Raw genomic sequence first — 144,179 nt, forward strand, 5'->3', positions numbered from 1 at the left:
GTTTTGCTTGGCTGGGTCACCTCTGTTTATTGTTCAATGCCATGCTTGCCTCCGCTCCCGAGCGGCTGGAGAGGGGCTAAGGCAGCAAGGAGGTGTGAGATGGGGGAGAAGGGTCTGGACATGCAGGATGCAGCACTCCTTTCTCAAAGCTCTGCTTGTGACCCAAAAGAAGGGGAAAAAATTCAGCCCAAACTGTGTTTTGACTGAGGACTTGATTTGTTGTGCAGCCTCAGCAACTGTTGCTGCATCATCATCATCATCACTATTATTATTATTATTATTATTATTATTATTATTATTATTATTATTATTATTATTATTATTATTTTCTACTGGAATACCAAGCCACAAACATGTTTGGATTTTTGCTTTCGCCTCACCTTCTTTTCCCAAGAGAAAAATGTGTATTTATTTCTGAGGGAAACTTCTGAACTAAACAAGCACTGGGGCAAAAACCACCTAAAACTTTGGAGGGGGGGACAAGTGAGCTGGATAAGAAGGAGCCTGGAAAGGGGCAGGAAGCAGGGGGGTGTCAAAGTGTTTAGGCTGGAGGCTTTGAACCCAAGCGAGAGGCATTAGGGGAGAAATACGAATATAGAGGGGCAAAAACTGAATGAGAAGCATCTTTCCTGCGCCCCCGCTCATCCTTAGTGCTGGAGGAGCAAAGCAACTTATGCCATGGGTGCCAAGGGCAGGGGAGGAGAGGAAAACTGATGGCATCACCAGCTTGTTGAGGTCTTCAAGAACAAAACAAATGACCTTTTGTGCTGTCTGGGGGGAGACTCTTCCATCATCTTTATGGATTTCCACCTTCAGCAACAGCTAAATAGCCTGACATATCTACCATCAAGACACTAAGAGCCGTGCCATAAATCTTAACCCTAAACTATCATTATTCACCTGAGAAAATGAATGGCTTGCTCTGCACATGAAAGAGCACAGCTTCTGAGCGAGGAGAGCCCTCTTGGGCTGGACGTCTTCCTCGGCTGCATTGCAGGCTCATTCCTACTTGTCAGTGGGATGAGAACTTCTCATGGATTTGGTTTTTAGAAACATCCATGAAAACGTGCTATTTTCTATTTTTTGAACTCGATATTATCTTGATATTATCTCCTGCTTGCAAGAGTGACTCAGGTTGGGAAACAGTGCTAGGCAGCCAGGTCTCAGTTGCTCATCTTCAACGTGGACTCCAATCAACTCACTTGGAATAAACATTGAAGAATATTGTGGTCCCGGAAATGATAATAATTGGGGTTAAAGCTCAGAAGAAGTGCCCAGAGCACACAATCCCACACAAAGGACACACATCCCAGGTACAGGCTGGAGCCAGCCCCTCTGGGGCAGCTGCAAAAGGGTTTAATTGCTTTCTTCTCATTACCGCTTCCCTAGCCAGGGTGCCTGCAAGCCCTAAGGGAGAGCAGGGGATGAGGGGAAACATGCGTTTCTTAACAAATTCTTGTGTCATTTTCTTGACAGCACCTTTAAGCACCGAATGACACCCAGGAATGGAGTGGCTTAACCTCACTGAGTTCAAGCAAGGGAGCATTTCCCCTTGCCAACAAGCAGCAGTAATTGCTGGAGAAGAAATCCACTCCAGCCCTCCCTGCCAGCAGCCACCGGTCCCTTTTTAGCCCACGCGGAACGGACATGGAGCCCTCCAGGCTGTCCCACTCTGAGTGGTATGACTGCATTTTGGAAGAGCATTAGGATGTTTGTGAATAACAGGGATATAACATATCACGCAGAGTGACCACCTTTCAGCGGAGATGGCACGACTGACCTTATACATGCTTTTCATCTCCTGCAAATGGAAAATAAAATGGGTTAATGACCAGGGAGGGGGTTGAGTCACCTTCCCTGGAGGGGTTTAAGGGACGGGTGGACAAGGTGCTGAGGGGCATGGTTTAGTGTTTGATAGGAATGGTTGGACTCGATGATCCAGTGGGTCTCTTCCAACCTGGTGATTCTATGACTCTATGAATGCAGAGCACAGGGAAGGTGAGTGCAAGCAGGGTGGATTTCAGCAGCATCTGCATTCCTGCAGGATGCAGGCTGTGTATGAAGGGTGCCAGCTCTCTGCACCAGCCCAGCGGGAGAGGAGCTGGATGAGAAGGCTTTCCAGCAGCACTCCTTTCCACATTTATTATCTGGATAAAAAGCCATGGTCTTAATCCCCATGATTAAAGGTTTAACATGACCAAAAAGAAGAAGCCTGGAGAGTATTAATTAATGTTTATATGTGGTTTCTACCTTCTCTTCCCTTTTTCTTCACCCTTTGTCTACCTCAAAAGATAATATGTGGGAACAGCTTTTTCTGCCAATGTCAGGCTTCATTGGCTGAGACTCTCCAAAACACAGGTAACAATTTAATGCACGGCCTCATGATTCATGTGGCTTTCCCAGTGTTTATGTGCAATTAAGGCTCCCATTGTTCCCTGGCATTGGCTTTTTCATGTAGGTTACACTCTCCATGCCATGATCCTCTCCCAGTCCTGCAACCTTGGCCTGGGAAACACTTGGCATTGCTGCTTCCATTGCCAGAGCACACGCTTCTCCTCCCTCCTCTCCAAAATAGAGAATTAAATAACTTCCCACCAGTGGGACAAGTTCCCACCCTTGCTGACTTCTCAGTAGCTGCTGCTGGTGTGCGTAACCCTGGCCTTTCTTATAAACGTCTTTGGGTTAAGCTATTCCTTGTTCACAGGATGAGCCTCTGGCAGGGAGGACAGAAGATGAAATACCTAATCCCCAGCCAGATATTCAGAGGGTATAAATGGCTCCCTGCTGATTTATGTCAGCTGAAAATATGACTCGGCTATGCCTCTAGGTTTCTATATAGCATTGTGCTATGTTGCATTTGAACCCAGTAAATTTAGCTAAGCAAAAATTTCAAGCTACTGCAGCAGCTGAAAAGAATGAAGGGCTGATCTCTTCTCCTGCCGCAATAGAATGCTCGATGATCTTCTTTAATACAAAACCGGAAAACAACAACAACAAAACAAAATAAAACAAAAACCAGCATGAAATCCCCCATCAGGTCTTTATCTAAAGTTCCTGAAGTTTTTTATACTGCAGTATGCTTTCATTTTTCATGCTGAGGCAGCAGGGAGGACTCATTGTACAAACAGTGCTGCATGCAGAGGAGAGCAGGGTGGCAGTGGCTGGGACGCAACATCCCTGCAATTTGTCACACTGAGATCTCTTTGCGTTGGAAGGAAGGGGCTTGCGCTGGGCTCTAACATCCATGTTTGCATGAAGAAACCACAAAACCCTCCTCGTTATCTCAGCTGCAAATTCCAGGCCTTGGGAGCTGGGAATGCAATTAACCTCTGTTTTTCAGGACTTTAAAAAGTCCCCTGCCATGGATGGGGACACCTTCTGCTGGATCAGGGGCTCCAAGCCCCATCCAACCTGGCCTTGAACCCCTCCAGGGATGGGGCAGTCACAGATTCCATGGACAACCTGTTCCAGGGCCTCACCACACTACTAGTGAAGAAATTCCTCCTTCTGTCTAGTCTAAATCTGCCCCTCTCCAGTTTATACCCATTGCCCCTCATCCTATAGTAGTAGACTGGGTGAGGTGCAAAAACCTTCACAAGAACAGACGCCCTGTTTGCCACGTTTTCCACCAACACAGACCATCCTACCCAGAGATGTCTGTCCCTCCTCTCTTTTCCTCCTGTCACTCATCTGCTGACCAGTGCAGGAGGCTAAAGCTCAGAGGAGAAAGCCGGGTGCTGGGCTTCTGGCAAGGCAGAGCCTGCGGCTCCATGTCATCCACTCCTCACCCACTGTAGATTCATGTCTGATGACACCATGTCATGGGCCCTAAATGCTCCTCGCTTGTCATTTTTGCATTCTGCCCCCTCTATTTATAAAGTAGGGTTGCCGGGTAAACGATGCACGATGCCAAGGCAGGATTAAGCCTAACTGCATTGCAGCGATTCCAGGCACTGCCAAGCGAGCCCTTCTGCATGTAAAAGCAATCGCAGCGCTCCCCGCCGCGTGCAGCCAGAGGCTTGGTACTGACCCACAGACATGGTACATCCATCAACTCCTGGGGTTCTATTCAGTCCTAAAGAGTCTCTGTGATCCCAACAGTGCCAAGCTGGGAGGTAATGTAACATGGTGAGGGTGGACTAGGGTGATTCCCCCTTTTCATAGAATCATAGAATCTCCAGGTTGGAAGAGACCCACTGGATCATCGAGTCAAACCATTCCTATCAAACACTAAACCATGTCCCTCAGCACCTCATCCACCCGTCCCTTAAACCCCTCCAGGGAAGGTGACTCAACCCCCTCCCTGGGCAGCCTCTGCCAGTGCCCAATGACCCTTTCTGGGAAAATGTTTTTCCTAATGTTCAGCCTGAACCTCCCCTGGCAGAGCTTGAGGCCATTCCCTCTTATCCTGTCCCCTGCCACTTGGGAGAAGAGGCCAGCTCCCTCCTCTCCACAACCTCCTTCCAGGTAGTTGGAGAGAGCAATGAGGTCTCCCCTCAGCCTCCTCTTCTCCAGGCTGAACACCCCCAGCTCTCTCAGCCGTTCCTCATAAGGCCTGTTCTCCAGCCCCCTCACCAGCTTCGTTGCTCTTCTCTGGACTCGCTCTAGAGCCTCAACATCCTTCTTGTGGTGAGGGGCCCAGAACTGAACCCAGGATTCAAGGAGTGGTCTCACCAGTGCCAAGTCCAGAGGGAGAAGAACCTCCCTGGCCCTGCTGGCCAGGCCGTGTCTGATCCAAGCCAAGATGCCACTGGTCTTCTTGGCCACCTGGGCCACTGCTGGCTCATGTTCAGTCGCTGTCAACCAACACCCCCAGGTCCTTCTCCTCCAGGCAGTTTCCAGCCAGACTTCTCCTAGTCTGTAGCTGCACAGGGTTGTTGTGCCCCAAGTGTCTCACTTATAACACCAGTGCAGAATCAAATTTAAGTAGAGGAAGTTTTTTAGGAAGGGAAATTTACTCTGGGTATCAGTATTTCCAGCAACGGAAAATCCTCCATAACCTAGGCACACTGCTCCGTGGTCAATCAGCCTCACTGCCAAAACATCTCTCTTGCTGGTCCCACCATCCATTCTGGCCATTAGGGAAAATCCAGTAGATTGAAAAAGGAGATTCATGTCATTTCGACCTCTCTGTCTTTTTTAATGCAAAAAAAAAAAAAAAAGCATAATTCATTTTAATAAAAACCTTCCCCCAAAGATATTATTTTCCAGAAGCTGCAATTACAGCTCTTTAGCTTCTGACTCTCGACCAAGAACTAATGAACTCATTGACAATATAACTAGCATGCAAAGAAAGGGACTTGGCACAGCAAGAAGCCGAGCTCTATGAATAGAAGGTTTCGTACAGCCTCAGCCTCGTTAATGCTGTCTCCATTCAGAAACATTGAGCATGGGGGAATATTTCCACGTTTGCCAAATGGAATAACTGTAACAGCAAGTTATTATTACTCCATTAAGCAACCGCAGATATTTCTCTCCTCTTTCCTCAAGATAAAAAGCAAAGACTGAACAGAACATAACTCTTTGCAGCCCGTTTAGCAAGATCACCTATTTTTAATGTGACATCTGTTATAACACCAAAGTACCCATAGTTCCTGGAAAAAAAAAAAAGCTCGATAAAGATAGAACTTTATTAATTAGAATCATGGAATGGTTTTGGTTGGAAAAGAGCTTTAATAACATCAACTCTAACCACTGATCCAGCTCTGCTAAGTCAGCGACTAGACCGTGTCTCCAAGTATGACATCTGCTCATCTTTTTAACACCTCCAGGGGTAGTGAATCAACCACCTCCCTGGGCAGTCTATTCCAATGCTTGACAGCCCTTTCAGTTAAGAATTTTCTCCTAATATCTGATGTAAATCTCTCCTGGCACATCTTGAGGCCATCATCATGAATTGCAGTGACAATAAGACCGATACTGCTCACACCTATAGCCACCACGAGGGCACAACGCCAGGTACGGGAGGGACGGTAGGTCCATGAACCTAAAGGAACATGGGGTTGTGCAGGCCATGTCCACACACCCATCTTTGACAAGGAAGAAGCAGATCAACACAGAAACAAGAAAGGAAGGATGTACTTGACAGCTTAATGAGGCTGCACGACTCCCTTCCCTAATGCTTCTGAAACCCAAGAGCCAAAGTGTAATTTATGGGGATAATGGTACCTAGGGTCAGTATTGGCATTTGGAAGGCACATGTAATGTCATGTACCGGGGTTAAGCCGGCTGTTAGAGGTTAGGAATAGAGCTATTGCGGAAGAAAGATTGCTCTGCATCTGCTTGGTACCCTTCCTTGTGTTTCCCCCGGAGCCCTTGGTGCCCAGTGCTAACACAGGCTGCACATATTTGAGTCTACCATTTGGACATCTCTTTTCTTAAACTACTCCCAGTCTGTGCTGTGGGTAGCATTCAGCTGAGTAGAATGAAGTAATCAAGCTTTAAGATACCTGCTTTTGCTAAAGGTACCAGGGGATCATTAATTTCCATGCAAACCAGGGCCTGGTGGCTTCAGATTCTATCTACAGTCAGCAATCTAAAATAAAGAAACCAACTTAACCTTTATCTACCGTCAAAGGTGTCTCCAGAGAGCAATTCACCTCTGTAGGAGACAGCATAAATTGCTTGTTTCTCTGCACTGGCCATTGATTGAAAGAAGATGGTCAGCTCAAACTAAACAGCAAACTCTTAGATGGTCAAAGTCAGGTGAGATGAAGCCCACACAGACAGAGATGTGTTTCAGGCTGCTGTTACATAGCATTGCCAAAATGAGAACACAGATTTCCACCTTAATTTAAACAAGTAAAAGGTAGTGTAGAGTTTATTTTCTCACCTCATAATTGTCAGTCCTGAAAGGGCTCATTTTTTGCATACCATAAAAGCAACAAAAATTTGATAAAGTGAGGGAACGACCAACTGAACCTGGAGGAGAACGTTGGAGAAGGAGCCAGCAAGAGAGTGTAAATCACATCAACTTCCACGAGGAAATTATGGCAGCATTTCTATTAAGTCCAAGTGAATTTCACTGGTATTAGTTCATTCGCCTTAAGAACAGGAATGAGTACAACAATCTGAGAGTGGAAGTTGCATTACAGGAAAACAGCAATGGGATCTGAGGTACCTGAAGTGGCTCGGACCCCAAACCAGGTAGTAAAGCTGACTGTGGCTTCACTGGAGATCATACAATGGTTTGGGTAGGAAAGGACCTTAAAGCCCATCCAGTACCTTCCCCCGTGCCATGGGCAGGGACACCTTCCACTGAATCAGGTTTCTCAAAGCCTCATCCAACCTGTCCTTGAACATCTCCAAGGATCAGTGGGAAGATTGCACCTCAGCCATTAGGGGCTGGTGGCTTCAACTGGAACCTCTCTAAACCTGATGAACAACCCCACAGGAGCATGGATGTGATCTGCAGGCTGAGTTTATTGACTGACTGCTTTGGATGCCTTCACAAATCACTCCAAACACCTCCACTATGCCTGTGGGGTTTCATAATCTTAGTCCAGACCTGAATGCTACCCCTTGCTCCCATCCCTGCCTCTCATCCTTCTGCACCTGCTGACTTAGACTAGAGTTGCAGGTGATAAAACACTACCAGAAAGTCTGTTCTGATATTTCACCATGCACCAAAAGCACAGGAATTTGGGAGAATTTACAAGAAACTGGCAAGATTTACACTCCAACTCACAAGCCAAAGCCTTTCAAAGAAATTAGAATACATTTCTTATGAACTGCACTCATGTCCACACTCGATGCTATCAAACCACATCTCTGGGGTTTGCACTCTTGCCAGCTCTTCCAGTGTCTGCCTGTGGTTTTTGAAAACTGTCTTTCACCTTTTCATGCCTTTAGTTTCCACATCCATAAAATGGGTTCTTCATCTATCTTAGCTCTGTATCAACTACTGTTGCTAAAGCATTTCAAATCATGGCCATGGTGTTCTTGTTTTCTTGATTTCACCCTGTAAGGAGAGTAAAATTAAAGCTGATTGCTACAGAAAGGAAGCCTTTGCATCTCATCTTCCTCCATCAGATTAAGTTTCTAAGGTACGTTAAGAAATGAGACCCCATAGGATTTACTAGTGTCCATTTAAATCTCTCAAATACCTACACATGAATACACCGAGTGCACGAGGATTAACTCTAAATCTGAGTGGATTAGTCTAGAAGCCTTGCCCAGCAAGGTGGATTTGCTGGAGAAAAATATATAAAACTGTAATTTTTGTCAACTTTACAATACAACTTGATCTCCCATGTATAATGAGTTGTAAGCCTGGCAATATCCCAGGATCAAGTGAAAGAGAAAACTTTCACTTGGGAAAGAAACAGTGGAATTCCCAGGGTCAGAGCATCAGAGACATTAGAGACAGGAAACCTGAGGCACCTAGATCCTTCACTCAACACCCGGCTGTCCCCACTGGCTGCTCTCCTGGAGCCTGTCCAATGCTTCTTCTAATTGATAGTCACACACAGGTATATTAAAATATATATTTGCACAATTGCAAGTCATTAAAGACAACTATGAAAGATTAGGAAACAAGGGATGTGATAAAACATAGAAAATAACACAAGTAAACACAAAACCTTGATTCGTCTTTTGAAGGCTATAATGCTAAAAAAAGAGAGACAATTCCCTTTCAGGGAGAACATTTAAAATCAAGGAAGCATAGTTTCCTGCAGGACTTAGAATCATAGAATGACCTGAGTTGGAAGGGACCCACAAGGATCATGGACTCCAACTCCTGTCCCTGCAGAGGACAACCCCAACACCCACACCATGTGTCTGAGGGCATTGGCCAAAGGCTTCTGGAATATTGTCAGGGCTTGGTGCTGTGACTGCTTCCCCGGGAGCTCTTCCAGGGCTCCACCACCCTCTGGGGGAAGAACCTTCTCCTAATGTCCAACCTAAACCCCCCTGGCATCTTCCTGCCATTCCCTTGGGTCCCTCTCTTATGAGATGTTTCAGATGAAGGCAAGCAGAGATAACCACTTGCGATAACCTTACTGTTTTATGCGCTGAGCCATGGAAGTTGCCACCATGCTACATGGGTGGAAGGGGCAACCAAGGGAAAAATCCAGCTCTGACATCTGGCCAGAAAAACTTGTAACTCTAACTTTGTTGGTAGAAGGAAGGACACACCACTCTACCCTTCTGCCAGGTGTGGAGCACAATTACAGGCTAGGTGGAGAGTGGATTGAGAGCAACCCTGAGGAGAAGGACTTGGTGTGCTGGGGGAGAAGGAAAATCAATATAAGCTGGCAACGAGCGCTCACAGCCCAGAAAGCCAAACCGTGTCCTGGGCTGCATCCAGAGCAGCGGGACCAGCAGGGTAAGGGAGGGGATTCTGCCCCTCTGCTCTGCTCTGATGAGACCCCTACCTGAAGCTCTGTGTTCAGTTCTGGACTCCTCAGCATAGGAAGGACACGGAGCTGTTGGAGTGAGTCCAGAGGAGGCCACGAAGGAGATACGAATGGAGCACCTGCTGTATGAGGACAGGCTGAAAGGGTTTGGGTGGTTCAGTCTGGAGAAGAGAAGGCTCTGGAGAGACCTTAGAGCAGCTTCCAGTGCTGAAAGGGGCTCCAGGAAAGCTGGGGAGGGGCACTTGATCAGGGAGAGCAGGGATAGGAGGAAGGGGAACTGTTTTCAGCTGAAAGAGGGGAGATTGAGATGAGATCCTAGGAAGAAACATTTTGCTATGAGGGTGGGGAGGCCCTGGCCCAGGTTGCCCAGGGAAGCTGTGGCTGCCCCATCCCTGGAGGGGTTCAAGGCCAGGTTGGATGGGGCTTGGAGCCCCTGATCCAGTGGGAGGTGTCTCTGCCCGTGGCAGGGGTGGAACTGGATGGGCTTTGAGATCCCTTCCAACCCAAACCATTCCAAGACTCTATGATTAAGAGACAGGAAGAGCTTTTTCAAGGTTATCAAAGAAGAAAAGTCAGAACGGCTCCGAGGCTCCCGTAACCAGGACTGCATTTGACCTACAAAACTCCCTTAGCTTTTTTCCTAGAAATTTCCCTGCCTGGAACTGGTTCTCAGAGGCTGCATGACTGGTCACAGCTTATTCATAGCCTTAATTAGCAGGTGTGTGACTGCCTGTTTAGCCACATTTTTAGATCTCTGTGCTTTTGCAAGCTGTCAGAAAGAAAGGCATTATTTTAGGTAAAATACCACCACAAACCAGAGTGACATTCAGTTTGACATATGAGGATAAAATAAGGATGAGGGTGCGTTAAAGAATACTTGGAGCGCCTTCATCACATTCCTTTATTCAAGGAGAAATGCAGCTGAGTTTCAGTTGATCTTGGCTTCTTCACTGACCTGTAGCAGTAAATTTTCCCCCCTTTTAGCATTTAAATAGTTTGTCAGTGAATGCTCCCATTCATAAAGTGCTGGTGATGACAGTTCTGCAGAGCTAAATGGCACTTAACTGTGCACCTAATAAATCTGCAACAAAAATAAACAGAGGGGATGAGGGAGAAAAAGATTAACAATGCCGAAGAGCTGAAAAAAAAATATATCATTGGCAGGTATGAAAGGATATTGTCATTAAAACTGTTTGAGATAGTATTGTGCAGGATTGCTCCCATTTCCTGCCCCTGTTTGGCTGACCTTTAAGTTCTCAGAAGCAAACAGGCTTGGCAGGTGGCTGGGAACTCTGCATTCAGTCTTGTAAATCTGCTGTGGACAGTGCTGATCCATCTCTCTGTGTCCCCGTGCAGGTATTTGCTCCCACTGGGACCTCGTGGTTTAGCGAGAGGGCTCCTGCACTCTGGTGGAAAGTAAAATTTGCATTTATGAAACTGTCACTCTCATTCCATGCAGGAAAAATGAATGCAAACACTCGAAGCGAAGGAAGTCTGTGTGAGATCTGAAGGGAAATAAAAGCAGAAAATCTGGATAACAATCCAGTAAGAAACAAATCTCAGAGAGTTTAGAGTTCTTGTGTTGCTTATTACAGAACCACAAACTCCAAGAGCAAACATCTTAGTAGAACAGTCTAGGCAGAGGTGGCACTGGAGGAGTGTCATGGAATCACGGAACGGTTTGGGTTGGATGGGAACTCAAAGCCCATCTAGTCCCATCCCTGCCATGGGCAGGGACACCTCCCACTGGATCAGGGGCTCCAAGCCCCATCCCACCTGGCCTTGAACCCCTCCAGGGCTGGGGCAGCCACGATTTATCTGGTTAGCCTGTTCCAGGGCCTCCCCACCCTCATGGCAAAACATTTCTTCCTAAGATCTCATCTCAATCTCCCTTCTTTCAGCTGAAAATTGTTCCCCCTCATCCTATCCCTGCACACCCCGCAGATCCATATCTTATAGAAGTGAGAACTGAAGCAAACAGCCTGACCCCTGACTTCAAGAGCTTTGGGAATAGAGCAGTGTAAATGTAAAGGAGACAGAGGGAAATCAGGCAGCGTGGACAGAAGTTTGTTGTACCTAGTCTCTCTCTTCAACAGACAGTGGATTTTCCAGGCAATGCAGCACAGCAGTGATTTGTGTGGAGTGCATAATTCTGTACAGAGTCATAAATTCACTGACAAAAGTTTTGTATGAGAGGGTACAGAGGCAGCTGGGGATCAAAGGGAAATGTGTTCAGCAGGAGACAAGTAGGCTCAAGGAAGTTCATTAACAATGTTGTTCGTGATTCGAACTGAGATTAATTTTACATAAATCCTTAATTAAAGCCCTGGCCAGAAAAAGCAGAGTTGAGCCATCAAAGTTTGCTGATGACAAAAAGCTAAGAGAGCTGTTACCCAAAAAGGTTGTAGAACCTGCAGGAAAAGCAGGAGATGGAGGACTGGAATAGAAGAACAGGATAAGCAAGGAGCTAATCATGGTGTGGTAATCAGTGAATGGTTAAATGAGGTTTCTGGCTACCAAAATCAGGTGTCCCATATTAACAATAATGCAATTGTAACTGCAAAATGAGTCAGATAAGGTATTTGGGCTGGAGACAGCACTGCGGTGAGACCTTCTCTGTAGCAATGTGTATAGATCTCATCACCTGTGTTCAAGAACGATAAATTCAACCTGGAACAGTTGCAGCAAAAGGACACCAGAGTGGTCAGGGGGAAAGAGTTTATCTCATGAATAAGCCTCTAAGAGCCTAGCAGGATGAAGGCTGCATGGAGATATGATCCCCAGCTATAAATATCCAGGGGAGAAGCAGCAGAGGGGAAGAACTGTGTGTGCTAGAAGGTAACCCTAGTAAAAAAGAGACAGTGGTACAGGACATAGATTTACTGAAGCACTGCCACAGGAGTTCATTTCTGGAACAGCTTTCCAAGAGGAGCAGGAATATATGGAATTTCATGGAATTTCGTGGAAAGGGTGATTGGGCACTGGAACAGGCTGCCCAGGGAGGGGGTTGAGTCACCTTCCCTGGAGGGGTTTAAGGGACGGGTGGACGAGGTGCTGAGGGACATGGGTTAGTGTTTGATAGGAATGGTTGGACTCGATGATCCGATGGGTCTTTTCCAACCTGGTGATTCTATGATTCTATACAAACCACCTCAACTCTTAAATGGAGGTATGAAAGGGAAAGTATGAAAAAACACATGCTATTGCACCAACTTGGTCTTTGAAACCCAAACAGATTCTGCTTATCCCAACTTTTATCTCCTGGCATCATATAGGATCCCATCTTGCGAAAGCACGGGGAAAAGAGGGATATTTGCATGACATTTCACAAGTATCCCTTTCCCGGTCTGTTGTTATTGTATCTATGTCAGGTTTCATCAAACTAAGTTGTTGGGAAAAAGCAGCAGGAAATGAACCTGGTAAACCCAGGATCCTCTGAAGAGGACAGCACAGCTTCAAAAGGCACTTGAGGAACATCATTGGCACAACTGCCCTGGTTACCTGCTCCAGATTTGTTATCTAAAACCATTGGTTCTTTACTGACAGCAGATCTTTAAAAAGAGCTATTAGAGAAGAGCAAAAATGTAGGAAGCTTTCCTTTTCCGAAAAAAACCCAAAACCAAAACCCCAACCAAAACCAGCCTCCTGCCTTCACAACTGAGTTGCTGGATTTGCAGTAACTCAGCCCTGACTTAGGGGAACCACCGCTGCAGGAGACCATGCATGTCACCTCTAGAGCAGCTGTGTCCTCAGAGCCAGGATTATCTGCTGCTTGGAAATCAGGATCCATCTTGGGTGGCTCAAATTTAGACTCTGAAGACTCAACTTGGCCCTCATTCCCAGGCCCACGTTCCACAAAAACCGCACACAATGCTGAGTAAATCAGACTAAAATCCCACTCTGTGCAATCTCGGGCTCTCCACAAATTCCTGCTCGAACAGACGGGCTCCGTAGCACGTCCAAAAGTTCAACACGTTTGGCCTGATCCAGACCAGGGCTGGGAGCCAGGGAGCAGAGAACTCCTCAGGAATGGGTTCACAGAGGCTGCTCCACAGCTTGCAAACAGCTTTTACGAACGGGAGGATCAAGTTCATGGGCTTTTGCTTATCCCTGGATGGCAACACGACACCAGGAGAGAGCCAGGTCCTCAAGAAAGGGAATAAAGAACCTCGGCTTTAGCAGGGAAATGTCTGGCTGATGCTTCCCACATGAGTTATCCATCTCTCCTGGCAAGAGCATAGAGCAAACATCAAGCCATCCTCTGCTCTTTGACATCTTCGTCTTACTGCTTATGATGGGTGACTTTTCACTGCACAAACGGATGTAATTATAACCTCAGGGGTAAATATTCGCTCAGGCACACAGAGAATAAGGCAGATAACTCCCAGTCTGGGCTTCTAATCCCATTATCAGACACCTCCTCTGTGTCATTATCCTAAATAACACAAAATGAAACACAGGGGAAAGAATACCATTGTATTTCCAGTAATGAGAAGCATGGATATGAGAGGAAATAATTTCTCTGAGTCATCTTCCCCACCCAAATAATAGAAGTATCTCCATGTGGAGAAGAAGATGACGTTATGGATTAGCTGAACTTAATTTTCATCACGAAAAAGTTCCTATGTGCAAATCCCAGGACAGAAAGCTGGTTTTCCCTACTTAGGTGGCCTGGACTCCAGCTATTTGCTGTCTTTGAGGTCTGCAGGGAGCTGATGCTGTACATCCCTCATTTGCAAGGGATCAGTGATTACAGACAGAAGCCGTGCTCCTCCAATCATCCCACATGAATCCAGGGATGGGCACAGCCACAGAATAAAGGCAGCAATTGTTCTGGATGCGGAAGGCAGCTCTGATGTGGCAGTTTGTGGTTTGGGAGCAGACTTGGGTGTCTGCTGCTCGAGAGCTGGCAGCACGGGTGGATCACAACTCCTAGCTGTGACAATCCCAGAAGGTGCAATCCCTCACCTGCTGAAACCTCAGTAACCTCCAGCAGGAGCAAAGCTGCCTGGGAAGGGGCAGATCTGGGAAGGTTTGGAAGAGAAGTCAGAATCATGGTTAATCCAGGTTTCCAGGAAGAAGAGGGAAATTCTCATCTCTCCTAGCAGGACCTTGGATGCCCAGCACACCAAGGTGAACGTGCACTATGTGCTAAGGACAAGGGTGAATACTGAAGGAACAGTTTCTCTCTTCTCACTAAGTTGGTGCCATCACCTCCCAGAGAATGACTGTGAGCAAGGAACCCCCAGCCTCGGAACTGTTGGTCTATTCATCACTTTTAATCCACCACTTACAGATTATTTGTGTCTCATTTAGCTACTGGGAGAGTCTGTATTCTCTAGAGGCACCAAGAAAGCGCCACAGAGAGCAGATGGGTGATCTGGCTTTAGAAATAATCTTTGCCCCTGAATGTTAGCTTGCTAAAAAGTACTTGAGAGCCACAAAAATATGCAAAGAAGCAGCTCTGCTGTTTTCATGTCAGTTCACACCTCTTTTCTTCCCCACTACTTTTGCAAACAGTACCACTATAAAACCATCATTACGAGGTGATACGGGAACAGCAACCCAAGCCACTCAGCTGTTACAGGACAGGATACTGTTAAAGATTTTCTCCCAGTGGTTTGCTGCTTGCATAAACACTAGGACCTGATTGATGTAACACAGCTCTCCACCCTGCTTTATCTTCCTTCACTTGCTAGGACAACCTCTCCCACCTTGCTGGGCTGCAGGGTCTCTTGTACATAGCCCTACCCTAGTCAAACCCAGCCCAGCTCATTGGAGGGCTGTAAGAACCCACACAGCATCAAAATTGGGTATCACCACTCTGATGTAACTAAGAAAGGTGTTGTTTTATTTTAAATAAGAGCTGGGCTTTGGGTCTGGTGAGAACGGTGAGTCTTAAACGTCCAGGAACTCATCACATCCACCACCTGACAGCGATGCTGGCTGCTCTTCTGGAATTAATGGCCCTCGTATGGGAAGTGTAAAAGGACTAAAATATTCTACTATAGTTGTATCTACAAGGATTTAGTTGCTCGTTTTTATGCAAATATTAGAAGCATTTGCCCAGGGGGTAACCATTGCTTCCTCTGCTTTTGTTAGTGCTCTGGCACGCTCAGCCGCTGCCTTCTCCAGGAAATTTTGTCTTATGGAATTTCTGTTTCATAAACTTGTTTCTCACTAAATTCTGGAGGGAAAAAGCCTCCTCCCAGCTGCATGCTGGAAGGTACAAGGATGACTGTCCAGGACCAGGATGACTTCAGGAACCTCTCTTAGTGAGTAACTCTATTACTCTCAATTGACAAAACGAGAGCTTTGGTGTTTCCAGCAGTTAATGGACATGCCAGAACAGCCCAGAGGGGTTAACTCTCTCCATTGACAATGCCTGGCAGTACACCTAACCATTTTGGCACCTACGGATCCTCACAGTGATAAAAAGCTTCCTTCCTAGCTGTTACTGCCATTCTAAAGCATGATTGTTCCACTGCATCAGGACAGTATCATCAAGGAGATTCATAATATGGGCAGGTATTAGAATTGGGGGGAAAGCCTAGAACTCACAGGATAGCTGGTTATGAGGAAAAAAACCACATAATTTCTGCTAGGGAAAAATATATTTAGATTATAGGGTCCAAATCCCTGCACTGAAAATTGCCCTCATGGACTTCAACTCCAGGAGATCAAGGTCTATAAGCAAGACTCTAGAGCACTAGTGCTTCTAGAGCACGAGGCAAGCAACAAGCTATTTGGGGGGTGTTTCTGGTTGTTGTTTTAACCAAACATCATTAATTTAAGAGATATGAATTGTGCCTACCATGTGTGCAATCTGCCACTCTTGTAAAAGAAATGAAAGCTACTGTACTCCAAAGATTTATGCCCCCAAACCACCTACTCTTCAGCTTACAGTAAAACCTGGTGAATCCTACCTGGCAGTACTGGACCTTGGGAAGAAAGAGGAATGAGTTTCTTGCAGGATGCTCGTGCCCAACATCCCGTGGAAGGGATCCAGGCTTCACCGAACCTGTGACTTTGCCAAGACCCAAATTTGGGTCCAAATCCTGTTTTGCAGCTTAAGTCTAATCCAACTCTACTTTACTCAGCTACGTTTTAACTTATATACCACAAGAGAAAAGCTATGAAAAACCTGTCCTTCACCATCCTTGTTTGCGCAGTTAAACTCAGGGAAAATCTGTTTTTACAGAACCAGAGCTTTGTCTGTCAAAATTTACCAAAAAGAAGTTGACTTTTCAACCTGATTATTTTCCTCCTCAGTTTTTATTTTTCATGTAGGTTGATACAGTTCAGCTTTTCACCTTTGCTTTTTCTTTCATCTTCTCCTTCTCCCTTCATTCCTTTCTTATTGTCCATTATAGGTGGTGGAGAGAAGGGGGAACTGAAAACTCACCCAAGCACCAAATTTCTTTGAATTGGCCTGAAGTTAAACAAATACATACTCTTTTTTTTTTTCTTGCAAAACAGGATGAAAGCCCATTCATCCTTCCTGGGACCTGGGGGATCTTTCCATCTTGCTGGATGAGCTCAGTGCTTTGCAAAATTATCTAAACAGTGGGTACAATAAAAGGTGGGTCCCAGCCAGAACTCCGGATATGAGCACTTTCCATCCCTGTAGGGGAGTTGGGATTTCAACATCAGGGCTTGTTCCTTGCTGTTAGCACTCAAAGCCCAACACCCCTGAACATTAGCAAGGTTCAACCCCAAGGGCACATGTCTGCGATCAGGCTCCTCCAATAAGCGACAACGAGTCTGAGTCTGAGAAGATCTTGCTGTCTGGGAGACAGAACAATCAATGGTCTCTTAAATAAAAAAACTATCTTTAGGAGTAGTGTAAAGACGTTTGGAAAGCCCTTCACCATCACTCTGTTGATAAAGCCCTTTTGTGCAGACTGTCTCATTATTTGGTGATTGATAGGAATGGTTGGACTTGATGATCCGGTGGGTCTTTTCCATCCTGGTGATTCTATGATTCTATGATTACTGACTGCAGACAGCAGTCATGTTGGCAACACCTCTGACCCAGGGTGCCTCAAGTCAGTGTAATGTTCTTTCTGGGTCTCAGGAGCATGAAGCAAATCCAACTCACCCACAAGAGCTGGTTGTCACTGCAGAACACACCACAGCCCCCCTCAAAGGGTAAACTCAAAGAACCAGGCTTTCTCCAGCCCAGCCTGGAAGCCTCTCTCAGCTCAGCCCAAAGCCAAGGGGAAGAGTTGCTCAATTCTCTGCATTTCAATGACACAAACAAAAATAAGCCCACTGAAGGAAAACCATATACCAAGAGGGAAAGGATGACTTGCCTACCAGCAATGGCTGGGATCGGGATGTTCAATTTTACTCGAATTTGTCGATGTTTCTCTCCAGCTGCAGATGTAACACAGAACAGACAACAAGTATGGAGAGATTCAGCCGAGAACCAATTTAATGGTTTCACCATTTCTCCCCCTCACCCCCATTTTCTTTCTATCTGAACACTCGTTCGGAATGAGCTTTCCATGGATGTTCAAGGTATCATCAGGAAAGTCGGTGGAAGTAATTCAGTGCAAGCGAGTATCAGACAGCGTTTCAAGAGCTAATTTTACACTTAAGTAATCATGTTGAAAAATGAGATGCTGAAGTTCCTACTAATCTAAAAGAGGAACAAAAACATCTTTGGTGTCTTATGGACTCATTAGAAACTAGCCCAGACAATGAGAGTATTGCGTCTTTACCCAGATTGACTCACAAGTGATTAGAATGGGATTAACTAAAAAATCAAATTAAAAAAAACTCACTGGAACTGCTCCCACTGTGCAGTGGGGTTGAGTCAGAAACAATTATTTTCATCTGGGAAGAGGGAAATTTCACTTTTTAAAACTTACTTTATTCTTTGCTGGAAAATGACCAACTTTGCCTGCTTGAGACATAGAATTGAACCTTGAAAAGTTTGTGAAATGTTCTATTTCCATATTTACCCAATCCATCGGAGAGCACAGAAACCCCACCCAGCACTGCCTACTTCAGGGTGAGAAAGTAATTTCTTTTCTTTCTCTGTTCCTATTTTTCTTTCCCTCCTGCCATGTAAATCTAACAAAATCCCTCAAATTATACAAATCCCTCTGGTACCAAAAGCAAAAAAAAAACCATCCACATGTATTATCATCTAGTTCCAACCCCACTGCCCTGGGCAGGGACACCTCCCACTGGATCAGGCTGCCAAAGCCCCATCCAACCTGGCCTTGAACACCTCCAGGGATGGGGCAGCCACAGCTTCCCTGGGAAACCTGTTCCAGGGCCTCCCCACTCTCATCGTGAAGAAATTCCTCCCTATGTCCACTCTAAATCTGCCCCTCTCCACTTTATACAATTGTCCCTCGTTCTATCACTACAAACCTCTGTGAACAGCCCGTCCCCAGCTTTCTTGTAGCCCCTTCAGGTACTGGAAGGTCACTATAAGGTCTCCTCAGAGCCTTCTCTTCTCCTGAACAACCCCAGCTCTCTCAGCCTGGCATCATACTGGAGGTGCTCTAGCCCTCTGATATTTCTCTTTGAACTCAGAGATGTTAAAATCTTTGATGCCTTCCATGACGGTCAATTTTTTATGTTTCTGGAACGATCCACACACAAAATTTGATCTAGTGAACCAGTCAGGCTTCCAAGTAAACCTCCTAGAGGCTCTGGCAGACTTTTTTGCAATCTAATGGTGAAACTAATTAGCCAAATTATTTCCAGCGAAGCGCCCTCTTCACCCTCTCCTAGTACCACAGCATTTAAGATTCGTAGAAACATTTTATTTTGAGATAACAGTGCTGATGCTGCTATCCAAGAACAACAGAGGGCGATTATAGATTTCATAGACCATCTTGTCTAATTCCTGAATAAACAGGCCTTTTTTAAATTAAAGGCCGTTTCAAGTCCAATAGATACGGTTGAACTAAAGCACAGATCTGGAAAGAAAGGGGAAATAAAAGACATCTACAGATAAGGAATGTGCAACAACACACTGTATCCCAACTCCAGACAAAAGCCAAACCCCTGCCCCACCACCCTTCTTACTGTGCCTGTCCCGAGTTTGTCAGGACTCTGGGGAAGGAACAATGGTTCAAAGACAACTTTGGATGCATTTTAATGGCAGAGGAAGGACTTCATAGCTCGCAGCCTGCATTTTCAAGACAACAGACAAGAGGGAAATCTTTCATCCCATTTCCACCTCACTGTGCCATAAAAAAACCTTCATGCCACCAACGGCTAGGATTTCCAAATTTTTTTGCAAACAAGCATTGTCCAACTCTGGTGCATTTTTTTTTTTCTCGATTTAGAGGCAAAACTGCAGCTGCATTTCAAAGCTGATTTCTGTGTATTAATTACTCGGAACAGACAGAGCGTGGAGCAATGTCCCACCTGGCTCTGCTGAAGCCAGCAGGACTTTCACCTGATATAGATGCATGTGTCATGGCAGAGCTAACGTGGAGGGTAATTAAAGTCTTCCAAACACCACTGAGCAAGAAACTGGGAGAAAAAAAGAAATCCTTTCTCCCTAGTCAACACCCCCTGGAGAAGCCACTTGAGATCTACGTGTGACCTATGTGTGAGTCATTACCACCACCCCAACAATATTCCACTTAAGGGATATTAAGGCATCATCTTCACAGGGTCACAAAGACCCATTCATTGCCATCCAGACAGAACTGTGGGCAGGGAGGGGACAGAAAATAGCTGGAATACCAGTGCTCCCATTCATAGTACGTCCTGAGTTGGAAGAACCATCGAGTCCTCTGCACCCAGTGACAAGGTGGCACTAACACCACCCCTCACCTACCTTAGCAAGGTGCTCCAGGGAGTCCGCACAGCACTCTCTGCAGAGCTGGGTTACAGAAAGTCTGATGAATCCTGCTTTCTCTGCGTTTTGTTAGAACAGAAAAACCTAGCCCCCTCAAAAAGCCTCTGTCTAGCATTCTGAAGAAGAAACAACAACTTTTTTTATTTATATATTTAATTTTTAATTAAAAAATAAAGGTTATCTTAATACATCTCTTGCAGCCTTTGGGCAAAATGCACCCTTAACAAGACTTTATGAAACACGGTGCATATCTATTCTTGGCACACATCTTAAACAAACGCAAACGTTCTGCAGCAACTTCTTAAATCCACCGTTCTCCCAAAGCCCTGAAAACATTTAAATGTTCTTTAAAAAACCCTACAAAAATTAGAAGTGGGCCCAAAGCAAAAATCCCAGATCCAAGCATCCCAAAGCTTTTGGAGCAGACTCAAATCCAAATCCTCATCTCATCCAAAGTTTTATCCTGGATCACTGCAAATTCACAGACACGGCACCCAAACAACCGAGAGGGATGGAATCTGGATGCTGACCCGGGTATGAATCTTGCTGCGGAAGCTTTGATCTCTACGCTGTGCTAAAGCAAACCCACGGGTCTGAACTCAAACTGTTTAAGTTGGGACCATCCCTAACAGAAATAAGTGCTGGTTACAGGATGAAATGGTACTCTCAGAGCTCCCCATTTCTTCAGCTGTCCCTGATCCAAGACCAGACCAAGTTCTCTGTCCATTTGCACTACTCAAAAAGGCAAGAATAAAGTTAAGCGAACACACTGAACCATCCGACACAGTCACATCAGCACACATTTGCTTCCCGCGGCGTGAAAGGAGCCCTCGACTTCTCCTCTACTTGCCAGGAGCTGTCTGGGGTGCACAGACATGGTTTTCTCTGGAAACGTCCAGTCGCTCTCAGTGGGAAGGTGTCCACACGCTGCTGGAGGGACAGGCTGTCGCCACTCATGCAGGACGTCTTTGTTCCACCATGGCCCGTGATGGCTGATTCCCAAAGGCACAACGTGACCAATCTCTGGACTTATACACAAGGCCTACATATATATATATATATTTATATATATATGTACACGCACACAATTACATACATATTTAAATATATATATACACATATATATATTTGGGTTTGGTTTTTATCTTTTTTTGCTTTCCTTTCACCCCCTTTCTTTCCCTTTTAACTTAATTGCGTAGTCTCCTCTGAGGAGGGCTCTGGTATATGTTCTGGAGACTTGTCTGTCTCCAAAGAGACTTTTGGCTTCTCCTCTGTCACTTTAGGCTCCTCGGGGGCTTGAGATCCCTCCAGCTCCTGACTCTGAGCCTGGCTGTTCATTTTCTCTTCTGCTTCGATTTCCTCTGAGGTGGGAATAGAGTTCTTCTTTGGACGGCCTTTGGGCTTTGTTGGAGCTTCCTGTCCACCTTTCAGTACCTGGAGAAAAGAGATGAAGTGTCAGGATCAATCTGAACCCTGCTGCTGTGCGACATCCATTAGAGAAGGATGAAACTTGCCTTCGACCTCAAAACTAATCCACGATTTGGTCACAATTTTGGCCTCACAGAAATGTCCTGAATTCACGGTGTTCACCCATCACCTCATATAAATAAGACACAATGCAAAGGTCATCAGCAAGGAAACCCAGAACTCTGGAGATCTCCAGAGATCCTCCTACGGGAGGCCCAAAATCAGCCTAGGCACAGTCCTCAGCACTACAGACAGAAGATTTTATGCAGAATTCAGTTCTGTTCTTGAGTGTTTGCTTTATTCAAAGCCCAGGCGAGAACCATCATAAACCTGAGCTAGGGTTTCCTCCAGCTGTCTTTCCTCCAACCTATTTGGCTTCTGAAATTATTATTACTATTACTATCACTATCACTATCTTGTAACACCTGCATTACAATACATGAGGCCCCTCTCCTCTGTGTAAACAGTGGAAGTCAACAAAACAGGACTGTTCCTATGTTTAATTCCCTCTCCCTTCACGTCATCACTGCTACAAGACATTTCCAACCCAAGATGTGCACCCAAGCCATTCCCTAGTTTGTTTTAAGTGGCAGTAACTTCTGTGGCTGCCACAGACACTCAAAAGTGCAGCCTAGAACTGCATCTCAGCTCCAGAACACATAAACATCTCCACTGAGGAATGACACAGCATCATAGTTCCCACCAGGATTTATTGGACAGTTGTCCTTTCGAAAAGCATTTTAACTGGAAAAGGGCCATGAAGCTAAGAATAAGTGAAAGCAGTGAAAGAAAAATATGAAAAGCAAGAATTAATATTAGCTCTCAAAACTACGTTGGTTTCCATGGAGCAATAGAATCTTTTTTGTCTATGCACGTAACCAATTCAACAAGCATTAAGATCACACAAATGCCAAAAACGCAGAGGGAGATATTTTGGGTCTTCCCTCTGTTCTGTTCTAATTTCATTTTCCCCTTTGCTTTATATTCTCCCTACTGCCTGTGGTCCCTCGAGCCCACTACATATGCTGCAGCATGAACACTTTAAAAAAAAAAGTGTTTCTAAGGAAAGTGATCAGGAATAAAAGATTTTTGGTATAAATAGACACAGGTCACTGACATGATGCTCAGCTTCCAAATCTGCTCTTTTTAAATCCGTTTTTAAGGATCATGGAGAAAGGGCAACAAACCACTTACCATTTTCTTCCACTTCATCCTACGATTCTGGTACCACGTCTTCACCTGGAGCTGTGTCAGCCCCAACGACTGGGCTAAGTCGAGCCTGGGAGAGAAGACACACGCTGAAAGGAGTTTACAGAGGACAAGAAGAGTTCAGATGCCAGGTGCAGCCAATCCAACACTGCAAGAGCATATAACACTGTGACCACCAGAAAAGAAGACTATGCATCTCTCTAATCTCTTGTTGCAGCTTTCCAGTACTTAAAGGGGGTCTTACAGGACAGCTGGGGAGGGGCCCTTGATCAGGGAGTGCAGGGATAGGGCGAGGGGGAATGGTTTTCAGCTGAGAGAGGGGAGATTGAGATGAGATCTTAGGGAGAAATGTTTTCCTGTGAGGGTGGGGAGGCCCTGGCCCAGGTTGCCCAGAGCAGGGGTGGCTGCCCCATCCCTGGAGGGGTTCAAGGCCAGGTTGGATGGGGCTTGGAGCCCCTGATCCAGTGGGAGGTGTCCCTGCCCATGGCAGGGGTGGAACTGGATGGGCTTTAAGGTCCCTTCCAGCCCAAAACATTCCATGCTCGTATGAAAAGTGGGAAGCCACTGTGACTTTAGGATGTAGAGAGGGATGCTTTTACGGAAGAAGCAAGAATATTTATGTGTCTGCAGGCTCTCTCTTTTCTTCTCTGTGACCACTGGAGAAATGAGCAAGCCTAGAAGTTTCAGAAGTTTGCCTGAAACACAAGAAGTTTGCTTTGAAACACAAGCCTGCTGAACTCCAGCTCCTGGCAGTCCACATTTGTACATGAAGCAGGGAGCTACTGGTACAGCACATAACAGAAAAACAGGTCCATGGTGTCTGGAGCAAACATGTAAGAGCAAAGACACCAGACATCAGTCTGCCTTTGAAAATGCTGCTCTTTGGATCATATTTCTTCTTCACTACCTTCATAATAGGGATAATAATACTTTCCCCTTTCTCATGGAGTAGTAGTAGCACATCTAAATCTATTCATTTCTTATGCATTCTGCTATTATAGGCAATTTAGGCTTATAAATTAATTTATTCTTTGCGTGTTTAGCTTAAGGGTATATGTGGCAGATAGCCCGTAATCCTGATTCATCCTCCACAAATCTCCAACCTGTGCAAGTTCATCTGAAACCATTCATTATTTCTATATTAAAAACCAGGGTACGAATCAAATGCAGCTCAGAGTAACTCTTTATCCTTCCCCATAGGTGACAGCACCAAGCATCTAGCAGTGTCGTAATAGAATTGCCCAACAGACTGAGCTGGAAATCCTCAGCAACGCTGGGCAAGTGCCCGACAGTCATGCAAGTCCTGCAGGTGGGACAGCTCAAACTTAGAGGCACATTCCAATGTGTTCTGGATTGTGTGAGCTTTCAGGAAAACGTGTCATGCCTTTGGATGGGGAAACACGTTTGTCAAGGCCAAGTTTTTCATAATAAACCTTCTGTTTCAGCTGGGCTTTGAGGGCAGTCAAACTCACTCTTACATTTACAAACACCTACATACCCCACACCAGCTCTCTGCACTCAGATGCACACTCAAGGATTCACGGCTTCCTCCCACTTTGGATTCACCCTAGAGCTGCAGGCGTGGTTTGCCTTCTGCCCACACCACTACAGAAGGTTTGTGAGGGATTCCATTGATTAGAAATGCAATTACTGTTATTTGAAAAGCAGAATCTAGCAGAAGCATCATCCTGCTGCCCTGCACTCCCTTACTGCTAATACACCAGGTGCTTCAGTTGGTGCAACCTTGCGTCCACACCAAGAGCTGCAGGAGCGAATGCAGAGCACAATCCACTACTTTGCTGTCATGTTTCCAGCCACGAGTTGACAGAGAAACACTGCTTGGCTAACTTTTCTTGCCTTATTTCACACCTTATCTTAACTTTGGTTACCTGCAACCAGTTAACTTCTCTTGCCACACACATTAGTGTAACCAGTATTGCCTAGAAACCCAAGGAAACAAACAGGGGAAGTGGTACATGGACAGGGATTGCTCATCAGCATTAAACATGTACAAAGCCAAGGAACAGTCATACCATAAAATTAAACAGCCCTGAGAGCTTCATCAACGGTGTCAACCATGGTTTAGTGTTTGATAGGAATGGTTGGACTCAATGATCCAGTGGGTCTCTTCAAACCTGGTGATTCTATGATTCTATGATCTGGTTAAGTGAAGCTGTGAGGAGTGCAGGAGCACTTTGAAACTGTGAGACAGCCTGGCTGTGCCCATGAAACTTCGTCTAGCTGCCATCCTTGGCTTTGGTGACAGGCAGTATGAGCAGAGAACTCCAGTCTTCAAAACCAGTTTAAATACTGGGACACTGCCATCTGTGGAGTTCATGGTCTGCTGTACCTTTCAAACTCTCGCTAGGTTTACAAACCTCACAGGACCCGGACATGTCTTTTTCCTGTAATTTAAATTTGCAGAGTAGGATTCCAAACTTTTGAAAAAGATAAAATCTCACTTAGTTTACTCAGGTAACAAGTAGTCCCCAAGAACTTGCCTGTTCCTTCACAAAGACAAGGCACCTGTGCAACCCTCTGTTGTCCAGCTGATGGACAGGCCACCATCTCACTAAACTGCTCCCTGAATTTTGTCGGTGAAAGCTGTTTCAGCAGCCAGCTGAAGCTACAGCCAACCTCCCAGCTGCCGTGAAGACATAGATATCCACCACCAGATCCCAGGAGGGGACAGGGTCTACCTTTTCTCAAGGGTGCAGCAGGAATGGGGAAGACAGAGAGCCTTCTGCGGTGTACTTTGCCTGTCTCTGAGCCTGGATGCCTGCTAGAAAGCACTTATATCACCATATAGCATTTCTATTGATATAATCTATTTGTGTCACCTTTGGTCCCAGGAAAAGATAGCCTTGAAATTGAGTCTGGTCACCTGCCCCTGCCCTTGGCATCTCTGTGGAGGCAGAAGGCAGCACACTACAGCCACGGAGCACTCTGCAAAGCATCATAGAATCACTGGGTTGGAAAAGACCCACCGGATCACTGAGTCCAACCCTTCCTATAGGAATAGGAAAAACCATTCCTAGAGGCATAGGAACAACTGAGAGGGGCTAGAGCAGCAATTTTGCTTGTTCCTTTCCAGATGCGAAAGACCAACTTACCTGTCAGGGGTAGAGAGATACTTCTGCTTCTGGAATTTCTTCTCCAAGCCCATCAGCTGGAGCTCCGTGAAGATGGTCCTGCTCCGGCGCGGCTTTTTTAACCGAGGTGTGGGCTGCTCTGCCTCCGACTCGCTGCTGGCATGGGTCTCACTGGCAGGCGCCTCGGAGCTCGCAGTCCCTGAGGACGGCTGGGCTGGCAGCACGCGGGAGCTGGTGGCAGCTGGGATGAGGTGAGGGACCACGGAGGGCTGCCTGGTGATGACGGAGATGAGAGGGTATGCCCTCAGAGGAGGGGAGCCTGTCAGGGGAGGAAGCAGAGGTGGATAAAGGCCACTTCAGTGGTAATATGGTTAAGTAATGGGAGCACTGGAGAGAGGAGGGAGAGAAGAATACCCTTCCTGGCTCTGCCATTCACTTGTTAGATGACCACAAGCAAGTAAATTCCTTTCTCCCATATTCCATGTGTTTAGCTTTCCTTGGGCTGGGAATTTTGATGTGCATTTCCCTAGCACAGGGAAAGGAGGCTCTGCCTTTCCAATGCCTTTTTTTTTTTTTAAGGTTCTATTATAACAGACACCATTGAAGTCATTTGTCTAATTACCACAAGAGATTAAACTCAGCAACTGATGAAATCTAGCCCCATTCACGCAACTCTGCTTCTCCACAGACACTAGGACAGGGTTCACTTGGGACAGTTCCCTAACCTCCTTTTACTGGTGACAGACAATGGAGCTCAAGTCGCAATCCAGCTCATCCTCTAGTAGGTAACTGGAAAAGTCAGGTGAACCACACTTCCACCCTCCGCCCTCTGTACTGACCCCATCAACCCCATCAGATGGGGATGAATAGATCAGAAGCAGAGTTCTTCACCCACTCCTAACTCCACATCTTATACTAATCAGTTCAGACCAGCCCTAAGAACCAACCAGCGGTTCTGTTCCAGTCCTTTCAGTCTGGGATGACAAATCTAAACTTTTCCAAACACTAGAGGAAGTTCTGATTCACATCAGACCTTCAGAATTTACAGCTATAGACAGATTTCCACTCAGCCTTGGTCCCCTGAAATCAAATGTTCCTTTAAAAATCAATCAGGGAACCAGGGCCACGTATGGGAAATCTAAACTCATCGCAAGATTTCCCTCTTTATCACTTTACAGCCAACCTACATGGTCTTGGGCAAGTCATGTTCTTGCTCTGTACTTGCAAAATGGAAAGGATCCTCCTTACCTACTTCACCGGTGGTAAAACATGGATTAGAGTTTAATGTACATAAAGTATCCTGAGATCTCGAGATAAATGGTACTGTGGAAAGGAACATATTACACCAATAGGCTCAATTGTGAAACTCTTAAAATGAATCACCACTAATGAAAATAATGATCTATAGGCCTCAATGAGTCTATTTCAGTGAGTAATTCATCCCAGTGGAAGAAAGGAGTTGCCAGGCTGGCCTGCTGATGACCTGTATTCCTTCTCCTCCTCTCCTGAGCAAAGGGTTGCGATCACATAAATAAGGTCCCAGGTAAGCTGCAGTGCACAGGGTACATCAAAGAATTGTGCACCTTGTTGGCTGTCATTTCTCTCTACAACCACTACAAGTTGTGCAAAATCCAGCCACTTAGAAAGTAAGCTTGGAAAACTATTGCCATAACTCTGTAAATCCCAGCAGAGTGGAATTTAAGCAAGACTGGCATATAGGCAGACTAGAACTTAAGCCTTGCTTTCTTCTCCACATCTCTACAGCACTAGAAATGTAGATGTTTCCATTAAATTTAAATTATTCCACTTAAACCACCAAGGAAGCACTTGAGAGATGAGATCAGAATTGCCAAGCCAACATTTAGCTTGCGTAAAGCTTTATCTACCTTTCCTTCCTGTGGATTCCTTTCAGCTGAAGATCTACACCATCACCAAGTAACCTGGCAGAAATTCCACTCTGCTTTACAACCTCAGTTGTAATTTCAAAGATTCAAAGATCATGAAGTAGGACAGAGCACACTGTCTTTCCTTTACACTACTAATTCTGCCCTCACTGGTATTTATGCATCTACTGATATCAGCCAACTACACAGAAAGTAAAACAGATCCTGCTTCCATAGTCTACATCTCCTCGCCAGTACCCTCTGTTATCGCAGAGCAGCAAAAGCAATGCTGAACCACCAAGGGAACTGATGATTTCCTCTGTTTCAGCCAAATTTACTGCAAAGAATCTTCCTGCATTGAAGGACAGACCCACTGCAAGAGCCCTATGCAGGAACCCCGAAGCTACCTCCACCATAAGAGGTGTTACTGGGTGAGTGATGAGGTATGTTGATGGTCTTCATCAGGCAGCAGTTCTGGGACTTCGCCCTTCTGCATTACTGCTCTCGTTCACAGAGGCTCTAGGAGAAGAGACTTCATGGATCTCTGCTCCAACCCATTCTGAATAAGGAGACTGAAAACCAATGCCTTAGCTTATACACCATCAAGGAGTTGATCCGGTCTTATTACGTACCCCGACCCTGCCGTCAGGGGGTCCAGGTTCAAACCTTCCCATCACAGAGCTCCTGCTCCCCTGCAGGTTTGGTCTCTGAACCTTATCTCATAGCCTGAAACCCCATTCCTGCCCTTGCACACGGGTGGCTTTTGGCCCCATATCATCCAGATAATGGATACGTTTACCCTCGTACCCCTATATATTCCCAGCAAGGCTCTCCATAACCACAAGATCACTAAGGAGTAATAAATCACCAGAGCTCAGAAACCCCTGCAAGGCTCCAAGTGACTGAAACCCCTGGACAAAAGCATTTTTACAAGGATCTCTCTTCAAGGGAGGTCAGCAAAGAGTGTTTGATATGCGAGCAATCAGGGATATTCGCTTTCCCATGTGGCATGGTAGCAGCACACGAGACTGCTTGGAGTGGAGGGAGAGCATCTACAAAGGTCCCAGAGCTTAAGATCTGCCTTTATCAAACAGAGAAAAGTCTCCAGAATATGTTTCTAATTATCAGGTAGGATTAGGAATAAAAGAACTGCAAGATCAGCAGTGAGAAACTGGCTGATTTGCAGGATAAAACATTAGTTGGTCATCGGAGGACATGACAGTGGAGTTGCTCAGGTCCGTGTTTTGAAGTCCTGAGCACCTGAATGAGGGGATACATTTTCCAAAACGTTCAGCAGCCAGCAGCTGTGACCTGGCCAAACGCTCAGAAAAGCTCAGCACATGCTTATTTTTGGTGCCCACGTCAGGACACTTATTTACTTACAGCACTTTTGAAACCGCTCTTCTGCTTCATGCAAGTAGCGGTTTACAACTGCCGAGTTACTCCGAGCTCCAGGTGGTGAACAGATTTGTAAGGCTGTTGACACCAAGTGCCTTATATTTGTTTATCATTTGTGCTCGTAAGAGAAGCCTTTGCTTATGGTTTGACACCAACAGTTGCAACGGTGCTTTTAGAAACCATCGTAAATAATGAAAGCATCTGCTGATATTCAGCCCAGCCGTATACGAGACTTCTCAGCTTTCTGCCCTCATCCTGAAGAGAACATAGGATGGTTAAGATATAAAGTAAGGACCAGCATTTAGAGAAAGACGTGGGGTTCAAGGCTGCAGATATTTTTGGGGTGGGGAAGTTGCAATGCTGTAGCTGCCAACTCTTTCTGCCTTCTTTGCACTAGCGAGCTTCTAGAACACAAAGGAAAGAGCCCAGGTTCGGTGTCCTGGTCTGGATCTAGTTATCCCAAAGTTCAAAGGTAGCTGAAGCTGAGCCAGTTCATTGTCTCTAAGTACACTATCAACACGACTCCCCTTAAACCATCCGTACAATTCTTACCATGATAAAAGTCTTGGCTTCCAACCACTGTGAAATCTGAGGCTATATCTAAATTTCACATCCCCCCGAGTTCAAAGGTATTTCTAGACTGACACGATATTGTAAGAATGGAATAATTTCTTAATCTTCAACAAATTAAATGCTGGCAAGCAGCTCTTGTCTGCTCAGCACTGTTGTGACATGCTCTGTCTCCCCAAATGGGAAGGAATGGAAATGAAGTGCTCTTCGTTTCCGCAGCTGTCTTTTAAAACAGTTTCAGCTGAATGCATTCTTCCCTGCACTGCTGTCTGAGCACCTTTCCCAGTCTTGATCCACTGGTCTTTTGCAGTTCAAAACCAAAAAGCAGCCCACGTAAGCCAGCAAGCGAGGATGTGGTTTGCTGTCCTAGCAACACATCTCAAGGGTGTTTCTATCTAAAGCAATTCAGAGGCAGCACAGCCCAATGCTGAAGACACCAGTGGTTTAGGACCAGGAGGTCTCAACGCTCCTCAACAGGCACAGCCGTCTCTTACTATGTGGTCTTCATAGGCTCATGGAATGGTTTGGATTGGAAGGGACCTTAAAGCCTATCCAGTTCCACCCCTGCCATGGGCAGGGACACCTCCCACTGGATCAGGTTGCTCAGAGCCTCACCAAAATTCTCAATTTTATCTACTAAAATAGTCACTCCAAAGTCTAGGATAGTCTTGGGTTCATTTTGCTGCTGAATACTTGTCGAATACTTGGGAAGCATTACTATAACCCATACTTCGTATCATGCTCAACGGAGGGAGGGGTGCTTAAGCGACAGGAGTATTCCTGGAGTTATTTTTTAAGCATTTGAATAGTCGCATTTTCAAGCAGCCAGAAAGCTTTTATTTCTGTCCATCCCCATAAAGCTAACATCTGGCCACTTGGTTGCTAAAACTAACCGAGAGCTAAAAATAAAAAGAACATTGGATCAGCAGAGCGTTTTCGAAGGATCTGAAAACATTTTGCTTTGCTATTTAAATCGGGCCGTGCTGGCAGCCGCTGTACAATGAAAAATCGTCCTGCCCCTTGCACAATGCACACCCTACATCACCTCAAAATAAATTGGCTCTCTTAAGTCACTCAGGTCTACAAGAACCATGAACTTCTCCTACTTAAATGTAAAATATCTGTCCTAGAAATGTATCATGATCTAACATGTCCATATTTTTTCTCCCTTGTGTTGCTTTTCAGCACTAACAGCAAGAAGGAAGACAGAAGATTCATCCCATTTTCTCATGAAAGTTCCTGTCAGGAATGGCAATTTTTACTAGCCAAAATAAGCAAATATCCCAGGCATAAACCTGCAGCATGCCAGCCTTCTACTCCCTTTTACCTGAGGTGTGAACACAAGGGATAAATCAGTGAAGACTCAGTCCTCCTCACCAAACTGGCTTCAGCTACATAAACAGGAGTCACAGAATCACAGAATGGAATCATGGAGTGGTTTGGCTTGGAAGGGACCTCAAAGCCCACCCAGTTCCACCTCCTGCCATGGGCAGGGACACCTCCCACTGGATCAGGGGCTCCAAGCCCCATCCAACCTGGCCTTGAACCCCTCCAGGGATGGGGCAGCCACCCCTGCTCCGGGCAACCTGGGCCAGGGCCTCCCCACCCTCACGGTAAAGTATTTCTTCCTAAGATCTCATCTTGATCTCTTCGCTTTCAGCTGAAAACCATTCCCCCTTGTCCTCTCCCTGCCCTTCCTGATCCAGAGCCCCTCCCCAGCTTTCCTGGAGCCCCTTTCAGTACTGGAAGTTGCTCTAAGGTCTCTCCAGAGCCTTCTCTTCTCCAGGCTGAACAACCCCAACTCTCTCAGACTGTTCTCGTACAGGATCTGCTCCAGACCTCGGATCATCTCCTTGGCCTCCTCTGCACTCACTCCAACAGCTCCAAGTCCTCCCTGTGCTGAGGGCTCCGGAATTGAACCAGGTTGACTTGCTTTCCAACAGACCAATGGAAAGTCAAATCTATTTATCTGCTGGGACATCTCTATTAAACTTCTTATGACCACTAGATGCGATGCTGTAGGTACACCACCACTACACCAGATCACCTCGCTAAAGTTTTAATTAAAAATAAATACTTCAAACATTTTTCCCCCTCTTTTCCCCCCTCTCTCCTCCCTGGCTTCCTTTCAACCCCAGCAGACACAGACTAGAGGGAAGAGAAAAGGGAAAGCACTAATTAATTGCACTGTTTGACTGCCGGCAATGGCAGAACAGTTTTCCTCCCAGGCAAACTCAGCTAATTCTGTTTTGGAAAGAAAGAAAAAGGAAGGAAAGATTTATGGATCAGCTCCTCTTGGCAGGTCAGCCCTGCTCGGAGGCAGAATGAAATCTCACTGAGAATGGGCTGCCGTGAAAGGTAAATAATAAAAGAAAATGAACTTGTGACTCAGGAAGGTCTATAAATCTGCTGTCTCTTGAGTGTCAAAACAAAAGGGAACCAAGGAGGAGTTGAGTTCATTTAGGAAAGAGCTTCATTTTGCTGAAGGAACAGGCAGCCGACCAAGAGGAAGAAGCTCGCTGTGAGTAAAGCAGAGGAGGCAAATGAAGCAAGGAAACATTGAGAATAAGCTGAGCCATACGCTGTTTAATGGGAAAGGTGTTACATCTGCTTTTTCCACCACAGATCCCCAAAAGCTGAGATGCCAACCACGCCATTCCCATGGATTTTGGCTGGGCTGTACCACCAGTCTCGGCAGGAGTGGAGATGAGCCACAGCTGAGCATAGACCTGATACAATCCAGAAAGTCAACATGGCCAAGAGCCAACTGGTTAAACACAACAGCCAAAAAGCCAGAGTACCCCAGGACACAGGATGTCTTCTCAGGTCAGCATGGGCTCCTTTGCCAGGTCTGGGGACCTCGCATGGCTTTTACACAGCTTCCTCAGCCAGCACACACCGTGTGGACCTGCAGCATCTCTCTTGCCCATCAGAAAGTCTGCTGAGGGCAGCAAAGCAACTCTTACTTTCAGGCTGCTGACACTGGACATGGGGGCCACCTCCTGCATGCCCCTGCCTCCCTGTTGCTGCCCCCCAGCACCCTGACAAGTGTGGGATCAGCATCTCCCTGGGCGCTGCTGCTTGTTTTTCCTGGAAAGGTGACTTTCCTTCACGTGGCAGGGCCTGTCTGAGCCTACATCCAGCACTGTGCCACTGCAGAGCCATGCTGTCAGCTCTCCGGTTGAGCGTGCCTGTCGTGGAAACAATCCCGTAGTCAGACAAGGCAAGGCAGTAGGCAAGAGGCGGTGGGACAAGGAGCATGCCCTTGCCAGGAGAACCTAACCCAAGAGCTGCCAAGTCTACCACCAACTAAGCACCATCCTAGTGAGATTCCTTCTTGTCTCTTCCTTGTCCGTACATTGTGTTTTTACAGGCAATGTCATACCAAGATACCTCATTTATTTACAATTGTATTCTATTATCCAATAACACATAAAACCCATAAGTAAAAACATTGCACTCACCTACTCTTAGGGTTTTCCTTAAGCTCTGCTTTATGATTATTAACCATTAGAATCATAGAATCACCGGATGGAAAAGACCCATTGGATCATCGAGTCCAACCATTCCCATCAATCACTAAACAATGTCCCTCAGCACCTTGTCCACCCGTCCCTTAAACCCCTCCTGGGAAGGTGACTCAACCACACAGCTCACATCAGGTTCTGCCCAAGATGAATGCTGTGCTACACCTGACAAGGACACAGAGGCAAAAGGAAAGAGAAGAACAGCAACGTGCTGTGCATTCACAGGCCAAATTAGTTTCCCCTTAGGAACAAGTGCCTAGGAAAGGGTTGAAGGGAAATAATCAGGTCGCCCAGCCTCCTTGCAAACAAGCTAAGATCCAGTCCTTCCCTAGACACCCTGCCTACTGGAGCTCCGTCATCAAGAAACGCTGAACCCCAGGTCATTAAAAGGGGCTGGGTGATGTTTACGGACGGTGCTGCACACAGATCCCACAGCCTTGTCCAGAATGGGAAGCAGCACAGTCATGCCAGGGTACGGTTGCACCTGAGCTAATTATGGCCTGAAGAAAGGTGGGCTAATTAGGCTATAAACACTGTGCTGACAGCTTGGCAGTTTCCAAGACCCAAGTTGGTGCGCTTGCACGGTGCAGCCCTTGCAACACGTTGACACAGATGGTCCTTCAGAGCTAGCTACTGCTATCACATCCCCTCCTAATGGGCTGGAAGCCCAGACACAGCCACAAAACCTTCCTGAAGCTGTCCCCTGCACAAGGCAAGTAAGCCTCAAGCCCAGGGGTGGGACATAAATACAGATTTAAATGTTTTTAGCATCCCTGTCAAGCAAAGCTTGGCCAGAGAGGTGCTGACAGATAATCTGTCAGGAATCCTTTGCATCAATCAGTTTAGACATCGATTCTCTTCTTATTATTTCCAGCCTTATTGTAAGACAACCCTACAGAGCCTGCCCTCCTTTGAATATTGAAATAGCTGGAAAACCTGCAGGAAGTCCTTAGACCCTTCAGAAGTGCTGTAATCAGATTTTCCTGTGGCTATTGCATATTAAAGAGGAATTATCAAACTGGGAATTCTTGAGTGTGCTCTTTATGGCCATTCCTCTTCTCCAGCGTATCCACACCTAAGAGCTCAGCCACTCAACTGAGAGTTAGCACTGTTTTTAGAGAGGAGACTCTTCTTTATTTTTTGGGTTTTTTTTTTCTACTGGCTCTCCTTTCCTTTGGTTCCAAGTGGAAACCAGTCGTGGCTAAACAACAGCCAAAGTCTCAAGTCATGAATAGAGGTGAAGGACACTTCTGGGACATTTTGAAGGCTTCCAAGACTCAGCCCAAATGCACAGAGGCAAAATTCCCATGGGAATCATGAGTGTCACAGAGGCTACAGGAAAGCAAAGCAGTCAACCCTGAAAATCAGCCTTGAAATATAAGTGCAGAGCTGGAGCGTGAAGAGATGCTGGTGGTGCTCCAAAATAGCATCCAGCGAGGTTCCCTGAAGTAAAGTTTAACTGCTCCTCAATCAAAGGCTGCAGGTATAGGTCACACCATATTCTATTTCCATCTCAGTTCAACAAACCTATTAGCTGGATGAAGACCACAAGCCTTGCAAAAATGAAATGCAACTCAGCTGCACAGCAACCAGTCTGCTTGGTAGCAAATGGCTTCTCTCCTTTGTGGAGGAACTCAAACCCAACTGATATCCATGGCAAATGGCCATCAGCTTCAGTGGAGCCAGGATTTCACCTACATGTGTCCACAAGTGGAAAACAGAAAAGAATTGAAAATTAGTGCAGCTAATTTCAGTGCAGCTGAGATGAACCTTCTTTGAGCACTGTGATTGAAGGGCAGCTCTTCAGCACTCTGTACCTCCTGGGATGAGTCAAGTGTAAGGGGGCAAAAAGTGGCACCTTATCACGTGGTAATTTTTGACAACAGCTTCTTGGGTGTGGGAAGATTAGGGATCATTCAGGAGTGCTATTTTTCCTTCCCCATGCATGTAAGAGAACAGGCACTTTTATGTTCAGTCACTTCTTTTGAGGGAGTCGGGTTTCAGCGAAGTCTGTAAACATTAACTTTTATAATAACAAATATAAGATATTGCAGCTAAAAGCTCTTTCTCAGAGCATCTCTCACCATGCAACTACCTGCTCAGCTTCCCAGAGGAGAGTGGAGCTAGGCACAAACTTCCACTGCTGTTCCCCCAGGTGTGGAGCACTCAGATCTGTGGTTAAGTTTCATCTCGTTTCATAATCACAAGTGAAATTTCCTCAGTGCTTGGAGCTGCGAGATCCAGGTTTTCAGTTTCAAGCCTGTCTCCATTAGCAATTTATCAACATAATGCTTCAGTATAACTTCTACATAATAACAGTAATTAATAAGTTTGAATGCATCCGAGGCACGCATGCCGGAGGCCTTCACAAAAACTAACCAGAAGATAATTAATCCTTACTTAATAATGACATTTGATATTTATATTGTGCTTTTTGACATGTTTAAGGCACTCTACACACAGTAAGTAATTGGCCTTGAACAAATGATGAGCCTGAGAGCCTCCCTGAAGGAGAACTTGCCTCACTCCCTGCTGCCCCAGGCAGACGTATAATACTCTGCTCTAGACAGGGCTGGATGTGGGGTGATTATCTGCCTTATAAACACAATCAAAAAATTCACCTACAGCATCCACGTCTCCTGGGATGCCAGATCCCTGAAGGATGGCAGCAGGGTTCTTCTGGCAGGGCTGGCGACACCCATTCTAACAAGCCGGCTTTGTTCAAGGTCCATACTGGTGGGGGAGGAGATCGGAATGCAGGTTGAACCTGGATTGGAAAGACCTGGTTGCGTTGCTGACCTGGGGCAAGTTACTGCACCGAGGTTTCCTGTTATCACAGGGTAGCAATGTCTCACTGCTGGGTTTCTTCTCAATTGCTGGAAAGACACTGCAAGCACCACCTGGGTGCTATAGATCCTGCTCCTTGCACACAACAAGCTTTCTTCCTGGCTGGCTGGTAAACACAGGAGTGTGCCAGCTCTGTCAGATCCTCGGTAAAGAAGAAAATTTATATATAGAAGAAGATTATTCTTTTTCTAAGAAGCATTTAAAGACTCTATTTGGCTGGCACTCAAGAAATCCTTTGTAGCAAATGTAATAGCACTCTGGCTTAATCAGGGGAGAATGAATCAGGACACGCACCACTTCTCTATTTTGAATTATTCTGCTTCACGTATTCAAACAGCAACCTGCCTCCTGAACGGGAGCTGCCCTTGACTCAAATCCACACTCTTCAGGCAAACTGAGCATGGCTCAGAGAGGACCTGCTCTTTGTCTGAGGCTACAGACAAGCGAGTCTGTCTGGGATTCCTCGTCTTTAGCAGACAATCCCTTTAAATCCTGCTCAGTGGAGGTGTTCAGAACACAAGCAGATCTGTCCCAATATCTCCTGTTAGGACATATGGGCCCAAGGCCATTATGACTGGAAATAGCTCCAAGTGGAGGGTGGGTTTGGAAAGGAATCTCCAATCCAGGCCCGTAGCGTTTGGGCTCCATGGGAGTTTTAAGACCAGGCCACATAAGTCCCAAAGAAATAAGCACAAGCATGCTCTCCATGAACAACGGTGCTCCAACAGTGCAGGGAAGTTACTGGGATCCAAGCCACCAGCTCATTTACCATATTGGTATCAAGGGATACTTCAGCTCCATTAAGCCAACTTCAATTTGAAGCTCGTTCTTTTGAACTAAGTCATCTTAAATATTTCAGTCAAGTGTTTTCTCCATTGCCAAGGACAAGACTCAACTCTAGAGCTCATCACTCATTAGACCGAGATCCAGCAAGCGAAGTAGCCAAAAGCTTACAGAATCAAACAGCTGGACAGAATGCGTTTTCATGCAGACTCTGATCTTGTCTCTTGGGGATGGAGGAGAAACGCTGCACCAAGATGACAGAACTCTCAGGGTGTCTAAGCATAAGCTGCAACAAGTTTGTCTTTACTGATGACAGATGACTATGCAGCTTGGGACACTGGGGAGGAACGCAAGAGGCCAAATCCAATCCTCTGTCCAGATGGTGTCACCGGTCAGAGAGCACGATTTGGACTTACTTAGATGTGGAAACAGATCATCAGAGCTGAGCGGGTACAGTTTAATGGAAGGGTAAGTCACATTCTGTTCTTTATACTGCTCCCTAAGTATCTCTAACTGGCCACCATCCAAGCTACGAGTCTATACGGACATTGGACTGACACGTTATGACCATTCTTATATCCTTACACATGTGATAAATAAATCTGCCTCCACTCAGGATTTCAGTTTCTGTCCGAGTTCAAATGTGTTTTGCCACCCATGCATAAATCAATCAATCCTTTGCTTCCTGTTCTGTTAATTATTATCACAACAGCCATAAGCAAACACTACGCCAGGACAGCTGACTGGCTGTGCACACAAAAGGACTCTTCAGGTTTCTCAAGCCCACCCTTGTGAGAGCTCCAGCAAAAAGCTTGCCATAAATATCACCACCTCTTCCTGCTCCGAGCCTCTCAAACACTCTGCTGAGTGACACATGGGAAGAGAGAGAGTTCAATTGTATCTAAACACCAGACTGTGTACATTTTGCCTGATGGATCTTTTAGAAAATGCTCTTTTTCTCCTTGGGAGAATAGTAGATCAGTGTTTAAAACACACAGACACCCCCATCCTTTCCTCCACTCCGAAAAGAAAGAGGGATTTCAGCAGGCACCAGGGTTAACCTGAAAGAGACCTGTCACATCTTGACAAAGTCTCTGCCTCTTATAATCGTGCCTTATTATCTCAAAGATTGTGTTATTAATAATCTTGCCCCCATCAGGACACGTTGAGCAGAGAGGTTGGTCTCTCTGAGCTGCATGTATGATTCTTTGATCTTGCATCTGCCCTAACAGAGAGAAAACTCATCTCTGTTTCCTCTATGGACAGAAATAAACACTGAAGACGATTTGGCTGAACAGCTGCACAAACGATGCAATTTAGAAGGATGCAAATGATACATGAGCAGGTTTTGTTCACAGCCTGTCTACCCTTTGTGTTTGCTAATTAAATCTGCAATCTTAACCCAGCTTCTGTGGCTGGGGTAGGGAAGAGAGACATACAGAGGAGATAAAGCTAAGCATAATGCACACCTCAGTGTTATTCCAGGAAGCTGAAACCTTATTGTCAGAGTCTAGAGCACCCTGGAATAAGGATTTCCTATGAACCTCATATTTTCAGTTGAATAAGATGACAAAGACTATGTCATAGCTTCCACCAGCACAGGGCATGGCTATTTTTATTCCCTCCACATCAAACAACAGCACGCTCCTGTCCCCCCATGGATTGAATCCTAACCCAAACAGAATGAGTCAAGGACAGCTAAGCTTCCACTCTTCGGATGGGAAAAAAATATAGCCAAATTTCCAGTTTATAGAAACCTTGAATTGCAAACCATTCTGCGGCACTGCTAAAAATCAGCGCTGGCTGCTTCCTTCCCAGGGCAGCTCCCTTGACTTCAGCAGGACTGTCTATGTCATGTGAAGTTAGTCATGAGCCGGAGATGTTGCAAGAATCCTCAGTCACACAGCTTCATCCCTGCCGCTACCTGTGACTATCCAGTATGGACATGAGGAAGTGGGATGCTCCCATCGGTTAAACCCCCAGGCTCCAGGCAAGCTGATATTCCACTCATTTCAACATCTGCACTTAATTAGCCTGCCCTGTGGCCCAGGAGTGAGCGAGGACAAGGAAAGCTGCATTGGCTACTGCAGACATCATGGAAAGAGCCCATCAGCCTGCAGCATTACACACGTATTTTCACTGCGGAGTCCAGCCGGGGTGTGTGGAAACACAAAGCAGCTACGGGGCAGGTCTGCAGCAGGGGAACAAGGGTAAGCAACAACCACAACAGCAAATTGCTCGGTGGAGAAGGACCTAGAAGACTCCAAACAACTTCCCATCCCACCCTAGACTAGGGTGCAGCATCTGCACCAGATCTTCAGCCTGTACAAACCTGCAGAGCCCCCCAACACCCAAACCAGTCTGGTTTACAGTAGCTCCAGCCCATCCCATTCATTTCAGGGTGGGGGGTGTTGCATTTTTTTTTTCAGCTGAAGCGCAAAACAAGTTTCGCTCTCATCGAAACTCCCCAAATCTCAATCTAATCTCCAAAAGGAGGCTGAAAAATGTCTCAAGGGTGGGCAGTCCCCGAACAGACCCACCCAGAAAAAGCAGCTCCATGAGAAAAATGTCAGCCTCGTAGCTGCAAAGCCCTTTGGAGGCATGAAACCATTGACACACTAGAAAACCAATGACAAGGTTTCCTCAGCTACCAGGCTACCTATACCACAGCAGTACTAGAAGGATAAGCCAGAAATTCCAGTTGGTGAGCTCTAGCTGTCCCAGACTCATAAGAACACAAGCCCAATCCCATGTCAGACATCGGCATGGCTGGGTTTTTTCTGTTCTGATAGGAAGTCAGCCAAGGAGACACTGTTTTTATATCTCCAGATAAATATAGATTAGACTTAGGGTGGAGACAGGTCTTTATTATTCACCAAGGTTTGAATTGGGTTTCTACAGTGCTCAAATTCTGCTAGCTTTAATCATGAATTAGTGCCATTATGGACATAAATGTTAGAAGGACATCAGTTACTGATAGTTCCAATGTAGAACTACAAACATGCCGCTAGAAACGCTCTGATTTAGGGATCCTAATGGGAGACCCTCCCTTACCCTAAGGTCTGGGGGCCTTTGAGTTAAAGGTTTGGTTATCAGCCATCTCTGGTTTCCATCAGCACATCTATTCACCTCCAGTTCTCCTCTGGCACCTGTCACTGAGGAATGCAGCATCATCATGTTCTGCAGGTACATCTGTGACTCCATAATCTCATTTAAATACCAATCATAAAAGTCAATCCACAAAAAACAATGCAGCCCTTTCTTCCCTCCACACGTGCGTGGGTGTACAGCTCCCGCTAGCATCAGAAACAACTCCAGGCTGGTGGGAATATTGCCTCATTCCCACCGACTTTGTTTACTCTCACCTGCCCCATAAAGGACCAAAAGAACAAAGTTCTGTTCGCTGAGGTGAAGATTTTGGGGAAAGAGGACATCAGGCATAGTGTTTCCAACCCTGCTGCTGCCTTAGAACCCAAACGTCGCTGGAATTCTGGTTCCCCACAGGCAAAATGAGGATCATAGAATCATGGAATGGTTTGGGTTGGAAGGGATCTCAAAGCCCATCCAGTTCCACCCCTGCCATGGGCAGGGACACCTCCCACTGGGTCAGGGGCTCCAAGCCTCGTCCAACCTGGCCTTGAACCCCTCCAGGGACGGGGCAGCCACAGCTTCCCTTGGTAACCTGTGCCAGTGCCTCCCCACTCTCATAGTGAAGAAATTCCTCTTTATGCCTAGTCTAAATCTGCCCCTCCCCAGTTTATACGCTCACATCTACCACATAAGGTTTTCGTATGGTCTGCAAAGTACCTAAGTGGAAGCCTAAGGGGAGGCAGAGGTGTTACTGTTCCACTGTTCCACAGCTTGCCGAAGATGTTCCGCATTGATGGATTGCATGAACAGGGATTGAGAACTCTCTTTTGTGTCATATGATTATGAAATTCCTTAATGTGCCATTAATATATATGTTAATATTGAAGCAATGCATGTATCCTGTTATTGTGTAACCCACATTTCCACATGAGCTCCTCCAATAACAGGCACGTACACAGGTTTTTCAAAGTAAAGCAACTTTTTTCAGCTTTTTTTTTTTAAGTTCTTCTAAACCACAAAGAAATTCTTTCATAGATCAACTATACCTGCCAATTTTTAAGTGATGGTGATGTAAAGAAATAAGTCTGCAGGGAATAATTTCAATATTTCCCAAATACCAGCACTGGCAGAGGCTGCACAGGGCAGTGATGGAGTCGTTGTCCCTGGAGTTGTTAAAAAACTTGTAGATGTGGCACTTCAGGACATGGTTTAGCAGGCACGACGGGGTTGGTTCTGAGAGCTAAATGAGCCTGTAATTTATGTTTGGTGAACCACACAGGAAAGAGTACCTAAAATCTAACATAAAAAAATCCTACTCATCTTTTCCTGTTGAAGTATCAATGCCACGCCTACAGCTGTCTCTATTTCCACACTAGAGAATCTGCTGGGACACCAGATCCAAGGTCTTTCAGCTCACGTAGAGCTTTAGATAGACTTGCTTGGACACTGTAAACAGTTTCACTGTCCTGAAATAGATTTTCTGATTAATTCAAGAGTGCTTTTTTCAGATCTTTTTTCCTCCTTGCTTTATTAAATCATCCTAAAGAAATAAAAATCTTGAAGTTAGGTGTATGCAGTGTTGAATGCATACAAATATAGAGATAGAGCTGACTTCTGTGTCAAGCCTGTCTACTCAGACCACAAACACTCCTCCTCCAGCACATCACGACTTTCGTCGGGGGAAGAAGTGCAACTGAAACTAAAGCAAAATCAGAAACTCATAACCTGATAAAAGAATTGGCTCAAAATAAATAGAGAGTCCAAATTATTCTAGTCCTTTATTAAAAATATATCCATAAAACAAAGGCAGGCTGAGTTTAAGGCATTTGAATAGCCTGTTCCTTCCAAATTTATAAAGTTTCAGACTGACAACATATTCCTACTCCTTCCCAACTTGGAGGGAATAAAATAAGCATCTCTAAAGAAAAAGAAAAATCCCACATTAAACCAAAGATCCACGTGAGTTGCCTTTGCCCACATTAGGAAGAGGCCAAAAAAGGGCATCGTTTTAATTATTTTCTCCTCTTTGTGGGTCACCTTTCATTAAATTGTTGAAAATAAAACATACTCCCAGCAAGATGTTAACATCTCACTTCCAGTGCTGCTTGGGAGAGGGGACCAAATAAAAATAAATGGCTTCTACAATAAGACACATCATTCATCGTCAGCATGTAAAACGCAGTCATTAATCACAGGAGCAACCTACTTATTATGAGTAGTCAAGCACTGGCAATACAAATGGTTATAAAACAGGGGCTCCTTTCATAATTCCCTGCCCTTGTCTCTCAATAGTTTAGAGGATTAACCCTTTTACAACGAGGGATGGGCAAACTGGTTTTGCCTAATTCCAAACCAACCTGACATCACGGGTTCGAAAGTTCGACTTGAACTCAAACGTTATCGGCTGCAGTTTGTGCGCAGGGGAGACAGCGAGAAAGAGCTCCGGGAGAAAGAAAGGCAGGCTGTGAAAGAGCAAAGTGAAAAGCCCAGCAGGGCACGGACAGAATGAAAAGAGTCTATTAAAGTGTCCAAAGATGGATAAAAATTGCTAATGAACGAGCTGAAACACCTACAAAGTAATAAATGCAGCTCTGTCTAACACCTATGTTAACGTGATTTGTAGAGAAGTCTCTGGTGGGGAAAAAATACAGATTTTAGTTGCAGTTAATTAATCCTTATGACAAGCACAGTTAAGCACAGGCAATCCCCACTGACCATATTACTTTGGGCTCCTCTTGCATTCCTTAGCAAAGGATTTTACAATACTTCACACGAGTCTCCACTGCAGAGCTCTCAGCTATTCCACAGGCTCCACAAAATCACAAACTCCACTCGGGGGCCTCAACAACAGCGTGTCCCAAGCTGCCAGCTACGCGGGTGCTCAACAGAACACAGTCTTATATTTGTGGTCTGATGCAATTCCTTTGCTTTTTCTACCCACCCAAATCTATTGACTTCTTCAATTAGAAGTGAGGACGGGGGAAATCAAGAGGTACTGGGGAAAGGAATATTTGGACACAACCTGCAGCACGCAAAGGGTTAAATTAGAGTTTAAAACACATAAGGCTCACTGTTTACTGACTGCTGTGAGGCATCTGAATGAAGAAAATTCTTGTGGAGAGAAACTAGATGAGGTATGTATTTGATTTTTCTCGCAACGTGCAAACTGGCCCCAGTTTAACCAGAGGCAATTCCTTTCCAAACACTTAAATTAACGTTGCTATCGACCGGACAAATATTTCCAGTGTCGGTAGCAATTACTGGAGGCAAATGACCCAAAATTGGCTTTGGGGAAAACAAACATTTTGAGAAGACAAATTAGAAGAGTTCCTCACATTTGAAGCCACGTGCCAGGCAGTGGCAATGAACATTTAAGTTTTAATTAATTAACAAAGCAGCAATAGGGAATAGCAGCTCTTCCACCACAACTGTTCTCAGATGCAAGAAACACGCACTGAACACATCACAGGCATGACTGGTTTCAGGAGAAGTGAGCTACGTCCTGGTAAACCATCAGCAAGAAGTTAACATCACTGCAGAGGTATTCAGGAACTCAGCACCAACTCTGCTTCCTAAGAAATATTAGGATTTTTCCCGAGATATTTCCACTAAGGGGAATGTTTTTCTGCACTTGAAGCTGCCATCAAGGCACCATGATAAATGAAAGTGTTTTCGGTATCTTTCACTGTCCAAAATGGTTTTCTATCTCATTATTTGCTACAGGGAAGCACCATTCTTATTTTGCGGGTATATGCTCCGAGAAATACAATTAGCAGGTAAAAATATCACCTCTGCGTTTGTGTTTTGAAAGGTAATGCCAAAGTTAGGATCACCAAGTTAATACAAGTGAAAGAAATCGCATCTCAGCTGCACTAAATATCAGTATTGGTGATCAGGTAACAGCAACACTCGGCTTCTAAACATCTTCTAGTTGTGAACTGACTTTAATGCATTTTCACAAGTTCTAATATGACTAATCAGGCAATGGTTGGACTCGATGATCCAGTGGGTCTTTTCCAACCTAGTGATTCTGTGGGGAAAAAAAGGCATGGATCACACAAATCAGTTTTTCAAACCTAGTAAAGCCACAGATGATCAATTAGAGCTATCAAGTTGTCCTCATTGCTTTCACAGTAGCTTCTTTGTTTACTGGTGGGGAGGAAAACGGATACTATTTTTTCCTGAGCTGAGAATCTGCCATAAAAATCGTATAGCAATGGTTAGCAAAGGTTTATCCCTTTTTCCAGATTAATAGTTTCACCCTTCTCTGAAGGACAGAAATTTCATAGAATCATAGAATAACCAGGTTGGAAGAGACCCACCGGATCATCGAGCCCAACCGTTCCCATCAAACACTAAACCATGTCCCTCAGCACCTCGTCCACCTGTGCCTTAAACACCTCCAGGGAAGGGGACTCAAACCCCTCCCTGGGCAGCCTGTTTCAGCGCCCAATGACCCTTTCTGTGAAGAATTTCTCACTCATGTCCAGCCTAAATCTCCCCTGGCGGAGCTGCAAGCCCTTTAAAAAGAGTTGGTGGAAGTTTTTAATTGATCGTGCTATGAATAGAAATACACGGGAAACAGAAAAGGATATAAAAATGGTGAAACAACCACGAAAACCATGAAAGCACGAAAGGAAGTAGTTTGCCAGACTAAAAACCAAGTCCGTTTAGCCAGAGAAATGGCTCTGAAGACACTTCTGTGCTCCTGTGCTAGCGATGCAGGCGGTGAAATCAACCTTCTTCATCCCCACCCGTATCCCGTTTTCTGTCCTTCCGCTGCTCTGCAAACGTCCAGCACCTCCACGCAGCACGAACACCTCTCGCTGAGCTAGAGCGATGTCCTGAGTTAAAACATGGATCAGGACTACCTTTTGTTTTAAACATAGCTGCTTACAAAGGCAGAAACCAAACCAACTTCCAATCCTGCAGGGCCCTCTCAGTGCTTGGCATCCACTGGGAGGTCGCCTGTCTGTGGGGACAAATTCAGTGCCCTCGGAGGGACTGGAATGACTCCAGTTAACAACTATTTGCTACTGGAAGACCCTGAGGGACAATACTTGGGATACGGTGAGAGACCCTACGCCGCTGGACAAATACAAGCCAGGAAACCCTACACCTGCCAGCTCTGAGCTGCTCCGAACAGCGAGAGATGCCTCTGCCCTGCTGGAAAAGGGAGAGTGAAGGGAAATTCTGAGGGCAGAACAAAAAGGATCAATCCTCAATCTACAAAAGCTATTCCAATTGTCTTGCAGCAGGCCTGAGTTGCAATTTAAAAGTTATTTTGAAGACACCACCATAGGTTGTTAAACGTAAGCGTGTTTATAAATCCAACTTTTATCACGTAGGTTATTTCTTTTTAAATAATATTTGGGATGCTGTATTTGTCCAGCTGAGGCAAGGATGGACATCCAGCACCTCTGCAGTTCTGGGATTGGTGCACGCAGAGTTTCAGTGGTTTGTGAGCTGATACTCACACAAATAAGCTCTCTACATCCTGACAATTAGATGAAACAACACTGCGATTTCAACAATCTCTTTCCAGTCATCTTTGCTGCCTCTCCTCATGCACTCACAAGGCAGCTACTCTCTGATGGACAGAAATACATGCACACACATCCTCACCGCAGACGGGTGCTGCAGGGGTCTCCATCACTCAGCCACTACAAAAAGTTAACAAATAAAATACCATCAGACAGGGATTTTAAAAATGCTTTTGTTTTAATGTAATTGAAGCGCTAAACCACCTTATAATAATGTGCTTTTAAATGTTTACATTTAAGGCATAATTGAATTTGACTCATTTTGGCCCTGACCCAACTATGATTTAATTGACTTCAGTGGGAGTTGGATTGGGCTCTAAGTAATTTTAACTAAAATAATCCATCAATTGCTCCTCACCCACTTCATCAGACTCCTTCCCATCACTTACGATTGCCCTGTAATTTAATGCAACAAAGTGAAACCAACCCTTCTAACTTCTGGCACGGGTTCCCATCCCTCAGCAGAGAATCTCATCACCATCCAGCCACCTGGATCAAATCTGGTCAAGGAAAGCAACGAGCAGAAGGAGAAGCAGACAGCAGAGATCCGAGCTGCCTGGCACGTCCTCTGTTGTTACAGAAACCTTCAAATATCAGCTCCTCCGCTCCTTAGTCACCAGAGGAACAAAATGAATGTTAGCAAAGCCGTCAAGAGGAGGTTCTGAACAAAACAGACAGAAGGGTGAAGTGGATTCACAAACGCACGCAATCGTTTCATGGCCAAAAAAATCCCCATTTGCTTCAGACTTTTCACCATGATGTTGAATCAATTAGTACATCACTCGTTACTATTTCAGGGGGTTGATTCATATTTTTCCTCTTTGAGCCACAGGAATAAATGCAAGCCAGAGTGACAGGCTTTCCTGAAGACATCTAGTGTTATGGAATTACACCTACTGCGTGCAAGTAGATACTTTCCATAAGAAAGTACCACCACTAATTTTGCTTCAAAGATGACAGGTTAATCTGTCATAAGAACCCCTATTTAAATCACCACAAACATCTCGCACGTGTCTCCCTGTCCTGTAAAAGAAAAGGAGATGCTGAGCCGGCAAAGATTGCCCACAGCCCAGAAGCCAACCGTGTCCTGGGCTGCATCAGAAAAAGCTTGGCCAGCAGGTCAAGGGAAGGGATTCCGCCCCTCTGTTCCTCTCTTGTGAGACCTCATCTGGAGTGTTGTGTCCAGTTCCAGAAACTTCAAGATAAGAAGGAGATGGAGCTGTTGGAACGGGTCCACAGGAGGCTACAGAAATGATCACAGGGCTGAAGCACCTTCCATACGAGGACACGCTGAGAGAGTTGGGGTTGTTCAGCCTGGAGAACAGAAGGCTCCAAGGAGACCTTTGAGTGACCTTCCAGTACCAGGAGGGGCTACAAGAAAGCTGGGGAGGAACTGTTTACAAAGGCTTGGAGTGATAGGACAAGGGGGAATGGGGATAAACTGGAGAGGGATGGATTTAGACTGGACATAAGGAGGAATTTCTTCACCATGAGTGGGGAGGCACTGGTCCAGGTTGCCCAGGGAAGCTGTGGCTGCCCCATCCCTGGAGGTGTCCAAGACCAGGTTGGATGAGGCTTGGGCAGCCTGATCCAGTGGGAGGTGTCCCTGCCCATGGAGGATTTTTAAGGTTCCTTCCAACCCAAACTGTTCTATGATTCTCTGATTCAGCCTTCAACCCCTCTGTGCTTACACAACAGTGCCTTGTTTTTAACGTACAAACGTAGGCAGCTGCACACTATATGTGGCAATAGGTACTTGTACAGTTGAAGCTACAGGGACCTGTTCTTGCTTCAACACAGGTTCTGAAGATGGCTATTAAAATTTAATTTACATGAAATCCAACCCCTGCAAGATGAAATGCCAGTAAAAAAAATTTTATTTGCATCATCAGGAAGCCCAGCCATTAACTACCCTGTAGCTTGCAAGGTCATCATTAGCAGAAATCCAAAGCCAAATGTTTAAAGACAACAAGAGGACTACATTGAAAACTCTCTTATTTTGAGGAAAATCCACCAAATAGTAGCGCAATTATCTGAGTTACAGGGCAAATACAAAAGCTTCCAATTCAAATCTTCCTTTGCATGAGTCGTCCTGTTGAAGCCAGCCAACTGACTACATGAATGAAAACCACTGGTATGTTAAAGAATTTACAAGATAAGACCTGAACGCGCACATCCAAACACATTTTAAGGTCACTGTCAGGTTGTTGCTACAAATCTCACAGGAAAAAAAGAGCATTTGAATCTGCAAATTTTCTTTCATCACATCACAGGGAATTTTATTTTTTCATATGGGAAATTCTGAAAAAGTGTTTTTTCTCCCTCCTTCAAGAAAAAAGCAAATGTGATATTTTAGACAACAATGAAAAAAAATCAGAGATTTTGTCTGGGAGTTGTTAATTAAGGGTGGCCTTCTTTAAGGCTTTGTGCTTGAGAGAGCACTCAAATAATCTGGAAATAAACACTGCCAAACCATAGATTTATAGAAAACTTGTACAGGGAAGACTGTCCTTTCCCACTCATATCAGTTAGGATATTCTCCTAGAAAACGTCTTGTTGTCTTTCTGAAAGAAATTTCTTCTTACTGAACAATATTTATGCTCTACAAAAGTGCCAACTCTGACTGCACAGAGCAGTCAAAACCAAGGGAATTCATTAGGGTTGGGGTTTTTAAATGAAGAGATGCTGGACTGCCTTTCTATGGGGCACCCTTCAGAGAGAGAGATTTCCACAGACAACTACCTGATGTTGACCCCAAGAACACTGCCACCCTCATGAATTCTCACTAAGTCACTAAGAGCAGAATCAAACCTTTAGCATCCTCATGGAGCATGTTCTACCAGCATCACCCAGAGCCCACTGGACTTGTCCCCTCTGAGGTCTGGACACGTTCAGAGGACACGTGAGAAGCAGCAAGGATAGAACCACATTTGCAGCACTGGGAAGCGCTAATTGCAGTCGGAAGAGACTTGAATACTGGCGCACATCTGGGAGCACAGAGGATTATTTTGGGAAAGGCTGTTTTTCACCCTTCCCTTTCATTACTTAAGTGGGTGCTGAGTATCCAAACACCTGTCCAAAATATCTGGAACTTGTTGTTGCTCTGAGCTTTGTTGTGGCCAACAGCAATAGGGGAAAAGATGCCAAGAATCAGTCAAAATGAAAAGTTACACGAGAGGAAGATGGAAAATATTAAGTATTTACTGTGTTAGTCAGGTCCTAACACCAACTCTCTATACACTTTTAAGACATCATTAAAATGTAGCTTTGGGAATTTCACATCACTCATTTAGGGCTCTCAGTGAGATTCTCCTAGAGTGCTGGGAACAAAAGAATTCATAGATAACTGAGGGGGGTGAGGGGAGAAATGCATCTCCAATATTTCTCCGGATGGTCATATTAATACAGCCTCATAATTTATTGCTACTAAGCCTAATCCGTGCCCATCAGCAGGAGGCAGAACCCGGTCTGTCTCATACGAGCGATGCCGTGCTGAGCTCTGCTCCCCATTGAGTGACAGGGCACATCGGACATCTGTGTCCAGCTCCCGTGAGCTCTTTCTTGTGATCCTACTCTGTTAGGGACTTACACAAACACAGCTGAGATCACCAACCAGGTCCTCAACTTTCCAGGGAACTATTACTTCCCAGCAAATGAAGCTGATTTTTGGCATGTTCTGGCTTCTGTTGTCCAGCTGGAGAATTCTGAAATCAAACCGACTGAAAATGTTTGGCGGTAACTTCCTTTCATCAGAATTAGGGAAAAAAAAAAGACAGACAGTTTTGCAATACAGAAAGTAACTTTATCACTTTTCAAGTGCCTCATAGGAAAAAAAGAAAGTATTATAAAGCTTTGCTTCAGCTTTTAGAAGATAGGTTTTCAGTATTTATCCCAACTCAAGCATTTTGTCTGATCCGATTTCCACACCCACCTCCCCTGCTTTTTCAACTTTTAACTTGCCAAAATAAATCCAAACCATTTTGCTTCGCTCTGAACTCGAAAGGACAATTGATCATTATTTCTTTGACCTACCAGCAAACCAAAACAATCCATTTTCTCAATGTTCATGTTGTTTTCGCTTTGTGCCGGGGGCACAGAAACGACTTAAAGTCAGAAAAGCAGAGACTTCTTTCCATTATCTGAACCTGCTTTCAAAACTCCTGTCAATGTCAAATCCTTTCTGAAGATGTGCTCTGATCAACACATCGCCAAGACTATGATACAGTGACCTGACCTTCACCGTCCTCTTAGCTGGGAGATAAATGTAAGGCTCCATACAAGACAAGAACAAGCGCAGAATCTCCTTAGCTACTGCTCTGCCTTGTTCCCCGTAGCCAGCGAGCTGACTGGGAACTTCATAGAATCATCAAGTTGGAAGAGACCCATCGGATCATAGAGTCCAACCATTCCCATCAGTCACTAAACCATGCCCCTCAGCACCTCGTCCACCCGTGCCTTATACACCTCCAGGGAAGGTGACTCAACCCCCTCCCTGGGCTTCATACAAGCCACTGGCTCCAAACAGGCTCCCTTCTTTCTCTCCAGCTTCCCCAGTGAATATTCACACCCTTGCTCATTCCCTGCTGGGACTGGAGGCAGCAATGCTGGGGGGAGGGATTTATTCCACCAGATAAATCTGTGTTTTCTTGCATTTTACAGCAGCAAGATTAATAAAAGTCATTAAAACAGCCATCTCAACAACTTGAGCTCCGTGGCTCTCTGTATTGCACGGTCCATCTCCATGAGCAAGTTAGCAGGCTCCTCGCAAACCTAGAGCATCTCAGCCTAAACCAGGGTGCAGATAGACTTAAACTGCAAGTGACGAGGCTTTAGAAAATAAGGTGTAGGTGTCAATTCACCCAATGGAATCCCACATTCATCAATACCTCCTGTTACAGCATTCCTCCGCAATGCTTATTCACGCTTAACCACAACCACAATGCTGATTCCTTTCCACAGTCGGTTTTATTGCAATCGCCGGGATGTGATTTTCTGTTTTGTTCCATGGAGTTTGTCCCTTGGTTAATTTATTTCACTCGCTTTTAACTGTTCTGAGATACAGACAGCAAAATCCAGTCTCGATTCCAAATTTTTAGTACTTAGCATTGGAAATTCTTCAGAGCCAGATCTCCTTGCCCAGTCTCAGCGAGACTCATTTTCACATCCTGATTCCGATCTGACTTTCCTTATGAAGTTCTGCCTTTAATATTGAATCTAATCTGATAGAGAAAATGGACAGATTCTTCTCTGAGTATATAGTTGTTATTAACCAAGCCCATTATTATCCCTCATATGCCACTATTTGGCATTTCTCAACTATGTTTTACACTAAAGACATAAAAACATGTACAAAGCAACTAGACACCTCGAAAAATATAGAGCTCTTTAGATTTTAATTTTGTGCCCACTCTTCAGCAGTTACAGCTGAATCCTCTGTCAAAGACTGCAGCATTTATTCAATTTGCCTCAGCTGATAGGCTTCTCTCCAGCATGATTGCTATAGAAAGGCTTTTTCTTGCAGGGCTAATGTGGACATAGAGCTATTTGGCTGAGAGTTTTGAGAAAACTCAGGCTCTCTTGAGGCTGCAGCTGAATAAATCACGGTACGGGAGCAGGGGGGCTGTCCCAACAGCACCTTCTGACTTCTCCAGGTTTCCAGAGGAGCGCTGCAAGAGATCAGCACAAACACGACAGCATCATATAGAATCATAGAATCACCAGGTTGGAAAAGACCCACCAGATCATCGAGTCCAACCATTCCTATCAAACACTATCAAGTTTTGTGGGATCTGTGTGCAGGAATGGCATCATTGATTTATATACATTTAATAAGAATAACCAGTAGCACCCTAATACTGGATCAGGGACACTACAGAAGCAACACTTTCTATTTTTCAGGATAAATATATTTACATTGCTATTTTGTCTTTTCTTTTTGCTTTTAAACCATAGAATTACACTGATCTTTGTAAACTAGACCAAATGAACATAAGGAGTTTATAAAGGATCTTTTTTTTTTTTTCATCCCATGCTTGTAGAGATAATCAGAAACCATCTCAAACAGTATTGCAGCAATGGAGATTTCCACACAGAGACACTGAGAGCTCTGCAATTTAGGCTGGCACCTATCACTCTGCTGCTGTATAAACAAGTGTATTCACTTTGGCCTGATTCCCTCAACATTTGGGGACACAGGTCTCGAATGGACCTCATGAGTCATTCAGTCCCAGCTCCTACCACCACCAGCACATGTTTAAGACACTCTGGTCCCCTAAGCACCCACTTTACACACCACAGAAGGGAGATTGAGATGAGATCTTAGGAAGAAACGTTTTGCTGTGAGGGTGGGGAGGCCCTGGCCCAGGTTGCCCAGAGCAGGGGTGGCTGCCCCATCCCTGGAGGGGTTCAGGGCCAGGTTGGATGGGGCTTGGAGCCCCTGATGCAGTGGGAGGTGTCCCTGCCCATGGCAGGGGTGGGATGGGGTAGTCTTTAAGGTCCCTTCACACTCAAACAATTCAATGATTCTATGAAGGCCAAAACTCTGTCCAACACCCTATGACAGCAGCGAGGATGCCACAGCAACCCCTCACCTGCAGGGTCCTGGGGGACGGCAATTCCACCCCAGCTGACGAGAAGCTGGACACACCAAGCTAGCCTGGTAGAAGGAATACCCACAACTTCATATTTGCTTTATTTCATCAGATTAATCCAGCTGTTATGTTTCAGATAACACGCTTTGTATGGAGGGCATCTCATTTTTCCCTGCTTTGGGGCATACGCTACACGGATTCCCTTTTCCTTTCCCACAGCGCCCTGCTTTCCCCCAGGAACGCCGTAACAGTATCCGTTCAATTTAAAGGTAAAAGGTTCAGCAAGTATTTGAGCCAAAGGAATGGCATCCACCCCAGAGCAAATCCAAACCTTGCCCACAGCGAGGCCTTTTCAAACAGAATCAGAAGGAATCTTGTTGTAAGGTCACACATAAAAACTGAGCTGTTTTAAGATGCAATAAATCTCCTTTCTCACCATGGCTCCCTAAAAAGACTGACAAGACGGACCGAGGACTGGGACTATCAAAGCCCACTCTTCATCGCACAAGCAGTGATTCCCCTCCAGCCCCAGTGGCTACAGTTATTACTGAGCTTAATCCAGAAAATATCAAATATACCAGGAAAATGACAGCTCGAAAAAAAATATTTGGGATAAGGAGATGCCAATTTCACCGTAAAATAAAACAACAGAATACAGACAAAAGAAGTGGAAAAGAATTATTCCAGTTTCGAACAATTCCACACTAGATACCCGCCGACATTAAAATCTCAACTGCATAAATACTGAACAACTTCTCAGTCGCAACCTCCCCCCCATCCAAAATAATAATTTCAAAGAAGTATCTCATAATAGTTCTTTAATTGTCCCTAATGTTCTTTAAAAGCAACTTGTTCCACAGCCCAGCAAGCAGAGCAGTGAACTTTCAAAAAGACATAAACAAGCTGAGAAAATTGAGGTTAAGTCCACTTGCAGAAGCCGTGCCGCTTTCAAACCTACGCAGAGCGATACAATTCCCCTTAATGCAACTCCCCTTATACACGCGTAAGTATTCGATATCAAAGCAACTAATTCTCTCAGAAGACAAGTAGATCCCCACCAACTGAAGGATCTTTGTGCCTGTAAAACTACGTTCATGCAAGATGTTGGGTTTGTATCGCGGACCAAAGAGCAAGCGGCGCAGTCCAACCCGAGATAGGTACCACGAAATACCTTGGTGTAGAATGGAAATAAATTACAGCGATGCTTATTGGGATTTAAATTATAAATCACCAAGATAACTTCAAATTTGAGGTATTCTGATGAGCTCCAGAACAGAAAAATGAATACACAGCATAGATAAGTAATTTGCCTACGAACTTGGCTAAAATAAACTGAAAACTCTTAAAAAGTTCTCTCTTGAAGGAGACAACGTGATTCTTTTTCATTCAGCCATCTTAATTTAATTGGGATAGAAATAAACTGGACATACAAGACCAATATTGCCCATTTTCAGCACACGATGCCGTGAATTCCACTATCACCACGGAAAACACAGCTCCCCCCCACACCCCAGTTGTGACCACCCTAGGGTTTATTTTCCAAGTTATTTTAGTTACTTCAATAACTATAAAACATTTCCAGTTTGGCCTCGTAACGTCATACACTGACAATGTCCTCAGGTTCTTTATCACGCCCAGAACTACAAATAAGTAATTTGGATTTTGAATGTATTTCTTTAAACCTAGGAAACAAACCCGAATCGGTATAGATGGCTACAAATATTTTTAAATGTAAAATTGAAAAATAATATAAAGATAATTTGAAAAGGACTCTGAGGAAATCAGCTGTCAGAAATCACTAGAGCGAACCACATTAACACTAATTATTACTTATACAAATTAATTAGCTATGACATAATATGAAAAGCCAATAAAAATATAAATGTCAAGAAGCAAAATAATGTTTTCACTAAGTCATCACAATCCCAAAAGTCATAAATCAAAGGGATATTAACCACCAGCTGAAAGTATTTCAGTTTAAATATCATTTTTTAATCACAACGGCCCCAAACTCGAGCTAGCTTTTGGTTACAGACTCAGTAATGAGCGCAGCCTTGTTTATTTGGCTCAATAAACGCCACAATACATGGTCATGCACCAAATTTAAGGTAGTGATGGATCCTTTTCACAAGGAATTGCATTTTCTCCCCAAAGGAAAATGCTAGCTGGGGCTCATTCCGGGCTTTTCGCAACGGGAGCCTCCCCAGTGGGATCGGCGAGCTCCCAAATGCTCCTTACAAATCCCGAACGCTCCCTCCACCCCCAAACCCCTCTACTTAGCAATTTTTTTTCATCCCACTTCAGCGGCACAGGTTTAAATACTCAGTGTTTAATCATAGGCTAAAGGAAAAACTATTTCCCTTTCAGTTACCAACACTTTTTTCTCCTCACTTAACACAGGATGTTGTTAAATACGCGCACAACTGCAACGTCTTATATCTTTCAGCTCCAAATAAATCATAAAGGCGTATCAAGCTTCTCTGCCTTCACCCGAGATGAAAGCACTATTAACCCTTTCGCCCAGGAAAACACCTACAAAACGGGACTCCTGACCTGAGATAAAGCCGTACTGCCGCGGAGAAGTTCAGCTGGAGCAAATCATCACCCATTGCGGTTCCCAAACTCAGGGTCCCAGCCACGACCATACTGGCAGGGGACGTTTCTTTGATTTAGGCGAAGATTCAGTTCATTTAGACTACAAAGAAACTAAGCGCTTGCTCCCTTCCCGATTAACTCAAGAAACAAAGGGAACTCGGGCAGCAAGTTCAATGCCACAGTGCTGTATTTCCATAGTCCTTGTTCCACAAGTGGTTTGGGTGTAATTTGGTTTGGGTTTTGTTTTTTTTTTGGCTGCGTTTTTTTATTTTTAAAAAAATCAGATTTGCATTGGATATTTCTCAAATTCTTTCCTATTTCATTCTCTTTTGTGGTATTTTCTATTTCTTAGATAATAATAGAACTTCCTCTTTCACAACAAACAAAAAAAAATCCCATTACCTAATACATCTAGGACTTCAATTGTAGCTATAAACCTTAGCAGGCTTACGATTTGGAAGCGTGGACTCTTGTAGCAGCTTCTTTTATGTTTTTAATCCCGCAAGCAAATCTCTCTGTATTTCCCTTCTCAAGCACTGCAACTCCACACAGCTTGTTCCATCACAAGCAGGTGCTCACAATCCACCCTGACACACGGACAGGCCAGAGCTTGGGCTAGAAACACAATCTTGAGGGCAAATTCATTAAAGAGCCCGTGCACAAAGAGAAATAAGGCTTTAATTGAACAGAAACCGCAAGAGTCATGCTAGCATCACTCGGAATCCACTGCTGAATCACGAGAGGATTATTAATGGTTATTTAATGAATATATATTCGTCTTGCAAAGACAAGTTTTGCTGCACTTGACACAAATACTTATTAAAAAAAGTCTTTTCTCCCCCAAAAGGGTGAGGAGAGTCAAAGAACCACTGGGAATCGCCCCATCTAGCAAAAACGCTGAGGATCCCTTAGCCTGAACGTGACATTCGGGTCGTGCGGTTCGATGCCGTCCATGCTTCTGGAGCTTGGTCAATATTCGAGTTAATTTTTTTTAAAATTTATTTATTTTTTTAACTCTAACACTTCTTCTTTCTGTACAGGAGACAACAGACATCTCTCTCCTCTCCCTGGTCGATGGAAGCCAGGCCACCGATCCCGGTGCGAGCCCAATCCAGCCCTTGCTGCATAACCGCGCTGCCACACTCTGAAGCCACTTGGGACTTTCATGCCTATTTTGGCCAAGCACAGAATTTCGCCGTCTACGCAGCAGCGAGGGATCAGCTCAGAGAAATTCCCCTTATCAGCATTATCTTGATTAACAACCAGATCTCCTGGTATAAAAATATGCCAGCGATTCATTAAAGAAACATAGAATATTTTGGGTTGGAAGGGACCTTAAAGATCATCTAGTTCCAACCCCCAAAGAAGGCAAGCAACACCATGCACAAATCTATCGGAGGAAATAAATGTTGAATAAAGATCACACCATTGACAGAACTTCTTCCTAAAAGCTGGTCATAGTTGTGATTGGCCACCTAGTCACTTCTGGATCTTTAATAATTAGTATTTACAAAATGAATATTGATGTTAGAGGAAGACTAAAGCTTGGGCCAAGGGTTTGCTCTGCTCGTCAAACTCTTTAGGAGCCTAACAGCCAGTTTTCTGTTAGCACAGCTCAATTAAGACCCAAAACGTTCCTTTTTATTTACATTCAGCTAAGCGTTGAAACCAAAACACCAAACCTGAGCCAAAATGCGAGCTTTGAATTTTAAACCACAACTTAATAGAAGTTGAAAATGAACATTTCCAGGAAAGAAAAAGGAAAAATAGATTTTTATGACCTTGAAGCATTTTTTTTACCAGAAAAATACATCCTTTACAAATATTTTTCAGTAGTTCAGATTCTGTGAAGCATGTATTTTTAAGTTTCAGTGTCGTCATCTGATTCTCTTATGACACCGGGTGTCACATTGGAAGCGAGGCCTTGTGGGGCAAATACAAATTGGGAAAACTGTTTTAGCAGAAAAAACAAGGATTTTTTTTTTTTTAAGCTGAAATGCATTATGAGTATTTTTTTTTTAATGCAGATTTTTAAAATCTGACATTACACGAATCTGTTTGCAAGATTCAATAATGCTTGGAGCCCAGACCCAGACACTCTTTTTGCTGGATTTAAACCTGAGACAGAGCTCAGTTTGGGTTTATTTATTTATTTGTGATGTCTGTGCCTGCAAAGCCCTCAGAAGCGATTCCACATCACCTCTGCTGGAAACAGCCTCACTTCTTGTGGAGGAGGAGAGAATTTAGGGTAGGAAGCTCTGCGTCTAAGTAACATTTCTCCTCTTTTTTGGATTCTCTATTAACTTCCTCGCGGTTCTGCATGTGGAAACAAAACCTGACAATGCGAGTGAGCTCTCAGAAGGCCTGTGTTCCCATTCCCTCTGCATCCCTGGCACTGGATTTGGGATAGCCCTGAGGAAGATGAGGGCTGCATCCCAGGGAAGCAACTGAACATTTAAGAGACATCCTCCTCCCCTACAGATTTAACAAGCATTCTCCCCCTTCCCTGGAGATTTAACAGATTTAAATAACCCTTTTTCCTCTTTTTTTTTGGGGGGGGGGGGATACTCTCTTAATTTCTTTGCAGTCCTGCAGAAGGCAACGAAGCCCAACAGTGCAAGTTCCCATTCCCTCTATGTCCCCAGCACTGAATCTGGGATTGCCCGGAGGACGATGAGGGCTGCATCCCAGGGGGAGCAACTGGACATTTAAGAGACATCCTCCTCCCCTTCCCTAGAGAATTAACAGATTTAAATAGCTGCCTTTTTTTTTCTCCGTGTTATTTTTGATTCCCTATTAATTTCTTTGCAGTTCTGCAGATGGCAATGAAACCCGATGGTGCGAGCGAGCTCTCGGAAGGCCTAAGTTCCCATTCCCTCTGCATCCCTGGCACTTGATCTGGAGGGGATCATCCTGAGGAAGACGAGGGCTGCATCTCAGGGGAGCAACTGGACATTTAGAGGCATCCTCCTTCCCTTGACAAACATCCTCCTCATTCCCTGGAGATGTAACAGATTTAAAACAGCGTTTTTTCCTCTTTTGGGGGGGCGAGTGGGGTTCTCTATCAATTTCTTTGCAGTTCTGCAGATGGAAAGTAAGCCTGATGGTGCGAGCGAGCGAGCTCCCATTCCCTCTGTATCCCTGCTGCTGGATCTGGGATGGTCCTGAGGAAGACGAGGGCTGCATCCCACTACTGCATCCTGGGGGGAGCATTGAGGAGACATCCTCCTTCCCAAGAGATTTAACAAACATCCTCCTCATTCCCTGGAGATTTAATAGAATAAAATAGCTTTCCCTCATCAAAAAGAGGGGATTCTCTATAAATTTCTTTGCAGTTCCGCAGATGGAAACGAAACCCAACGGTGCGAGTGAGCTGTCGGAAGGCCTGAGTTCCCATTCCCTCTGTATCCCTGGCACTGGATTTGGGGGGAATCACCCCGAGGAAGACGAGGGCTGCATCCCAGGGGAGCAACTGGACATTTAGAGGCATCCTCCTTCCCTTAAACATTCAACAGACATCTTCCTTCCCTGGAGATTTAACAGATTTAAAACAGCAGGGGTTTTTATCTATGTTTTTTGGGGGGGGGATTCTCTATTGATTCCTTTGCAGTTCTGCAGATGGAAAGTAAGCCCAATGGTGTGAGCGAGCGGGCTCCCATTCCCTCTGTATCCCTGGCTCTGGATGGGGATCACCCTGAGGAAGACGAGGGCTGCATCCCAAGGGAGCAACTGGACATTTAGAGGCATCCTCCTTCCCTGGAGATTTAACAGATTTAAAACAGCGGGGTTTTTCCTCTATTTTTTTAGGAGTGGGGGGATTCTCTATTAATTTCTTTGCAGTTTTGCAGCTGGGAAGTAAACCCGATGGTGCAAGGAGCTCCTGTTCCCTCTGCATCCCTGGCACTGGATGCAGGAGGGCAAGGGCTGCATCCCAGGGGAGCAACTGGACATTTAGAGGCATCCTCCTTCCCTTAAACATTCAACAGACATCCTCCTTCCCTGGAGAGCTAACAAATTTAAAACAGCAGGGGTTTTATCTATGTTTTTTGGGGGGGATTCTCTATTAATTTCTTTGCAGTTCAGCAGATGGAAAGTAAACCCGATGGTGCGAGCATCCCTGGCTCTGGACCCGGGAGGGCGAGGGCTGCATCCCAGGGGAGCAACTGGACATTTAGAGGCATCCTCCTTCCCTGGAGATTTAACAGATTCAAACCAGCAGGGTTTTTATCTATGTTTTTTTGGGGGGGGGATTCTCTATTAATTTCTTTGCAGTTCAGCAGATGGAAAGTAAACCCGATGGTGCAAGACAGCGAGCTCCTATTCCCTCTGCATCCCCGGCTCTGGAGCCGGGAGGGCGAGGGCTGCATCCCACCGCTGCATCCCTTGGGGGACCATCTAAGCATCCTCCCTCCCTAGAGTTTTAACAAGCACCCTGCCCTTTCCGCGGAGGTTTAACAGCCTCAGCGCTTCTCCCCGGAGATGGAGCAGCCCCCAACCCCCCCGCGTTCCCTGGGGGCGTCAGGAGCGGGACGAACCCCCCCTCCCCAGGGCCGAGCTCGGGATGCTCTTACCGGCGCAGGAGTGCAGCGGCTTGGGGCGCACGAGCAGCGCGGGGCACAGGGAGCAGAGGGAAAGTTTCCCCAAGTAATCGCAGGTCTCCTTGGCCAGGATCTCGTCGATCATGAAGGTTTTGTAGCGCCTCCTGCCCTGCCGGGGCCGGCCGGGGGGCTGCGGGCAGTGCATGGCCGGGCGCTCCGCGGCCGCGGGGCTCTCGCTGCCCCCCGCGCATCGGGCCCCGCCCGCCCCGCTCCCTCCGCCCCGCTATATAAACCCCACGGGAACCGGCTCGTTGAGGACGGCCCGGCTGTCAATCAGCGAGCCCCGCGGCTCCCGGCGAGCAGCATTGTTCCCCTGCGCCGCCTGGGAGGATCCCAGCCCTCTCCCCTCCCTGCTCGCTATTTTAAGATACCGGGCTGTGCGGCTTTCTCTTTCCTCTTTTTTTTTTTTTTTAATCTCGGACTGGAAAAGCTCCAGATTAGGGCTGGATAATTTTTTCCCCTCCTTTCTTCCCCCCTCAGGCCGTAATTAGTTTAAAAAATTAAAAGCGCCTCTTCTCCAGCCCTTGCAGCTCGCTCCGAGCACCATCACACCTATTCCCAAGAACTGGAAAGGCTCCAGATAGGGGCTGGATACTTTTTTCCCCCTCCTTTCTTCCTCCTTTCTTCCCTCCCCAGCCTGCAATTAGTTTAAAAAAATAAAATTGCCTCTTCTCCAGCCCTTGCGGCTCACATGGATGGTCATCACAACTATGCACAAGAATAGGAAAGGCTCCAGATCTGGGCTGGATACTTTTTTCCCCTCCTTTCTTCCCCCTTTCTTCCCTCCCCAGCCTGCAATTAGTTTTAAAAATTAAAATTGCCTCTTCTCCAGCCCTTGTGGCTCGCATTGATGGTCATCACACCTATGCCCAAGAATAGGAAACCTACTCCCAAGAACTGGAAAGGCTCCAGATACGGGCTGGATACTTTTTTCCCCCTCCTTTCTACCCCCTTTCTTCCCTCCCCAGCCTGCAATTAGTTTTAAAAATTAAAATTGCCTCTTCTCCAGCCCTTGCAGCTCACATTGATGGTCATCACACCTACTCCCAAGAACAGGAAAGGCTCCAGATCTGGGCTGGTTACTTTTTTCCCCTCCTTTCTTCCCCTCTCTCTTCCTTGCCCGGCCTGTAATTAATTTAAAAAATTAAAAGTGCCTCTTCTCCAGCCTTTGCAGCTCGCTCCAAGCACCATCACACCTACTCCCAAGAATAGGAAAGGCTCCAGATCTGGGCTGGATATTTTCTCCCCTTCCTGTCTTCCCCTTCTCTTCCTTCCCCGACCTGCAATTAGTTTGAAAAATTAAAAGTGCCTCTTCTCCAGCCCTTGTGGCTTGCACTGATGGCCATCACACCTACTCCCAAGAATAGGAAAGGCTCCAGATCTGGGCTGCATATTTTTTTCCCCTCCTTTCTTCCCCCCCTCGGGCTCTAATTAGTTTAAAAAATTCAAGTGTCTCTTCTCCAGCCCTTGCAGGTTGCTCCAATCGCCATCACACCTATTCCCAAGAACTGGGAAAGCTCCACATTAGGGCTGGATACCCCCCTCCCCCCCCGCCCTTACTTCTCCCCCTCCCCTTCAGCTGGTAATTAGTAAAAAAAAATTAAAAGTGCCTCTTCCCAAGCCTCTGTAGCTTGCTCAGATCAGCATCAAATCTATTCCCCAGTCGCAAAGTGCTGGAAAGCGGTGGCGGAGGGGGGGAAATACTATTTTTAGGTGCCTGGCTGAAGCCAGCGCTGCCTTCTCCGGAGCTGCATTACTCAGGCCTTGGGCTGCTCTCACAGCCCGAGATCATTTACTGGTGGATCGCTGCTTATTCCAGCTGGATTTGAGCAAAGATGAGCTTTGAGCCCCTTGTGCCGAGGACAGACCCCACGCACCCACTGGTGGGACACGGGTGCCAAGTTTCCCTGCTTCACCAAGCTCTGTGGCCCCGGAGAGCTGCTCCCAGAGGGGATTTTAGCCTGCTCAGAAACCACACTGCACCCCATCTGGAGCACAGGAATCGCTGGGACACCTCACTCAGGGGAAGGCGTTTAGGGAGGAGTCCTCCTGATGAACCGGTTGCTGCGTGGTTTTCCAGAAACCCCAGCCAGCTCACAGCTACTTGTGGCCGCAAACTTTAAATGAATAAAGTCTCTTTATGGCTCATTATGGAGATGTGCCATCCCCCAAAATATTACCTGTAGGCTTCATACATGGATTTAAATATAATCTGCAAAACGCTGTCAGCCACCCATTAGTTTGGATGCTTTGATGATCCAAATGGCAGCAAACTCTGGTTTTACTACTGGAAAACTCAGTCTTTTTTTTTTTTTTTTTTTTTTTTTTGCACAAGGCAACAACCAACTCAAACTCTCAGAAACGATTTGAGTAACTTTTGTTTTGATCTATATTTTCAAAAGCCCTCAAAAATCCATGAACTATCTCTAATCTCTTTTGTAAAAGCTCCATTCCTTTTTCAATTACAAGTATCACTTGGCTTTAGCTCCAGAGACACATTTGCCGATCTGAAGAGCCCTAAAACCAGAAAAAGATACTCGTATTGTCCACACGCTGTCAAAACTGGAAGGCAGATGCAAGAAAATGCAGTACTTTCAATCTATCTTTCCAACTTTGTTTTTTCTTAAAAACTCATTACGTGGTTTTAAAAAATATTGTAGAGCAGATAATATTAAAACAAAGTGTTTTGCTCGCTGAGCCGTTGGAATGGCATTCTCATTTAAACTAAATTGGTTGGAAAAGCTTTTAGTTCTTTTTATTTTGAGAAACCGAAGTGATCTTACAAACATGAATTTAACTTGAACAAGCACCACTAAGGAGGTCAAGGACTTTTCCTCTTCGATGTTATCACTACTTTTAAATTACTTAAACGGTTGCTAAACAAATGACAAATATTTAAGGAGATTTACTGGCTTCTTTATGAAAGTAGCTTTATGAATACTCGCTTCTTAAATCAGACGTAAAACATTTTAGGAACGTACTTTCATAATTTTGCTTATTTTTCAGACACTTTTTTTTTTTTTTAGCAAGTAAAATAATTACCAGTAACTTTAACTCAAGCAACTGCTGCTTGCTGGCAATTACTGCAAAGAATATTTCTGAAGCAACGCTACCGATTTAAATCCCCGACAGCAGAAACCAGCAGCCAGCGGCATTCCACCCCGTCTTCCCTCAGTGGCTGGGCAGTAGCTGCAGCCCCCCCTGCCCCCTCTCCAAACTCATTCTGCATTTACTGGCTTTGCAAAACCAAGACACAACAGAGGGATGTTTCCTAAATTGAGGGTGCAATACAAGTGCTGGAAATCAAAGCCTTCCGTGAGCCCGACTAGATCCAGCCCAGAAATCAAGAGGGGAAGAGAATCATCAGCTCTCTTAACTCGCACACAACTGACCACAAGGCGAGCGTCTCTGCTTGCCTTAAAATATTTCTTTCCTGCATCTCAAGGGCTGGATATCCAGGGCTTGGGGGCTGGCATCACCACCAGTGCTTAGAAAACTCCACTTCCCTCACCGGAACCCGAGGAGGTGAACGGGCAAGTGAGATTACAGTACCCCAGGGCATCTCTGGAAACCTTATTTCTTTTATTATTGATTCATTTAGGAAAAAAAAAATTAAAAACAGAGTGGCCAGAGTAATAGGGTGGATTCTGTCATATGAAACACACCCGGGCTGTCAGTCAAAAAAGGGTGCTTTGGTCAGGAATAATCAGGGGTTTTGTTTCCAACATTAATGAAGTGGCTGGAATAGCAAACATCTGCCAAGGGGACTCAAACCCCGAGCAGCTGTTGGAGCCCCCAGTGCTCTCCCCACGCAGGGCAGCCCCGCTGAGAAGTGCTGCTCCCTAAGGTTTCGCTAGCAGGGGAGAAATGAGAGGGTGGGAAGCACAAGGCACGTTAAGGAAGGTTCAGAGGGCACAAGACTTGACGCAGTTTGCGTGCGTGAGCCCAGCACCTGCACTCCACAAACAGCAAGTTAGCAGGGTCTCAAAACAGCCCCTTTTCCAAGAGGGAAGGGGGAATTAATCCCAGGGACACAACCCTGCCATTCACGGAGTGAAGCTATTCTTGTGCCTGGGTGAAACCAGAATTGGGGAGGAAAACGGCGCTGTTTGAGCTTGTCGGCCAGCGACGGGTTCGTAGGGATGAAGAGTGGTGAGCTCAACCCTCCACCAGATGGCTGAAAGGAGATCCTCCAGGAGGGCAGCCACATTCCATCAGGAAAAATATGGCAGGAGACTCTGAACTAGGGTTTCTGGAGACAATTTTTTTTTTTTTTTTTTTTAATTTGGAGACAATTTGTGCTACCAGGCACTTTCCATGCAGCACTGGAACCTCACTGGTGCTGTGCACCTAAGAAGAATTGCTAGGTTAGACCTGTTTAATGCCAGCAAATACATTACCAATGAATGTACCAATGAATGGTTGGACTCGATGATCCGGTGGGTCTCTTCCAACCTGGTTATTCTATGATTCTATACCATCAGATGCTAATTAAGGCCATAAGAATTAAGCCTCTGCAGTATAACCAAATTTGTTATTTAGGTAGTACCCAACCACCCTGCTCTGCTGAGGGAAAAATTAGTTGGCTCTGATTATTTGCCTCTGTGTTTGTATGTTGTTTAACCCACTGGGGTCATTTGCCTAAGCAGAGGAGTTCTGCCTGGTAGGTTTTCAGCTCACTAGTTCTCACATTAAAGAATTTTAAATGCAAAAAATCTATTCTTTTTTTCCTGCCCATTCTGTCAAAATAACTACCAAAGCCTTAAGGTGCACTGGATCTTGTTCTGAATTTCCTTTTCTTTATCAAAAGGGCAAAGATATCTTTTGCAAGCCCCCTTGCCATTTTAAATCACTAGAAAAGTCCCTTTTCCAGTGAAATCCAACCACCTTTGAAAATAGATACATAGACATAAGCAATCCAGTTAAACACCAGCACTCTGATCTTAAGTGAGGGCCTTTCTCAGCATGACATTGGGCTTGATATCTGATCCAAAATAGAAAAATCAAATGTGTGGCTGGAAACAGGGAGGCACAATTTGGGTTAGGGTTTCACTCCAGGGTAGAGCAAACCCAGAAGCTTTGTCCTCTTAATGGGAAAGGCCTTGGTGCTTCGTGTCCCTTTGAGTGAAAGATCTCAGCATCCATCTCGCGTAAGTAAAGCGGGTTTCTAGTATCTGCCTGATGCCAGAGAAAACAGAATTAGAACTGGGAGAACAACATCAGAAATGGTGTGACCAGCAGGTCCAGGGAGGTGATTCTCCCTCTGTACTCGGCACTGGGGAGACCGCTCCTCGAATCCTGTGTTCAGTTCTGGCCCCTCACCACAAGAAGGATGTTGAGGCTCTGGAGCGAGTCCAGAGAAGAGCAACGAAGCTGGTGAAGGGGCTGGAGAACAGGCCTTATGAGGAACGGCTGAGAGAGCTGGGGGTGTTTAGCCTGGAGAAGAGGAGGCTGAGGGGAGACCTCATTGCTCTCTCCAACTCCCTGAAAGGAGGTTGTGGAGAGGAGGGAGCTGGGCTCTTCTCCCAAGGGACGGGGGACAGGACGAGAAATGGCCTCAAGCTCCACCAGGGGAGGTTCAGGCTGGACATTAGGAAATTTTTTTTCACAGAAAGGGTGATTGGGCACTGGCAGAGGCTGCCCAGGGAGGGGGTTGAGTCTCCTTCCCTGGAGGGGTTTAAGGGATGGGTGGACGAGGTGCTGAGGGACATGGGTTAGTGATTGATAGGAATGGTTGGACTCGATGATCTGGTGGGTCTTTTCCAACCTGGTGATTCTATGATTCTGTGATAAAATCTCCCCATACGTGCACCCATAAGATAAACCCAGTGACCTCATCGAGTTCTCTACATTCCCCTGATAGAAATACTCTTTGAGAGAGAAAGTCAGGCTCCTCTGAGCATGGTCTCTCTCCCCAGTCTCCCGGAAAGCCACTGTAAAAGCAGGATCCCATCATGGGATGGAAGAGAAACCGAAGCATTTGTTGACTCTGATCTTTACTTTGGCCTCTTTGCTGATGGCCAGATGGTACCAGCGGGCATCAAAGCGTGTGATGCAGTAGAATTCTCAGAGCACTGAGGTAATTACACATGGTCACGTGCTCCACTGGCTTCAGGGAGGCTCTTGCTTCCAGCTTATTTTTACAAGCGAATTTCATCCCTGGCCTAAGCAACTGCAGAACTGGACTGCTCCAAGTCCAGCAGTTTCATTGGAATTTTTTTTTCCAGGTCCCAAAGCGACAGAGCCTGCCTCAAATCCTCACCATTACGTTACTTCTCCTGTCACCTTTAAATCTGTCTGCAGCTTCTTTGAGTGTCAATAGACCTCACTGAGCCCGACTCATTCTCCTCGTATTCCTCCTACCTCACTGTGGTGATGCAGCACTTGTGTGGTCCAAACAAGCCTTGGCTTCATCCCTTCTTGGACAAACCTGGGTTTATGGCACCAACACTACAAAATAGCCCTTGACAGAATAAACCAAGGCTTGAGTTACTTACTTCCATAAAACTGTATTGAAAGTTGAACTATAATTCAGGACAACTTCATTGCATTTCTTGCTCTGCCACAAGCCTCAAAACTAATCTCCCCTGCTTCGGGCCAACTTAGAATTGTCTAGAAATGGAGCATAATGGTGTTTACCATGTGAATGAAGCCATTGCCTAGTCCTCAACTTAGTGAGGATGCTCTGCTCTGAGGTACAGCTAATCATCATTTATATCAGTGCTGATAGGCTCAGAAAGATTGTAAAATCCCTTAGAAAGGGGATCTACCTGCAGAGAACCAGAGAGAGGCTTCCTCTGTTAACCCTCAAGAGAGAAGCCAGACTTTGCTCAACATCATGCACTCTCCATGCAGAGAGCAATCTAAATCCCAGAATTTTCCTCCTGAGACCTCATTCCCCCACTCCACCAGCACTGTCCTGATAATTTCCCAGTCTTTGCAGAAGACCTGAGCAGCTTCTCCTTTCCTAGTCTCCCTTGCAACCAAAACCGAAAGGTCCTGCCCCTGGCAGTGGTGGTTGGAGTGGTTTCCGTGAGCTCAGCAGGGGCAGTGCCTTGCCACTACTCACATACCAAACCGGATAGAATAAATCATTATGAATCCTGAGAGAGACTCACCGGCAGAACTGAAAGCATTTGGAGAGAAATTTATGGGGTGGCTCTGATTGTATAGATACCACCACGTACACCAGAGCTGATGCCAAGACATATATGCCATCTCTCAGCAAGTGGAGATATGTTTTTTCATGCTATAGCTAAGAGGCTAGAATCCAGACTTGTAAACTAGGGTTAAGGACTTGGGGAGTGGCAACCAGGAATGCAAAGGAGCGTTCTGTGTCATTCTGAGCCATAAAACACAGTGATGTAGTAGAACATACTGGTCAGAGACGGGCTCACTGCTGAGGAAGAGAAGAGTTCTGGAGAATATCACTGAAGGCAACTGTTCCTGCTGCTGTCCTAAGCACAGCATGTGAGGGTCCACCTCTACATCAGCCTACCCACATTGTTGTCCTCTCCAGGACACCAGTAAAAACAGACACATCTATTTTAATATGGCCAAAGTAACAAAAATCTTATTTAACCCACTTTCCTAGAGGAACTGGAGCTAAAGGTAAGGGGAATAACCTGATCTCATGAGAATGAATGTGTTTGGAATTGGAGTATCTTAAAGCTCCCCAAGTTCTTGGCATGGAAGGCTTCCCAAATCTGACACTGCTTCACTCCTTAACCCATACTCCAGCCTAATTTTGATGTGAACACTCACTGCTTCATCCAGATTTGCTTAAGGCCAATTGTTTTTTTTCACAAGGCTTGCTTAATCTCTGCCAAGCTGGATGGTAGCATGTTAAGAAAGGAAAAATCAAAATATTTCCAGCTCCTATAAAAGAGTCAGGATGTTTTGGTGTTCTGTGACTGATGCTTTATTTGTTATTTGCAAGGATTATATCTGTTTGGTTTTGGTTTTTTTTCCTTACAAGACAATTTACCTGAGAGGAGAGAATAAAAAAGGATCCCAAACCAATAGACCAGAAGAATGTCTCCAGTCTCCATAGAGACACTAGAAAAACACCATGATCATGTGAGTCGTACACAAGAAGCCTATTCATACCAGAATGGGTGGTGTTTGAGGACGTTAAGTAATTTTGACTATCTGCCACTATCTCAGCCTGCAAGAAGCCCAGAGGGAGCGACTGATGCCATCAACACTGATCTTTGCACATGGTTTCTAGACAGCCTTCACCATTCTGGGCTCTGCAGACCCCAAGTCCAAACCTGCAGATGGATCTGAGCGCAGCCATTTGGAAGAAACCCAAAACCACCATCCCCAGATACAGCCCAGATGCCACATCCCCTACACAAATCATCCAGGTCTCCCTTCCCAAGCAGGACACACAGTCAGGTATTGCCTACAAGATCCCAGCTACCACAGAGCCCCACAAAAGCCCAGGGCTTGCTCTTCGCACACCCAGACACTGTCCTCTGCAATTCTGTGGTGTAGGTAGACTTGCACTTAATTAATACAAGGACAAATGAGGAGAGACGGGGGCTCTGGGTTTTGATAAATGACAGAGTACACCAGAACTTACTGGAGCACAGTTGGGTCCCCAGGTTTCACAGGTAAGGCTGGGACCTTCATTGCCTAACACTGAGAGAAGAGCAGAGAGATTTCCAAGAAGCAGAGCCTGATCATGGCTATAAATATATTTATTCCTTCTAAACAAGGAAAGAGCAAAACCTCAGCTGCAGTGAAAAAACCCTTTCCAGAGGTGCTGGCCAAGTTCTCTCTTCTGCGACAGCCTGCACACAAGTAAAGGGCTGCCTGTTGCCTAGAAGGCAGCCAAGGCATGGTTTGGTGCTTGAAACTCAGAGGAGTCTCCCTCCTATTTAAAAGTACCTAATTTGGCTACCTATGATGCTCAGTGTCCTCCCTAGACCGGCCAACAAGTCTGCATAAAGCTCCTGCCCGTGGAACAGTAGGAACTGATTTCATGGCCAGAGTTGAGTTGGCCATTCCCAGGAGGGTGTGTTGCCCAGGTTGCAGCAGTTGGTGTTTCAACATCAGCAAGGAACCAGCACACAGCTAGAAAGGGTTCAGGAGCACGGCACGTGGGGGACTCTGCGTAGAGAGCTGGGCAGCCTGCAGCATGCTCAGGTTCGTCAGCCCCAGCTCAAAACTACTTGAAACACTGAAACCCTTAAAACAGCCTTGGAGCAAAAGATTTGGCCCTGGAGAATGACCTGCCTGCACCGGTGCTGTTCTGGAAGCAAATCTGTCACACTCTGGATTGCTTAACAGCAGCCAAGGAGCCCACAGGAACCTGAAATCGATGAGGTTGTGCCACTGTTCACCTCCAAAGAAGGTTCTGCCTCACTTCCCTTCTGTTTCCTGCAACATGGAAAGGGTCACGGAAATTTTCCATGGAATTTTTCACAGAAAAGGTCATTGAGCAGTGGCACAGGCTGCCCAGGAAGGTGGTTGAGTCACCTTCCCTGGAGGGGTTTAAGGGACAGGTGGACAAGGTGCTGAGGGACATGGTTTAGTGTTTGATGGGAATGGTTGGACTCGATGATCCAGTGGGTCTTTTCCATCCTGGTGATTCTATGATTCTAACGCATTTTTCAGACAGAGCTTTCTGGATGCTCCCAGCTCCACGCAGGGACAAGCTCTGCCCCCAGCCTAGGGACCAGGCAAACCAGCCAGTGCTCGTAAGGAACAGGGAGAAATCAACTATAATTCAATTGCCGTTCAGCATAATCAGGACATTAAAAGACACAGAGCTGTTAAGACCCTGGTGCCAACAGTTAAGCCACAGAGCTTTCACTATGTTATCAATGTAAATGGGGGAGTAGGACATCAAACAACTGGTACACACACCCAGTGCCCTTGCATTCAAAGAGAACCTTCAATCTGCTTGACTCACATGTCCCATGTTTCTGCCATCATCTCAGCTTTATGCTTCACCCCAAGCTGTTTCTCTTCTCACCATTACCTGTTTCCTTACCTGCTCTCTGAAAAATGCTCTCAGAAGTCCTGTTCTGATGACATTTGGAAAGGCATTAATCCCTCCTGCCAAGGACCTGGCTACTCCAGGAGCCTCAAGCCTGGTATTAAGCGCTAACTGATCACAGGCACAGTATCTTTCATTGGGGGCTTAACTCAGACTGCACAGATCTTGATCATGTCTGTTTGCAAGCAAGAGCTGCTCTCATTTCCCTTCCACCTGTTTCAAAGGGTTCCTAGGGGAGGTAATGCCCCACTCCCAGCTTACTGCAGACAGCAACAGCAAAAAATTAAGAAAATTTTAACACACAAAAGAAAGCTCTCTAGACTGGCCCTGAAACTTTGTTCCTGCTACCAATTTACCACTTTGCCACCCAGCTGCCATTAATATTTTTTCCTATTCTAGAAGCATTCCTGCTTAGTATTTCACATTTAAAATCCTTTACAGCTTAGCTTCACTTTATTCTCTCATCTTTTATTTTCTTACCAGAATTGAAGCACTGCTCCCTTCCTCTTCAGCATCTCATAGTTTGCTCTGAAGCATCCCCTGCTACAAGGGTGGGTGGGGTGGGAAGAGAGGAAAAAATAATAAAACACAGCAGAAGCTCATCTTCCCCTTTTATAAGAAAGGGAGGGTGCCCACACCCCCTGCATTTCCCCCTGCAAGCACTAATTAGGGGTCATTGTGCTAAGTGCCTCTACATTTTAAGAAGGGGATGGGAGAGTCTTAAAAAGACATAGAATTGTTGTAGCTGCTGGTTATATTGTGGTAATAATTCAATATTAATCTCAGATATTGAAAACAAAGTGCTCTAGCTATTAAAATATGTGAGGTCAATATAAAATGTATCTACATAGACTATGTTTCTCTGCGCAGCCTGATTGAGTAGATGATGTCCTTGCTTAATACAGGGGGGTTGGACTGGATGATCTTTAAGAGTTCATTCCAACCCAAACTACTCTATGAACCTATATTGGCTTAAAAGGATGCTATAAAGAAAGAAGTCTGAGATCTTAAGGTAAGGAAATCTTACTGTAGGTCATGCTTTGTTATTTGGAATCATAGAATGGTTTGGGTTGGAAGGGACCTCAAAGATCATCCAGATCCAACCCCCTGCCATGAGCAGGGACACTTCCCACTGGATCAGGGGCTCCAAGCCCCATCCAACCTGGCCTTGAACACCTCCAGGGATGGAGCAGCCACCACTCTTATCATGAAGTTCCTCCTTATGTCCAGTCTAAATCTGCCCCTCTCCAGTTTATACCCATTGCCCCTCGTCCTATCACTACAAGCCCTTGTAAAGAGTCCCTTCCCAGCTTTCTTGTAGCCCCTTCAGGTACTGGAAGGTCACCATAAGGTCTCCTCAGAGCCTCCTCTTCTCCAGGCTGAACAACCCCAACTCTCTCAGGCTGTCCTCATATGGGAGCTGTTCCTTCATTCTAATTCTGAACTTCAAATAAATGTATTTTTTAGCAATGAAAGAAGAATATTCCAAGGCTTAGTTTCTGAAGTCTCAGCAACTCCCAGGAAATTTTACTTTTGCCAGCCGTGGATCCCTGTTGTAGGTAGGAAAGGTCCTCTTGAGTTACAAGAGGACCTGGACTCCTCAGTCTTAATTCTCTGCCTTCTATTCTGTGCTTTTTACATTAAGGAAAATTATTGTTTATCACAGTTGTACACCTGAAGTCTAGAAGAATACTAAATGCATAGGAAAATACAATCATTAAAGTGGGTATGTATGTTGGTGCATGGAAGGAGTCTCACAGAAATTCTCCTAAGTGAGCAGAAAGAAATGATTCAGCTGCAGCTAGAGATTAAACCAATTTCTCATAGTAACACAAACTTCTTTTCAACTTATTACTATCACTTCACAGCCTGTTAGTGATAATCAATGCTTGAAACAGCTTACTTCAGCCTGCTATTTTACAGTGAGATGACTGCTCATAGAATCATAGAATAGTTTTTGCACTGGAAAAGACCTTTAAGATCATTGAGTCCAAGCACCAATCCAGCCCTGCTAAGTCCACCACTGGACCATGTCCCCAAGTACAATATCTACTTGCCTTTTAAACACCTCCAGAGATGGTGACTCAACCACCACCCTGGTCAGCCTCTTCCAATGCTTGACAACCCTCTCAGTAAAGAAATTCCCGCTAATAGCCATCCTAAATCTCCCCTGGTGCATCTAGTACTGCTACTTTCACCTTCATCAGCCACTCAAAGTCCCCTTCTCTTAGTTTTCCACTTAACACTTGGTTTTAGCTGCTATGTTTTTGCAGACTTGAGTGTGAAAACTCCCAAGGTCTTCCAGAATGTCAGGACTGTGAAGAGTTTAACAGATTAATCCTGTCCCACTGCCTGCAAGTGACTACTCTGATACTGGGTAAAGATTTGTCTTGTGATCCAGATGAGGCAAAGCTTGAGAATAATTACCAGCTAGTTAGGTCTCCATGGTCCAGCTGTTCTCTTGGTTGAATGAGGGTAAGTAACTGGTTAATAATAAAGACCTGCTCTGAGCTTAGAGCAGCATCCTTGTGAAAAGTTGCTCTTTCAAACCTCTAGTGTGATTTTCTTTCCATCTTTTTATATACAATAAAAGCACAACAATGACAGCCTCAGCAGGGCAAAGGATGGTGACTTAAGATGTCCTGCTAAGCCACAAGTGGTTGTTGGGAAAGGCAAAGAGCAGGTTAAAGGGTTTTCTGTTACTAATGGTTTTAAGCAGAACTGGTATGGCCACATTGCTACAAAATGCTCCTGTGTACAGGAGTACAAACAGCTCTGCCATGTTCCAAAGGGCACTCTTGATATCATAGAATCATGGAATCATAGAATCTCCAGTTTGGAAAAGACCCACCAGATCATCAAGTCCAACCATTCCCATCAATCACTAAACCATGTCCCTCAGCACCTCGTCCACCTGTCCCTTAAACACCTCCAGGGAAGGTGACTCAACCCCCTCCCTGGGCAGCCTCTGCCAGTGCCCAATGACCCTTTCCATGAAATTTTTTTTCCTAATGTCCAGCCTGAACCTCCCCTGGTGGAGCTTGAGGCCATTCCCTGTCGTCCTGTCCCCTGTCCCTTGGGAGAAGAGCCCAGCTCCCTCCTCTCCACAACCTCCTTTCAGGCAGTTGGAGAGAGCAATGAGGTCTCCCCTCAGCCTCCTCTTCTCCAGGCTAAACTTCAAACAGAGAGCAGTTTTCTTCATCAAGTGCCCAGTTATCACTTTGTACACACAGATCATGGGCTTGGATGAATAAGGCTTGTTCTATTTGCTTCCACAGGGCTTAGTCAACTTATATCGGGAGATGCAGTTCTCTTGGGCAAAGGTACCTGTTGTCAGTTGCTGCTTTCTGTCTCCTTCGCAGAGGTTTTTGAGGTCCTGGTGGCTGGCACCCAAGCAGTCCGCAGAGTGGGTAATGGTGGAGTCTTCCTGGGCTGGTGCTACCCCGCTGCACTCTACAAATAAAAGCTTTCATCTCTAAAATGAGCACTTATAACTGTTCTAAGTACATGCAAATAGAAGAAGATGACAAAGATGACCTGAAAGGAAGTCGTGGAGAGGAGAGTGCTGGCCTCTTCTCCCAAGTGACAGGGGACAGGACGAGAGGGAATGGCCTCAAGCTCCACCAGGGGAGGTTCAGGCTGGACATTAGGAAAAAATTTTTCACGGAAAGGGTCACTGGGCAGTGGCAGAGGCTGCCCAGGGAGGGGGTTGAGTCACCTTCCCTGGAGGGGTTTAAGGGACGGGTGGATGAGGTGCTGAGGGACATGGTTTGGTGTTTGATGGGAATGGTTGGATGCGATGATCTGGTGGGTCTCTTCCAACTTGGTTATTCTATGATTCTATGATTCTATGTTATCAAAAGACAGTCTTACTGGAAGTCCTGGATGCTTTCTGACCTTACCACCCTGCTGCAAACTCAGGGAACAGCTTGTGGGTGAGAGTAACAGCAAATGTGTTCCATGAGAGACTTCAGTAGGATCTCCAGAGCCTTGTTTCCCACTGGATATGGAGTCACTGTGTCAGTGGTAGGTAAAGGTAGGTCAGCACAGCTTCACTAATTTTTCACTAGAGGTACCACTATCCATCAGCTGAGAACCCCTGCTTCACACACCCTGCTGCTAAAACTTGCCGCTATCGTGGTGGGCACAGACTGTCTGTGAGGTTCTAGTGAACGAGTCCTTAAACCGCTTGGTTTGAGGAGACCATTTGTCAGACACAGGGTGGCGTGTGCGGTTAGAACCGATAGCACCATCCAACCCCCCATGCTGGCCAAAGAAGCAAGAAAACAAATGTGCCTTTGGTCTGCTCTAGCCTCAGATGCCACCCAGCCCAAGTTCAAACATCCAGACAGGGCTGCTGAGTTCTCATACCCGATTGACTCTCCCTTTTGCAAGTGTTGGGTCACAGACACACGGGTTATTCGTGTTAAAAGGCAGGCAACACAACTCTTCCATAAAAGTCCAACAGACAGACACATTAACCCCTGTAATCCCTTCCTGTGGTGCATATGACGCCACCTAGATTTATTAATTAAACCCTGTTATCCGGCGGCCACTGTCAATTAAGCGTTTCCTTGTAATGTGTATAACGAGGGCTCATTCATTAGCAAATGTTTCCATTACATGTAAGGCTGTGAGTCTCTCTGAATACCCCTCTTCCCCAAAAAGAGGGATGGAATTTGTTGTGGTTTGAGATTCTGGGTGAAGGGAGAGGAAGGAGAAGTAAAAAGTGGGAGAGACAGACAATGGAGCTGTTGCTAAACTGCACAACTAATGAATGACCCTTGCTGTGCCCTGGGAAGACACGGCGGAATCCGCAAACAGCTCTGTTTCAGGAGATGGATGAAACTCCTGGCTCTGCCACTTGCCAGCCCAGTGACCCCAGAAAAGTTGCAACGCACCCCTAGCTTTTTTGATGCTGTTCTCTGCCGAGACAGCTCTCAGGAGAACTGCGTGCACGACTAAAAAGAAGCAACCTTGCATGCTGGGTGGGCATTCTGATCAATCATTTTGATTGTTGGCCTCAGCCAACAAACTCTCCAGGTGGCCAACAGCGTTGAGGTCTAAAGTGTTGCTGGCTTAATTGCTCATTGCAAGATTTCTAGCGCTACCACTAGCTTCCTGAGTTATGCGACTAGAAACAGAAGCACATCCCTGTCAGATAAAACCTGACTGCTGAGAAACTAAACCTCACAAGACTGGACAAAAAAGCACAAGATTCTTCTTTCAGGCAGCATCTGTAACAATAAAACCTTCATGATTTTAAATGAGTACTTCATGTCCCCACAGACCTAATGTGATTTTTAGATCATTGGGTTTTGGCAAAATTGATCTAATAGAATAATTAATCCTCTTTGAATATTACCAAGAGCTCTTTCCAGCAGCTGTCTCAAGAGAGAGGAGGAAAGGACTAACTGAATCCTAAGCTTTTAATAAGCACATGCCTGCCGGTTGTGCCAGAGCAGCTGCTGGGAGATGGAGCCACAGTTCCTCCTGCTGGCAAAACGTCCACTTGCAAGTCCTTTATAAAAACAGATTTTGAATTAAAAAGTATTAAATATATTGCAATAATCCAAGGCTGAGTTAAGGCTCCATGTGAATAAAGCTCAAAGCTAAGTATGCCAGACAAATCACAAAATTTCCATGTCAGGGAAAAAAGTAATCAAAGCCTATCTGGAGATAACTGCCAAATAGGGGGTGCGGGGATAGGACAAGAGGGAACAGTTTTAGGCTGAAAAGGAGGAGATTGAGATGAGATTTTAGGAAGAAACGTTTTGCTGTGAGGGTGGGGAGGCCCTGGCCCAGGTTGCCCAGAGCAGTGGTGGCTGCCCCATCCCTGGACGGGTTCAAGGCCAGGTTGGATGGGGCTTGGAGCCCCTGATCCAGTGGGAGGTGTCCTTGCTCATGGCTGGGGGTGGAACTGGATGGGTTTTAAGGTCCCTTCCACTCCAAACCATTCAGTGGTTCACTCTATGATTCTATGAAATTGCCAAAGGAATTAACTCAGCCAGTAACTAACTCAGCCCTGGTGATGACATTATCAGTACTGCAGTCATGGTGTGTCTTTGTCCAATGATCTCAAAGCTTAACATTTACTACGCGGGCAAGAGAAAGGGAAGCCTCTTGTGGAGATTCTTTAGTTGCCAGGGGCCAGTTGCAGAGCCTGGAGATAGATAGGGGTGGAAATCTGGATGTGAGGCTGAAAAGTTCCTGGGTGATGTCCATGTGTTGTCTGCTGCTTGCTGGAGCGCTGCTCTAGGCTGTTGCACGCCAGCCCCCAGGGAACTGGATTGGCAGCAAATCCTGAAAGACTCCCACAGGAAAGCTTCGAGTCAGATGTTCCCCTCTCCCAGGTCCTCTGCAGCCAGACTGAGCGAGTGAGCTGTTACCCTCGAGCACATGGAAACGATGACCTTATCGAATCAAAATCACTGGGAAAAAGAGACAATGCCATCTGGCCACTTCTGAGAGAGCTGGAGACCATGCTGGCACTATCTGAGGCAAGCTGCACACTCGCCCTTCCCCACACATTCCTGGGACATTTCTAATCATAACTGTGAATGGCATCCCGCGGTGCCTTTCTGGGATCAGGTTCCCCTCTATAAATGCCCAATCCTGTGTCTGGAGGCAGCAGAGCTTCCACTGAAACTGCCTGACCCACTACTGTCCAAGCTGGTATTTCACAGAGGGGCCATTAATTCAGTTTTTAATGGAATGTAGCTTAGACTTTCAGGGTATTGTTGTATCTACTCAAAATTGCAATTTTTAAGGAAGCCAGCAAAAGACGAGCAAAGATAGCGTTATGTATTCCTTGTCCTTTCTTCTGAATCGTTCTACAGTAACATATGTACATAATCAATTATGCAGAGCAAAAAACAGGATTATTTTACAAAGCCCACTTTGCTTTTTTCTCTTTTTAGTATCGGCATGTTCACACAATTCAAAATGGATTGAAGTGATAACGAGTAACTCAGCACATGGCCCTGTCTGCGCAGTTTATTATCATGCATTCCTATCTGACTATCTAATCTAAGATGCTTTTAAAGGACCCATCATCAAAATACCTAAGTGCTGCCACAGGATCTAGTTACTAATCTTCAGGAAGAAGCTCTGGCTTTGCTGCAAAGTTGGAATAAACCCCCCTTAAATCTTTACGAAGCAAAAGGGCAGAAGCATATGTGTATAAAACATAAAACTGTCTTTCTTGTGCCTCAGTCTGTGTGTGCTCGATGCATGATGCAATATAAAGCTATTGTTCTATCAGAAATGATGGTGTTATTTTACACTGCACGAGACCGTGAGTCATTAAAACCATGTTGCACCACGTCCAAGAGAATGGTTTATATTGGCCTGGGTTATTCATCGCTGTCTTTATCGGTTGGCTTTTCTTCGAGCATGTTTGAGTGACCTGCGAGCACCAGTGGATTCACCCACAGCATCCACAGAGCACTCGGTGCTATCATTTTCTTCACATGTAGGGGATTGGAGGCAAAGAAGAGGGATGGGATTGTCTGGGGAAATAAGAGCGACTTTCAAGGCAACACTCCAAATGCAGCCAGATGTCTCGTGTCATAGTCCTTCCCGGGAGGATCTCTGCTCATCTAAACAGAGCCTTTTCCCCTGCTCCTGACAAGACAAGGACAGGTTCAGCTGGGCCAAGTCAAGTCTTAGCCAGTGCCTGCAGCCTTCTGCTCAAAGAAGTTATCAGAACTCTGAAGGTGCAATGAACTCACAGCAACCGTGCTAGACAGACCTTGCTGCTTGCCATATAAAGTAGGGGAACAGAAGACAAGGGAATGAGCCTGGGATGAGTCTTTCATGCTTGTTATAGAAACCACCTTGCTTAATTTTAGGCCTCTCCTTTCTTCTGCTCCTGTCTAGGTCACTACCAGCTTTATATTTGGTTTCTGCCTATCAGGAATACCAGGAATATCCTGCATATCTGTATTCCTGGATAGTTCTTCATCACAGACAGAAACAGGCTCATGAATCACATCCAGGTGTCCCAGAAAGACAACAAGGAGGTTTCCCCTCCAACACAGTCCACACACAGTTCTCAGCTCCAAGTCAAAATAAGGTTTTACTTAAACCACTCTAAAAGTGAGAAGAAATCATCCCCCTGGACTCAACCATGGTGAGGCCACACCTCGAATCCTGTGTTCACTTTTGGGCCCCTCACTAAAAGAAGGATGCTGAGGGGCTGAAGCATGTACAGAGAAGAGCAACAGGGCTGGGGAAGGGGCTGGAGAACAGGACAGGCCTTATGAGGAGCGGCCGAGAGAGCTGGGGTTGTTTATTCTGGAGAAGAGGAGACTGAGGGGAGTCCTCTTCGCTCTCTGCCCCTCCTGAAAAGAGGCTGGAGTGATGTGGGTGTTGGTCTCCTCTCCCAAGTAACGAGTGATGGGATGAGAGGAAATGGATTCAAGTTGCGCCGGGGGGGGTTAGACTGGGTATTAGGAAAAATTTGGTCCAATCTGGAGTTTAATTTGGTCACGGAAAGGATTATTGGGCAACGGTTGAGGCTGCCCAGGGCAGTGGTGGAGATGTTCAACACACGTGTGGCCACAGCACTTCAGGACATGGTTTAGTAGTCATGGTGAGGTTTGGCTAATGGCTGGACTTGATGTTTTTAGAGGTCTCTTCCAACCTTTATGATTCTATAATTCTACAAACTGTGGGTGGGCACAGTCTGATTTACAACTTCTTTGGACTCTGTCAGTTTGTAGCAGCAAAGCTGCATCTAAAAGCTGGAGCACTGAAGCCAAACTCATCGTAATTGAAGTTGTACCCACGTTGCACTGGTATAAATACATTTCTCAAAAAAGGTATAGAGACGGGGCTATGCAGTCTCATCTTAAAGATGCCGTGGCCTTCCTCCCACGGACAGAAGTACAGCCCATGGAATCTGGACTCCAGCCCAGCCTTCTCTTCCCATTTCTCAAGTCATAGAATCATAGAATCATAGAATAACCAGGTTGGAAGAGACCCACCGGATCATCGAGTCCAACCATTCCTATCAAAAGTCCCACTCCCTACCAAGCAGTAGCAACACATTCATAAAGATAAAGCACATACCACAAAGTTATCCAGACAGCTCAACACAGGTGTCCTTGAACTGCTCTGGTTAGTAATTTTGGGGTGAAACACCATCTTCAGAAAGGTATCCATGAAGCCTTCGTTTGACGGCATCCTGAAACAGAGAACTCACCCATCTGCTGAGATGTGCCACCACAAAATAACAGTTTAACAATTAATTTGAATGTGTTCGCCTTTGGTATCCAAGCGCTGATTTAATAAGACTGCTCAGCATTTGATTTCGAATGTTACAACTTCTAGTAATTATTTTGCTTTTTAGCTCATTTATTTATTATTTATTATTATTTATTTTTTTAGTGAGAGGTTTTTAAAGAAACAGTATAGTTTTGCAGACTCTTACACAGAGCAGGATTAATCATCTCTTAAAAAGCACACTGATGACTGGAAAGCCATTTTTAAACACCCAGCTTCACTCCTTGGCTGGCGCTGGGGTTCGCACTGTTGGGGCACCAGCTCAGGTACCAGAGGGAACAGGGATGAGCCGAGCTTTACAGGTGCAGTTCTCTGCTTCCTACTGCCCTGCTTTTCCAGCAGCAGACCACCAGACAGCAACCCTCCAGAGCAGAACCTCTCTGAGCCCAGAGCACCACCCAAAGCCCAGGAAATCTGGAAAATAAAAGACCAAACTGTCCCTGAGCCCTTCTGAAGAATTTAGCCTGAACTTCTGTACCATAATGTGGAAAATCACCACTCCATGCCTTTTTCTACCTCTCATTTGTCTCTTTTCCCACTCTATTCTTATTACTAGTATAGCTATTCTTATTTTGGAAAGGAATAGTTACTTTTAATAGGTCAGCACCCAGCTGGGATGAGCCTCCCTTTGCTGGATGTGAATCACTGAGCAATAAAAGCTGCCCCTTTCACCAAGATTTTACAATCTAATGTCATTCTGTTTCTCGGGGGGCACCCCCTCAGATGATAGAACCCCCTCCCTACTCCAGCAGCTCCACTGCAGAAGTCAAGGACAACACTGTTGTCTCCACACACCTCGGTAAAACTGCCTGCCTGTTTCATACAATGTCACAGAATCATCTGGGTTGGAAGGGACCTTTAAGTTCATCCAGCTCCCAACATCTCCTACTGGATCAGGGGCTCCAAGCCCCATTCAACCTGGCCTTGAACACCTCCAGGGGTGGGGCAGCCACAGCTTCTCTGGGCAGGTGGTTTGTGTAGTACAAGGAAGGGCTTGAATGAGCAGGAGTACTGCTGCTTCTGGTACTCTTCCTCTTTTCTGTATTTTCTCATAATTGTATCATTAGATACAGAGCTGCCTTCCCTCTGCCTTGGGGAGCTCCCCCACGCAGAGAGCTCCTCCAGGATGCCAAGCCCATGATCTCCATTGCAAGTCATCCTCCTGCTCTGCAATATTGGTGGAGACTCAACTGCTCTAAACTCACTGTCCCACCTCTGCTCTCTTGCCACCTGCATCATGCAAGGGTCTGACCCCAGCTCTGGAGCTGCAGGAGTGAAGGAGAGCTGGGATGGAGCTGGATGCTCAGTGCTAAACAGGCAGGGAACAGCAGAGGGAGGCATCAGGCCAGACATGAGAACAAGAAAGAGACATTCCCTGCCCTGTGCCGTTAGAGAAGATAATCACAAAGGTCTCTTTGGGGCTGCGTGTCTCCCCCTCCCAGCTTCCACTATGGGAGGCAGTGGGTGCTGGAATTAATTGTGCATAAGGAAGGAAATGGTTTTACAGGCAATAGACAGTGACAATACATTGTTCCCTGGTCAAGCACAGGGCTGTGTGCATCTATGAGCTCTTGAAAGGACACGGTTACTGGAGGGACATGTAAAAGGCTTTGCCCTTTGGCTGTATTTCTGAATGCTGCTGATCTCATTCCCACCACACAAATCTAAAGGAGAAAGATAGTGCATGTGCATCCCTGGAAGATGATATAGCTCTCACCCTCGCAGTGCTTGGATGCTCTCAGCAACCAGAGGTTCTGAAGAGCACATCTGGAATCACTTACAGCAGCATCTGGAAGCTGTCAAGAGCTGCCATGAGACACTGTTGTCTAATGATTCTGGGTCCATATCCTTTGTCACCGTGAAGCTGTCAGTGGCCATTCAGCCTCCTCGGCACCGATCCCAGCACATCCCTGCATGTTACTCATCACACACAACATTCATGATGGTACAAGAAGTGTCAACTTTATCTCCAGCCCTGCCCTCATGGCATCCAGCACAAGCAAACAACTATGGGAAATTCTCTGTTGCAGCAAGAAGAATAAAATAAAAAGGAAAAAGTCTTAAATACTCGAAGATCCTAGAACAATAGACTATAACATTCATAGTTTATCTCACCACCAGACACAAATGAAGATTTCATTCCACAGCATCAATCTGTTCTTTCATGAGAATTCCATCAAAAAAAATCTATTTGCAGCAGCTGTGTGGTTAAGATTCTCTTCTGAGACATCCTGGAAGAGGAAAGGGGCATGAAAGTACCCAGGACAGACTTCTGCTTTACTACCATATTCTCATGATCTCCTACCAATATAAAATAGATGGACTTTTCATGGAAGATGATCCCTTTTGTTTCCCTGTCTCTTTATGAGCATCTTTGCTTGCTTCTGGAAGTGAAGGAGTTAAGTGGACTGTTCTGTGCATTCTGCTCATTGCACAAAGGGAAAGAAGCTAAGGATTCTTGTTCATTATCCCCAGTGCTGAACTTCAAGGCTGAACTTCCTCTGGAACAGTTTGCATCTTCCCTTTCCGCCTCCAGCCATGGCTCTGAGGTCAGTGTCTTGACCCAGGATGGATGGGATTAGAGCAGGAGGGAGGCTGATGCCTATGCTCAGTCATCTCTTTGAGAGTAGGATGGTGCTCCCTGTGCTAACAGGAAGCAGAGAAACATGAGAAAAAAATGGAATAAAAATAATAGAAAGCAAACAGGAATGCAGAGAACTTCTGGGGAGAAGAGGAAACATGAAAATATGTGGGATACAAGAGGACAGAGTGCACTCATGCAACAGTGGCTGCAGAGGCGCAAATGAGATGTATAGAAAATGCAAAAGCAGGAGAGAGAAATCATTAAAAGTGGACCAAATGCCAAAGGATACATCTGAGAGTTCAGCTCATGCTGCAATAAACAGCCAGATGGCTGCACATCCCAGAGAGACGCTGCTGGGAAAGGAAATGGAGAGGGATAGAGGGGGAGAGCAGGGTCACTTACACATGACTCTTCCATTCCCAGTGAAAGAGGAAAAGGAAATGTAAATTAAGAGAGGTCTTCACGACCCCAGCACTGACTGAGCCAGCACAGGCACAGGAGGCAGAAGCAGCCAAAGAATGTCTTTGAACCTCTGGTGCTCGCATATTTTTCTTGCTCTCTTCCCTTCTTGCTCTTTCCCACCAATCCAGCCCCCCTGCACACCACCCCTCTCTCCCTTTCTGACAGCCTCTCTGCACATTTTCAGCAGCCCAAAGCAAGGACTGGTTTATAGCACCATAAGCTGTGTCATGTTCTCATGTCCTCTCTTCTTCTGGTGGTCCAGAGCAGAGTCCACCATGGTTCATGGTCGAACAAAGGGGAAGCAGCAAGACAAGCCTTTACTCTTACCAAAAGCACTCTCTGGCATCCCCAGAGGTGCACAGGAACTCCCAGACTGATCCTCCCTGTGAAAAAGGGGAAAAATTGAACGCTCTACTAATAAAGTCAGGCTGGGCTTCCCACACCAGCACAATTGTGGGAAATGCTGTGAATTTAGAACTGCATCAGTTAGCTTAAAATCAGGACATTTTCATAGAATCATTGAGTCATAGAGTCATAGAGTCATAGTATCATAGAATAGTTTGGGTTGGAAAGGACCTTAAAGTCTATCCAGTTCCACCCCTGTCATGGGCAGGGACACCTCCCACTGGATCAGGGGCTCCAAGCCCCATCCAACCTGGCCTTGAACACCTCCAGGGATGGGGCAGCCACGACTTCCCTGGGCAACCTGGGACAGGGCCTCCCCACGCTCATTGTGAAGACATTCCTCCTTATGTCTAGTCTAAATCTGCCCCTCTCTCAGCCTGTCGTTGTATGGGAGCTGCTCCAGCCCTCGGATCATCCTTGTAGCACCCTCTGGACCCATTCCAACAGCTCCATCTCCTCCTTATGTTGAGGATTCCAGAACTAGACACAATACTCCAGATGAGGTCTCACAAGAGGGGCAGAATCACTTAATCACTTCCCTCGAGCTGCTGGCCACGTTTCTTTGGATGCAGCCCAGGATATGATTGGCCTTCTGGGCTGTGAGCGCACGTTGCTGGCTCATGTTGAGCTCCTCACCAAAGAGCACCTCAAGTCCTTCTCTGCAGGGCAGCTCTTAGTCACATCATCCACCATCCTGTATTGAAACCGCGGATTTTCTTATAGTTATTGACATTCTCAGCACTCATCATGTGATTTGAACATGTCACCTACCCTTCTTGCGTCTCCGTTCTGAAACAGGGAAGAATGCTGACCTTGCTTTGTAGAGGACCCCCGAGATTTTGTGTTGAAAACATATCATAGACTCATAGAATCATAGAATAACCAGGTTGGAAGAGACCCACCGGATCATCGAGTCCAACCGTTCCTATCAAAGGAACCAGTTTAAAGAAACATTATTGGATGGATCCACTGCTATTGGTGATTTCTATCAGATGTTGAAAGCTTCGGTCCTTCAAGCAGCTGTGAAAGTAAAAAACATCAATGAATTTCAAAGCGGAAAGGTTTGGGTGTGTTTGTTTGATTTTTTTACTGGGCTCTTTTTCTGGCGTGAGCTGCAGTTGTAATGCACCAAATATGGACTCTTTTATCCCATTCAGGTAGGATGCACCCAAGATGAGCTCACCCTGAAGGCAAGGGAGATGAGAGAGTACTCTTTACACACCAGTTAGCCGTTCACAGAGAGTCTGACCCTGCAGGGCGAAGGGCAGCAGCAGGAAAGGCAAAATCAGAACTACTCGGTACCTTTGATAAGCTCCTTTTCATTGACTGCTATTCTATTACCTATATGGAGGCCCTGAGTCTTCAATTAAAATTAATTAACTGTGGGAAACAGGGGAGCTGTGTTATATAGAAAGAAAGTAGCTTTCTCTGTTGTTGGCAAGATACCCCCACGGAGGACATCAACCGAGAGCGAGTGTCCCACGTAGAGCCCCAGCCTCTGAACTCTGCTGGGAAGCAGTTTGTGGTTGCAAAGCGTTAGAGCTTCTCTCCACTCCTGGACACACCACTGACCTGCCCCACTTCATTCTGCCTGACCCCACGGAGCTCAGCCGAAGGGGGCTGGAGAATCTAATGGAAAGTAAAACAATATGAGCAATACGGTATTATTGCTGGGCATGGCAGTGGGATTCCTGGAGAAAACAGTACCAGAAGCCATTACTCAGGACATAATCCCAGTCTGGCTGTAAAGGGCTGACAAAGTTTGTTCCATTCAGGAATAAAAAAAACCATAAGAGCTCTTCCCTCTGAGCAAGGGGTGATGGCTTCTTACAGAGGGAGACACAAGAAGGACATTACAGATTACACTCCCTCCATCACTTCGAATGGTTAATCTACCAGGCTGATTTATCCAAGGTCTTAGAAAATATATTATATTCAGGAAAAGACAAAAAACCCGGTTTTGCTATTTTCCTCTTTGTCTGTATGCTGCCTACTTTAGGATGAACACGGTACACTTTCTTCCAAGCTTCTTATTTTTAGCATCGCTGTTTGTAAATTACTTTCCCTTTTACACGTGCCTGCCTGTAGAAGGGGATTAAAGGCTGCTGTTGGGAAGATGTTGGTTGTACTTCTGTCCCTGGGTAGTTGAATGCCAGGGTGCAGTACTTTGAGAAGTCAGCGTTTTCAGAGCTGTTCGCTTTCATCCTTGCTTTGAACCTGTTTTAGAACCTGCTGATTAAGCAGGGAAAATCAAGAGACGGAGGGGTGGGGGGCTGGGGGCTGGCTGAAGCAGTAGGAAGACAACCGATTACCATAACACCTCGTCGAAGGACCTGTTTTTACTGAGACTGCTAATAACCTTGCAGATGGTTTTACCAGCACTTCAGTCCCATGACTTAGAGATGAACATTAGGAGAAAGACCAGGCCTTATGAGGAGCAGCTGAGAGAGCTGGGGGTGTTTAGCCTGGAGAAGAGGAGGCTGAGGGGAGACCTCATTGCTCTCTCCAACTCCCTGAGAGGAGGTTGTGGAGAGGAGGGAGCTGGGCTCTTCTCCCAAGTGACAGGGGACACGACGAGAGGGAATGGCCTCAAGCTCCACCAGGGGAGGTTCAGGCTGGACATTAGGAAAAAAATTTCACAGAAAGGGTCCTTGGGCACTGGCAGAGGCTGCCCAGGGAGGGGGTTGAGTCACCGTCCCTGGAGGTGTTTAAGGGACGGGTGGACGAGGTGCCGAGGGACATGGTTTAGTGATTGATGGGAATAGTTGGACTCGATGATCCAGTGGGTTTCTTCCAACCTGGTGATTCTATGACTCTATGATTCTATGACCAGTTTCATGGATAAGACAGTAAATGAAATACTGCACATTGTAAAGCACATCTTGCAAATTTTATATATAATCTTTAGTAAGTCACTATGTGATATCTCATCCGTTAAAAAGCAAATTGTTTTTCTACCTTGCCTTTTGATCTTTTGGTGTCTTCCATGGCCCCCACAGAGGGACTCCTGTATCCCTAACACCAACATAATGGGAAAGTCACTGGTGTGGGTTGAATCTTGGAACACAGACCTTGGCTGTGGCTGCACCATTTCCACTGCGCAGACCGGCAGATCGCTTCTGGCACCTCCAAGAGCAGGAGGCCTGTTTCACTGACTGGCTCAGACTCCAGATCTCCTAGAGCAATGGAAATGGAAACACATTGTCCAGAAAGATTTAATAAAACAGTCTTTCATGCACAAAGGTGGATACCAAGCCATTCCCACTTGCCTTTGCTGAGCACCATACCTTGGCTGACAGGTGATCAGAGTCCAGGAAAGCCAGAAAGGAGAATAATTCTGAGTCAAAACAACTGCAGCATAGAAAATATTTGCATTTCTGGGCTGAAGCAATAACTGAGGCAAATGCACTTCTCTCTGGCAGAGCATTTGCAATATTTCATACTGCAGACAGCTCAAGTTAAGCAGGCTTTTCAATGGAATGTCCCCTAACTTCCTCCCCAGCCCTGCTTTTGAAGCCAGAAAGCTTTACCTGCATCACCAGAAGATAAAAAGTTTTAACTGCATCTTTGTTGGAGTTTTCCTTGACTTGCTTAATGAGATGTGGGGTATTTTTATTATCATTTGTTTTGCAGCAGCATCCAGGATTACTACTCGTAACTCCGCAGTACCTTTGCTGTACACATCCAGAGAGACAGCACAGACTTTCCCCAAGGAATTTTATCTGATCCGACTTGCTGAATTCATACACAGCTAATTCCTACACCTTCAGAAAGTGATTCCCACTTACAATTATCTTCATTCTCTGGATATAAAGCAAGTTCATACAAAATAAAGCTCCCTTAAACCATTAAGCTGGAAACCAGACCTAGATCTTTCCTCATTGTGAACAGGAAAAGGTTTGGATCCATTACAACTGGTGAAAACTTCCCAGGGGATAATGCCTGGTAATCTAGAGGAACCTTTCAGAAACTCTTTCATCCTTCTTAAACTTGTGCCACATAGATGTCACGCTTCAGTCCTGAACTGGCCACTGCACAGTGCCGTGATTCAATGCCACCCCCTCCCTAACAAACAGCTAAAACCCCAAAGCTACTTGCTAAAATCATCCAGGGCTCTCAGATACATGAGATTTTTTCCTCAGGAAATTTTATCTAAGCAGAACTGAAGGGCACATCCACTTTCCTGGGTCTCTGGATGCCCAGCAGCGGCTTTGATCAGGTAGTTCTGTGTCCAGGACTCCTGGCCGTATCCTTTGGGCATGTAAAGCTCATCCCTCCAGCACCTGCAGAGCAAGACTAACGCTTCCAGGAAACTGTGGAGCTGCTCAGCATGCAGGTCACAGCAATCTGCATACGCAGAGGGAATCCACGGCGTTCGCGATGTACTACGCGGTGCTTGGACAGGAACATGGCAGTCCCACACCTCTCTGGCAAGACAATCACTGTCGTCGTGAGAGGGAGTTGGATAAAAGGCTTTACACGTAGAAACCAAGCCCATTAGCTGAGCAGCAGCCAGCAGACGTGTTATTCTAGGGCTGGGATCCTCCAGCTCTCTCTGTAGGGTGATTTATATTGTTCTGGGCTGGGACAAGCCCCAGCAATTTAGAAATATGCTGCATGGGTTCCAGCCCACCCTTCAGCAGATGATTTGGTTCTCTCCTGGATCCAACAGCCCTCAGTTTGAGTAGCTTCTTCAGTGGAGTGAGCACACACAGAATCACATAGAATCACTAAGTTGGAAAAGGCCTCCAGGATCATCGAGTCCAACCATTCCCATCAACCTCTAAACCATGTCCCTCAGCACCTCGTCCGCCCATGCCTTAAACCCCTCCAGGGAAGGTGACTCAACCCCCTCCCTGGGCAGCCTCTGCCAGTGCCCAATGATCCTTTCTGTGAAAATTTTTTCCTGATGTCCAGCCTAAACCTCCCCTGGTGGAGCTTGAGGCCATTCCCTCTCGTCCTGTCCCCTGTCACTTGGGAGAAGAGCCCAGCTCCCTCCTCTCCACAACCTCCTTTCAGGGAGTTGGAGAGAGCAATGAGGTCTCCCCTCAGCCTCCACTCACCACCTCATAGAACATCAAACACTGCCCAGATTCTCCATCTCAGGAGAGGTTTTATGGCAGCTGTAGTCACACTTTGCTTCTGTAGATGTGCCCAATCCCCACCTTTGTGATGGGTCGACACCCTGAAAATCTGCTGCATTCATCTATTTCAATAACCATTTTTTAGAGATAGAAAGGGACAGGCTTTTCAGCTGATTTTAATGATGTTAGTCATCGTTGGCTTGGCACAGTGTTCAGAAAGCCTTGTGCTTTCCTCCTGCCACTTTCAAGCACTGCAGAACCTTCACATGAGTTCCCACAGTAAGAGGTCTCTGGGATGGAGACAAACACTGAACATCCAGGTATTGGAACCAGGCTTATAAGGCACTTTATGCTTATTCCCGGGAAGCAATAAGAGCATAAAAGTCTCTCTCTTCCTCCTCCCTCAGCAGTAAATATCTCTAGTCTTCAATACAGAAAAAGAATAAGCATGGCAAGAAGGAGCAAAGGGATCATCAGAGATCTCTCTGAAATGACTAAAGAAATCCCACCAATTAAACTGTTCATATTTTGACACACTGGGTTATTACATTTTGAGAACCGATGAAATCTCTGCTTCCTGAGTGCCAGGATAAATACCAGAGCTCAGGCAGCCTGATAGTTCAGCACAGATGTATTGTCCATGCCCACAGGCAAGCCGACACTTGGTGCTGATAGAGAAAATGCTTAGGAAAAAGCCTATAAAGGAGAAGCTGCTCTGAAGGCACTGGAAGCACAATCGCTGCACGCGCGGAGGTGGATGCTATTTGATAACCACAGCTTAAACATCTTGAAATTAGAGCCTGTGCCTCAATATTCCTGTGAGCTTTCCCATTTCCTACTGATTTTACTGAAAGCTGAAGAACCTCTTCCCACACAATCCCCTCCTCCAGTTTCTACAACCTGCTGCTTTTCTAGCCTTGTTCTGTTCCAACGGAAGCTGATGGGACCACTCCCACAAGCCAAATTCGGCGCTGTGCATCACAACCAAAGCACACACTTGGCTTGCAAACTCAGATATGCCACGGATCTGACCAGCCTGCAAATCTAATATTACACAACGGAACTAAATTGTTTTTACCCTGCAAAGAGCTGTGAGCGTCGCTGCTAATAACCAATAATCCTCCCTTGCACATACGTAGCATCTTTCATTCAAGAGTCTCAAAGCACTTAATAAGCAACAATTAATTAACCCCGTAACATCTCACTGCTGTAATTAAAGCATCAATATAAGGAATAATTGCAGCACCAGTGATTCTGGTTCAAGTAATTTCATCAAAATGCAGCAGATATGTCACAGCACTTTGTCGTGTAACGCAACAAACAGTAGCAGCCTTAGAAAGATCCTAAAAAGTGCTTTTTAAGGCTCTGGAGAGGGATTCAGGAAGGGTAAATGCAAAAAGGTAGTTCATCAATGTTACGGGATTTCTGGACAACATGCTTTAATACACCTCTTTTATAGATACATTAATCACCAGTAGAGCTTTGTTCATCACATTCACATTAGGTTAAAAGTACCCTGTGAAATCCCCATAGCAGCCGTGACCTACCATAAATATTCCCACAGAAAGAGTCAATTCAAAGCTTTCAACTTCCAAGTTTATGGATCAGATAGGCAGGACTGCCCGAAGAAGGCAAATGAGTCTGAGTGTCTAGCTGATGCCTTCAAAATATCTTTAGGACTTCCAGGTTAGAAAAGAAATAACATCGCCAAGCATGTAAAGTGCTATTAACTCAGACTCCTGGGTATTACACTGCGTTCCAGAGCCTGAAGGCTTTAAGGGAACAACAGCCATTGTCTCACAACCCTGTCAAAGTGTTTATTAGACACTCTAAACGGGCTGGACTGGGGATACTTCATGTTTCATTATCAGTTTGGATGAAGAGATATCGCCCATCTCTTCTTTTTCTAGTGTTGCATAAGCTTCTTTCCTACCCTTTTACCCCTCCTTTTCAGTAATAGCTGTCCTATCTCTCCATACAATTATGATATTTTCTTCCAAGATGAAGGAGAAGGGACTTTGTTCCTTTAGAGGGCTTTTCTGCACACAATGCTTTAAGCATCTGCCTAGATTTATATAATCTGACAGCTTAAAGATGGAACAATAATAACAATGACGGCAAGACTTGCCATTTTCTCCAGCAGCTCTCAGAGCAATGCAGTGTTCTTCATCAGCGTTAATTAAGTCTTAAACCGTTGCCAGTGTATTTGTAAATGGGAAATCTTAAGCACACAGTGGCTAAAAGGACTTGCAGGGTGTAACAGGAGTCAGTAAAACATTTAGGAACAGAGTTCAAATATCCAGTTATGGCAAGGCCTAATTTTCCCTAATTTCTTTCCACTATATAATTACCCGTGAGTTTCTACTGTGCTGGTTTATAAGAAGGGGATGTACATCGTGCCTTACTGCTCTCTCTTTCCAAGCCCACATACCATTAGACTGGATAAACACCTCACACTGCAAAGAATCTCCAAATCAGTGCTTGAAATGCTAAACCTTGATGTCGTACGCAAGATTTTCAGAGGGCGCTGGACCAGTGCGAAAGAATTCTACTGATATTGAGTTAGCTTGTATTGTTAGACAAGAAACACACAGAAGTAAGAGATCAAAATCTTATCAGGTATAATTTTGCATAGTTTTATTGAACCCAGAAACTCCAGACCAACTTAAACCAGTCAAAGCTGTAGTAGCAAGACTCAAACGAAGTATTTAATATGCGTAAAACCATCAAGATCTGGAGTTTCATCAAAATAGAAAGATGAGTATCTTGCTTCAACATTTGAGCCAATCTTTGGAAAAGGTCCAAAACAAGACGAGGGGTGAGATTTTCTGCACACACTCACTCTACTCCTAAACAAAGGAGAGCCAGGTTATTTCCATCAAAGCTCTGCCTTGTGCTGGACAAAGAGCAGAGTGAGTTCTGGCAGTGCTGGGACCTGAAAGGCGACATTGTTAGAGTGACAATGTGACAGCCAGTCAGCAGGAAAAGCAGGAACCCAAGGCTGGGTTTGTATTGCCCAGGATCGCTGCAAAAGCAGCAGAAAAACATCGTGCCTTCTCCGCTTGGAAGGCTGAGAGCGCACCAGCTGTAACTTCAGCTGTACGGGTAACCACTGTAAAGTTTTAGCAGGCTTCGTACACCAATCCCTCCTGAATAGGAAACTAATGAGTGGCATAAAATGTGCTGTTAATTAAAAGCTTCTAAAATGCTAAACCTTCTACACGCTTCGGCTCAAGTCAGCAGTTCTGCAGGGCTTGGTTTAGGCTGCAAACCAGCCCACAGCCTCTGGCAGCTATTTAGAAAGATGTTCAGCCAGTATTTAACCCACTGTTAAGAGACATCCACATCTTGTTTAAATTTATCAGCCAGCTTGCTCCAGCTAAGAAACATTTGACATGGCAGAGCTCTGTCAAACAGCCCAGAGGTTGTGGTTTCAGTCTAGAGAACCCAAGCCAATGTTAAAAATGTATAAGAAGAACTGTAGCTCGGTGTGAAGTCAAAGACAACGCAGCTAATCTACCTCAACAAAAGACGCCTGCGATGCTGTGAAGAACAGGACCCAAATTCTCAGGTGATAATGGAATTCATACAGCACAGGATCTCTCTTACAAATGGGTGTGTGCATCTTGCAAATCAAGAGGCATTGCCCACGTTTACCATTAAGGTCCGTTGTTTGGTACATCAAAAAATAACATGCTGGAGGAGGAGAGTGCTGTTCTGTTCTAGAGAGCTAAATCTTCCAGTGTTCATCTCTGTCATGATGGAAGGGAAGCAAGAAAACCCCATCCTAATCAAAGTTAATTGCCTTGCTGTTAAGACACATGGGATAAAGCAGCCAGTCAAAATTAGAAGGAAAAAGGGGAGAAAAGGAGATTAATTCACAGCACGCTGCTCAGATCTTCCAGAATTCTAGTTGCCCAAAAGTTATGAGAAGCAGCAGAACCTACTTGTCATTGTGAAGTTTGTTAATGTCCTCAGATAAAATAATGTCATACTTCCAAACTGCATTTTATGTGAAATCCTTGAGATGAGAATGTGCTCACCCAACGTGCTGAGGAGGCGATGGATTCACTGCAGCCAGCGAGCACCATGATTACACCGTGCGCATTCTTCACCCAGAGATCCAACAGGGTAATTACAGCTTTAGAAAAGGAAAATCTAAAAGTATTAAAGCAAGGAAGGGTGAATAAGAGTTTCTGAAGCATTTGTTCCTCGTGACAATTAAAAAAAGCTTTCTTTGAGAATTCATGGATTAATATAGAGAAGACTAGATATTAAATTAAATACATAGCATGGGACATTCTCAGTTTGCCCCAGATCTGTGCACTGTGTGGAGAACTTGCCTTGCAAGGAATTCTGCCTTGATAAACTGGATTCCTTTGATGCTGTTTGCTCTTGCCTTCCTTAATCTCTCCTAATCATAATAATGATTTTTTTTGTCTGCAATGCATCTGACCTACTTCCACGTACTCCCTGTCCTGCTGTTCTTTTATGTCTCCATTCTCTGTGAAGTATCAGTATTCCTCCCCACCTCTTTTTCCATTAAAACATTATCAATGAAAATTTCTTCAAAAACAATTAAGATCCTCAGGCAAATCAGGAGATGTTTTAATTCTCACCACCCAGTGGATGCTGGAAAACTCACACTAGGTTTCTTCCCCTTTAACCAGTCCAGGCATCAACCTTTATCAGCCACAAGATACTGTTAGTCTGTATAGAATTTGTTGAAGTATTTGAACCACAAGGCTCCTAACAGAGCAATAAAAATGCAATAAATAGAATTCAATTTTTAATCACTCCAGAAAAAAAAAAAAAAGAATGTGGCAATTTAAAAAGAAAGACAAAGATAAAAGCAACTTTGACACGGGGCAGACAGAAAATAACTAGCTGTAAACACTGGCAGGTGCATCACTTCAGCTAAATTATACACCATCCATCCTGAACTGTGTCTGAAGCAGAAGGATGGCCCTGGGATTAGGGTTTTAATGGAGAATTTAAAATTAGGGATTACAGTCCCTGCTCCACTACAGCCGGTCTATGCAGCTTTGGCCGTTTACAAAACAGGGCTAACAATTTTTCTCCTCTCTCAGCAATATTAAGAGACCAGCAACACTGAATATTGTCAGGCTGTTAAGGCTAAATACAATCTATAATTAATAATACTTGAATGGATCTTGAGAACCTGACGTGGGTGCTTTGTGGGCATTTAAACTGGAACCCCCGTGCCCAGGACCCATGTATCATCGGGATCGTGCTAATTTGAGCTAATTCATTAACCTAGAAGGATCCTGGGTAGCTGTAAGTTTTGCACAGACCTAAACAGGCCCTAATGTGAGCAGGGAAATGCTTCACCCTATGTGTAAACTCTGCTATAATCCAGGAGAGAAGAGCAATGCCTTTTTCCATCTCAAACTCAGCAGTCACCTCAGTTTCTACTCTAGTTACTTCTCCTTTTGGGTGTCTTCCATCTGGCTCTCAGATACTGATGCAACAGGTGCCACGAAAACAATGAAAGAGGAGCTGGCCACATGCAAACCACTTCCAAACACACGTAGGTGCTGCTGTGGACTAGAAAAGACGGCACAGAGGAAGCGAAAACAGCAGCACAGGGAAGTTCTGACCAGATCTCAGTTTGCTTCACACAGCACGTTAACGACAAGATGGGAGAGGGACCAAGTCTGAACAAAGTCATCTCTGACAGAATAACCCAGAAGACCTTGGGACAGTTACTATTTCTCCTCAGATCTTAATAATTTTCCATTTTTGGCCAACTCCACTCTTCCCTGGAGATCAGGAAAGGTAATAGAAAAACAGCTTTTGCATCAAGAAAGTAATTTCTTTCCTCATTTCTGGCATACTCCACTAGGAAACCATTAGCAGAGGTCTTGGCTTTGAGGGTCAGCACTGCTGCAGACTTTCCCTCATTCTGTATCAACCTTCACTTGATGCTTCAAGTGTCTTGTGACCCAATAAGAGAGTTTTCTATCTGCCTTGAGAAGATGATTGTCTGGACACGTCTGGCTTTTAAGATATCCATCCAGCTGAGTTAGGCAGGAGTCAAGCAGCTGCATGCACAAACTCCCTTGGTGGTATAGTTTGTGCTGCAACTACAAAGCAGCAAAGCCAGATCAGGTCAATGGAGATCTGGTGTGGATCACCACCCGGCAAAGCATAGTCAGTCTTGGAATCGGTCTGTACGTTTCATAGAATCATAGAATCTTAGAATCACCAGGTTGGAAAAGACCTTTTAGATCATCAAGTCCAACCATTCCTATCAAACACTAAACCATGTCCCTCGGCACCTCGTCCACCCGTCCCTTAAACCCCTCCAGGGAAGGTGACTCAACCCCCTCCCTGGGCAGCCTCTGCCAGTGCCCAATGACCCTTTCTGTGAAATATTTTTCCTAATGTCCAGCCTAAACCTCCCCTGGTGCAGCTTGAGGCCATTCCCTCTCGTCCTGTCCCCTGTCACTTGGGAGAAGAGCCCAGCTCCCTCCTCTCCACATCCTCCTTTCAGGTAGTTGGAGAGAGCAATGAGGTCTCCCCTCAGCCTCCTCTTCTCCAGGCTAAACACCCCCAGCTCTCTCAGCTGTTCCTCTTGTTCTCCAGCCCCCTCACCAGCTTTGTTGCTCTTCTCCGGACTCGCTCCAGAGCCTCAACATCCTTCTTGTGGTGAGGGGCCCAGAACTGAACACAGGATTCGAGGAGCGGTCTCACCAGTGCTGAGTCCAGAGGGAGAAGAACCTCCCTGGACCTGCTGGTCACACCGTTTCTGATCCAAGCCAAGATGCCATTGGCCTTCTTGGCCACCTGGGCCCCTGCTGGCTCATGTTCAACCAACACCCCCAGGTCCTTCTCCTCCAGGCAGTTTCCAGCCAGACTTCTCCTAGTCTGGAGCTGCTCAGGGTTGTTGTGTTCCAAGTGCAGAACCCAGCATGCGGCTTTGTTAAACCTCATGCCATTGGTCTAAGCCCATTTGAACTAGAACTGCAAGATTTGGGAAGAGTAGGACAGAACCCCTGAGAAAGGTCGGAAAACAAAATAATAAACAGCCCTAATTCCCACCCATCTGTCAATGCTTCCTAACTAATTGCTTCAGAAGCAGTATTGCTGATTGCTGCAGCATGAGGGAGAGCAGAACCTGGGCCCATGTTCAGGGAACAAAATGTTTAGAGCCAAGCAAGCAAAGGCAAAAGGACAACTGGAATCAAAGGGTGTTGTATCTGATCCAAGAACACGAAGCAGCTAGAAAAACAGACACAGAAGTAAATCACAATAAATGGCAGGTTCTATAGGAGCTAGAGAGCTGAGAAACAAAGGTATTTCCTGTGCAATAAACCAAGAGGCTTTACACAAAAGAACTACTTAATTTCAAGGGACAACCATCCTCACTCTGTGCTTTCCACCGCTTTTAACACTTCTGTGACAAACCAACACGACACCCTAATATTGCAGAATCCAAGGGGGCTTCACATTACCACCCAATCTCTGAAGTTATTTTTATGGATGCCAAGCCAAAGCACAATGAGGATACATGAACAATTCACATAGAGACAATAAATTTGTCTCTGGCAATGCAAGAGCCGGATCTGGACCTCCCACAGTTCAGGCCAACACTCTTGAGGCTGGACTCCCTTTTATTATGCCCCCCTGCCAAACACACACCTGCAAGAAGGGGTGGGAAGCTGGGCTCAAGCTCATTTCATTTTCTTCACTAGAAACCCAATGAACCAGCTTTTGATGAGAAAGTGCAGAATCACACACGTGGCTGTTCAAAATTCCAGGGAATGCTGAAAGGCATAATTTTCTCCGTCCTGTCCTCAACATCTTCCAATAAATGAATTCACTGGGTGCCTCCCTAATACCAACTTCACAACCCCCACCACTTTAACTGTGTTTGCTGTCTTGTGAGGTACCTTATGGAGATTGAAGAGCTGCTTCATCCAAGAGCCGGTCTTCAACTTGCTCTGTGCATTCAGTGGATTAATTACAGGTCTCATTCCCACCGGCTACCTTGCACTTGTCAGAAGAACTGTGCAAACCCCCCCTATAAATGAGAAAATAAAGACTCTTAGAATAAGCAGGCTTAAAAAAAAAAATGCACCTCTCAATTGGAGTACGTATGTCTAATCGCTAATTATGATGCTAAGGCATGGAATCAGATGATAAAAAAAAAAATCAGCTATTCCCAGAAGACACACAATCTAATAAATGTTCGTTACAAATCTAGCTCCTAAATCTGCTGCCCGCTGAGATAATGAAGAATGATTCAGTTAGACCCAGGCATCTTTTTAATTTCAGATGCAAAACTGCTCAGGGTTGTATGAGGCTGCAAGGTGGGTGACAACCAGCACAAACCAGGCTGATGCAGCCCAGGCTGGAGCTCCCTGTCCAGCTCCTTGGGGCAGGAAAATGAGGGAAGAAACAGGGTGATAATGAAACTGGCCAGCAGGTCCAGGGAGGTGATTGTCCCTCTGGACTCGGCACTGGTGAGACCGCTCCTCGAATCCTGTGTTCAGTTCTGGGCCCCTCACCACAAGAAGGATGTTGAGGCTCTGGAGCGAGTCCAGAGAAGAGCAACGAAGCTGGTGAGGGGGCTGGAGAACAGGCCTGATGAGGAACAGCTGAGAGAGCTGGGGGTGTTTAGCCTGGAGAAGAGGAGGCTGAGGGGAGACCTCATTGCTCTCTCCAACTCCCTGAAAGGAGGTTGTGGAGAGGAGGGAGCTGGGCTCTTCTCCCAAGGGACAGGGGACGGGACGAGAGGGAATGGCCTCAAGCTCCACCAGGGGAGGTTCAGGCTGAAAATTAGGAAAGAATATTTCACGGAAAGGGTCATTGGGCACTGGCAGAGGCTGCCCAGGGAGGGGGTTGAGTCACCTTCCTTGGAGGGGTTTAAGGGACGGGTGGACGAGGTGCTGAGGGACATGGTTTAGTGATTGATGGGAATGGTTGGACTCGATGATCCAAGAGGTCTTTTCCAACCTGGTGATTCTATGATTCTGTGTTCTTCTCTCATAGCAATTCTCACACATATCCTGATCCCCTGGCAGGTGCTTTTATCCATTAATGCACTGAAAAAACTGCCCCTGCCCTCTGGGGAGCAATATTGGTGACCCTCCTCAATCTCTGAGCTGAGAATTATCATGTTACCTTCAAAAACTGATCAACAGCTCCAGTGAGGTAACACTAGGCAACAAAACTGTCAGCTGTTAAATAAATTGGGATGTGTTTTCTGTTTTCTGACCTACATATTTAATCCACTTGTATTTTCAAAGGTCTGATAGCACATGGCTCTGCTCCAAGGACAGCCTGAGAGCTTCCACATCGTAAGTGAGCTCCAAAAAAAGTGCCACAGGTGATGATGCAGCATTTTAAAACACATTTCCAGATGGAAGGAGGTGCATTTCCCATCCACCTCCTGATAGAGGAGCCCAGCAGGTACAGCAGACCGATGACTTGAATTGGCATGTAAAACATATATTAGGGAACTGTCCTTGTCAGGGACATCTCTTCAACTCTTATGACTTTCTTGTTTACTTGCCCACAGGCCAAAACGCTTGGCCCAACTGTCATTCTAGGACGCTCGGGGGAGAGCAATCACATAAAAGCACTGCAGACTTGACCTAAGGCCAGTTTCTCTCCAGTGTGAGTTAAATCAATCAGCAAAGGAGCCTTTTAGCTATATTCCCTGCTTATTTCTCATACTTTCTCTTTCCTACCCATTGCCCAAAGCCACTCTCAACTTTTCCCTTCCTTCCAGTGTTATTTTTCTCCAGCTTGTCCCCGCTCCCACAGTCCCATAAGTTCTCTGGCTCTCTCTGTGATTCTGCCACCCCTTAACTCAAATTCTTGGCCAGTGCCCATGGGCCAGAGTAGCCCAAGCCTGGAACAACCAAGTCAATCTGCTGGTTCACAGGGAGGGCCCAGCATCGGCTACGTTCCTGCAGACAGTTACGACGTGAGAACTTTACTCATCCCTTCATTGCTATGTCCGTAGGTCAAAAAAGCTGGAGGAGTATCTCACACCTGCTGTTGAACTTGCCACATGTCTTGTGCACAATTCTTACGGCCATTTCTAGTAAACTCATATGAGATCCACCTTGGCTTGGTGCATAGATCTCCTTCCATGGTGGACCTCTCCCCTTCCTGTTCCAGACTTTTGGAGTGGCTAATGCCACAGCACGTGCCAGTAGTGACCACTTTTACTTCAACTAGAAAGTACGGTAGGTATCTGCACAGCTCCACAGCGAGACATCACCCTGAACTGAGCTGCTGTTAAATTCAGTGTTCATCTCCTCAGCATGAATTTTATCTGCTGTCTTCTATCCTGTTCAGGTTAAACTTGGCAGCTTTAACCTTTTCTTTTAATCTGCATATGAAGGTTTTTATACAGTACTTTAAGTGAAATAATGCCTATACCTGCCTAAAAGAATTATGTGGTGAAGCCCTTAAAAATTACTGCCATTTCTGTTTTTTACTGCAGCTCTATTAGAAACTGACCCTTGGCAGAGCAAAAGGCAGTGTGAAGTTTTAGATAATTCCTAAGTAGTTCAGTAAGTTCATACCACAAGTCCCACGCAGAGAAGTACTGAACTTTGAGCTGTTCTAAAGCCTTCGGGTCTATAGTTCTGTAGCCTGCGTTGACCTCAAGTTGCACCAGGGGAGGTTTAGATTGGATATTAGGAAAAAATTCTCTACTGAAAGAGTGGTGAAGCCCTGGCAGAGGCTGCCCAGGAAAGTGGTTGAGTTTCCATCCCTGCAGGTGTTCAAAAAACATGTAGACATGACACTTTGGGACATGGTTTAGCAGGCATGGTGGGGTTGGGCTGACGGTTGGACTGGATGAGCTTAGAGGTCTTTTCCAACCTTAATGATTCTATGATTCTGTGATTCTATGGCCCTTGTGTGGCTCAAAGCTAGCCACAGGTAGTCTGCGAGGGCTTAGGGCAGGTGGCACTCACTGTAAAAGACCCTTACTTTTATTTGTAAGATCATTAAACTCCTATAGAATCTTAGAATCATAGAATCACCAGGTTGGAAAAGACCCACTGGATCATCAAGTCCGACCATAACATTTCTTTGCTTAAACAAGGCACCATACAGTATCTTGGGTTAACAAAAGAAGTTTTGCCAAAAAATTATGCAAATAACCATTGGTGGAGTGCTAGATTAGTTAATTATTCTTACTAAAGAATGTGCTGTAAAACATAAAAAGCTTTCCAGAGGCTCTTTTTCTATCACTCTGTGAAGTACACAGAACACAGGCAAGTTGCCACAAATATTTACCCTTGTGAAATACCTTTTGAGGAAGGTCAGATAAGTGGTTGAGCTTCACTGAGGTCCCTGCCCATGAAAACAGACCTAACACAGCAAAACTGATGATGAAATAGTAACAAATAACTCACTCACAAGAGATCTGCCTTACTTCCATCATTTTGTATCTGGGACACCCAGCCACTCGAAGATTTGAATACCTCTTCTAAAAATAACTGAATATATTTATAGATGTTAGAAGATATTTTCATCCTCCAAATAAATATGCAACACTAACTCCTGCTTGGGAGCACCAGGATCTTACGGCAGCAACGGCTGCTGATTGTAATTATATAGTTCTCAGAAGTCAGGATCAACCGGGGCTTCCCCCAGCTTGGAAGTGAGTGTAGGAAAATAACTATTCTGCTCCTGGGTGTAAGCTTATAGAGAAAGCAGATTTTTCAGCTTGTGTATTTGATGTAACTGACCACCCTCAGCTTCTGCAAAGTTCACAGCCAAATAAAAGACCTTTGTTCAGTCACAGCTCTTCTCAGAACCAGCTGCTGGTAAGTTTTACCCTTCCCTGAATTTCACAGGGTGTTAAAAGAAAAAAATAAATCATTAAAAAAAAAAAGCTTGAAAAATAAACTGCTGTCTGTCCTTAGATATGGGATCAGTTCCTGGGAACAAAAAAGTTGCCCCAGCCCTCAAGTTCTAAGGTAGATGAAGATTTCAGCAGACCTTGGCTCTCCCCATGCTGATTAACCCAACTGAAACGCAGCACGGTCATCAATGAAGGGTGAACTCCAGACATATTGGAATTACACAATGATCAGTTGAAGTGCTCCAGGTTGAGAAAGGAATAAAAAGAAGATTAACATGGGACATAGCAAAATGCCAGGGGCTTGCTCAGTCCTCTTGCTCCTTGAGCCCTCCTGGCAGCATAACCTTTACCTTTGTGATGCATTTTACTAGTACTTCACCAAAATACAACTTTCCTGTATTTGGCTGTGTCTGGAGTGCACGTGAGGGGAAAAATACATCCACAGCTTGCCACAGGCCACAGCTTGCCAAGCATCTGCATCGCGTGCGACACGTTCACACCTGACAGCTCCATCAGGCTCTCCCGCAGGCTCCCTGAAATGCCATACGCCCATCCCAGCTCCAGAAAGCTTCTGCTAGCAGGTACCAGGGGCCATTTCTAGCACCTGCACTGTTCAGCCCCTCACATCTCCTCCTTTCACTTGCTCTCCTGGCAGGATTGCAATTGAGTGGGTGTGACTGGAAAGGCAGAGTTCAGATTTCATCCCAGTTTCAACCCTGACAGCCCGTCACTTTGTTTTAAGCTTTCCCCATCTCATCATCCCACCCCCAGGTTCTTTCCCTTCACGTTTTCAGGCACCTATCTAGCAGTCATCCTTCAACTTCTTACCCTTTTTCCAAACTAAAGAGCTTCCAGACTCCATTCCACCTGCTCAGGGTTACAGCAGCCCAACTCTCTGTCAACCCACGTCCAATATTTGGACATAGAGAATTGCCACACGTGCCATCACTACAACAACTGGATGCTGGAGCTCCTGCATCAGGGGTTAAATCACTCTCTAACAGAGATGGAGAAGATCTAAGATTAAAAATGCAAGGCACTGCACGCTTCTCACAGGATACTTGTCCAGCTTGTGCGGCTAGACCTCAGGCCTGATCCAATCTGCTGTGTTCACTCACTCCAGGCAATGGAGAGACGTGAATAGAAACAGGCAGCTCTGGCCACACACAGTCATAAATATACAATTATTTAGACAACATAATTTGCATTAAATATGATGGCGAGCGGCATTAAATCAGTCGCTGTGAAAAGAAGGCGGGGGCTGGTCTACCCTGCATGTCTGATTTCCCATCACACAGCGTCTTGGATACTTTTTCCCTGCTAAGGAACGGTGCTGGATTCCAGGACAGGTTTCAAGGCCAGCTTGGATGGGCCTTGGGCAGCCTGATCTAGTGGGAGGTGTCCCTGCCCATCCAGGAGGGGTTGGAACTGGATGATCTTGAAGGTCCCTTCCAACCCAAACTCTTCTATGATTCTATGACATCGCCAGGTTTCCCTCAGCTCAGCGCCTTTAACTCACTTAGTGGTCTGCTGTGATAAATTTTAAGTCCAGAGCGAGTCCAGAGAAGAGCAACGAAACTGGTGAGGGGGCTGGAGAACAGGCCTGATGAGGAACAGCTGAGAGAGCTGGGGGTGTTTAGCCTGGAGAAGAGGAGGCTGAGGGGAGACCTCATTGCTCTCTCCAACTACCTGAAAGGAGGTTGTGGAGAGGAGGGAGCTGGGCTCTTCTCCCAAGGGACAGGGGACAGGATGAGAGGGAATGGCCTCAAGCTCCACCAGGGAAGATTCAGGCTGGACATTAGGAAAGAATTTTTCAGAGAAAGGGTGATTGGGCACTGGCAGAGGCTGCCCAGGGAGGGGGTTGAGTCACCTTCCCTGGAGGTGTTTAAGGGACCGGTGGACGAGGTGCTGAGGGACATGGTTTAGTGACTGATAGGAATGGTTGGACTTGATGATCTAAAAGGTCTTTTCCAACCTGGTGATTCTATGATTCTATGATATTCTTTCTCAGCTCTTCCCTTGCAGTGTGGGTAACAGAATTCACACCAGCTTCCCAAATTCAAGGTTATTTCTCCATGGGGGAAAAAATCCAAGTGTGAGGTTATCAAACAAAGATGTTGAGCACTTGCTTAGTAAGCCACAGAGATGCACGGCAAGCTCCTCACCCTTGCAGGGCCGCTGCGTATACGGTGTATTAACCCATCCCAGTCTCATTACCAGAGCAAGCTGAGGCAGTTCTCCACCCACGCCAGTGTCCGTAACTCCTTGGAAAACCGAGCATCCAACAGTTGGGTTCTGCCTCAGATTATACGAAACAACTGCAAGTCAGCAAACTTCAAGAAAATTGGGCATGAGTGGTCTGAAGAAATGGTTTGAACAGGCAAGGAGTTGCAATACAGCTCCGCTTCCCTTCCCATCAGGGTCAGAGCAGCTGGAATGCACTTGCCTGAAGTTTGAGCTCCCAGACAGCCATGTGATTGACCCAACTAGTCACTTGATTTCACAGATGCTTCATGGCAGCATAGCTCCAGGAACGTTTAAAGACTATAAAGGAGGGATTAAAGAGCAAGCAGTCAAAAGAGCAATTTTACTCTATCCCAACCACAGCATCACATTTGCACGCAAGAAGAAATAAGCCCAATAACTGGAAGAATTCCATTCAGCAGCCTGCACACTCATCCAGGAGGATTTGACCATCAAAGAGACAGGCTGGGATAGAAAGTTATATTCTGCTCTGCTTGTATTTATACACAGATGAACTTTACATGTGCATAGTCCCAGCGACTGTGTGTGTACACTAAGAGTATTTTGTAAACACTAAGACGTTCAGGGCTTTAAAAATCAATTTATTCAGTTACTCTTCAAACCTTCCTCATTGCCTCGTATAACCAAACACAATGTTCTCCACAGGGGTGATGGAATAGTGATAATTTTAAAAGGGTGGGAAAACTTCCAATCCTTTGAGTAAAGGCTACAGAATATTGCAAATTCATACTGTTCCTTGCCAGCATTTTGAGTATTCAGTGACTGTTTCAGCGAAATCATTCCAGAAGATAGTGATTTTCTTTCTGCTAAATAGTCTAAATGAATGGTTCATTAAAAATCTGATCTCAGTTATTCTGAATGCACATCTTTGTGAGCCTAGAATTCACTTGGACTTACAGCGCTGTGCATGTGTAGAGAAATGTGTAGAGAAAGGGGTTGTTTAGCCTGGAGAAGAGGAGGCTGAGGGGAGACCTCATTGCTCTTTACAACTACCTGAAAGGAGGTTGTGGAGAGGAGGGAGCTGGGCTTGTCTCCCAGTGACAGGGAGGGGGAGTGACAGGGGACAGGACAAGAGGGAATGGCCTCAAGCTCTGCCAGGAGAGGTTCAAGCTGAACATTAGGAAAAGATTTTTCATGGAAAAGATCATTGGTCCCTGGCAGAGGCTGCCCAGGGAGGGGGTTGAGTCACCTTCCCTGGAGGGGTTTAAGGGACGGGTGGACAAGACGCTGAGGGACATGGGTTAGTGATTGATGGGAATGGTTGGACTCGATGATCTGGTGGGTCTCTCCCAACCTGGTTATTCTATGAGTCTATGAAATGTGCCCAACCAAAGGATGTGTACCAGCTCTGCTTTGGCATTTGGGGGATGTTTTACCTTGGGGAAAGCAGGGTGCACCCTCACCAGAACTTTGTAACTCTCAGTAAAATCTCTGAGTGACTCACCTCTGACGCTAACCATGCACAATGCATACACCAGCATCACACCTGATATGACCACATTGTTTAGGTATCTTTCTGCTTCATCACTTCTACTAGAAAACATCATGCAACGGCAACAAGCTGTGGCATCATCACTGGCAACAGCTGACGAGCTAAGGCTCTGTTCCAGGGCGTAGGCAGTGGAGTAAGCAGCCCTGTAGTCACAGAATGGTATCATGTGTACCCCACACCCTTTCCTTTTCCAAGGACGAGCAGCTTTAAAAACATTGATACGTTTTGGGTTTGTCCTACATGAGTCAGGAGGATTCTGATACCTCAAACTGCTAACGGAAAAAAATAAAAATCTAACCATAAAATAGAGCAGGGAAAACATATATCTCCTATCTCTGATGAATAGGAGCTGATGTCTGAATACAAAACATTCAGGACTAAAGCACAGCATGTCACAGAGCAATCAGCCCAACACAGTCAATATATCCATTGCCAGGAAAAAATATATTTATTCTCTGAAAACATGAGTAGGAACATTGCTAAGGACAGCACCCTTGTCTCTCCTTCCCCAGAGTCCTCTCAAACATGACATATTTGCTACTGAAGTTACTTGGATCAAGTCTCTATCACTAACATCTACTTTTGGGAAGAAAGCCTGGCTTGAGTTGCCAATAGCAATGCTCCTTTGGCTTCAACAGAGGCAGGATGTCACTCTTGCTGCCTCAACCCTAAATGAATGCTTGGCTTTATGCACTGAAATGAAGATTAATGTAAAACTGATGTTAATGAAATTGGATGTATTTTTATGCTGATCTTCTTTTCTTGATGGCAAAACACTTGCTGGTTTAGCTCCATAAGGATTCTGATCACTTAGATAATCTCTCTCTGCAATCCAGAAGCCCCAATCCAAATTCAGCGCTCCTATAAAATGACCTCTCTAAAGATACAATAGTGACTTGTCTGGGTCCCACAGCCCTGCACCAGAAAGGATTCACCCTTCTCCCTGGGTTATATATATCCAGGAGACTTATCATAGAATCATAGAATAGTTTGGGTTGGAAGAGACCTCAAAACCCATCCAGTTGCACCCCTGCCATGGGCAGGGACACCTCCCACTGGATCAGGGGCTCCAAGCCCCATCCAACCTGGCCTTGAACCCCTCCAGGGATGGGGCAGCCACCACTGCTCTGGGCAACCGGGGCTAGGGTCTCACCACTCTCATCACAAAGAAATTCCTCCTTGTGTCCAATCCAAATCTGCCCCTCTCTAGTTTATACCCATTGCCCCTCATCCTTTCACTCCAAGCCTCTGAACAGTGGTAAGAATTGCCTCACTTATCTCCCAAATCTAGCCAGAGGCATGACTAATGCTTGTGATGTGCCCTGAAATACTGGGAGGAAAGGTGCTGCAGAAATGCAAAGCAGCCTTCAGGAGCAGAAACACGTGGTTTCTCACTCTTCCTTTTCCCCATCTTTTTTTCTCCCACACTTCTTTGTTGTGGTCCCAATTTATTTTGTAAACAAAGCCTAGTCCCCTTTGGCAATGGCATCAGCATCTTCTCAAAACAAACATCTGAAGCTCAGAAGAAATCTCCAAATGTAACTGATTGTCAAATATTTATCATTTCACTCCAAGAAAAATATTTAAGAGAAGCAGAACAGAAGTAAAGGAAGGGAAGTCACAGTGTTATCTCATATAAACATCTCAAAGCACAGCCAGGCCATATGATATAAATGAAAACAGAACTTTTAACTAGCTATCATCATTGCTGGTCTCTAGAGTTCCTCTCAGCACAGGCTGAGGCATCTTTCCATTGACATCCCTGGATAATCAAGCCACCCCCAAAGCCCCAACAGTTCTAAGCCAGGTAAAATTCCCTTCTTGAACTTCCCTAACCTTGTCCATCATTGGAAAAAAAAGATAGTGGAAAAAAAAATAAAGTACACACGTAACAAGCCACGGTGATCAAAAAAGTCCTCACTCACAAGGAAAATAATTAATACTTCTAATAACAAATATATATGTGCCAGTTTTTAAAAGGTAAAACTGAAAAATCAGCTCAGGAGGAACTGCCACCTGGCCGTATCCCTCCCTCTCATCCTTTGGGTAAGTTTTTTTTCCTGAAAGCACTGGCTAACTTGCTGATGAGGTGATCAGGGCCGAGTGACCTTCAGATCCAACATGAAAAGGGCAGACAAGCCCTCTGGACACATAACAGCAACCTATAACTGGCAAGGGCTGAAACAATTCAAATCAGCCCTTTCCTGTCTGGGTGAACTGCATGCAAGGGTTCTACGCTGTTTATTCATGTTGAAACATTTCCCAGCTTCACGAAGAGCCATTACAGTTCTCCAGAAAATAAGCAAGACCAAGGACTGACGAACTAGAAACAGAGAAATTCTGAGATGGGAAAACATCCTCCCTTTATTCTTTTTTTCAAGCAACGACATTCAGATGAAAAGTAAAGGCAGCGAGCTTCAAACCACAAGCCACAAGCGTGGTGGGAGGCAGTGAAAGGGGAAATGCAGCGGGGATCCTCAGCACCGAGTCAAGACCTTTCTTTGATCTCTGGTTTTCTCAGGCTGCATTCCCATCTGCAGCCCACCATTTGTTTTCAGTTACACAGACATAATGAATAATACTCTGCTTGGGAAGAGCAACAAACAAGCTTTGCCAAAATCCCGCAGTGACAGCCAGCCAAAATAAGGCAGAACTAAACCCGCAAAGGGGACGATGGCATCTCATAAAGAGGGAAAGGCTGAGCTACTTTGGGTATCTTTCATCTAGGAATTATGGAGTCGCTCAAATCAGCGATGGAGAGATAGGGATCTTCTCCTCACACGTTTCTGACTTTGCAGTCTCCTGTAGAAGGAACCAACAAACCCACATCCAGTGCCCCGAGCTCTGATCAGCAGTGAGCCACGTGGGTCCGGTCCTGGTTCATGCCAATTAACTCATCCGGTTTGACAGGATCAGAGTTGTATGTTGAAGCACACACAAGCACAAGTAAATCACATGATTTTGCCATGCCATCATTGTAATTTAGGTATTTTCTGCATCCTCTTTCATTTATTAGCCCACATAGAATCATAGACTAGTTTGGGTTGGAAGAGACCTCCAAGACCATCCAGTTCCACCCCTGCCCCGGGCAGGGACACCTCCCACTGGATCAGGGGCTCCAAGCCCCATCCAATCTGGCCTTGAACACCTCCAGGGATGGGGCAGCCACCACTGCTCTGGGCAACCAGGGCTAGGGTCTCCCCACTCTCATAGTGAAGAAATTCTTCCTTATGTCTATTCTAAATCTGCCTCTCTCCAGTTTATACCCATTACCCCTCGTCCTGTCACCACAAGCCTTTGTAAACAGTCCCTCCCCAGCTTTCTTGTAGCCCCTTCAGGTACTGGAAGGTCACTGTAAGATGTCGGAGCCTTCTCTTCTCCAGGCTAAACAACCCCCACTCTCTCAGCCTGTCCTCGTATGGGAGGTTCTCGAGCCATCCGATCATCTTTGAAGCCACCTTTGGACCCGTTCCAACAGCTCCATATCAGATAATCACCCTCTTCCCCATTTTAAAGGATGCTGTGCAACATCTTCATGATTTTATGCCTCCTCACACACAGAGCCCCAAACCCACTAATACTCTTAACCACAGTTTTGTTGGTTGGCATCTGGCACAGCACATGCTGACATGAAGCAGCTCACATGTGTCAGAGCTATTGTTCCAGACTGCGCATTCACACTTACCGTCAGTTACTCCAGATGGGCTTTGAAAATTGGCATCGCAACACCTCAAAATTCTTCAAACCTTTACAATTAAAGCTCACAACTCAGAACCTCTGTGTGCTTACGCCTTGCTCTTCTTAGCTGCCTGATACCTGAGCAAACAGTGGTATCATTTCTCCAAACGCTCCTGATAGCTGGTATTGGCAGCCTGATCCAGTGGGAGGTGTCCCTGCCTATCCCAGAGGGGTTGGAACTGGATTATCTTTAAGGTCCCTTCCAACCCAAACTATTCTATGATTCTATGGTTCTATGATCACCAGAGTAGAATCATAGAATCACAGAATCACCAGGTTGGAAAAGACCCACCGGATCATCAAGTGCAACCATTCCTATCAAACACTAACCCATGTCCCTTAGCACCTCATCCACCTGTCCCTTAAACCCCTCCAGGGAAGGTGACTCAACCCCCTCCCTGGGCAGCCTCTGCCACTGCCCAATCACCCTTTCTGTGAAATTCTTTTTCCTAATGTCCAGCCTAAACCTCCCCTGGTGGAGCTTGAGGCCATTCCCTCTCATTGTGTTCCCTGTCCCTTGGGAGAAGAGCCCAGCTCCCTCCTCTCCACAACCTCCTTTCAGGGAGTTGGAGAGAGCAATGAGGTCTCCCCTCAGCCTCCTCTTCTCCAGGCTAAACACCCCCAGCTCTCTCAGCCGTTCCTCATAAGGCCTGTTCTCCAGCCCCCTCACCAGCTTCGTTGCTCTTCTCTGGACTCGCTCCAGAGCCTCAACATCCTTCTTGTGGTGAGGGGCCCAATGTAGATTGAAGGGTCTTAATGTAGATTACAAATAATATTTACAGTGTTCCACAGATGCAAGAGAAAACCAAGAAGCATCAAACCCAGCTTGTGGATTAGTTTCAGCTCTAGCTTTCATTTAAAACGTTCCTGAAAGCATATCCAGTGGGCCATTTCATATTTGGTTTGTGATGCAAACGTAGCTGTCACCGTGGGGCTCAGACAAAGGACGTGGCCCAGCTCTCCATGAGCTGCTGGGTGCAACCACACGTGTGATCCACACCACGACTCCCTTCCTCACCATCGTGCCTCTAAGCCCACGCCAAAAGCAGAGCTGCTCGCAGAGAAACTGTTTTGCGATTGCACTGCAGAAGGAATAAATACACGCCAGCGATCAGATTTGTAACCTCTGCGGTCACCAAATGGCATAATTATCAGGAAGGACTTTCCACGTCGCCAACTGCCAGCACAATGGTGTGTTTCTGAAAATGCTCATGATACAGTAAAGCATTTGTGAAGCACATTACAAAGTGGTCAGGGTCAGATATTGAGGGTAATGTCTGAAAGAGATGCTCTACTGAAGCGCTGCAGGTCCTTGCTTTCAACGAGGTGCTTCACTCATTTGGAGGAAGGAGTTTGTGGTTAACACTTAAGCCTCACTCAAAAGTTTAATTTAACTTATGCTGATAAAACAACACTGTCTTGAGATGAGACTGAAACTTAAGCAGAGAGGAAGGCTTTGGTGAGCAGGGTGTGCATAGAATCACAGAATAACCAGGTTGGAAGAGACCCACTGGATCATTGAGTCCATGTGGTCTGTCCAGGGGCAAACACAGACTTACAGGATTGTTAAGGTTAAAAGACCTCTACCAGTACAGTACCACTACAAGTACAGCACCAGCAGCAATACCCAGTACAGCACCACTTCCAGTTCAATACCAGCACCAATTCTAATACAGCATCAGTACCAATACAGCATCAGCAGCAATACCAATACCAGTACAGCACCAGTACCAGCACAAATACCAATACCAGTACCAATATCAGTACAGCACCAATACCAGCACAGCACCAGTTCCAGTTCAATACCTGTACCAATACCAGTGCAGCACCAGTAGTAGTACAGCACCAGGACCAACACTAATACCGATACCAGCACCAGTCCCAGTAAAGCACCAGCACAGCACCAGTCCCAATACCAGCACCAGTCCTGGTACCGCACCAGCAGAGCACCAGTACCAATATTAGCGCCAGTGCCAGTAGAGCAACAGTTCCAGTACCAGCACCAGTCCCAGTACAGCACCAGTAAAGCACCAGACCCAGTACAGCACCAGTACAGCACCAGTCCCAATACCAGCACCAGTCCCAGTAAAGCACCAGTAAAGCACCAGTCCCAATACCAGCACCAGTCCCAGTACAGCACCAGTACCAATACCAGCACCAGTCAGTACAGCACCAGTAGAGCACCAGTAGAGCACCAGTCCCAGTACAGCACCAGTAGAGCACCAGTCCCAGTACAGCACCAGTAGAGCACCAGTACCAATACCAGCACCAGTCAGTACAGCACCAGTAAAGCACCAGTCCCAATACCAGCACCAGTCCCAGTACAGCACCAGTAAAGCACCAGTCCCAATACCAGCACCAGTCCCAGTACAGCACCAGTACCAATACCAGCACCAGTCAGTACAGCACCAGTAGAGCACCAGTACCAATACCAGCACCAGTTCCAATACAGCACCAGTAGAGCACCAGCAGAGTACCAGTAGAACATCAGTCCCAATACAGCACCCGTATAGGACCAGTAGAGCACCGGTCCCAATACCAGCACCAGTCCCAACACCAGCACCAGTCCCAACAGAGCACCAGTATAGCACCAACAGAGTACCAGTAGAACATCAGTCCCAGTACAGCACCAGTACAGCACCACTAGAGCACCAGTCCCAATACCCGCACCAGTCCCAGTACAACACCAATACAGCACCAGTAGAGCACCAGTCCCAATACGGCACCAGTATAGCACCAATGGAGTACCAGTAGAGCACCAGTCCCTATACCAGCACCAGTCCCAATACAGCACCAGTATAGCACCAGTAGAGTACCAGTAGAGCACCAGTCCTAATACCAGCACCAGCACCAGTCCTAATACCAGCACCAGCACCAGTATAGCACCAGTCCCAGTACAGCACCAGTAGAGCACCAGCAGATCACCAGTAGAGCACCAGTCCCAATACCAGCACCAGCACCAGTAGAGCACCAGTCTCTATACCAGCACCAGTCCAAATACAGCACCAGTATAGCACCAATAGAGTACCAGTGGAGCACCAGTCCCAATACCAGCACCAGTCCCAGCCCAGCCCCAGCCCAGCCCACCCCGCTCCCCGCCCGGCCCCTCCCGCCCCGCCCGGCGCGCATGGGCGGCTCCGCCTCTGGGCGCGGGTTCGGGGCCGCTCCCTCCCCGATGGCGGCCGCACACCGGTAACGGGGCTCGGCCCCGCGGCAGGTGAGTGCGGGGGGCGGGGGGGCGTGTCGCGATGGCGGCCGCGGCCTGGGGGGGCTCTGTCCCCGCTCTGCAGCCGGGGGAGCGCGGGGAGGGCTGGGGGGGGGAGGATGCTGTGTCGCGATAGCGGCACCGGGGTTGGCGGGGGGCACAGCAGCCTCTGGGCTGGGACCTCGGGGATTCCAGCCCAGCCAGGAGGGAAACAGAGGTGCGTGCACAGTGGGGTCTGTGGGGTCCGTGGGTGGTGAGGTCTGTGGGGTCCGTGGGTGGTGGGGTCTGTGGGGTCTATGGGTGGTGGGGTCTGTGGGGTCCATGGGCGGTGAGGTCTGTGGGGTCCGTGGGGTCCTTGGGATGTGAAGGTGGTGGGGTGGGGTCTTTGGGGCCTGTGGAGTGTGAGGGCAGTGGGATGGGGTCTGTGAGGTCCATGAATGGTGGGGTCTAAGGAGTCCATGGGTAGTGTGGTCTCTGAGGTCCATAAGTGGTGAGGTCTGTGGGGTCCATGGGTGGTGGGGTCTGTAGGATCCATGGGTGGTGGGGTCCGTGGGTGGTGAGGTCCGTGGGGTCCGTGGGGTCCGTGGGTGGTGGGGTCCGTGGGGTCCGTGGGTGGTGGGGTCCGTGGGGTCCGTGGGTGGTGGGGTCCGTGGGGTCCGTGGGTGGTGAGGTCCGTGGGGTCCGTGGGGTCCGTGGGTGGTGGGGTCCGTGGGGTCCGTGGGTGGTGGGGTCCGTGGGGTCCGTGGGTGGTGGGGTCCGTGGGGTCCGTGGGTGGTGGGGTCCGTGGGGTCCGTGGGTGGTGAGGTCCGTGGGGTCCGTGGGTGGTGAGGTCTGTGGGGTCCGTGGGTGGTGGGGTCTGTGGGGTCCATGGGTGGTGGGGTCTCTGATGTCCTTGAGATGTGAAGGTGGTGTGGTGGGGTCTTCGGGGTCTGTGGAGTGTGAGGGCAGTGGGATGGGGTCTGTGGGGTCCAAGAGTGGTGGGCTCCTTGGGGTGCGAGGGTGGTGAGGTCTGAAGGCATTGGGGTCTTTAGGTGGTGGAGTGCATGGGGTCCAGGGGCCATGGGGTCCATGGCCTGATTCTCCACTCTGTGGATGGTGGGGTCCAGGGGCGGTGGGGTCTCATCCGATGCCTGGTGAGACCCCTCCAGGTGTGGTCACCGTCCCCTTGGGTCACCCTGGCTGCCAGCCAGCCACATCCCTCTGCCAGGGATCCTGACATGGAGGAGTGACCAGCAGACCTGTGATGTGCTTGGAGGTGGATGTATCTGAAAGATCTCCATTGATGGTTCCCACCAAACTGCAATGGGGTGGTGAGGGAAGGATGATGGTGTTGGGATCTTGTAGGGAAAGGTCTGTAATGCGTTTGGTCTGGGCAGTAGCTTCAAAAGGTAAATTCGCCTTTGGAGCATGGATGTGCGTACATACCTGCCTTTGGTAAATTGCATCCCCTCTTCCTTTCCCCTGAGAACCTGTCTTGTGTCCCAAAGCTCGGCTCCGGGCTGGACCAGTGACTGCCCGGTTGTAAGAAGGTGGTGGAAACGTGTCATTTTTTGTTGCATTTCACCAGATGTTGCAGAAAACAGCATTTTGGACAGGGGCTTGGAGAGCCTCTGTTGGGATAAGCGTCCAGGTTGTTGTGTTGGTTGATACCCTGAGACTGCAATTTGGAGGAATGGGTGAAAAGCCAAGGAAGTGGAAGGTTAAAATAGACCAGTTCATCTCAAGAAAGAGTTAGAACCCTGAAGTGTATTATCCAAAAGGCACTGGACACTCTTCTCTGATATGGAGCAGGCTGAGTCGTTTCAGAGCCTCTCAATATCCATCCCAAGCGCTTGCTGTGTGAGCATGGGATGGACACCTTCTTCTACAGAACAGGGACAAATGTTCTTATATAGAACTGTACAATTTCTTTCCTGTCTCTTCATTCCGGTTTTGCAAAATCAAGTTAGCCTTGTGAACAGTTTATTATGACTGGAAAGTAAAATATTACTTATTCCTCACGATAAAGGAGCAAGCAAGTAGCTTGGCTTGGACTGATTTGTGTTCATGGAACTTATTGGAGGTTGGTTGTGCTGTGCTGGGATGCGTGCCCTCCTGGCTGATGGCTTTAGAATGTTTGAACATATTGAAGGCATCTGGAAGAACCAAAATTTTCTCTCTTTGGTGGCAGGTAGTGGTTGAGATGATAAAGGGTAGGTCTGGCAATAATGCATTTTGTAAAAGCTGTTATTTGAGGAAACCACAGAACTGAAAGAGTTAACGTGGTATTAATACCGCACATCAAGTACAGAAATACTAGTCCATCACCAGAAGCAAGTAATTGTTCAGTCTTTCAGCTTGTGGACTTAATCTGGGATTTGTTTGTTTAAAAGTGTTATTTGTCAAGTTTATGAGGAAATAAAGAACGTCTGAGGCAGGTCAGCAGAAATCTCACTGGGAATTGTCTTAATTGTCTTAGATTTTTATCATAGAATAGTTTGGGTTGGAAGGGACCTTAAAGACCATCCAGTTCCAACCCCGCTGCCATGGGCAGGGACACTTCCCATGGGATCAGGGCCTCCAAGCCCCATCCAACCTGGCCTTGAACCCCTCCAGGGATGGGGCAGCCACCACTGCTCTGGGCAACGTGTTCACTTTCATGGTGAAGAAATTCCTCCTTATGTCTAGTCTAAATCTGCCCCTCTCCACTTTATCCCCATTGTCCCTTGTCCTGTCACCACAAGCCTTTGTGAGCAGTCCCTCCCCAGGTTTCTTGTAGCCCCTTCAGGTACTGGAAGGTCACTATAAGGTCTCCTTGGAGCCTTCTCTTCTCCAGGCTGAACAACCCCAACTCTCTCAGCCTGTCCTTGAATGGGAGATGCTCCAGCCCTCGGATCACCCTTGTAGCCTCTTGTGGACCTGTTCCAACAGCTTCATATCCTTACTTTGCGGATTTATGGGTGGTTTGTAGCTGGATGTTGCAGTGCTGTTGTGCCACTGGCTGATGGGTTGTGAAATATCAGGATCCTGGTTCCTAATAGTCTGTTTTTCTGCAAGGCAAAGTGAGGCGAGCAGTGATGTTGTTGAGTTGCAGGGGGAAGGATTGCAGTGGTGACTTAGTGACCGGGGAACAGATCCCAGGAGGAGTGGAGGGAATCTAACAAAAATGGAAAGAGTGCTACTTTGGCCGTGTCCCTCAGGGGCTTCTGTTTCTTTTGTGAACTTCTGAAAAGGAAATGTCATTTTGCTGTTAGAATGCATTGTTTCGCATGAAGTGTCAGACCGTGTTATGGGGATGGTTCCAGTCAGCTTCCCCTATTTCAAAGCAAACATGCCAAACACTGTAATATGTTTATAGAGAAATTTGGTGTTTTTTTTCAGGCACCCACTATATGTATTTCCAAAAATAAATGATGTTTTTCATGCTTTATTATGGCTGGAAGAGTTTTGTATGGGAGAGAAAAATTGGAATGGCTTCCCTTGGCCTTTGTGTCGTCCTCTCCACAAATAAAGGGAAGATGTTGGCCTCTTGATGAACTGGGGGTTTATTTTCATTTGCACTTCCTCTCAAAATATTCTTATCCATGTAGTGGTTCCTATCTGATTTCAGTGGCGCTGAGCGGGGCAGGAGCTATTGTCTCACAGTTGGTGGCTCAATACTGTTTTGGCTGATCCCAAGGAGAAAGGGAAGAAGATATTAAGAGAAGCAGGTAAATCTGTGAATTGTAAGACCCAGAGGAATGGCTCTGGTGGAGCTGGGGGTCTGGATGGCTTCTGCCTGGTGCAGCCGGCGCTCCTGATGGCAGCTCCGGTATCCAGCTCAGCCTTTGGAGGGTGGCAGCAGCATCTTGTATCAGCAGAACCCACGAGCTTGCTGATGAGGGGGTTTTGCAATGAACGTGTCGGGTCTGAGCTGAGAGGGGTCTGGACAAACCCCTTCTCCTCCACCAGGCTTGGGCAAGGATTTGAACAGGTGAGCGTCAGGGAAAGCCGTTCACACTCACTGTGTGCACCTGGTTACTGCCCATCGCATGTGTCTAATGCCGTAATGAAGAAGAAACAAATATTTATTGAATTTTGAAGTCCACGGCTGTTTTCCTTGGAAAAATAAATTTGGTGTCTGGAGTGAAGCAGGTCAGCAAGTCTGGGCAGTTGGAGCTGTGGATTTCCACAGTGATTTCTATTCTTGCGCTAATCCTCTGAGCAGGCTGGCTGCTGTTCGCCAAGCAGAGGAGGGATGTGCATCCTGGGGACACTAAGGGAAGCCATTTTTTGTAGTCATTGTTATGCAGATTAGGTCTTCCAGCCAACCAGGATTTGGAGAATCGCTTAACCGGAGGATATAATGGTCCAGGGGCAGGTCAGCAGCCATTTAGTAATTCTGAGCCCCTCTGGTTGAAACTGTGGTTTTTTCGGTATCAATTTGTGTGTGTGTTTTTTTTTTTCCTTTTTTAAATACGTGTTGTATTTATGTGTACGTCTTTGGCATTGAACAATTAAAGTGGGAAAACTGAAATTGCTCTGTTTGGTAGAAATTGTAGGAAGGCAGCAAATCTGTTATTCTCTAATACAGCTATGAACTGGTGATTTGAATCCTTTTGTTGGTGACTTGCTGTGTTTCTCCTGCACCATCACAGAATCATAGGATAGTTTAGGGTGGAAGGGACCTTGAAGATCATCCAGTTCCACCTCCCACTGGATCAGGCTGCTCAAAGCTCCATTCAACCTGGCCTTGAACACCTCCAGGGTTGAAGCAGCCACCACTGCTCTGGGCAACCTGTTCCAGGGCCTCCCCACCCTCATAGTGAAGAAATTCTTCCTTTGGTCTAGTCTAAATCTGCCCCTCTCCAGTTTACACCCATTACCCCCAGTCCTATCATCATCTTTCTGCATTGCCTCAATTTCTGCTGTGTAAAACACTTCAGCGAGATAGATTGAGTGCTCTGTGTGCATTTTCCAAGGTGTTTGTGTGCCCTTTGAAACCACGTAAAATACATAAAGCGTACTCAGAAGAGTTTGTGTTGCTGTATATTTTTTTCCTAGAGATTGATTTAGAAATAAGAAGCAATGAGAAGTCTGAAAGAAGTGCTCCAAGGTAGTGTTGTGTTGCGTATTCCTCCTGCACTGCGAGTCCTTTCTCTCCTGTAAAGATTCTATGAGAGCTTCTGCAATACCAATTACGAGACTGGGGTTGTTGAGCATGTAAAGAAGGCTTTGTGTGTTCCTTTTCAGTGGTATTTTTTTGTTGCTGGAGCCTGTGTATACTTGAGCCGACCACCGTACTGTATTTGTGTGAAGGTAGCGTTAGATTCTTTGGAAGTGTGTGAAATAATTAAAACCCGCCCTTTAAACTATTTAGTAAATTGGATTTGCTTTACCAGCAATGGGACAGGAAGTTAATCACGTTTAAGCTGATGTTGACTTTTCCAATCTGATTTTCTCTGGGAAGAAACTTTATTACCTAGTTGTTAAATGCCCAGTTAATTAGCTGCTGATTGTTTAAGCTGATAAACCAGTGTTACCCAGGTTAACTGTAATCAGGTTGGTAAATATGCCATGCATATACTTCCTTATGTTATTGTCTTGCTTTTTGATTAAACATAGTATTACCGATCATCACACCAGTGATTGGAATATATTTAGGTGTTACTATCAAGTGGTGATTATGACATTTAACTGTTACTCTTCGCTGTGTTCTTTGCACTGTGCTCAGTTACACGTGTGTTGTTCTGGGCTTCAGCATCATCAATGGGTCTTGAAACAGATGAGAAGATGGCTCAGCAGCTCCTGCCTTTTAACCCACCATGTAGAAAAGAAAATAAACACTAATCTTCACTTAAAAAATTGTTGTTTAAGAACCTAGATTTTCTTTTAGTCTCATTTGAGTAGCTAAGTTGTGACACTTCAAGCGTGTCCTGCTGATGGAACCTGAAGTCACCAGTTGAAGCGGTGGTTCAGTGTAAGCTATTGCTCTGTGAATCTTCATCCTGTTGTTGTATCAGCTGCTTGTGCTGATGAAGAAGCCGTAATTGCTGCCCCTCCATTCCCTTCCTAGTGTTCCCAAGTGCTTTTGCCTGTCCACATCTCAGCCTTGGATGTTCATGGGTAGAAAACGTTAATTTAGTGTGTATGTTATAATTGTTTAAGAATTGGAGAAAATGGAGTTTCTCCCATTTCCACCATTAATTCGTTAAAGCAGGACCACAAGAAGTTCAGAGCCTTCACTTCCAGGGTGAAGTTAAGTGCTTAAATATCTCTGAGGTTATTTGTTGGGGGGAGGGACGCTTGGTGAGCGGCAGCCCAAGTTATGGCCCTAGATCTCCTGGTAGTGGACCTAGAACACAAAAAAGTTCATTGTTCAAAGTACTGTTCTTGGATAAACTCATTGTGACAGTTCAAATTTCACTTGTGTCCCTTCGTTTACTTTTCAAGCGAGCTTTACACTAGTTAAACAAGTTATCAGTCCTGTGTAACTTTTAGTTTGGTCTTGCTCCATCTTTTCTCCCTTAGAGCAAACATAAAGTCATAAGGCACGTGAACAGCAAAAGTTTGCTGGTGTGACATCACGTGCTGTGAAGAATGGATGCAGAGAGGGACAACAGTGATTTAATTACTACTGCTAAGTTGCTTTTCAGATACAAGGATGAAAGGTGGTATTCTGAAAGCTTTGTCATCACTTACTGGCAGATTGAGATAATCAGTTTTGCTAAAAATAGCATTGATGGCAAGGTGTTAGGTTCTTGTAAGAGGTTTGAAAATTCTTGCTGCTTGAAGAAAACAGTGTTTAATCCTCTGTGTATTATGTTAGCTGAGATATATTTATTACCGACTAAACAAACGTCTTGTTAAAATCTTAATGGTGAGGTGGGTGTTTTGATTTCCAGTCACAATGTCTCCTGGCATGTGGGAGGTAAACTCAATACTGAGAATGCTCAAGGTGCGTTTGAGCGCTCTGGGGGAGAAGGTTTGTTTCTGGAGAGCGTAGGCATGAGACTTATTTTACCTCTTACAAGTTCTATAGATTTAGATGAGATCTTAGGAAGAAATGTTCTCCTGTGAGGGTGGGGAGGCCCTGGCCCAGGTTGCCCAGAGCAGGGGTGGCTGCCCCATCCCTGGAGGGGTTCAAGGCCAGGTTGGATGGGGCTTGGAGCCCCTGATCCAGTGGGAGGTGTCCCTGCCTGTGGCAGGGAGTGGAACTGGATGGGCTTTGAGGTCCCTTCCAACCCAAACCATTCTAAGATTCCATTACCCTTTTACTCCTTGTTATGATTCATGAATGTCTTCATTAGACTTCTTAATAGTCAGCGTATGTGCTGTAGCTTGAAGGCACAATTTATTAAAGGAAAAAGCAAGAAAGCAAAAAAAGAAAGCACTTTGCTGTCTTTTGTGTTGTGTGTTTTACAAGAAGCATCCCTAGAGAATCAGCTCCCACCTGCTAGAAGCAGTCAATATTTTAAAAAGGTAATTTCAGTTTTTAAATTTATTTTTAATTCAAAAATCCTGTTCTCCTGCTCAGTAATGCACCTTGCTTGGGTTTTTTTCCCTGAAATTTACATAGCAGTTGATATAATCTGATAGAATCTTTACAAACTTTACCATCAATTTCCATATGAGCTTGTCATGGGATATGAATATATTTCAGTAGCTGCTTTCCATACCTTATAATCATTGTCTCATCCTTTACGCTGTGGCTGGGATAGAAACAATAAAAATTACTGTTTGGGTGTCGTTGTTTCCAGTCCATATGTATGTACTGGTGTTAAATTGAAAATTGCTGGCACATAGCATGTTTGCACTAAGATGCGAGATGTGTAGGATTTCATTGTAAATCTTGCAAAGAAATGAGAAATAGCTATGATGTTCAGATAAAAAAAAAAAACAGAACCATCTTGGGTACTGTCTTTAAAGTATGTGGCTCCTTTCTTGCTTCTGTGTCTGTGCAGACGTGTAAGGTGTGTGCTGGAGGCTGGTTGCATGAGCAGCAGCTGTTTTTTATTTCAGAGACGGTTCTGATAATTTATTCTTGAGGAGTAAATGAGATTCCTTGCTCCTTCAGTTGAGCGATGCACAAGGCGAGCCTCAGCTGTGAAGTTTAGTCAGTGGTAACTGCTGCAGCTTGTTTCATTGAAGAGACAGGAACAAAAGTTTGTTTGTAAGGACTCTGGAAGGGAGAACAAAGGCAGCGAGGACCTTTGGACCTTTGTGGCTGCGCGTCTGAAGGAGGAATTGTTCAGGAATGGGAAAAACTGCCAGAAGACCAGGGATCTGCTCTTCCCTACTCCTTTCTACAGAGGAGTTGAACGACCACATTTAAATAAACTTAAAAAAAAAAAAGTTACTTAATGGGAAGACTTTCCTTCTTGTTCTTCCCAGTAAGGTCTGATTTGATAATCAAGTATGCAGGAATGGTTATTCTAGTGCTTTTTTTCACCAAGGCAAGCTTTAAACAAATGATTGCATGTGCTTTTTTTCTTTTGGAAGAACATTAATGATTGATTGCATCCTTAAACATTTTTTCTCTTTCCCTCAAATCGTCTATGTGAATAATCCTGCCCTATGGAGCGATTTGTTTCCCTGCTTGCTGGTGCTGTTCTGATTTCACAATTATTTTTCATCCCGCAGTAGCTGTCTCCTCAAGGGAGGGAGGGAGTAACCTGTGTTCAGAAGGAATTGCTACTTCTCTACGTTAGATGTTGACTGGCACGTTGGGGGTTACACTCTCCATCGGGTTGTCCAGCTCGAAGGTTCCGCTTCAGGCAGCGCTTTGTGCCAGATCATTCACCTTCATCAGTTTTACAAGGCTAAAAGATAGGATGGGCTGCACTGAAAGAACATATTCCCTAAATTGCTTTGTGCAGAGGGAGAGAAACTACAGTATCGAGTGTTTATTATTCTTCTTTGGGTAATGAACATAACACACCAGCTGGAAAAAGCAGGGTTGTTCATTTGTATTTCTCAGCCTGAACATGCAGCTCATCAGTGTGTTCAGGCATGCGTGTAATGTTCACGTCTGCCCCGCTCTCCTGCTGGAGGAATACTCTGTGCTGCTCTGGAATTGTTCAGGCAGAGGGAGAGGCTGGGGTTGCCCTGGTAGTCTCTCAGGAATTGAATCGGGTCCACTCTGAACCTGCGACTCGTCCTGGGGTCGTCCTGCCCGGCTCCACTCGGTCATAGCAGAGAGGGCATCGCTTGGCTGGGGAGTGATGCTCACGGGGTGCAGCCAGCCTGGCCTCTGAGAGCATCGCTCCAGGTATTCCTGGGGTCCTTGTGCCCTAGAAGAGCACAGAAAGAACTGCAAAAGCTCTAGGTATCAGGAAGAGGAGTAGCTGTCATGCTTTAGTTGACAGGTAAGTATTTCAAGCAGTGATGCTTCTCGCTGCTAGACAGGAAAACGATCTGTTTCTTTTTCGGAGTGTTAAATTGTTAGGAGCTGTCAGTCCCTTTTTTCTCTCCTTTTTTTTCCAAAGGGGTGCATGTGTGATGGGGTTATGTTGTATGTTCAGCTGGTGCTGTCAGCTGTCCCAGATGATGGGGTGTCTCAAGTATTCTTTCTTATATCATGAAACTGTTGTGCCCTTTCTACCCTTCGGGTGCAGTTTCTGTAAAATTAGGCTGTGCTATAGGGAAATTCAGCTTTCTACCTTTCAGGCTGTGTGTAAACCTGGCTCCCAGGAGCATGAGAAAATGGTGTGGTGGTTGCCCTTCTATCTTAGAAGTTCTTTATGATGTACTAGTTGGTTGTCACTATGTTTGTTATCTTCTCTGTTGAGATGTATGGCAGCTTGAAGTATGGAAGTAACCAAATATTTCATCATAAGATGTATCCTTTCCCTAACACACTAATCCATATGCAGAGCAATTGGAAACTGCGTAAGGAAGCAAATACTTCCTTGGTTATTTGGTTATGTAGCCATTCTGTATTAATTTAGGGAGAATTTAGCCGTCTAGAATGCAGCTCAGTGGCTTTCTGAACACTTCCACCTGGACTACAAGAAAACTTTTTCTCCCTGGTGTCGTTTCCCATAGGTACACCTTGCATTTCCCATTTGTCAGATGCCAGGTTTAAAAATTAAACCACAATTAACTTGTAAGAGTAAAATTGGAAATGAAAACATATAGATCGGTGTTTTAGAAAACGTAATTTGTCAGTTCTTACCGCTATAAAACATGTGTGTGGAGGAGGGACGCCATACGGCTGCTAAATATAACACAACTTTCTCCTGAAAGCAGTCTAAAAAGTGCAGAAGTTCGCAATCTGGTATCTGTGTTTTTAATAAGAGTGTGCTGCAGATTTTAAGAATCTTGTGAGTGCAAACTAAGGTAATGGGAACAGAGCCAAAACATAATCCTCTAACATTTGAGTGTTTCTTGTGAAGAGGTGATGTTGGCTGACATGCTGGAGAGATGCTCAGCATCTTCGCAGGTCCTTCGTTAGCAATTTCTTTCAAGTGGAAGAGTAGCAGTAGCTGTCCAGGTTCCATCAGCTTTTGGTGCTCTCTACCCTCTAGGTGTAACAGCTTGTATTCTTGTTTTCTTTAAATATTTGCACTGTTACATCCCAGTGCTGGCATGCTGGAGAACTTGATCTCCTGCTTTAGCTGTTTGAATAAGATCAGGAAAACATGATTGTGGTGGCAAGGCTTGAGAGTTGTTATTATGGATTATTTTTTTCAAAAACTTGTGTTAATACGCCTCACCTTTCATGGGTTTTGTAAAATCGTAGAATCACTTGGTTGGAAAAGACCTTTGAGAGCATCAAGTCCAACCACAGCTGTCCACTGCTTAACCAGATCCCCTGAGTGCTTCATCTACCTGTCTTTTAAATCCCTCCAGGGATGGGGACTCTACCACCGCCCTGGGCAGCCTCTGCCAGTGCCTGGGAACCCTTTCAGTAAAGAGATTTTTCCTAACACCCAATCCTCTGGGCAACTTGAGGCCGTTCTCTCTCATCCTAACGCTTGTTACTTGGGAGAAGAGCCCAGCACCCACCTCTTTCCGACCTCCTTTCATTGTAGACAGCGATGAGGTCTCCCCTCAGCCTCCTCTTCTCCAGGCTAAACAACTCCAGTTCCCTCAGCTGCCTCTCAAAAGGCTTGTTCTCTGATCTCTTTTGTGGAGATGCTGCAAAATTACAGATGATTCCATGTTTTAAGGCTGCAAATGTAATTGAAATGTGGTAGCGTTTCTGGTGTGTGGTTTAGAATTTGTGTGTGTGTGCATTTGAAAGGAGTGAAAATCAGTGATACGCTGTGCAATGTGGTATTTCTACATAGATTTCAGTAGTGAACATTTTTGTGAAGTACTTTGCCATACAATTTATTCATTTTCTGATGGGAAAGCCTGCGAAGAAAACAGAGCTCCAAAATAATTGTGATTTCCCTCGTAAAAAAATTACCCTTCATGTCGTGCTGTCACACTCTCTTCTTTTTGGCAGAAACCTCCAAAATAGGTATAGAATTTCTGATTTAGCAAAGCAGTTTCGAGTATGCCTAATGTTAGCATGTAAGTAATGCTAAGGATAAAAGGCATTGCTGAACTGAGGCAGAAATATCTGATAGGAAGAGCTTATCTGGAAAAGAATCAGAAGAGAAACTATATTGGTTATATTCCTTAAGGCCCTTAAAATATTTCAAAGGGATGAGTATAGATTTACTGATGGGGTTTTGGTGACTAAAATTGCCGTTATGCAAATTGCAGCTTGTTGGGGCAGGGAGAATTAATTCATGCACTCGAGCACATGTGCTCTTCTCTGTTCTCTCTATGAAGTTGAATTACAGACAACAAGAATGCACTTTGTTGTTCTCCATAATAAATAACAGCATAGCAGTTTTGATCTTCAAAGCACTACTCAGACCTTAATTTATCTTCTTAGTAGTCCTTTGAGAGAAGGAAAACTACTCCCTACCCTTTCTGGACAAGGAGCTCCTCAGCATGGAGATGTTGGAGGGTTTGCTGTCAGTGCTTGCAGGGACAGCCACTCGAGAATTGCTGGCACCGTGTGCTTTGGTGGGTGCTGATCCTTCTCTTTTAAGCCTGAAAACTTCCAGAAATCTGAATGCATAATGAAATGTACATCTGAATTCTTTGTGCTGTTTTGGATTTCCATCCGAGTGTTAACTGATGCATATTCATGTTGGAATTTCCCTTTTAAGTATTCCTGTAGGCACGAAGTGCTGGAGGTTTGCGTGTGCTTGCGATGCCGAGAGCGGTGTGTGGGAGCAGAGATGCAGAACTGCCCTTCAGAAAACTGGGGTCACAACTTCTGTGTTACAGGAGCAGCAAAATACAGAATCATGGAATGGTGTGAGTTGGAAGGGACCTCAAAGCCCATGTAGTTCCACCCTCTGCCATGGGCAGGGACACCTCCCACTGGATCAGGGGCTCCAAGCCCCATCCAACCTGGCCTTGAACCCCTCCAGGGATGGGGCAGCCACCACTGCTCTGGGCAACCTGCTCTGGCCACCCTCACAGCAAAACATTTCTCTCTCTGCATCTCATCTAGGCGGAGTATGGCTTTAGATCCTATACGACACGTTATAAATAGATAGAAAGTGTCTGTGCCTTCTCTAATCTCCCTAATTCTTTATAAGGTTTGAAATAAGGAGAAGAGGAAGAATTAATGTAGATGCTAGATTCTCAAGGTTTTTCCTAGGTAATTGCTGATTTGCATTCTCTAACAGATTTAGGGAGTACATTCCTGTCTACAGACCTGTAGCCTACATTGGAAGAAATAAGTAAGAATAGCAAAATAAAACTGAGGCTGCTCAACTAATCTGAAGAAGCGGTTCAGGGTGGTGCTCTCTTTGAATAACCCTGTGTGAGGAGCATCTGGAGAACAGCAGAGCTTTGTTTCGCACACGTTCTTTCACAAACAATAGGAGGGAGTGTTCATTAATAAATATAACTAAACTTGTTACTGTTGAAGATAAGGGACTTGAAGTCCTAGCTAGCCTGAGACACATAGATATATCACAGCGTTTACGTCTGTGTTAGATCCTGGCATAACAGACCCAAGGACAGAATGTTTAACACTTTGTAAACTCAAAAGAGCTTTTCCTAAACTGGAATGCTTCAAAATAATGAGTAGCCCCTGAGTGATGTGTTTATAATGAGCTCCAGTGTAAGGCACTGTAATTTCTGCTGGGGATCACACCAATTTGCATGAGGAATGAACATGGAGCTAGCTTGCGGTGTAGAAAGTTGACAAGCCGTTAAACAGGTTTGAAGAATCCTTCAGAATGAGCAGCTCAGTCAGCACAATCCTGCAACTAATGCCAGAAAGCCCTGTTGTAGTTAACCTGGTGACCTTGTCATCTCAGGAAAACTTGCTGACAGCATGATGCTCCCAGCTTTGTCTGGGTGAAGGTCTCCCCAGCGTTCCCTGCTGTGGTTCGAGCTCCTAATTACTTGGTACGTGCATTTGGAGGAGGAATCTGAAGTGATTTAAATGTCTTTTTTAAATTTGTTAGAAATGCAATGACTTAGGCCGACTCAAGGGTAAATATGAACACTGTGATCCATTTGGAATACAAAATGCGAATAAAATGTCCATCTGGGGAAGCTCTTAGAAGTTTTTGGAGTTCTAAACTACCTAGTCTAGTCTTATTTTCTATATACTGCAGAGATGTTTATTAGCATAATTTTGCAAAGAACATATTTTCCTGTTTAGGCTTAGGTATTCTGTTCTTTGGCATTTTTGATATGTGAGAGCAGTAGATCTTGATTTGAAAGAGGGCAGAAAAATTCTAAGTTAGGAAAATGTAGTCCTATAATCTATGCAGCGCATGAAGCATTTAATCTTCTATAGGTCTTCCTTCTGCGACCTGTGTCACAAGGTTTCTGGAAGCTGCTCAGGCGTTCGGAGGAATAAATTGGACATCAACAAACGACTCAGAAAATCATTGTGTATTGTAGTTTCTCAGGTGCTGTGACGGTAAGAAAAGGTATCAGTAATTGAATAACGGCATGGTTCTGGGCTATCTGTGTCTGATAACCCGTATGTGAAATCCAACAGGATAAGCTTCCGGAGGGGTGGAAATCTGATGCCTTTCTGAAGAACACGCTGCAAAAACGCCCGTGGTTGTAAATAATATTGGAAAGTCTGAACCTGGATACCTTTCACAAGTTTCTAAAGCTATTTCAGTGACAGGAACACACAGGAGGGATGTGGTGTTTGTTTTCTGTGCCTGGATTTAATTTCTGAGCCCAAGTGCGTGCATAGGCACAGGGTTCTCCTGCATACCCCAGCAAAGGTCCCTTTTTCCTTTCCTGGAAGATACTCTGCTTGCTGCATCATCACAAATTATTTTGAGAATGGAGAGACTTCAATATCTTCTTAAAATAAAGTAAAATCTCATTCCTGATTAGCATTATGAGCATTACTGGGTCTCCCCATAGGGCCTTTGTGAAATTAAGAACAGAATTGTAGAATACTAAATTGGAAGGGACCTCAACGATCATCTGGTCCAGCCTTTCTTGGCAGGCTTCGACATGTTAATGCATGGACATATATAGATGAGTTAGAGTATTAGCTCTTAAAGCTTCTGTTTCCTGCCTCAAGCTGCTAGACGAAGTGCTGTATGAGGGGCTAGACAGTAACTGTGTAAGGAGGAGATGTTGGAAAGATCCTGCTGTTATATTTAATGTTCCAAATTATCCTCATAGGCAACTTGTTCTCTTCCCAAATGCTGCATATTCTATAACTGATTGATCTGTGTGGTGTTCGAAGGCTACCCCTTCCTTTTGGAACAGCAGGTCTTGTAAAATGCATGGAAGTGATGCCTGGATTTTGTTTTTCAGCTGATTTGGAAGGTCTTAAGTCTAGCAAATCAATAACTCCTGAAAACTCAGGTTGTTCCTGTCACTGAGAATGGATTGAGAGCAGTGCTGAAGAGAAGGACTTGGGGTGTTGGTTGATGAGAAGCTCAACATGTGCTCACAGCCGGTGTTTGAAAGGGTTAACGTTGGAATGGTATGGGAATTTTCTTGCATGTAGGGGCAATAGGGTGGCGTTAGAGAATGCCTTTGGAGGATGATTTGCTAAGGTTGTTTGCTGCCTGACATATGGTGTGACATACGGTGCTGTTTACCACCTCAGTGTCCGAACTTACAGGGAAACGGTGTTCTTTTTTGAACATTTAACTCTATTAAGTACTTGTAGACATCTTTCAATGTTGTCCTGGCCAAATCAATTTACACTTGGGTTTTCTTCTGTTTGTCCCATCTGCTTGTGAGTGCTGGTTTTCGAGCTTTTTTTTTTTTATGATGTAAATAAATTGCAAGGGCTGAGGGCTTTTTACCTGCAGCCTGCTTGGTACTAGGTTTCTTTTCTCCTCCTAGGAGATGGAAATGCATCCCAGGCCAACTAGTTGGCTGGAAAAACTGCTCTCTAGTGAAGTCTAGCGTAGCATCTTTCAGTCACCCTTGTTCCCCCCAGAAGAAGCAAACTTTTGAAACAGATTAATTGTTGACGATAAGGAAATGATGTCAGAGGTGGCATTGTTCTGCTGAAAGTCTGGTCTGGGGCAGAAGAGGGGGGAAAATAACATGGAACAAGCTTATCTTAAAAGCTGGGCAAAAGTAGCGTTAACTTAGTGGCGTTTCTGGAAGAACACATCATGCCTTTCAGCACTGGTGGAAGGGGCTTTGGAGGGAGAGAAAAAGTCAGTGGTCCTTTCCAGCAGGACTCTTGCTACCATCAAAGTTGCTGTTGAGTTTGCTCTCCTCCAGCTGCACCTTTGTAGGATTGCAATGAGGATACTATCTACTTGTTTTCATGTTACTACTTTTTCAACAAATACTTTGAGTATACCCCTTAAGCGTATTCATAACTTCAAACTTTTTAAAGCTGTAAATGTAAGTGAAACAAATGCTCAAGCATAGATTTATATAAAAGAAAAATTAAGGAGGATTTGCAATATATGAGGTGAGGATGTAGAGTGGCTTGTGTTTTCTAAGCTTGTTAGCATTTTTCCAGCTTCTATCAGTCTTTTTTCTGTAGCAGAGGCTACACTCTGATAGAAGGAAAAAGTAATGGTACTTCTAGTGTACTGAATGCAAATATTAAGAAGCATGTAAAGGAAAGAGTTTTTTATTTAGGTTTTTAAGCTCTTAATGGTGTGAGGCTCATTCACACAACAGAAAAAAATATTCTCTACTTATGTGAAGCTTTGTGAAGATTAAGAGATTGAAACCTGAAATACCCGCATGGATTTGTCATTTATAGATTTGTTTGTGAAAATCAGTATTTAGAACACGGTGAGGTGGTTGAGTAAGAATGTCAGAGCTGCAGGGAGGATGCAGGATCGACAGGCGGTCCTAGTGACCAGTCTGATGCTTAAAACATAGTGGGAGATTATAAGAGGCTTTCTTAACTATGTAAAATGTCCTTGTGAAAGTGTTTGGATGAGGGCTGGCTTTGCTTATGCAGGCCATACACTTAAATAAGCTTAAAATATAAACACGAGTGCATGCCTTCTGGGGGAGATGTGAAACACCACACTTATTTTCTTTTTCCCTCGTCTCCCACTAGAACTTTGTGCTATCCCAAGTCTGCCAGGTGGACACATCTTTGATCGTATTCAGGAGAACTGCCTATGTTTTGAATTAAAATTTATTGTGTGTAGCCATGCACGTTGAATATAGAATCATAGAATCACCAGGTTGGAAGAGACCCATTGGATCATTGAATCCAACCATTCCCATCAATCACTAAACCATGTCCCTCAGCACCTCGTCCACACGTCCCTTGAACCCCTCCAGGGAAGGTGACTCAACCCCCTCCCTGGGCAGCCTCTGCCAGTGCCCAATGACCCTTTCCATGAAAAGTTTTTTCCTAATGTCCAGCCTGAACCTCCCCTGGTGGAGCTTGAGGCCATTTCCTCTTGTCCTGTCACTTGTCACTTGGGAGAAGAGCCCAGCTCCCTCCTCTCCACAACCTCCTTTCAGGTAGTTGGAGAGAGCAATGAGGTCTCCCCTCAATCTCCTCTTCTCCAGGCTAAACACCCCCAGCTCTCTCAGCCGTTCCTCATAAGGCCTGTTCTCCAGCCCCTTCACCAGCTTTGTTGCTCTTCTCTGGACTCGCTCCAGAGCCTCAACATCCTTCTTGTGGTGAGGGGCCCAGAGCTGACCCCAGGATTCGAGGAGCGGTCTCACCAGTGCCGAGTCCAGAAGGAGAAGAACCTCCCTGGCCCTGCTGGCCACGCCGTTTCTGATCCAAGCCAAGATGCCATTGGCCTTCTGCTGGCTCATGTTCAGTTGCTGTCAACCAACACCCCCAGGTCCTTCTCCTCCAGGCAGCTTTCCAGCCAGACTTCTCCTAGTCTGTAGCTGCTCAGGGTTGTTGTATGAACCGATTGAAAAGCTGGTGCTATAGCACAATAAACTGCGTGATATCAAAGTGTTTGCTGCCCAGAGGACTGTTACAAAATCATCAGCCTGATAGTCTCTTCCGTTTCCTATATGTGGTAAGATAAACAATGTTCTTTACAGGATCTTAGAGTGTAGTGGAGGTGGGAAACAACGCGCCAAGTGGGAGAGAGCCTTCGTGTAGTGCCTTGCGATCACTGCTCAGCCACTCTAAAAGCAGGATAGCACAGGAAGCGTTACTCAGCCATCTGCCAGTGGCCATAAGGGCTGTGGGGATGCTGCAGAAGTTTGTTCAATGAATTTCTTTGTGATGTAAATGTGTCTTGGACTCTGCTAGCCCTCTGCTGTCACTTCCACCCTTGGCATACTTTATCCAGAGGTCAGCAACGTGGTCATTAGAATAATTGAATCATAGAATCACCAGGTTGGAAGAGACCCATTGGATCATTGAGTCCAACCATTCCCATCAATCACGAAACTATGTCTAGTTGGAGAGAGCAATGAGGTCTCCCCTCAGCCTCCTCTTCTCCAGGCTAAACACCCCCAGCTCTCTCAGTCGTTCCTCATAAGGCCTGTTCTCCAGCCCCTTCCCCAGCTTTGTCACTCTTCTCTGGACTCGCTCCAGAGCCTCAACATCCTTCTTGTGGGGAGGGGCCCAGAACTGAACACAGGATTTGAGGAGCGGTCTCACCAGTGCTGAGTCCAGAGGGAGAAGAACCTCCCTGGCCCTGCTGGCCACGCCGTTTCTGATCCAAGCCAAGATGCCATTGGCCTTCTTGGCCACCTGCCTTAGTCCAGGTCTGCGGGTGCCTAAAACCTCATAGTTTGCATGTATGCTCGTAAGGAGGTGGTGACTCAATCACAGCTTCAGCTGCCTTCCAACAACTGGGCAAGGCAATTGAAGGTGTTGCTTATAAAGCAGAAGAGTCAGCAGAAAAGAAACGTACTTGACCTTCATCAGGTCTGGTTCCAGTCCAGAGACTGGATCCAGCAGCCCTGCATCTCTAGCGCTGTCCTCAGATGTTCTTCAGAAGTGTTCAGCAAATCTCTGCGTGTTACTGATGTGTGGCAGAGGGGACTCATTAACCTTGCTCAACATATCTCTTTATCCAGGTGCAGAGACTATTCCTCAGCATATGCTGATTTGCTTTAGCAGAACCTGAAGGCTGGATTTGAACTTTTCTCTAATGTTCTGAAAAATAAACCCTTTTTGAAGATTAAAAATGATTGTCAGTGTTGGTTTAGTTTAAATAATTATTAAGCCTCTGTTATTAGAAGCTTTTTTAGGTTGCTTTTTTTGTCCTCCTGATGTGGAAGGGGGAGATGAAGTGGCTGTGCTTTGGAAATGAGGATAAATCTCTGAATTGGCTTTACTAAACCTTCTTCACTGTTGATGTCCATCCCTTGGAGGAAGCGTTGACAGAGCAGACGAAGTTTTCACGTCCTTTGATGTATGAGGGTCTGAGATCTCTTCAAAATCACCATTGCTTTAAATAGCCCCAAATATTTCTTTGAAGCAAGATATGCTGGAAAAGTGGATGACTGACAAGACAAATTTCCTTAAGAACTTCCCATTCAGCCAAAAGATAATGTGACCTTTATAATTAATGGTCAGATTGATCAACAGAAGGCTCACATGAGTGTATCTGTACGCAGACTCTGAATCAGCTTCTGGTCTGTCAAAGAAATCCTATGCCTATGGCTTTGTGTTTTAATCAAGTTACAGATGCAGGTTTCTAAAGCACTTTTCTCAAAACTATTTTATTTTATAACAGTTTCAAAGGTCGGGCTATTCTCTTCTAATGTCAGCTCTTGGGGGGACGCATCTGCAGGGCAGAAGGGGGTGTTGGTTGTTTTACTTTTCTAACTGTGCTCAGAGGAGAGCTTGAAGACAGGACAGTGCTATTACCTGGTCGGTTGATATTTCTGTGAGTATTTAACCTTGTTCCATGTTTCAAGCTGGCCACGGCTGCAGTTCAGTCCTGGGAAATGACCTGTAAGGTGCTGGCTTCTTTCTCATGACTAAAATATAATCTAGGTGGGATGTCTGTGTGTGTATAAATGAAAAAAGACATGTACCTTTCAGTAGCTTGAAAACAGGGTGAAACCCATCCTTGGTTCTCCCTGTGCTTTGGATATGACTTACCTGATCTGGCAATCGTTGTGAAAATACATACAGGTTAATTTGCCTCCTGCTACTGACTGTACGTGAGCGGATACCTTGTGTTTTTCCAGAATGTCTTCTTGGGTCACTGACTTCTTTACTGAATTTCCAGAACCTCTGTCTGGAAAATGGACCCAAATATTCAGAAACCCTTGGAGAATGACATGTCATTTTCTGATTGACAGCAAAGGTGTGGTGATCCTTTCACTCTGAGGAAGCAATCTAGAATATCAGGAATCTAGGTGAGCTGTAGATATATGAACCCCAGTGCGCAGGACTTGTTGTGTGCTTCTTTAGCTCTGCTGGAATTGGCATTTAAGCACAGAAAAAAGTAATTTCAGTTCAGCATGCTTGCTTTTCAAATGTGCCGTTTATACCTTTTATTGAAGTGGTAAGGACCATAAAAAATGGAAGAAACCCCCTTTTTTCAATTACCTGTAATTTTTTGTTTTAATTTGGTAGTTGCTTTTTGTTCTCCTCTCTTCCCCCACCCCCCCACCCCTTTCCTTCAGCTGATTGTAGAATTGAAGCAAACGTTTGATTTTTTAATTTTCTTTTGTGGAAATCTCTGAAGCTTTCTAGCTAAGCTGCCACCGAGTCCTCTGAAGGGCTGGGGAGGGTATTTTTGCAGGTGAGGGTGATGGGAGCGCCTGCTTTGGCTTGCAGCAGTCATAGAATCATAGAATCACCAGGTTGGAAGAGACCCACCGGATCATCGAGTCCAACCATTCCCATCAATCCCTCATGTCCCTCAGCACCTCATCCACCCATGCCTTAAACCCCTCCAGGGAAGGTGACTCAACCCCCTCCCTGGGCAGCCTCTGCCAGTGTCCAGTGACCCTTTCTGTGAAAAACTTCTTCCTAATGTCCAGCCTGAACCTCCCCTGGCGGAGCTTGAGGCCATTCCCTCTCGTCCTGTCCCCTGTCACTTGGGAGAAGAGCCTAGCTCCCTCCTCTCCACAACCTCCTTTCAGGGAGTTGTAGAGAGCAATGAGGTCTCCCCTCAGCCTCCTCTTCTCCAGGATAAACACCCCCAGCTCTCTCAGCTGTTCCTCATCAGGCCTGTTTTCCAGCCCCCTCACCAGCTTTGTCACTCTTCTCTGGACTCGGTCCTGGAAGTTGGGTTTGAAGCATCACATCTGTGCGATAGGGGTCCAGTATTTCGAGTGTGAAATGTGTGAAAGCATTTCTGTTGCTGAGCAGTCACCCGCCAAGGAGAGCGGCATTTAACTTGAAATGTGGTTTGCCAATAGAGGGTATCTGCAATCTCAATTTTGTCAGCACTATTTCTAAATTACATGAGTTTAGGGACAAGGAAGAGAGTTGAATCTTTTGAGTCAGTCATTTTTATCCATGCTGTTTCTGACAGTTGAAATGTTATTGACCAAAACATATTTATGTTTATTCAGCAGGAATACACTCTTCTGTAAGAGTCACCATCTGTTTCATTTCTTTTGCATCTGTGGAAACTGTTTTGGTTTTTCTGTTTTCCTCTGGGTAGACTCCTTATTATTTAGAATCTGCAGTAGGTGGCTAGCAGTTGTGTGGGGTTTGTTTGGATTTATTTTTTTTTTTAAAGTCCATCAAGTCATTGGCTGATGTAATCACACTTGTATAATCCATGCAAATACAATTGAAAAGCAAGTTATGATTGAGACCTTCTCTTGTGTTTTTGAGCCACAGGGACTACAGTGAAAGCTCATGCTCTCAAGTGTAGCGGGTTTTCCTACAGTTACATTTACACGCTTTCACAGTTTGGGAGGTGCAGAAAACCAAACTTTTCTGCAACGATTTCCTTCGGAAATGCTGTTTGTTGAAGTTGTGGATGCACTTGATTTAGGGGGCAGCATTCCAGTGATTGCTGAACCCTCCCCACAAGCAGTCCCGTCGGTGTCCAGGGAACTGATGTGTTTAACTTGGAGCACATGCTGAGCTGAAGTGAAATGTTAATTAGAAAATTGTTGGATCTTGTGAATTCTAACCTGTTCCTCTGTATTTCTAGAAGTTAAAGGGCTCTTTCTCCATGCCTGTTTTGCAGGTTGGTTATTCATTTTTTGTTAGCCTTTTAGCATTCAGTTTTTTTTTTTTTAACCTAAAAAAGCAACCTGGTAGTTCTTCCCATCACTATCTGTAGTTGAACTACATAGAAATTACTTTATTGAGATAAATATATGAAAAAAAAAATTATCTGGGAAGCAATCTTCTCTCAGAACATCCATACCTGGCGTGCTAAGTTAAGGTTGAAAGTTTGGGTTAGGAACGTGCCCTCTTTGAGGGACTCCACTCTGCTGGCCTTTGCTACTTTCTGTGGCCCTTGCTCTGTGCCTGTGAACACTTTCTCCCCCATCTTTTGCAGGTGCTCAAGGTTATTTCTTTTTACACCTATATTCTTGGACTTTATTCTCTCTTCTGCAACATTTCTGCTTCCTCTCCGGGCCAAAGCTCGCTCTTTCCTCCCTGGTGGAGTTGTGACCTTTATTGTCTCGTGTTATGGCCCCTGTTGTGGACATCGCTTGAGCTCTGTGCTGTGCTCCTCATACAGTTCATCTAGAATCTAGAATTCAGGATGATCCTCTGTAAGATCGTGAGTAATCACCGTTAGAGCTGAGGAAACCCTTCTGATCCGAGACCCTCTTCCAGCTATTGAAGAATGCAACGGGGAGCACGTTCATCAACAGATGTTGAAAACCCGTTAGAGTTGCTGTTGACCGAGCCTGTCCTTGTTCTTCAGTTGCACCACAGTTTAGACCACAGCACTAGTTCCGTTTTTATCTTCCTTTTATCCAAACAAAACTGCAACGCTTATATTGCCTGGCTGTGCCTCTTTAGCTGTGGGTTATTTTATCTGACAGACCCTGGGTTTTGGCTGCACCTTCTCTTCAGCGACTTGTGCATTTAAGAGGAGGTCACCACTTGAGCGTGAGAAAAAGTGGTTTATTGAATTGCAAAAGAGCATACTTGTCTCTTCGAATTCCTTTGAGAACAGCTACATTATGTGTATCGCTGTTTTGAATTGGCCCCTGCGTTTGGCAAGCGCAAATGGAAGTGGTAGTGGAGCCAGAATATTTTACTTGCTCTCCTTAGCTGGATCCTTGAAGGTTGCTCCGTCTTTAGGTTTCACCGAAGTTAGCACATCATTAAATTCACATCACTAAATTAGGCAAATGTGTGTTTGTGTATTGGAAGTAGCTTCTTTTAGTCCATTCTATTATTGGTGATTCAGAATTTTTCATCCTATATTCACACTGAATAAATCATGGCGTTAAAATGCTTCTGGTGGGGTGGAATAATTTATGCCCTGAAGCAATTAGAAAGATGAACATTTTTATGATTAACTTTGGAGACCTATCTCTGTTTATCATGTTGTAGTTGTGATCTGTGTTCCATAAATGTTGCAATGGGGATGTTGGACCAAAACAGTGGTGGCAGTTTATGGTACGCCAGTGTAATTAGAGAAAAAAATATACAAAGAATATATATGGAGGGGAGAATTCTCAATATTGCTATAAAATCTAGGCTTCATTTCCGTTTTAAAGGCCACAAAGAACCACTGGGCGCACAGAACTAATAGAAAATAATTTCAAATTAATGCTTGGAAAAACGAAATCTGTACATTCCTTGTCTTTCTTGGCTCTCTTCCAGCTGCTTTTGGTGACATCAAAATAAACTCTGCCTTTTGGGCAGAGTGGGGATTTGGGTTTTGATCACATGCTTATTCCAGCTGCAAATATTTGTTCTGGGACTTGCAGTCATTTTCATTTATTACGTGACATTCTTTTTCCCCTCCTTCATCTCCAGCACTCACTGTAAATGAGGACTTCACACATGCTACATCTCTACCTTATAGAATCATAGACTATCCTGAGTTGGAAGGGACCCACAAGGATCATCAAGTCCAACTCCTGTCCCCGCACAGGACAACCCCCCAAAAAAGCCTTTTTTTGTGTGTGCACACCTGCATATATGAAATCCCTTCTCTGCATTGGATAAGCAAAGCAGTGAAGGATACAGACTCTCTTCTGCCTGTAAAAGTGAGTGAATCTTGGTAAGCGGGGCCTGGATACTTAGAAATAAAATGTTTCTCTGCTTTGCTTCAAATATGAAGGTCCGAGCAGCCCCTCTTTTGTGATTTTTCTCTATCACACTTTCTGTTTTTAAACGCTACAGCAAATATGAAAGCGTTGTCATTACTGGCAAGCTAATCACAGCAGATTTATCTGGCCTTTCAAAGGCTTTCTCTAATTGAGCTGTTAAAGAAATTGGATAGCCAGAAGATACACAACAGGAAATAATAAAACCAGTTCTCTTTGGGGAGTATTTTTACTTCATATGTTGTATAGTTGATACTTAGAATTAATAATGGGGAGGCTAAGAACTGCAGAGTGTTCCAAGGGGAAGTATAAACAAAGGGTAGGAATTCCCCTCCTGAAAAATAAATTTCTGGGCTGGCGAATCAGCCTTCTCTTTATTCCCAGATTGATATTTAAAATGTATTCAGCTTTGCAGCATCACCCTTGTTTGGAGTCGCTGTGTGCCAAGTGCTGTCCGGGAGTTAATTAATCTTGGCATTGACTTTTGTCTTCGCCGTAGACGTCTAAGTGAAGTCAAATACTCAGAATTACTTAGAGCTGCTTCACTGGAACTTGGCCAGAGAGAGGTTAGAGAATTGCTCCCCAATATGAAATAGTTGATGGTCTCGTTCTCAGCTCCTTGTTCTTTGGTTTCAGTACTGATCTTTCATACCTGTGTAAGAAGCTTGAGGAAAGCAACCGAATTGTAACACAGATTTAACTTCTTTGAATGCTGATAACAGCGTGATGCAGCTTCAAATTTTAAGGTGATTTAACAACAACAAAAACTTTTGTGTTGGTTAAGCTGCAAAAGGCACACGTATCTATTTCCCCTCCCCAAGTCTATTTGCCATATTTGTTTTGAAATGACTTCTTTACTGTTTGAGATTCTGATTTTTCATGTGCATCTTGTCTTTGCCTATGAAAATAGGTAAAACTTTGTAGTTCTGAGCTGAAGACTGGAACAGGAGTTGGGACATATTCCCACCTTTCATACAAAGGTTTTTCCTAGTGAAGTCTCAATCCATTGCCATCCCTTTTGACTCCTAAAAGTAACTGCCTTGTGCATGCTGGCTGAAAAATAAATAAAATAGGTAGGATAATTGGAAAATTGGGATGGGGGTCTGCATAGGAAGGTTTGTGCATGGCTTCCCCCTTGTGTTTAAACTGCAAGGTCTTTGACAGAGAATCCCTGTGTTTTGTGGATGGCAGAGTCCTGACCACTGACCAGGCTGTTAAACTTCAGTAAATACTAATAAAGAGTGTCAGCCCAAGGTACTTCTCTGTGCAAGGTGTTTTGCTTTCACCAAGATCATCTTTTTTTTTAACACAGAAACAAGTGACAGAGCTTTGTGCCTCAGAGTTAAGCTATAAAATATACCAACTGGGTTAGTCTCCAAACCGGATACTTCTTGCAGTGGAAACTTGGGGCTGTAAGTCAGTTATGGGTTATAATCCTGACCTTATTGTTGAACTGCCTTCTGATTTTGGGCAGCTCTTCTGTGAATTGGTATCCCTGGTAACACGGCTGGGATGGCGAGGGGTTGGCAAATAAAAATATACAGGGAAGGAATTGTAAGGTTCAGTTGTGCAAAGTCTGCAATGTACTTGGAAGATCTTTAGAGAGAAATACACTGCTCAGCTTCTGAAAACGGAGTGTTTCAGCATGACTTTCACACACAGCTTTGAGGCCTGGGTGTGATTTGTAGGGCTGAAGATGCTGTGCTGAACTGAAAGCTGAAGGTACCACACTTTTTGATAACCAGTGTAGGTATGCTGATAAAAATATGGTGGTGGTATCATCCGATGTCTGCTCTTCTTGCTGCTTTGCCATTTCTTTTATTTCAAATGAAGCATCCTTGTGTTTTCTGACTTTTGTGTCATTCCTGTGGCTTTGGGAAGCAGTTTGATTATGCAATAGGAGATATTAAGCTTGCATTGAGAATAATCAGCATTTACTGTACCATGTTTCAGAATCATTACGTATTCCCGGTGTTGATGCAGTCTGTTCCCAGCTTTCTGGCAGCTGAGCTCTGTGTTTGTGGGAGGATGAGGCTGCAAGCACACTGACACGTTCTGTTAAGACACAGGTATTACTTGAGCGTGGTTTTTATCTAGTATCCGTTTGACTGATTTCTTCCATGATTGAAGGGTTAGCTTAATTTTTCTTCCTACATTGCTTCCCAGCAAGTAAATTCCATCTTCCCACTAAAAGGCAGCGTAGTAAGAGTGGGATGCAGTGTGATTAGGGGTGGAGGGATGACTGGGAGCTTGGCTGAGCGTGGTGCTGTCTCATTTTCCTGGATTTGCATTGAATAACAGTGGAGCAGAAAGGGCACCTGAAGGAAGGATGCTCTCTGATGATAGCACTATGAATTAGTGCCTCCCAGTCGCTGCACGCTGGAGGCACTGTGCCTTTCTCTGAGGCATCAGTTCAAAAAGCAGAGCTAGGTTATTATTTAATGTAAACTATGTGGGTCTGGAGGTCTTTTCCTCCTCCTAGTCTGTAGAGATTATCGAACCAGTAAATTGCTCACCGGTCAACTTGAATTGCCGCATCTTTATAGATTTTTAGCTGGAGCTAAAACCAGTTGAAATTTAGTCTTTTGTGTTTTGGAAGAACTGTGTTACGATAGCATAGGACTGCGTGAATGTGTTTATATGGGTGTAGTAATCTTTGAAGAACCACAAACCACGTGCTGTGAATGCATTTGCATTAAGCATTGTTAAATGTTCTGCTGATTTTCAGTGTTGATGAGTCTATAAAATGTTTAATATAGCAAGTTCTAAAAAAGACTTGATGGAAGGCAGCGTAAGATGTCTCTACTGAGTAGAGATTTCATCTTAAGTGGCCATTATGCCTCAAAAGTACCAGGATTTCTGATTTTGACATTAAATTCCAGGCTTTGGAAAATACTGCAGATACTTTGGAGCTGTTGGTGAGAGGTCGTTTAGACCTGGGAGGCAATGAATTGGAAGCTACCTGGAACATATGTTGACTAGAGCTCTGTTCCAATTTCTCTGTTCAGCTCAGCGTGGATGTGGCAAAATGATGAGAACTGTTTTCTGACTGAATTTACTGAGGTGAGAATACATATCCATCTTTGCAAATTGCTGTGAGAGAGCTTGAATTTGCTTTTTGAGTGGTAAGTGCTCCTATGCCAAGCCTCTCTGTTAAGTAAGAGTAATGGGATGGGAGGAGTGAATTTGTTTTTAGCCTGGGAAGATGATGTACCTGTTAAAAAACCTGTCAGGGCCCTGTGGGCACTAATAAACATTCACAGCCTCCATCCACACCCCTGGACCCAACAGTTCAACCCTTCGTCTGCCTCCTCTCTGCCTGGACTCTGCTGGAGGCGTGTTGGTGTCTGTTTGGCCACAGCCAGGTGGTGACTGGCCCTCCACCCCAGCCCGTCCTCCTGGCTGGGAACCCGTCCTCCCTACTTGCTATGGACCTGACCTATGGATTGAGTGTGTCCAGAGGAGGACAATGAGGCTGAGGAAGGTTCTGGAGCACAAGTCCTATGAGGAGCAGCTGAGGGAACTGGGGCTGTTTAGCCTGGAGAACAGGAGGCTGACGGGGAGGCCTCATCGCTCTGCAGCTTCTGGAAGGGAGGTTGTAGTGAGGTGGTTGCTGGTCTCTTCTCCCAAGTAACAAGTGATAGGATGAGAGGAAACAGCCTCAGGTTGTGCCAGGGGTAGTTTAGGTTGGATATCAGGAAAAAATGTCTTTACTGAAAGAGTGGTGAAGCACTGGAAGAAGGAAGTGGTGGAGTCTCCATCCCTGGAGGTGGTTGAAAAACATGTAGACATGGCACTTTGAGATATGGCTTAGTAGGCATGTCGGTATTTTGTTGATGGTTGGACTTGATGATCTTAGAGGACTTTTCCATCCTTTACGATTCTGTGACTTCCCAGATGGATCTCAGACCTACCTCAACACTGTGATACCTCCTCACGATCCAGACTCTTGATTGGATCTGGCCATCACTGCTGGATCAGTCCTGCTTGGATGTGGTGGGGATGAGCCCTTCTGTCCAGTCTTGCTGCTCTTGGACAAGACCAGAGGCACCCAAGCCAGGATAGGGTTTATTTTAGTAGTTTGTCTCTCATGATCTGTAAGCAAGTTTATTGCACTCGGGTATTTTTTACCAGAATCGAACAATTTAAGAGCTGAATTCAGCTTCTGTATGTAATCAGTGCTGCAGAAAAAGGCCTCCCTTTTTAAGAGGCTTTCTTGGGTTAGCTTGCCCTCCCTTTTTCTTAGTTTTTTACTGAATGTAAATGCTCGGAATTAGGTATTTTTCACAGCTCAGCCTCTCCTTAGTTCTAGTTGCGTTGACAAGGGTGACAAGCTTCTGCAGAGCGGTACTGGGGCAGCCCATGTGCTAAGCCTCCGCTCCCCCCGAGCTTTAATTCCAAATCAGCCTCCTGTCCAGATCTGCTGCTGCATTTTCTTAATCCTGAGAAATTTAGGATTTTTTTTTCCCTCCAGAGGAACTATAGTTATGTTTTTGCAGCACATGTGTTGAAAAAATGAATTTAAAAAAAGCCCTTTCTTGTAGTGGGAATGTGAAGTGGTTGCTATTGTCAGCTCTCAGTGGATTACTTGCATATAAATAAATTAAGGGGGGAGAAGTAATCTTTTGTGAATGCTGCATTCCGTTACTGGTGGCTGCTATGGTAACGGATGAGGGGAGGCAGTATCGCATGGTAAAGCTTAATGGCAATGAGCAGAGAGTAACGATGAATTTAGCGGGAGGAAGGAGGGAAAAGAGCACAATCCTTTAGTGATGCTGTGAAATGAGTCACCAATTAAGCCACAGACGGGGAAAGGCTTCCACATTTATTTACAAATGACTTAAATCAGATTTTGTTGATTATATTTAGAGCAGGAAGAGTGACAGGTTGGAACTTTGGAGAGCATTAAATTAGACTGCATCTTCTTCCGATGATTCTTTTTTCTGCACCTTGAATCAATGCCTTTTTGTAGTGTGTCAAGGTGGCACTGCTGTCCTGATTGCTTCTGAATGAGTCTGGAATTACTTTTCTGACTCTAGACCTGGCCAGCAAAAGTCAGTGGGCAATTTTCCCCTTTCTTTTCGAGATTTTGATCTGTAGAGGTGCATTTTCCTGTTTCTTCCTATTAGGCTGGAAATAAAGGGGTTTAATCCTCGCTTTCTGAAGAGAATCGGTGGTGAATGGTTTGACTTTGCTCTTTTCTTTTGCCCTTCATTAGTATAAAGCACCTCTCACACTGCAAAGCTTTGCTCTAGTAGCAGTCTGTGTCATAAATCAGGATTGAGTTGTGAAGGGAGGGTTTTGTAGGAAAGGCTGCAGGACCTCATCGTGTGCCATGCCTGACTTTAGGTGATGCTTTGAACTTGATAAATCAGCCTGATTCCATACACAGCTGCTTAGTGACCCCAGTTTTTAAATTTAACCTTTTGTTGGGGGGGTGGAATTTCCCCCCCTCCACATATATTCTGGCGTGACTTCCATTATGCTGAATTATGGACTGATTTCTTTGAGCTCTTGGGGAGAATACTTGTCGTCTCAAGTTCTTCTTGGGGAAACATCAAGAGAGATTTGTAATTACTGCTGCAGTGGGAGTGTTTGTGTTAAGGAGAAATCATAGAATCATAGAATAACCAGGTTGGAAGAGACCCACCGGATCATCGAGTCCAACCACTCCTATCAAAAGCTCCAGAAAGCATGGAATCTTCTGCAGAAACTTCACCCGAAGCTGAGCGTTGTGGATGTCATGTAATGGAAACGGTTCCTGGAGCCAGTAAACAGATTATTTACTGTCAGTTAATAAGGGTAGGCAGTGTAGGTTTCCCAGCTGTGAAATTGTTAGCGATGCAGAGTTCCCAGAAGTGCTGGAGGGAAGGAATGGGACATGGCAGGGAAGGCAAAGGGAGGGGTTAGCAAGAGGGAGTGAAATGTGAGATGAAGAGCTGAAGTGAAAATGGGTGGAGTGGGGAATGTTTAGGGCGTGTTGGAAGCTGTAGAGGAGTGACAATAGGGCTATTTGTTATTATTTTTTATTTTAGTGGGGAGGTGAGAATACAAGAGGAAGATTTTTTGCAATAAAAGTTAGAGATGGATGAAGGATCTCGTGTGAAGAGCATTTTGGCCAGACCAAAGGACAAATAAACCCAGAATACATCAGCTGCACTAGTCAAATGGGAAAGCATTGTGCGTTGTGCTTTCCGTTTAAAAACTGAGGTGCCAGGGGAAGATTGAAACATGGTAGAGAGGGCAGCAAAATGCCTTGTTTGCTGCACATACAAATGTGGAGAAGAAAGATCTGTGTGTCTCCTGGGAGGGTATCCTGCTTTTGGGGATGGTTTCGGCACCTTTAAAAGCTTGCATCTATATTGTCTTTTTTTTTTTCAGTTTTTGAAACTGAAATGAATTTTGAAGTTCATTAAGAGCTTACAGCAACATAGCATGACTCTCTTAGAGCTGGGCATGGGGTTGCTATGTTGCTTGGTGGTTTGGTGTTACTCTTTCTGCCTGTGACTGGAAGCAGAACACCTGAGGTTGCTTCATGGAGATAGAAAGAGATGCTGCTTGGGACAGAGTGGATGAAGAGCTACCTATGATGAAACAACAGTTTTTATGTATTCTCCAAAACTGAGTGGAGTTGTAAATACTGGGGAGTTCAATTTGGGCCTCTGGTATGTACTGTGAGCTTGTTAAAATGAGTTCTCTGTCAGTGCTGGGCAGGGAATATGATCCTGGCTGTCCTCAGGAGTTAATGGAAGAAGTCGACTTTTACGAAGTGAGAGGCTTCAAGGGACCTTATCTGTCCTGTTTGATTATCACATCTCTAGGGAGAGGTGGAGCAGGTCTATAAAGTACTGCTGATTTCCATTTCAGGACAGGCCTTGCAATAAGATCTGAGAGAGGAATACTCTTGGGTCCTTGACAGCCTAATTCTGGTCGCAGGAACAGCCTTACTTTGCAGACTTCTGTGGTTTGAGATGTGCCCTGAAGGGTAAGGCTGAAAGACTTCACTGTAGGATTAATCCTGCCTGCGCTGGGGAAGGCAACCCATCATCTTGCCTGCAACGTCTTTGTTAGTCTGGAAAATAAATTTTTGCTGTTTTTTTAAAAGAAATTCCCCTTAAATGATGTATTTCAAACAGTGCTGCTGTGCAAATGATGAACAGTCACACCTTGGATTATTACGGGCTTACTGTTTCCTTTTCTCGGTGCGTTTCATCCCTAGACACGTTCTTTTTATATTCTTCTCCATGAAACAGCACAATGCTGAGTAGCTGAACTGAGAAAGAAGCACCTTGTTAAAGGGGTGTAAACCAACAGAAAAGCTGGGGTCGCTTCCTTGCCTCTGACAAAGTGGTCCCTTCTCTTGAGGTCCTTACACCGTTTCTGCTAAGGCTGGCTTTATTCCCTGACAATTATAAAGCAAAATAATATATGAAGAGTTTGGATTTTTGCTTTAGAAATAATTTAAAATGAAACAAATTGTGGATAGGCATATAAAAATGAAATCTCTTTTTCATAACCACTTGTATTTCAGGCGATGGGTACTCAGCCTTTGTGTGCAGCAGGTGCGGGATGTGCTGAATCATAGAATCATAGAATAGTTCAGGTTGGAAGGGACCTTAAAGATCAACCAACCCCCCTGCCATGGGCAGGGACACCTCCCACTGGATCGTGGGCTCCAAGCCCCATCCAGCCTGGCCTTGAACACCTCCAGGGATGGGGCAGCCACCACTGCTCTGGGCAACCTGGGCCAGGGCCTCCCCACCTTCATAGTGAAGAAGTTCCTCCTCATGTCCAGTCTAAATCTGCCCCTCTCCAGTTTATCCCCATTGCCCCTCGTCCTATCACTACAAGCCTTTGTAAACAGTCCCTCCCCAGCTTTCTCGTAGCCTCTTCAGATACTAGAAGGTTGCTATAAGGTCTCCTCCAAGCCTTTGCTCGGAATCTTTGCTGTTCTTCTGTTGGACCACAGTCACATCCCAGTTTTGGCTGCCAGGGGAGGGAGTAAATGCATGTATTGAGAGAGTTGAAGTGTTACAGGAAGATCACAGTTACTTGTAGTGCGTGTATGTTTTGTTTGGTGAACTTGGTGTTTTATGATTACTGAGCTGCTAATGGTGCTCTGAGATAATACAGGAGCTGTCTCCATTCTGGACATGGAAAGGCAAAAGCATAGAGAAGAACTGTCAGCATTTGAAGTCACTGGGAAACAGAGATGCTCAGCAAAGCCTTTCCTGTGTCAAATGAAAAAAGAGTCTAGAGCCTGAAATAGAGCAGGGATGCTTGCTTTACTGAAGTAACTCTCATTTTTTAGCAAGAATCCTGTTGGTGTCATTATAGTGTTGGTAATAAATTGAACCAGAAAACGTTCATTTCCTGCTTTGCAGTGATTTCTACAGAATTTTCTCAGTTCTGAGTAACTACTCCAAACAAAACATGCTGGTTTTTTTCAATCTGGCTCTGTTGGCAAGTTCAGATTTTGATCCTTCATACAGCAATTCAGGATTCTGGGTTTGGCTGAGTTCATGGGTTGGTGCAAAACAATTGATGTTTTTAACCATGAATTCTGAAGAAGTCTGTCTCAGCTTAAAATAAACTTTATTAGAATCTAGGCATTTTTTACCAAAAAGAAACGAGTCTGTTTAATAGCGTAGAATTTTGGAGTCCTGGTTGAATGCTTTGAAGGTGTTTTGAGGTGCTGCTGGTTGTGGAAAACCTCCCCTTGGAGGAAGTTGTCGGGATGCTTGAAAATGTGGTAATGGGTCGGGGGGAGGTCTTGAGAGTAACCTGGGTGAGGGAGAGTTTTGTAGCTTCTGTAGAGCTCTTTGTGAGACTTGGTTAGGCGTTATCATGGAGAAGAATTGGTCCTTTTTGATTGACCAGTGTTGGATGTAAATTGTACAGTTCTGTGTGCATTTTGTTGATTTCATAGAATCACAGAATCACCAGGTTGGAAAAGACCCACTGGATCATCGAGTCCAACCATTCCTATCAGATACTAAACCCTGGCAATGCTTCCCTGCTCGGATGGTTTCACCATGATTCCAGAAGTTATAGTGGATGGTTCCACTTTCCAACCACCAAAGAGGAACCATGATCTTTTGATGCAGCCTTCGGTCTGGGGAAGTGTCTTGGTCTTTCACCTTGGTCCAGCCACTGTGTGCAACGCCATTGTTTGTCAGATAGAATCCAAATGTGATCAAGAAATGAGTTGGTTTTGTGTTGTGCCAAAGAAGCACGGAGCACACTTCATAATGGTGATTTTTATTTTCGTTCGGCTTGCATGGCACCCATTTCTCAAGCTCTTCTGGCTGAGAGATATGGCCTCAAACTCCGCCAGAGGAGGTTCAGGCTGAACATTAGGAAGAAATTTTCACGGAAAGGGTCATTGGGCACTGGCAGAGGCTGCCCAGGGAGGTGGTTGAGTCACCTTCCCTGGAGGGGTTTAAGGGACGGGTGGATGAGGCGCTGAGGGACACGGTTTAGTGTTTGGTAGGAATGGTTGGACTCGATGATCCTGTGGGTCTTTTCCAACCTGGTGATTCTATGATTCTATGATATCTTCAGCCTCAGCTCTGCCTATACTTGGGTCTGTTGTGATACTCTGGTTGTTGCACGGCTCGCCTCTCTACCCTGTCTTTTCAGGGAGGTTTTCCTTTCCTAGCTCTGGTTGGTCTACCTGGAGGTCAGGGTGCTCGGTGCCTTTGGAGATCTGGCCCCAGAGACAGACAGGCGGCTGCCGCTTCCCGACAGCTCCAAAGGGGTTTGACGAGATCAGCACAAAGCAATACTCTACATCTTTTCAAACTGCCTGGAATGTGGGTGGACAACTCCGTGCCTTTAATAGCCGCTTGTTTCCTATGGAAGGGGAACAGCTATTTTTGGCTCCTTGCTGTCATTGAACTTTATTGCTACAAGGGAAGAGCTATAGAAAAACCAAATTTGAACACCACAGTGTACGGGTTGCTCACCGAGTACAAAGCAAATTCCCTTTTACCTGGTGATTGCTTAATATACAGGGATAGCAGCACACTTGGAAGGCCTTAAAAATTAGGCAAGATGAGGCATGGCAAAAGCCGCTTTGCCTGAACATGTTTCAGGTTCCCTGTTAAGGAAAAGGTGTATGTGTTGCTTCAAGAAGCTGTAGTTACTCTGCGCCCTTTATCAGCCACAGAGAGGCTGTTCCAGTGCTCAGCTGGGCTTTGTAGATTCTGAGGAATGTTTTTGGCTGCCAGTAACAATGCATTGTCTTTATCCCGAGTGTTTTTTGGTGTCAGCATCTGCAGGCAGCAAATTCAGGCTGTGATACCGAGGTGTATGTGGTGTGCGAGGCAGGAGGTTTGCGTTATTTTTCTCAGCAAACCTGGTGTTTTCTAGTCAGATGTATTTCTGTGGTTGAAGAGAGCCTGCGGTTGTGGTGCCTTCAAGATTTGGCTTTACTCTCAGTGATAACCTAGAGTGTTCTACAAAGTCATGAACTATCTCCAAGTGCCATCAAATATGAAGATGTAGGTGGAAAAACTTCTCTTTGTTCCTGAATTTAGGTTTAGAGTGTATCCTTTTTAAACAGAAAAGAAAAAAAGATAGATCAAGTATCCTCCTAACAACCCCACCCCTGCAAATCCTGAAGCTCCTTGGAGCAACCAACCATTCCTAGCTTTTCCAGGCATAATCACCTTGTAACTTCATGCCTTATGATAACTGCTTTGCACTGTATTTTTATGTAATGTTAGCTGTATGAATCCATTGCCAAAATTCTAAAACACCATATATTGAATTATGTAAAGCATTAATCTTTAAATCTAGC

At 45.4% G+C, this 144,179-nt stretch overlaps 1 protein-coding gene across 1 annotated transcript; it reads right to left on the reverse strand.

The window, feature by feature from the left end:
* Positions 1-20,328: 20,328 nt before the first annotated feature.
* Positions 20,329-59,703, reverse strand: BARX2 (BARX homeobox 2). Its single transcript, XM_069876555.1, has 4 exons — positions 59,359-59,703; positions 25,983-26,280; positions 22,855-22,939; positions 20,329-21,627 (listed from the first exon to the last, which is right to left on the reverse strand). The coding sequence occupies exons 1-4, from the start codon at positions 59,528-59,530 to the stop codon at positions 21,376-21,378; spliced, it is 807 nt and encodes a 268-aa protein (XP_069732656.1). The 5' UTR covers positions 59,531-59,703; the 3' UTR covers positions 20,329-21,375.
* Between the last annotated feature and the right edge of the window lie 84,476 nt (positions 59,704-144,179).

Source organism: Phaenicophaeus curvirostris, chromosome 25 (assembly GCF_032191515.1).
Source record: "Phaenicophaeus curvirostris isolate KB17595 chromosome 25, BPBGC_Pcur_1.0, whole genome shotgun sequence".
NCBI classification, from domain to species: domain Eukaryota; kingdom Metazoa; phylum Chordata; class Aves; order Cuculiformes; family Cuculidae; genus Phaenicophaeus; species Phaenicophaeus curvirostris.

Excerpts from the sequence above, each read along its gene's own strand:
- BARX2 (XM_069876555.1), bottom strand. The coding sequence starts at position 59,530 with ATGCACTGCCCGCAGCCCCCCGGCCGGCCCCGGCAGGGCAGGAGGCGC. Across the intron at positions 26,281-59,358 it reads GCCGCTGCACTCCTGCGCCG|GCTCCCCTCCTCTGAGGGCA; the intron begins GTAAGAGCATCC and ends CTCCCCTGACAG. Across the intron at positions 21,628-22,854 it reads GGATGAAGTGGAAGAAAATG|GTACTGAAAGGTGGACAGGA; the intron begins GTAAGTGGTTTG and ends TCTTTTCTCCAG.